Here is a 144,179-nt window from a genome sequence, read left to right as displayed (position 1 = left end):
ATTGCATTCTTGGGCATTTGTCCCAGAGAAATGCAAAGCCTGTTCATAAGACATACCCATGAATGTTGGTAATGGCTTATTCATGATAGCCAAAACCTAGAAACAACTCAGATATCCTTCAGTGGGTAAACGTTTAAATAAGCTGTGATACAGCCATACCATGGGATTCTACTCGGCAAGAAAAGAAGAATGAACTTGGATGAATCTCCAGAGAATTATGCTGAGGGAAAAAAGCCAGTCCCAAAAGATGATATACTAGATTATGAAGCTGTGTGTCCTTTAACCCAACTCAAGGCAGACACTATCTGCCTAGAGACAGTGTCAGATTCCACAGGTTAACGAGTGAGTCCTACAAGACTTCCCTGGCCCACCTACCTCCTCTCCACATACACACACACCTCAGACACCAGTTGTCACCTGTCCTTACCAGCTGGTTGTAGATGGGAGGTTCTAATGGCCTACCACCTTAGGGTTCGGTTATTTTGCTAGAGTGGCTCACAGAACTCAGAGAAAGATTTTGCCTATGAGATTATTGGCCTCTTTGAGAGGACAGAACACAGAAACAGCCAGATGGAAGAGAGGCACCGCACAAGGTATAGGGAAAGGCAAGGAGTTTCCATACCACTCTCCCTAAATCTCCATGTGTTTCACCAGCCAGGAAGCTCTCTGGACCCTGTCCTTTTTGGTTTTTATAAAGGCGTCATTACATAGGCATGATTCATTAAAACACTGAACGGTGAGGTCTGATTCAACCTTCTGCCCCTCCCCCTCCCCAGAGGAGGGGATTGGGACAGAAAGTTCCAACCCTCTAATCATGTGCCTGTTCCCCTGGCAACCAGCCCCCACCCATAGGTGCTTCCAAAGTCACGTCATTAACCTAAGACACCCTTATGGCTCTTATGACTTAGGAAATTCCAAGAGCTTTAGGGAGCTCTGTGCCAGGAATGAATATCTTTTTCTTACTATATCCTTCAATTTCTTCACCTTCAATTTCTACATTAATGCCTTCAAGAGGTTGCCTTGTCTATATCTTACTCTTTCCAATGACAGAAAATTTACTTCCCCTCAGCGCAGCTGGACATTTATCTGTAGAAAACTTTGTAAAATTTAATTTAAGGAAAGGAAACATCTCCTACATCGCCGAGTTTTGCCACAAATCATCACAGTTAAATTTTTGGATACCGTATCAATCAAGAAGCCTCATTATTTTTTTTGGAACAAATAACCCCAAATAACAGCAGCTTAAAACCACAAAGGTTCATTTCCTACTCCTCGTCAATGCCTACTGTGGGCTGGCTAAAAGTTCCCTCCTTGATGTCCTCCTTCCCGGATTCAGGTTGATAAAGCCACTGGTGTCAGCCATGACTGCCAAGAGAATTCTGGAGTCTCACCCCGGCATTGAATGTCCTGTCCGCAAAGTAACCTATGACTCCTACCCAAAATTGTTGACCACAATCTTATCATATGTCTCTCCATTTTCCAGGCTCCTTAGGCAAACATAATTGTGAACAGTTCTAATAAATAGCACAGGGACCCTGTAGAAAGATTCTAATCCCTCCCCACTAGGTAGGACACCTGACAAAACCATCAAGCCACGTATTTACAAAACCACACCTAGAACTCGAGTCTCTTGGATCACAGTTCAGAACCTTTTCCTACCATGCTAGGTTAGGATTTTTATACCAGGACAATGTAGTTGTATTATACGGCATTTGCTTGGGTTTTTTTCTGTTTCTTTCTTCCAAACAGATTCAGGAGAGAGAGGGCTCGGGAGTTCCTAAAACACTTGCCTTAAACTGGAAAATAATTTCACCGCCTTTGGAAATGTGTGACCTAGTAAAGATTACATGTCTGGGCGGCTTTTATACTCTGAATTTAGGGAATACAAAGGAAGCAATCTTCCAAAGACTCGAACCAACAGGCAGAAAAACTCTTGACTCTCACATCGCTATTTCGATGATTCCGCTGACACTCCGGGTCTCTGAGTGATCACGGTGGCAAGAGCCAGAGTTTAGCGAGGATGGAAGTATATATAATAGCGTGGCAGGCCTTGAAGAACCAAATACTACGGTAAATGCATTAGCTCGATTCTATTTGCTCATAGGTCCGTGCAAAGTAACAAATGGTTCTAAAACATGTATTCCAAATAGCTTTTGTTCTTATTATTCTAAAGTTAACCTGGCTGCCAGATATGTGCTCCATGATGACAAAGAATGTATATACGGGAGGAGGAGGCATGCATCGAGGTCTGCTGCTCATTTCGCTCCTGCAGATACAATGAACATCTGATGAATTCGCGACCATCTTCCAGTCTTCCCCAAACTGGGAACACTCAAGTATGTCCTTCCCAGGTTTTAACCCGGTCAGGTCATAGTTATTTTCTTAAAGAATATTAGTTTCCTGCTCAAATGGTCAATGGCTTCTGCATTAAAATCTAAAATATCCCACCTAGCATTCAAAGTTCTGCAGGGTTAAGACCCCTACTGAGTTTTCCAGGCAACTGCACCGCACCCAGCTTCTTGCCTCCACTCACTGGACCTGACTTCCCCGCCTCAGAGCACAGTCCTTGCTCAAGTCATTTCTTTCAAAGGTACAGATTTTCAGGGGCACCTGGCTGGCTCAGTCAGTTAAGATCTGCTTTCAGCTCAGGTCATGATGCCAGGGTCCTGGGATTGAGTCCCGCATGGGGCTCCTTGCTAAGCGGGGAGCCTGTTCCTCCCTCTCCCTCTGCCTGCCTCTGCCTCTCCTTGTGCTCGCTCCCTCTCTGTCAAATAAGAAAATAAAATCTTCCAAAAAAAAAAAGTATAGATAGTCAAAATACACGATGCATTTTGTTTTTATACACAATGCCAGTACTTACCATTGACTACACTCCCTGGGCTATACATTTTATCCATATGATATTCATTCCATAATATTATGGTTCTTTATGGAGAAGCCCGTTTCTCCCTCTCCCCTTCATCCATCTTCCCCGTCCTCTCCCCTTCTCTCCCCATCCCTCCCCCTCCAGCAACCATCAGGGTGTTCTCTGTATCTACGCATCTGTCAAAGTACAATGGGGTTTTAAGTAGAACTAAAATCCTACTTCATAAAGAAGCCTTTCCAGATGTCCTGAGAATGGGCCCCTCTTAGCTGAATGTCTATGATAGCTCTTTTCATAGTGTGCTTTTGGGCCACTCTGTGAATGAATGTGTCTAATTTCCCCCACAACAGGGTATATGAATCCTGGGAAAGGAGAGGCTGTGAGTCCTGATCTCTGGAGTCAGCTCCTTGCACTTAGTATGAGCTCTCCCACCCCCCCAAAACAAAAACTTAAATACATAAAGTGCCCCAGTCTAGTGCCCTAGACCACACAATGTCCTGACCACATAGCTCTTGTATATTTTTTTTTAAATTTTCCCCACGCAAGTGCTACCTCCGCTTTATCCCAGGTTTGTCACCATACCCACGTATCTGAACGGAAATGAGCACCCTGTTTATCCTGTGTCATCAACCCAACTCCCTTCTTCTGCATCTAAAACTATTTTTCTTTCCACTGCCTAAAATTCAGCCATAGAGATTCAGTATTTCAAATACTGAGACCTCCCGAGAGGTGCTACCTTCATTGAAACATTATCAGCCACTGTTTTAGGACATACTAGGGGGAAAGAGGCTGAGAATTGGGCCATTTTTTTTGTGGGAAGGAGATGTGGAGATTGGGAAAAAAAGGAACAGTATCTGGGAGGGAGACAGATGTTGGGCGTGGTGGTGAGAAAGAACCAAAAATAAATATTGGACTTCCTCTTAAATTTGCAACAGACCAGGTCTTCCTGAGACATGTGAAGACCCGTATGAAGAAGACAGAAGACATATGTCCCCTGCAAATCAGTCATGTTAACAAAGTGACATGAGACTTGGGAAGTTCAAAGAGTGACCGAGTAATCCAAGTCTAACTATAAAAGAACCCAGGAATTGGGGTAGGCCCCACAAGTAGGAAAGCAACCTTTCCATCAGGACTCAGCAGTTCTATGTACACTGTGAGCAAGTTAAGAAGCTGAATGAAGCAAAGGAAGATGATCATCGCCGCGCAGGAGACACCCCGGCCCAAAGGATTCCTCTGAGTTGAGTCGTGTCTCCCGCAAAACCCACTTAGTAGGGGCACCTGAGTGGCTCAGTGGGTTGAAGCCTCTGCCTTCGGCTCCGGTCATGATTCCGGGGTCTTGGCATCGAGGCATCAGGCTTTCTGCTCAGTGGGGAGCCTGCTTTCCCCCTCCTTCTCTGCCTGCCTCTCTGCCTGCTTGTGATCTCTGTCTGTCAAATAAATAAATAAAATCTAAAAACAAAACAAAACAAAAAAACTAACAGTTAGTAGGGCTTGGAAAATCTCCATGAACCTAATACCTTTGACATCACGTCATGGAATTAAATGAGATTCATGGTCCCAGGGTCCCTTCTAAAAGATGGGTGGGGGATCCTCAATGAGGAGGGGAGCATGGAGTGTCCACAAAGCCCATGCTTAGAACGCCTCTTGATCTCTAGGTCATGCTTCTCTGCTGTTTATAGGTCTGTAATGGATGAGAGAGAAACCCGCTTCTAGGTGCAAGGAGGGAGGTCACTGAAGATGACATGTGGCCATGAGCCCATGGCCTCTGCCTTGAGGAGAGCAATAAAATGGGCAATGCCTACTTTTTTTTTTTTTGCTGCAATATTTACTGGTTCATTCTTTAACAGTCTGGCTGTCAGCTGTGAGCAAAAACCTTCTGCCAATCTCATTCAGTCCTTAAATGGGTAACAAGTCAGTAGAGGCTCGAAACACTTGAACGTTCCTACCTAACACAGACCTGGCGGCCCTGTACTAGCTTCTGAGTAATTTTTAAAGCTCCTTTGATGTGTGTAATGAAACCCTTGGACTGGTTCTCTGTCTCTTGGATGACCCCCAATTTCCATCTCCTTGAAATCTAGTAAAGAATTCAAGTACTGTCTTCCCCAGAGAGAGCAGGCATCCATAAGTTTCAAAAACCTAGAATTTGTACCAGCAGTCAAGTCAGACGGTCTGAGGGCTGGAGCATGACCAAACTGGATCTCTGATTTAATACTTGATAAAAGTCATTTCAAATAACATTTAAAGAACCCAGTGGCAGGAGCTGGTGGGCTAAGCTGAGGGTCACGATTTACACAGTTATACCCACAGGTTTCCTGTGTGCCTACAGTCTAAAGCAAGCCTGTGCCTATCAAGGAAAGGGAAAGTAAAAATGGTAGACAAATGAGGATGGTCCAAAAAACTGCTCAGCTATTGTGGGTTCTTCCCATTCCCTGCCATCCATCCCCCCAAAAGGATACCCTAACCATGACCAAAGTGGAGGCAAAGCCTAGAAAAACAGTCCAGTGCTGCTGAGATGTTCACGGTTGGCAACAAGTTTGATGCTTTTGAAATCCAATCCCCCTGGTAATTTTGAATTTCCTATGCAGTGTCTCTACCAAGTAATTACTTGGCTCAGATTCCTACATGGTCAAGGCCTCAGAATCCACCACTTCCCAAAAAACAAAACAACAAAAAACAACAATTCTCTATTTGTGGGTGGGTATAATGAAAAACTCTTCCTTGTAAGGACACATCTTCTTGCCCAGAGGCTGTTGTTTCTAGTTGTTATCTCTGGGGGGGGGGGGGGGGGGGGGCCACAAGTAACAAATCTACATTCCTCTTCTGTAAGATAGTACAATAACTTCTCTTTTTCTTTTTTTTTTTTTTTTAGGTAGGCTCCATGCCCAGTATGGAGCCCAATGTGGGGCTTGAACACTTGACCTGAAATCAACACCTGAGCTAAGGTGAAGAGCTGGATGCTCAACCAATGAAGGCACCAGGGGTCCCAGTCCTCCCAGTTTTGAAGACTGACTTCTCAGCCCCTTGGATCTTTCTTTCAGCTACAGAACCCTGTTCCTCCAAACATCCACATTTCATTTCCCCTTTACCATTTGTCCTTCTCCTGAATGTGTCCTAGTTGCTTTTTGCCGTAACATGCATTCCCCAAAACTGAACATGGTACTCCAGCTGAGGTCTGACGAAAGCCAAGTGGAATGGGGCTCTTACCTCCCCCATTACAGATATTGCTCCTAAGACTGGACCCTGGGATCATGACCTGATTATGTGAAATAATCACATCTAACTGTGAAGTCCAGTGGGGCTGACTTAGCCAATCTAAAAAAAACCACGGCACAATTCAAAACCATTATTTCTTGCCAAGTAATACAGCCAAGTGGTATCCAGATCCTTTCTATCCCCACCCAAAGGCCATTCACAAGCCCTCACTCCACAAACACAACAGCACAATAAATGGATGAAGTGTTCTGTTTTGCACATGACTTTTAAAAAAAATCTGGCAATTTTCTGAGTTGCCCAAGATTCTTCAAAACATCCCCAAGTCAAAAAATGGTCATCTCTAGGGGTGCCTGGGTGGCTCAGCGGGTTGAGCCTATGACTTTGGCTCAGGTCATGATCTCGGGGTCCTAGGATCGAGCCCATGTCAGCTGGGAAGTCTGTTTCTCCCTTTCCCTCTGCCCCTCCCCCCCACTTCTGCCTGCGCTCTCTCTTTCAAATAAATAAAATCCTAAAAAAAAAAAATGGTTGTCTCTAAGTGTTACACAGCTTGATAAGCTAACTGCATAAGGCTTTAAATCCCCTGAAGGCATACCCAAGAAGGTAAACCATTACATGACAATTGGCATCCCGCCTAATTAATAGCAGAATGGAAGGGAAAGAGCACAGGTCTGTCTTTAGAACTAGGGGAGTTTGAATCAAACCACCTTAATCAACTGGCTCAGGCCACTGAGGCTAAACCTTAGTTTCTTCCCACAGCAATGGGGATAACCCTCTTCTTCTGCCAAGTCCTTACTGGAAGTGCTGGATACATTGCTTGGTCTATGTAGATACACAGTAAAAGGAATGTTTCCCCTCAAAGCACAGATTATTCTTGGGTACATCTTATTTCTTCTAATAGATTACTAGCCCTGAGAGAAAGGGATGGAGACTTGGCTGTCCTCACAGCCTCAGCACCTAGCGTGAGGAGACATGCACTTTCTTCTGGAATACAACTGTGGGTATCTGCCTTCAAATTCACTTGAGTATCACACAGAAACAATCACGCTTCTATTCTGACCACTCAGTTCCCCCAGGGATATTTGACAATTCCCAGGAAGTATCTAAAGTTACCCATTATTTAAATTAAAAAAAAAAAAAAAGACTCCCTTCGAGTCTGAGGCAGTCATGTTCAAATGTTGCTCTAGGTTGGCAGTGACATTTCTAATATTTTTTTAAAGATTTTTTATTTATTTATTTGAGAGAGAGTGTACACATACAAGCAGGGGCAGAGGGGCAAAGGGAGAGGGAGAAGCAGACTCCCCGCTGGGCAAGGAGCTGGATGCGGGACTCGATCCCAGGACCCTGGGACATGACCTGAGCTGAAGGCAGATGCTTAACCCACTGAGCCACCCAGGCGCCCTGACTTTTCTAACATTTTTAATTTTGACCCAATTTTAAGCTCTATTTTTCTCCTCCAGCAATGGTGTTCCAAGATGCAGCAAAAACAGGAAGGGCAATGGGAGGCTGCTGATGAAAGCCAGCATCTGATACATCCAGTTTCTGACCTATGGCTCAGGAAGCCAGAGGAAAGTTTTGTTGGTCTCCAGTGTCTACCCTGAGCAATAAAATTCAGAGAGTTCACTCCCACACAGCCACAACAGGATTGAGGTAATTGTTGCTGTTACGGCTTTCGCAGTTTGAGTGGGAGAAGATGAGAATTCTGAAAGAGATTTATTTACTGCAAAGCATCCCAAATATCTCATTAATCTGCTTTTCATTTGGCAAACTTTTCCTTCATTAAAAGTGCCACGGTCTGCAGTTTATGACAAGGCAGAATTGCCTCTGGGAAGGCACAGGAGCAAAATGAAGAAGATCTGGACTGTGGAGAGAGGGAGACGGGAGTTTGATTTGCAGGTATGGGATGCCCTTGCTCTGTGACCTTGAGCAGTTTTCCTCGGGCTGCTAGCACCCCAGCATCCTCATCTGTAAAGAGAGGATCATTATCCTGGCCTGATGTACGGCTGAGATTGGTTGTAGGACCTTGGGCACGTTTGTTTGTGTCCGTTACTTCCTGAAGGCTCAGGCAGTCATCTAAGAAATGATGATCAGGATAGTACCAACTCCACAGAGATGAGGAGGAGGATTTAAATGAGTGAATCTATGTAAACAGATGAGAACAGGGTCTGGCGCAGAGGAGGGCTATGTGTCTCTTCTCATCATCGTGATTAAGGATTAATGACTCAGGTCAAGGATGTCTTGCTCAGTGATCTGCACCTTGTACATAGAAGGTGCTCAATAAATGCATGAGAGAACCTCTCCCCCCATAATGAGAGAGTTCACACTGGGGACTGAAGAAACTCCTTGGATAGGAGGACTTTTTCCACAGTTAAATGCTCAGGGCTTTAGAGAAGGAGAGATCATGTAGATGAGACTGTGTACAAATCAGCAGCAGAGAGAGCTGGAGGGGGAGAGCTTTGAGGGGAGGTAGAAAAAGTACTTACCCTCATAATATGACAGGGTTAATAGAAAAGAAAAATTTGAGGTCTTGTGACAACCAGACTACTGCATTATTTTCCCCCACGTCACACTGCCTTTTATTTTTTATTTTTTTTTATTTTTAGCATAACAGTATTCATTGTTTTTGCACCACACCCAGTGCTCCATGCAGTACGTGCCCTCCCTATTACCCACCACCTGGTTCCTCAACCTCCCACCGCCCCCCTTCAAAACTCTCTGGTTGTTTTTCAGAGTCCATAGTCTCTCATGGTTCATCTCCCCTTCCAGTTTCCTTCAACTCCCTTCTCCTCTCCATCTCCCCATGTCCTCCATGTTCTTTGTTATGCTCCACAAATGAGACCATATGATACTTGGCTCTCTCTGCTTGATTTATTTCGCTCAGCATAATCTCTTCCAGTCCCGTCCATGTTGCTACAAAAGTTGGGTATTCATCCTTTCTGATGGAGGCATAATACTCCATCGTGTATATGGACCACATCTTCCTTATCCATTCGTCCGTTGAAAGGCATCTTGGTTCTTTCCACAGTTTGGCAACCATGGCCATTGCTGCTATAAACATTGGGGTACAGATGGCTCTTCTTTTCACTACATCTGTATCTTTGGGGTAAATACCCTTGACCGACCATTCTCTTACACCGTACACAAAGATAAACTCGAAATGGATAAAAGACCTCAACGTGAGACAGGAATCCATCAGAATCCTAGAGGAGAACATAGGCAGTAACCTCTTCGATATCAGCCACAGCAACTTCTTTCAAGATATGTCTCCAAAGGCAAAGGAAACAAAAGCGAAAATGAACTTTTGGGACTTCATCAAGATCAAAAGCTTCTGCACAGCAAAGAAACAGTCAACAAAACAAAAAGGCAACCCACGGAATGGGAGAAGATATTTGCAAATGACAGTACAGACAAAAGGTTGATATCCAGGATCTATAAAGAACTCCTCAAACTCAACACACACAAAACAGATAATCATATCAAAAAATGGGCAGAAGATATGAACAGACACTTCTCCAATGAAGACATACAAATGGCTATCAGACACATGAAAAAATGTTCATCATTAGCCATCAGGGAGATTCAAATTAAAACCACATTGAGATACCACCTGACACCAATTAGAATGGCCAAAATTAGCAAGACAGGAAACAACATGTGTTGGAGAGGATGTGGAGAAAGGGGAACCCTCTTACACTGTTGGTGGGAATGCAAGTTAGTGCAGCCATTTTGGAGAACAGTGTGGAGATTCCTCAAGAAATTAAAAATAGAGCTTCCCTCTGACCCTGCAATCACACTGCCTTTTAAATGTGACCTGGTTGAGAGATGCCTGGCTGGCTCAGTCAGGAGACCATGTGACTCTTGCTCCCGGGGTTACGCGTTCGAGCCCCATGTTTGGTGTAGAGAGGACTGAAAAATAAAATCTTTCAAAAAATAATAAATAAGTGTTACCTGGTTGAGGTAACACCTTTCAACAAAAATAATAAATAAATAATAAATAATAAATAAATGTTACCTGGTTGAGAAACACCTTTTGACAAACGGAGTCCAAACTGTCAGGTTGCATCTGATCCTCTTTGTGGTTTTCATGAAGAGTGGGAAAAAAGGCACTGTGTGCACTGCTGGTGGGAACACAAGCTTGGTGTAGCCACTGTGGGAACCAGTATGGAGGCTTCTAAAAAACACTAAAAGCAAAATTACCATACGATCCAGTAATTCCACTACTGGGTATTTACCCAAAGAATAAGAACACACTGATTTGAAAAGATATAAACACACATATGTTTATCACAGCATTACTGACAATAGCCAAGATACAGAGCAACTTAAGTGTCCATCAACTCCAAAAATAGACATTCTGTAATGTCCATGGTATGTCCATGATGTGATAGATATATATGATATGGAACGCAATGGAACATTACTCAGTCTTAAAAAAAATAAGAAGAATGAGTCCTTGCCATTTGCAACAACATGGGGGAAGCTAGAGGGAATTCAAGAGGAGAAATAAGTCAAACACCACATGATTTCACTCACATGTGGAATATAAGAAACAGAAAAAATGAACAAAGGAGAAAAGAGACAAAGGCTCTTAACTACAGAGAACAAGCAGAAGGTTAGAAGAGAAGAGGTGGGTAGGGGGAATGGGGGAAAGAGATGAAGGCGATCAAGAGTACAGCTACCATCATAAGCACTGAGAAAGGTATAGAATTGCTGAATCATTATATTGTACACCTGGAACTAATGTAACACTGTATGTTCATTATACGTGAATGAGAAAAATATTTTTTGAAGAGACAGATAAGAAAAGACATGGACTCAGGGTGGTTTGGGGAGATGTTGGGAATGTAAAGGGAGAAAATGGCTTCCTGATAATATTCCTTGGAGTCCAGTTCAGAGCAAGGGAATCTTCACCTCACTCTGGACGGAGAAACAGGGGTAGAACATTGCGGAACTGGACAACCATAAACCCAGCCAGCCAGCTCTGCATCCCTTGGTTCATTCTAAATGCCGCTTTTATAGCCCAATTCAGACTTGTTTGTTTTGTATATACAATATCACAGAGTTCCAGATCCCTTACCTTTTAGCCCATTCCTGCCTTTTCTGTGTCACTCACCCACCCACCCCCAGGGGAAGGAGGATGTTCCTCTTCTCAACGGGAACACATCACTTTGCTTCTGTGGGTTTCCCTCATTTCTTTTCCTTCAGTCAGGGACATAGATCTGACCTAAGGACTTTTGTCTTTTAAAGAATCTCTCACTTGATGAGCTTAGACTAAAAAAAGAAGAAGAAATCAATAAACCAAAGAAACAGAAGTCAAGGATGAAAGAGAGAACAGAAAATAAAAGCAGGGGCGGTGGGGGTGGGAATCAACCTGGGTTGAGCACAAACTATTGATATTTTGGGTGCCCAAGCTTGAATCTTGTCTCTGGCCTACCCAATCTCAATGACTCACATCACCAGTAAGTTCTATTCTAAAAAGAAAAGGGACAATGTGCTCACAACTGCACTCTGCCTTGAGATCCAAGCTTATCCCCAAAGGGAGGAGACTGCATCATCTGCTTACATTAAGAACGCTGAGAACGAAATCCGAGGCAGAGGCAAGAACGTTAATGGGGGAGGCCACCAACAGAGTAAATTCTGTGTCCCCTCTGAGGACAACGAGCCTGACCCACATGGCTGAAGCAGGAGAGAAAGGAAACCCATCTCGAACTGCACGGGTGGTGGACAGAACCAGAGAGGGCACAGAAGACGAGCTCTGGGGACTCCCTCAGGGGTGGGCAGGAAAGCCAGGGGTTTATAACCATCAAAGGGATCAAAAGCTAAAAATATGGGTTATAACCATTCATGTGACCCCTTTTAAAACTCCAGGCTAGTGCGGCCTGAGAAAATGGGCTGACACCAATAATATCACTTCCTTCTGTTCCCTTTCTACAATTTAAACTGTACACAGGGTTAAAATGAGGCTCCCCAGTGGGCTGTGTTCATTCAAACTCACTCTTTCCGGTGGCAGGTATTCCCAGTAAGAGAAATAGGATTCTGGATTCCTAGAATTTAATTAGGTGCTGCTCTTCAAATACCGAAGTAATCCAAACTATTAGACCAGTGGGGTATATGATCTGTCTTACTTTTCTGTGTGGGATGGGCTGGTGACTGAATTCTCCATTTTTCTCATTCAGATTCCCTTGCAACTAAGCACACATATTTGAGAAATGGCAGGTCAGGGTTAGGGGTACAGACTGTGTCCATGAGAGGATTTCTCTTCAAAGAAGCCGTATAATGTAAAGATCCATGAAGTCAATTAAACAAGGAAGCTATTAGACTGGGGGGTGTTTCTAATGCCTTAGCAGCCTATAGAAGCAAACCAGAACCTAAGCCTGTGAATGCCTCAAGGTTAAGGAATCAAAATCTTAGGACAACATATTACAGACAGCCAAAAAACCTACCCCAGATAAGGCAAATGCTGACTTACAGCCAGTCAAATCTTTCCCTCGCTTTGCTTCCGAATCCTCTCTATGATATAAAACCCCTCTGCAGCCTCTGTGTGTAGGCACTCCTAACCACTTCTGGATTTAATCAGTTTTTGCTCAGATTAACTTAAAATCTGTAATACGCCTCAGTCTATTTTAACAGAACTAAGCAACACTGGTCCAGAGGGTAACAAAAATATTATTATTAGGCAGAGCCTTCTGCTCATCCTATCTGGGCCTCCGTTTCTTCATGGATTAAAAAATCATAATAATAAAAATCTTGCAGACAATATCTCCTATGCACCTCCTTGGGATTCTTATGAGGGCCACAAGAGACCTTGTGAAACTGTTTTTAACCTATAAAGGATCATAAATAATAAGGGGTGACCTTGTCCATTGGAGTAATAGGACTTTGCTTTCAGGTAAGTTAAAATACCTGCTTCCCTAACTGTTGTATTATAATTTAAAAATTTGTAAAATGTACCCCCCCAGCTCATCATTACCTAAAGTACAGAGCAAAGAAAATTAAGATCAAATGCCTTCCCATCAGTTTGGGGCAGTTTAATTCATATTAAAAATTTGGGAGTGATGTTTCCTTCTAATATCCAGTAATAATTAATATTATTCTTTCTCTCAAAGGACAAAGAAAATCTGTCCCAGTACCAAGTTGCTTTTGTCCCTGGCATCTTGAGGACACACGGGTGTTTCTGAAGGCTCTATGCTAATCAATATCCCACCAACCTAAAGAAATATGGCCACACACACGAAGAGTATGACTGAAGAGAATCACTCTTCCCACAAAAACTAATGGATTCCAGTGAAGAGAATAAGAAAAAGATTACACTGGAATCTGTGGGTGGTAACAGAAGAAGTAGGTCATTCTTTTAAATGCTATTTCCTCCCTAATTTCATGTTAGTTGCCCAACCTCCAAAAAACAAGCTCCACGTTGTCCAGGAGAAATGACATCAAAGTACCTTGAATATTTCTCAAATAACTTTCCTCAACACACTGTACAACTGAGAAATCCCACAGGCCTGTGAATGTTGTTAGCAAAGCCATTGCTCCCAGCTCTCAACTCCGTCTTTGGGTTTGGCTTTCTCTCTTCTTTTTATGGATGAATAACATTTTCAATCACATTGTTTTTCTGGTTACTCTGGGAGCCACGTTCCTTTTGAATAAGCATCATCTTGTGTCTCACATTCACTGGTCTTTACTTCTCTCTCATCTCTGCTAGAACATGAGGTGCACATTCCAGGGATTGTGTGGGGAGCAGGGGAGATAGAGCGGGGTGGGACAAAAGGCTTCTGAAATCTTAAGAGCAGGATCACCTGGGAGACAATGCTTCACCCCTCTGAGTCAGGTTCCAACTGGACGATTGTGACCCTACTGAGGATCCCATAAGAGTTTGCTCACTGACCCCTCCCCTATGAATGCTCTCCTGTCCACTACCTCCTCCCTTAGTGAGAACCACCTGTCCTCACCTTGTGTCCCTATTGTGGGGTTTACAACTTCAATCACAGCATTCGAGCACACTTCTTGCTATTTCCTTCTCCCCTCTATGGATTAAAAACTTGCCCTATTTATTTTTGGAATCCCCAAATCATGCTGGCCAATGTGTGTCATGTAACAGGTTCTAATACAAGACTGACCTGTTAATCGACTAGTTGATTGGCTGAATGGATGTCTACAGATGAAATCAACTTATAAAGCTCCAATCACTAGAAGTGGGAGCCCACAAATCTGCTTTGAACTTAAGGTAATGAGGCCACCGCTCAAAGTCAATGTTAATGGACTTTACAAGTGTTATTTCAGAGCATCTTTAGTTTTTTTTGCTCGTTTATTTAATCCGGACAGCCACAAAGAATACACACACTCTACCATAATAATACACTAAAAAAACCAGTCCATGCAACAGAAATATTGAAAAGTACTCTATTGGTTAGGTTAGCATCGCCTCTAAAAGACACAGTGATGAAACAACACACTTGAAGACATTCCTTGGGTACAAACTGGTATCCTGGTGAGACCATTAACACAGAAGTCCAGTTATCAAACCATTCTGAACACCAACAAACTCAACAGGAGATCGAAAGGAAGAAGAGCAGCAGTTCTAGGAAGAGAAGAGCAACCACTTTCTGGAAGGTAGGATTTGCAGAGAAGTGAATCCGTAGTGATGGGAAGATACACCGTGGGGGGAGGGGTTGGCACCCAGCAAGCAGTGGAGCAGCGGAGCACAAAATCCAAACTTTTACAAGTCTGCTCCACTGAGGGATGTGGCTCCAGAGGCTAAGTGAGGGTGGAGTCCTCATGGAAACAGTGTGGTCTCAGGTCCCTCGGGGTCCTCTAAGGAAAGAGAGAGCCTAAAAGTAATAGACCAGAAAGGAACAGAGACAATATACAGTAACAGTCACCTTACAGGCAATACAATGGCACTAAATTAATATCTTTCAATAGTTACCCTTAATGTAAAAGGGCTAAATGCCCCAATCAAAAGATACAGGGTATCAGAATGGATAAAAAAAACAAGACCAAAAAAAAAAAAAAAAAAACAAGACCCATCAATATGCTGTCTGCAAGAGACTCATTTTATACTGAAAGAAACCTCCAGACTTAAAGTCAGGGGGTAGAAAACAATTTACCATGCTGACAGACATCAAAAGAAAGCTGGGTGGCAATCCTTATATCAGGTCAATTAGATTTTAAGCCAAAAACTATAATAAGAGATGAGGAAGGACACTCTATCAGACTTAAAGGGTCTGTCCAACAAGATCTAACAATTTTAAATATCTATGCCCTTAACATAGGAGTAGTCAATTATGTAAACTAATTAATAACAAATTACAAACTTATATAAACAAAATTATATAAACCAATTAATAACAAGTTAACAAATAACAAATATAAATCAAAGAAATACATCAACAATAATATAATAATAGTAGAGGACTTTAATATCACTCTCACTGAAATGGACAGATCATCTAAGCAAAAGATCAACAAGGAAATAAAGACTTTAAATGACACACTGGACCAGATGGACATCACAGATATATTCAGAACATTCCATCCCAAAGCAACAAAATACACATTCTTCTCTAGTGCACATGGAACATTCTCCAGAATAGATCACATCCTCTGTCACAAATCAGGTTTCAACTGGTACCAAAAGATTAGGATCATTCCCTAGATATTTTCAGACTACAATGCTCTGAAGCTAGAACTCAATCACAAGAAGAAAGAACTCAAATACATGGAGGCTAAAGAGCATCCTACTAAAGAATGAATGGGTCAACCAGGAAATTAAAGAAGAATTGAAAAAAGTCATGGAAACAAATGAAAATAAAACACATCTGTTCAAAATCTCTGGAACACAGCAAAGGCAGTCCTGAGAGGAACGTATATGGTGATACAAGCCTTTCTCAAGAAACAAGAAAGGTCTCAAGTACACAACTTGACCCTACACCAAAAGGAGCTGGAGAAAGAACAGCAAAGAAAGCCTAAACCCATCAGGAGAAGAGATATAATAAAGATCAGAGCAGAAATCAATAAAAGAGAAACCAAAAGAATAGTAGAACAAATCAACAAAACTAGGAGCTGGTTCTTGGAAAGAATAAAATTGATAAGCCCCTGGCCAGACTTACCAAAAAGAAAAGAGAAAGGACCCAAATTAATAAAATCATGAATGAAAGAGAAGGGATCACAACCAACACCAAAGAAACACAAACAATTATAAGAACATATTATGAGCAACTATACACCAGCAAATTTGACAATCTGGAAGAAAAGGATGCATTCCTAGAGACATGTAAACTACCAAAACTCAACTAGGAAGACACAGAAAATCCGAACAGACCCATAACCAGTAAGAAGATTGAAGCAGTCATCAAAAACAAACAAGAGCACAGGACAAGACAGTTTCCCAGGGAAATTCTACCAAACACAAAGGAGAATTAATACCTATTGTCCTGAAACTGTTCCAAAAAATAGAAATGGAAGGAAAACTTCCAAACTCATTTTATGAGGCCAGTATTGCCTTGATCCCCAAACCAGACAAGTACCTCATCAAAAAGGAGAATTACAGACCAATATCCTTGATGAACATGGATGCAAAAATTCTCACCAAAATACTAACCAATAGGATCCAACAGGACATTAGAAGGATTATTCACCACGACCATGTGGGATTTATTCCTGGGCTCCAAGATTGGTTCCACATCCGCAAATCAATCAATGTAATACAGTACATTAATAAAAGAAAGAACAAGAACCATATGATACTCTCAATAGATGCTGAAAAAGCATTTGACAAAGTACAGCATCCTTTTTTGATCAAAACTCTTCACAGTGTAGGGATAGAAAGTATATACCTCAATAGCATCAAAGCCATCTTTGAAAAACCCACAGAAAATATCATTCTCAATGGGGAAAAACTGAGAACTTTTCCCCTAAGGTCAGGAACATGGCAATGCTGTCCAATATCACAACTGCTATTCAACATAGTACTAGAAGTCCTAGCCTCAACATTCAGACAACAAAAAGAAATAAAAGGCAACCCATTCAGCAAAGAAGAAATCAAACTCTCACTCTTTGCAGATGATATGATACTTTATGTGGAAAACCCAAAAGACTCCACTCCAAAACTGCTAGAACTCATACAGAAATTCATACAGTGTCAGGATATAAAATCAATGCATAGAAATCAGTTGCATTTCTATACACCAACAGCAAGACAGAGGAAAGAGAAATTAAGGTGTCAATCCCATTCACAATTGCACCCAAAACCATAAGATACCTAGGAATAAAACACTGAAAAAATAAAATAAAATATTTTTTAAAAACCTAATCAAAGAGGCAAAGAATCTGTACTCAGAAAACTATAAAGTAGTCATGAAAGAAATTGAGGAAGGCATTTAAAAATGGAAAAACGTTCCATGCTCATGGATTGGAAGAAGAAATACTGTGAAAATGTCTATGCTACCTAAAGCAATCTACACATTTAATACAATCCCTACCAAAATACCATCAATTTTTTTCAAAGAAATGGAACAAATAATCCTAAAATTTATATGCAACCAGAAAAGACCCCGAATAGCCAAAGGAATGTTGAAAAAGAAAGTCATAGTTGGCAGTATCACAATTCCAGACTTCAAGCTCTATTACAAAGCTGTCATCATCAAGAGAGTATGGTACTGGCACAAAAACAGACACAAAGATCAATGGAACAGAATAGAGAATGCAGAAATTGACCCTCAACTCTATGGTAAACTAATCTTCAATGAAGCAGGAAAGAATGTCCAATGGAAAAAAAGATAGTCTCTTCAGTGAGTGGTGTTGGGAAAACTGGACAGCCACATGCAGAAGAAAGAAACTGGACCATTTCCTCACACCACACACAAAAATAGGCTCAAAATGGATGGAGAACCTCAGTGTGAGACAAGAATCCATCAAAATCCTTGAGAACACAGGCAGCAACCTCTTCAACCCCAACCACAGCAACTTCTTCCTAGACACATCACCAAAGGCAAGGGAAGCAAGGGCAAAAAGGAACTATTGGGACTTCCTCAAGATCAAAAGGTTTTGCACAGAAAAGGAAACAGTTAACAAAACCAAAAGACAACTGACAAATGGGAGAAGATATTTGCAAATTACATATCAGATAAAGGACTAGTATCCAAAATCTATGAAGAACTTTTGAAACTCAACACCCAAAGAACAATTAATCCAATCAAAAAATGGGCAGAAGGCAGAACAGACCTTTCGGCAAAGAAGACATCCAAATAGCTAACAGACACATCAAAAAGTGCTCAACATCACTCGGCATCAGGGAAATACAAATCAAAACCACAGTGAGATACCACTTCACACCAGTCAGGATGGCTAAAAGTAACAAGTCCATATACACCATGGAGTATTATGCCTCCATCAGAAAGGATGAATACCCAACTTTTGTATCAACATGGACGGGACTGGAAGAGATTATGCTGAGTGAAATAAGTCAAGCAGAGAGAGTCAATTATCATATGGTTTCGCTTACTTGTGGAGCATAACAAATAACATGGAGGACATAGGAAGATGGAGAGGAGAAGGGAGTTGAGGGAAATTGGAAGGGGAGATGAACCATGAGAGACTATGGACTCTGAAAAACAATCTGAGGGTTTTGAAGGGGCGGGAGGTGGGAGGTTGGGGGACCCAGGTGGTGGGTATATGGAGGGCACGTATTGCATGGAGCACTGGGTGTGGTGCAAAAACAATGAATTCTGTTACACTGAAAAGAAATTAAATTTAAAAAAATAGAAAAGTAACAAGTCAGAAGAAGCAGATGGTGGAGAGGATGCAGAGAAAGGAGAACACTCCTACACAGTTGGTGGGAATGCAAGCTGGAAAACAGAATGGAGGTTCCTCAAAAAGTTGAAAATAGAGCTACCCTACATTCCAGCAATCACACCACTGGGTATTTACCCTAATGATACAAATGTAGTGATCCAAAGGGGCAAGGGCACCCCAAAGTTTATAGCAGCAATATCCACAATAACCAAACTATGGAAAGAACCCAGATGTCCATCAACAGATGAATGGATAAAGAAGATGTGATATATATATATATACACACACACACACACACACACACAATGGAATACTATGCAACCATCAAAACCCCCAAAATCTTGCCATTTGCAATGACATGGTTGGAACTAGAAGGTATTATGCTAAGTGAAATAAGTCAGTCAGCTAAAGACAATTATCAGATGATCTCTCTGATAGGAGTAATTTGAGAGACAGGGTAGGGATCATGGGAGGTAGGGAGGGAAAAAAATGAAAAAAGATGGGATCAGGAGGGAGACAAACCATACGAGACTCTTAATCTGAGGGTTGCTTGGGGGTAAGGGGGTAGGGATAGGGTTGCTGGGTGATGGACACTGGGGAGGGTACGTACTATGGTAAGTGCTATGAATTGTGTAAGACCGATGATTCACAGACCTGTACCCCTGAAGCAAATAATACATTATATGTTAATTTAAAAAAAAAAACACACAGAAGGCCAACAAGAAACACTGAGGTGACTGTCCTCAGATCCCTACTTTGTTTTTTACCAATTATTCTCAGTATGAGAATACTTACAAGAAGTACTTGGGTTTGGAGGGTTGTTGGGTTTTTGGGTTGTTTTTTGGTTTTTTGGTCACTTTTCATTTCATAAATATTGGACACCAGCTGCGTGTTGGCCAAATCAAGAAATGCAAACACAGGTTTTAAGACAAGGTGTGGGCTGCATGAGAAGGTGTTGAAAAGAACGCAAGGATCATAACCAAGGCATGTAAACTGTGAAACACACATGTAACTCCCCAATGTAATGGGTGTAGAGACAGAAATTAACAGGCACTTGAAGATCAGAATAGACTTCATGGAGAAGGTAGTATTTCTCATAGAAGTTAAGCTCTGAACAACATGTCAAAGCCTGTAGATAGGGAGGATATACAGTAGGGCCAGGGGGGCAGTGGGCATTCTTGGCAGGAAAGGGGGCATGATGTTACATAAAAGGCCAGAATGGAAGATCAACTCCCACGGCTCTTTTTCATCTTTATTTCCAGAAACTTCCATTCCATCTGCTTCTCGTATACTGATCTGACTCTGCTAATCACCAATTCAAACCTAACTGTGTGCAATGTAAAATAATACCGATATTATTACTGTGAAGATCTCTCCCTTTCTGCAACAGCAATGAATACTATTTTGAAGTAATGCATTGACTATTACATTTATATAATATCCCTAGAGAAATTATTCATAATTGCATTACATTTGGGGTGTACTCTAATTATATTCTTTAATTTTTATTAGAATTCAAAACAAATGCTTCTCAGCCTTTTCTGAACATGATCTGTGCGTCACATGGAAAAACCTTTTAATTACTAGAGTATATGTTTTCACCCACTTCTACATCATTTTGTCCTTGCCAAATTCTGAGGTCTAGTATTAGAACACGTTGCTTTAGAATATTCTTAAGAGCTGAGATTCCTTAACTCCAAATTTCAGAGCAGCCTTGTTAATCTGTGACAGAAATAAAGAACCAATTTAATAGAATGTCTCCCAGCCTGGTGTTCTGCCTATGAAATGAATAGACATTTCATAAAAAATGAGACATGCTAGTGGGACGAAGTTAAAGTTTTTGTTTTCTCTACAAGACTTCTCAGTCATTAGTATATTCCTTTTTTTTTTTTTTAATTTTACTTATGAGAGACAGAGAGAGGGGAAGAGACAGAGGGAGAAGCAGACTTCCCACAGAGCAGGAAGCCCAACCTGGGGCTCGATCCCAGGACCCTGAGATCATGACCTGAACCAAAAGCAGATGCTTAACCCACTGAGACTCCCAGGTGCCCCCTGAGTATGTTCTTACAAATGGTGAATCTGTAAAGAAGGGACACACGTCTCCATGCTCACTTTACAATGAAACATTTTTTTTAGCCGCATTCCTAGAATGTTGTTTCAGGAAATGCTAGTCTGAGAAATACTTATTTAACAAATTACTCTAAAGCTAATTCACAAATCAGCTTTGGGAGGTCAGCGGACATCCAGGGAAACGTTCCCCCGTCATCCAACAAAGGCCATGCTTACAAAACAAACAAACTAAACCCCACAAAAAACAAACAAACAGAGTATAAATCCAAAAACAGAACAAAAGTTATATGAACTACGTGGTAAATTCCACTTAGGTAATTCTTTTCAGATGCCAAAACAAAAACTTCAGTTGTGACTTGCACAGAGATACTGAGGTTTTCCTGTAGTATAAAATGTACTTGGTGTGCTAATAAATTGGTAGTCAGTTACCATTTATGAGACAAGTAGATACACAAGACACTTTCTAGAAGTTTCCTCACTTGCATCAGAGTATCTGCTTTAACAACTTTGCAAAATTCACTAACCCAATTAAAAAAAAAAAAATCACTTCAATGTGTCCGCACACGCATGCCAGAAAAAACATTTTGGTCACCCATAACCCATCTGCCCGGAAGAGTCACCTCTGGGCTTCTCCAGACAGGTTCGCATACTCTTTGATCCAAAGTACTGTGGGTTATCACCGTCCCCGCCTCATGTTATGAAGGGAAAGTTCTACCAAAAGAGGAGAAAGCTAGAAAGGCCCCTAAGAAAAGCAGCCATGTCTAAAAGGGATGGAAAAGCCCAAAAAATAGAAGTGAAAAGACGTAAGCATGGTCACACCCATGTCCCCATCAGCCAAGGCTATGACTTTTTTTTTCTGTGTGTGAAAACTTGGGAAGATATTTGAAGTTGCAGTTGGTTCCAGATAATTTCTGTGTTGTGTAAATATGTGAGCATGATTTAGTGATTTGGGAGCAAACTGTTCTGCCTTGTTGAGTGGGCTAGAAATGCTTTCCAATTCCTCCCATTTAAAATCATAGGATATAGGTTACCACTACTCAAAATGTTAACATCTAAAATCTTTGCTCAGATTTGGAGAAGGAGAGATTCCTGAACGTGCATTTCAACTATTTGCAGAATAGGTGGTTTGTACCTGTGGAAATAAAGAGTTAGTTAGCCTTTTTCCAAATAGGCACCTTGGGAGTCTAGGAGTTTCATCTGACAATACTGCCACGACTTAAAATTTTTTTTATTTTTTTTTAAGATTTTATTTATTTATTTGACAGAGAGAAAGAGAGATCACAAGTAGGCAGAGGCAGGCAGAGAGAGAGGAGGAAGCAGGCTCCCCACCGAGCAGAGAGGCCGATGCGGGGCTCGATCCCAGGACCCTGGGATCATTACCTGAGCCGAAGGCAGAGGCTTTAACCCACTGAGCAACCAAGGCACCCCATACTTAAAATATTTTTGAACTCCTCTTTTAAAATTGCCTTTAGTCTGTGATGTAGACTTTTTTTAAAAATATTTTATTTATTTGACAGAGAGAAATCACAACTAGGCAGAGAGGCAGGCAGAGAGAGAGGAGGAAGCAGGCTCCCCACAGAGCAGAGAGCCCGATGTGGGGCTCGATCCCAGGACCCTGGGATCATGACCTGAGCAGAAGGCAGAGGCTTTAACCCACTGAGCCACCCAGGCGCCCCTGTGATGTAGACTCTTAACTCTCCTCAGTGGTGGGAAATTTTCAGCAATTATTTTTTTAGCAATTGATTTGGAGACTAGACAAAGGCATTCAGAGCGAGATTCTGGAAAATAAGGTAAAAAAAAATGGTTCCTCCAAGAAATGGTATTTTGCTCAACAGGAGTGTCCATATGCGGTAATGACGTCACATTTCTGGTGGGACTTATGAGGTGGTTTTGCAGTCAGTGGGATAGGAGGAATTCCAAAGAGTTTTATGAACAGCAACATCATTAGAAAAGATACCTTTCCCAAAATGAATGTGAAGAATAAAACTCCTTGTTATAGGGGCACCTGGGTGGCTCAGGTCATGGTCCCAGAGTCCTGGGATCGAGCCCCGCATCAGGCACTCTGCTCAGCAGGGAGCCTGCTTCTCCCTCTCTCTCTGCCTGCCTCTCGGCCTACTTGTGATCTCTGTCTGTCAAATAAATTTAAAAAAAAACCAACTCCTTGTTATAAACACTTGGATAAGTTTGTTCAAAATAGTTCCCATTATTTTTTCCCCCTCATTTTGTTCAAAACGACTTGTCCACTTAAGGCAAGTCCCTAAAGAATGGGATACCTACCTATTTTCATCCAAATAGGTGATTTCCCTTTCAAGTATTTTCTAGGAGACTTATGCTGTCTTCTCTGAATCCCTCCCATTTATAGGACAGAAAAAAATAACCTGACAGGAGATTAAAAAAAAAAGAAGAAGCCACAGTTAGCAGATGGTGGATGGGAAGTTGAAGAAACGTAGACAGCAGGTATTATCAAGCTGTCTTCTTTTTTTTTAAGATTTTATTTATTTATTTGACAGACAGAGATCACAAGTAGGCAGAGAGGCAGGCAGAGAGAGAGAGGGAGAGCTGAGCAGAGAGCCTGATGTGGGGCTTGATCCCAGGACCCAGAGATCATGACCCGAGCCAAAGGCAGAGGCTTTAACCCACTGAGCCACCCAGGCGCCCCATCAAACTGTCTTTTGACCTAGAGGTCCATCAGATCTGTACGACAGGGAAGGTTTCAGACTCTGCCAAGACCTCTCGAAGCAACCACACAAACCAATGATGGTTTTCCAACACAGCCTTTTGTTTTTCACTTGAATTTCAAGGATTCTTAAAGCTCCATCCTTTCAGCCTGGAGCAATAGATCAATGGGTTGTACCATGGGCCTTCTGGCCTCCATCTGGGGCCTGCAGGAAGGAATGTGGCCCCTGAGGCAGAGAACTCTGTTTCGTTCACTAATGAGTCCCAAGAGCTTGTAATAGACCCTTGTAGATACTCAATAAATGTTCGCAGTAAACGGGATTCATCTCTCTAGGCCTCAGTTTCCTCATCTGTTAAAAGAGGATGCTGGCTTAGACCAAGAGTTTCCAGTAGTTATTAATAGGGCCTCACCTTTGTTCTCCCCTTTCCTTTCCAGAGCTAGAAAGCTCTCCCCAGGCTAGACCAAAAGGGCAGAAAATCAGTTGTGTCTTCCTTGTGCGGGATTACCATCTGTATTATCAACGGGCACTTCACTTTCATAAATTCATCGTTTTCCAGAAATGAAAATAAAGTGGGACAGAAACTACTGGCCGCCCAAAGAACATCCGTGTTTTTCTTTTTTTCTCAGAAGCAGAACTCAATTTTGCTGGAACTCTCTTATGTTTGCTAACCCCAAGGGTTGCTGTAGTTAGAGGACATGACTCTGGGCTACGAAGCAAGCAGTAACCTTTCCTAAAAGAGGAACAGAGTCGCCGGACAGCGCGACATTCGGCTGGAAGCATGGGTACGAGGCTGAGATGCGGAGGTGCTGTATTTTTCACACGGGTCACGCCAACACTGTCAATAACCCCCGAGCCATGGGGCTTTGACTCCTGATTAGGACATTCTTCATGCCTAGTTCTTAGAATCCAGCAAATGATTCCTAAGGGAGCCCAGAACGGCTAAGGAGAACTTTCTGATCCATCTCTAGCCCTTTTGGGGACCAGACTTCTAAAACAAAACCTTTGGGTATCAACTCAAGCAAGGCCAAAACTAACCTTCCTCACCCACCCCACCAATGTGACTGTGTTTGGTTTTCTAGAAGCTTCTGGGCACAACGTGTCACCTAACAGTACGGAGGAGCACACAGCTGAAGCCTAGCTCATTTTGTTCCCTGTGAGCCTCATTTTTATGTCCCTCCCCCAAATATTATGGATTAAAGATGATACTTATTAATACAATACGGCGTTTTGCTCTCTTAGAAAGACAGGGTTTGATCCCGTGAATAGGTAGCACCAGTTTGCCTCCCTCAGCTTTGTTGTGCCCAAATAATGGTTACATGATTAAAGGAGTGAGACTGATATAAGGCGAAAGTCAAGCAAAGCTTTATTTTGCGTCAAGCATCAAGAATCTAACCGAGGGGCGCCTGGGTGGCTCAGTGGATTAAGCCGCTGCCTTCGGCTCGGGTCATGATCTCAGGGTCCTGGGATCAAGCCCCGCATCGGGCTCTCTGCTCCGCGGGGAGCCTGCTTCCTCCTCTCTCTCTGCCTCTCTCTCTGCCTGCCTCTCTGCCTACTTGTGATCTCTCTCTCTGTCAAATAAATAAATAAAAATCTTAAAAAAAAAAAAAAAAAGAATCTAACCGAATGTTCGGGGCCGCACCCGTTACAAGAGAGGGCGACCCTTCTCTGTTTCACAGACTAACTTTTAAGGGCAAAGGCCATGCGGTCAGGCCTGGCCACGCAGAGGTGACCAATGAAATTGTAACACACACAGGAAACTCCAGTGATGCTAGGTGACCAATTGAATTACAATTTACCCTAGTAGACATTAGAACCAGCCTATTCCACCTTGATTAGGATTGGTGCCAAAAGCTCCCAGAGGGCGGGGGTCCCTACTCCTTGGTAACCAGGGAGACAGTATGCAAGCCCCCACTGGTCAGATGTCTCCATCTGGTCTGACCCACCCTGGTATCTGGGCTTTGTTACCTGGAGCTGGTTTCCAAACTTGTCTCCAAGTAAATCCCCTGGGGGAAGGGGAGCAGGGACAGTTTCTAAATAGGTCCTTACAGGCTTCTCCCCCTCTCTCCAAAGTTCCAGCCACACATGACACAGTCACGAGGGCTCCAGGAGGCCCATGTGGTGGCTGAGAAGAGGGGCGTCACTTTTCGGCTATAGCTCAATAGAGCCAAGCCAGCAAAAACAGGAGAGCTCATCAGTGAGGTCACAGAATTTTCTTCATGCCTTAGAAATTTTACTCCCATGTACCCACGACACTCAACACAAGAATGCAGGAAGAGACAAGGGCCAGTTGTCAGGCTCAGGAGAGAGATCCATGGAAGTAGCTGGGAAATTTTACCCAAGAATGAGTTTTTAAAGGAAGGCATTTATTTAAGGCAATGGAAGTGTCTATCTTGTTTATATCTAACATTTTAATGGTTGGAAGGTTAAGGTCTTAGAGCAAGAATTGTTGCTACTCACCTACAAGCAACTGATTCTATTTTAGTGAACTTGACCCTCTCGGGTATTTAAGGAAGCCTGTTATAATGTCAAGTCCTGGTCTTTTTCCCGAAAAGAGGAAGGAGATAGAAGAATTAAGTCTACAAAATGGCACCGAGTCACAGCAAAGCCAGCCTACTCAGCTGCCTTCAGGGAAACTAAACACAAAGAACAGGCAGCGAGTCTGAAAGGACAGAGGGGAAGGAGCCCCTGAGAAGTGAGGTTTCATGCTAAGTTCACTGCAGAAAAACAGGAGGCAGACTCTCAGGAGGGAACTTGAAGGAGTTACTCCCATTACAAGCTGGGGTTCTGCAGCTGGTCTCTCTGTCTCTCTCTGCCCCTGCCCCCTTCTGCTCCCAAAGGAGGACACAGGTAATTAACAAGCACCCCGAGATGCAGGCCCTTGTCAGCAGGTCTCAATGTCTTTCCAATAGTCCAAGATCACATAAATTTGGGATTTTCTTTTTTTTTTTTTAAGATTTATTTAGTTATTTATTTGACAGACAGAGATCTCAAGTAGGCAGAGAGGCAGGCAGAGAGAGTGCGGGGAGAGGGGGGGAAGCAGGCGAGAGGGGGGGAAGCAGGCTCCCTGCTGAGCAGAGAGCCCAATGTGGGGCTCGATCCCAGGACCCTGGGATCATGACCGGAGCTGAAGGCAGAGGCTTTAACCCACTGAGCCACCCAGGTGTTCCAGGATTTTCTAAACCTGGACCCCAAAAAAGAAAACTTACACTTAAAACTAGTATCGATGGCCTTTTCCCCGTGAAACGTGTTTTCTTCCATCTCGTGCTGCTATTTAAATAGCCAGTTGCACAGAAAATTGTCCCTCTGGAGAGACTGCCATGATGTCCATCACCCAGAGTCTGAGCGGCCTAAGGAGCAGCAGTCTCCCTCCTGCCACAAAGCCGGCTCCAGGAGCACCTGGGTGGCTCAGTGCGTTAAAGCCTCTCTGCCTTCAGCTCTAAACCACTTATACACATGGAAACACAGTTTATACATTATACAAACCAGTTATACACAATAAAGCCTCTGCCTTCAGCTCAGGTCATGATCCCAGGGTTCTGAGATCAAGCCCCGCATCGGGCTCTCTGCTCAGTAGGGAGCCTGCTTCCTCCTCTCTCTCTGCCTGCCTCTCTGCCTACTTGTGATCTCTCTCTGTGTGTCAAATAAATAAAATCTTTAAAAAAAAAAAAAAAAAAGCCGGCTCCAGGTGGAAACGGGACACAACCTCGATGAAGGAGAAGAGGTGAGGGAGAACAGGTCACCAGCAACAAGCACCTGATCACCATCTTTAGACCAAACAGGAAATGAAAATAATAGCATATCAGAGACAAAAGGAAGAACCTTCTATTGTCAGAACACAATTCCCTAATATGAGCTTTCTTTTTTTTTTTCCGCCTACAAAAGATGCTCTCAGCTGTGAGGCCATGTTGGAATCACCCAGGGAGCTTTAAGAGGAAAACCTGATGTCTGCTCCCACACCAAACCAATTAACTAAGACTCTCTGAGGGAAAGGGGAAAGCCCTGGTGGGGGGCGGGGGAGGGGCAAACAACCCCCAGAAGAGACCAATGTGACAGGCAGGTCCACTGTCCCTCAACTCCAGCATCCCCACCTTGATCAAGCAGCCACATTCGACACATCTCCAAAGACGAAGAATTCACGGACCTTCCACGGAATCCATTCCACGTTGACACCATTCTGAAGTTTAAAGGTTTTCTTGATGTGGAGGGAGGGTCCACCTACCTTTCCGCAACGGCCCCCAGTTTGTCCTCGCTCTGCCCACAAGGGCCACGGAAATCCGCATAACACATCCATTGAATTTGGGAAAGTTACAAACCCAGAGGAATTCTTTGATAGCACAATTGACATGCTGAGGGCAAATTTGAGGGCAAATTAAAGAGAATGAATGAAATCCAACAGGTATCTGCATCCTGTCTTTTATTTTATGTAGGGCTAAGAAACACAGGTCAGGAGAGAGGATGGGTGAAAGCGGGCTTTGGCAGCAGGAGTGCTGTGAGGGACCTCCAGCATGGGGATGGAGGTTTGGGGGATGGTACCTTGAGCTGAGTCACCGGGAATGATATGGCTGTCCGTACTGCCCATGCTCTCCCAGCTGCATTCACAGAGGGCAAAGGGGGGAGGACACTGGTGAGACACGCCTGTGTCTGAGAACTACAGGGACTACCCTTCAAAAGAGATCCAGAAAACCGGAGAATGTGAACCCTAGGGTGAGAGATTTTTCAGTGTCTTCAATGAAGAACTACTGGCAGAAAAGCTACTGAAAAGGACGCGAGAGGAAACTCACATTTGAGTTGAGGCTCTGGGCCAGGTGTTCTAAATCCATCCCTTCCAGGAAGGATCAAGCCAGCCTCTGAGGTTCCCGGTGATCTAAAGGGAAGGTGTTTTGGGCGCCTGGGTGGCTCAGTGGGTTAAGCCTCTGCCTTCGGCTCAGGTCATGATCTCAGAGTCCTGGGATCGAGCCCCGCATCGGGCTCTCTGCTCAGGGGGGAGCCTGCTTCCTCCTCTCTCTGCCTGCCTCTCTGCCTACTTGTCATCTCTGTGTGTCAAATAAATAAATAAAATCTTAAAGGGAAGGTGTTTACATGGTTTCAAGGACTAAAACCAGGCAGGGGGAGTGGACTTGAAGCTTAAAGGAGACAGGTTTCTTCTTCAGCTGCTTTTTCTTTTGTTTTCGGGTCTCCTTGGGAGAAGACTCAGGTCATCCTACTTCTCAGTTGGTGGGACTCGGTTCACTGTTCTGGAAAGACTCCTCACTTACTTATTTGCTCATTAACTCCTTTATTGGTTTATTCACATGTATATATTTTTAAATCCCGCTAGTATTTCTCTCCCTCTCCAAAGGCAAAGATGTATATCCTTTTCTTTGCCTGTATCCTTGTAGAATTTTGTAGGTATTCTGTACATTTTCCTTTCGTCTGCTTTGCCATTTTCCACTACAGTTTTTGCCCTTTTTTTTGTTAATTTGCAGGAGTTCTCTGTGTGTTCTGGATACCAGTGCCTTGCTGGCCTTTGCCACTCAATTTACAGTCTGTTAACATGCTAATCTTTGTAATAACGTTTACCAGACGTCATGTAAAGCTCCTTTTCTTTTTCTGGTATGGATTTCACATCCAAAGTTTTACTTAATAAATCCTTCCTTACTTTATAGTCACAACAAATTCTCCTACATTGTCTTCCTATCACTGTATCATTTCAGGTTTCATATTTAAATTTTAATTCGTCGGGAATCTACCACGGCATGTGATGTTATGATAAGGTCATTGTTCTTTTTCTCCTCTAATGAGCCTGTTTTTCCGGAAGCATCTACTAGATGGTCCTTCCTTCCCCCACTGACTTGTGGTGCCACCTTCATATTATATCAACTTCTGGTCTGTGTCGGAGTCCGTTTTAAGCTCTTTATCCTGTTGCATTAGTCTACGGGTCTGTCCTTGCACTGGTACCATGCTGGTTTTATTACTATAACTTTGTAGTATGTCTTAACATCTGCCCAGGAACCGTACCCCCCTTATGTTTCATGATTGGCTTACTGTGAAACACTTCTGGAGATGCGAAGGACAACGTCGTGCATATAGCTCACAATATTCTACTGTACACTTAACAGTTGTTATGAGGGTAGATCTCTTGTGATGTGTTTTCCAGAACTTTTTTTTAAAAGAGCCTGGCTGGGACACCTGGGTGGCTCAGTCGGTAAAGCATCTGCCTTCAGCTCAGGTCATGATCCCAAGATCCTAGGATCAAACCCCACGCCACCTTCCTGCTCAGCGGGGAGCCTGTTTCTCCCTCTACCCTTCCCCCTTGCTCACTCTCCTGCTTTGTTTCTCAAATAAGTAAATAAAAAAATATATTCTTAAAAAATAAAAAGAGTCTGGCTTACTATTTGTGGACCTTCATTATTCTGTATAAATTTTGGAGTAAAACTTGGTAAGTTCATAAAAAGAAAGTACAAGTGGAATTTTTATTGAGATTGAATTGAAATTAGAGATAGTTTAGGAAGAATCACCATCTTCATGTTATTAAGTCGTCTTATCCAAGAGCATGGAACGTCTCTCCATTTATTCAGATCGTCTTCTCTGTCCTTTATTTATGTTTTAAACTTCTCTCCATACAGCATGTGCATATCCTTGAATAAGTTAATTCCTAGATGCAGTCTTTCTTGCAGGATCTCCTCTCTGTGGACTGGTAGAGAAATGATACCAACACACAGTGCTTTGCCCTTACTGGTAGGAAATATGTTCCAAGACTCCCAGTAGACACCAGAAACCATAGACAGTACTAAATCCTCTATATACCATGTTTTTTTCCTCTATGCACAATCTGATGATAAAGTTTAATTTCTAGATTAGACACAGTAAGAGATTGACAACAATAACTAACAATAAACTAATTATGACAATACAGTCCCATAAAAGTTCTGTGAATGTGGTCTCTCCCTCTCAAAATATTTTCTTGCACTAACTACATTCAACCTTCTTCTTGGGACCATGTGAGATGATATAATGCCCGTGCGGTGACATGAACTCAGTCAGGAGCATAACGCAGGCTTTACGTGCAGAAGGAACATTCTCTGCTTCCAGACCGGGTTGACCACGAGTAACTGAAACCACAGAATATAAAACCATAGCTACGGGAGGACTACGGTGCCATAGAGAAGACTCTGGCTACCATGAGATTTTCCCAACACATTCACATCCAGGGCTATCCTGCGACCTCGCTGTATGCAAAGCAGCTAAGCCGGCTGCCCTTGACCCTTCCGGTCAGGACCCTTCACATTCTTGGCCTCTCCTCCATCCCAGGTGTGTGAAAGCCAGTGTAGACGTAGAACTTGGTCGGTAACCTCTGCACCCCAGACCTGAGGTCTCTGTCTCTCCCCCGCTGTTGCTGTTCATCTTCTCAGTTTAGTACCTCAAGCGGATCAGGTTCTCAGGGAAGCCCGCAGAGAAGCAGATTTCAGGTCAGTCCCCAAAAGGACTTGTGTCCCAGCTGTCCCAGGAGGGAGTGGCTGATAGGTAGTTACCACCTCACCTCAGGGAAGAGGACTTTCCCTCAGCCTGGTCAGAGATGTTCTGTGGTGCCTTGTCTTGGAAACCATGGGCTCTGTGGTCAATCCCAGTTCTGATATTCGGGGGTTCCCAGTGTCTGGGTGCCTCTTTCCATCACCCAGGCTCACCTTCCCAGGTGTGTTTCCCTGTGATCCAGGGGTCCCCACTTGCCCTTCGTGGTCTCTAGTCCAGAGCACACAGAGCTCCCGTCAGCTGGGGACATTGTGGGAAAGAAGAGACAAAGGAAGGACCTAGGTTCTCTGTGGGACATCTTTGGGCGCAGTGGGCATCACCCAGACTCCCAAAGTCCAGGCGGTATATTGAGGAAACCACCCATCCCTGAGAGGGATACACCCTGGGAACCTCGTCATTAGCCTAGATCCATAAAATGAGCTGCGCAGTTTTCACTCCCTTCCATCGTCTGCAACGTCTAAGGTGAGTGAAGAAGCAACTGTTTTTTTGAAAGTTTGGTAGAATGTACCTGTCAAAACAATCTGAGCCTGGGGTTCCAGGGAGCGGAGGCTGTTAAATGCTGTGCCCACTGATGTAACCTTCATGGGTTTATTCAAGTTTCCTGTATGTGTGCTGGTTTTGCCGTTTTCCATTTTCAAGGAACGTATCCATTTCATCTGCTTTAACTTTGTTTAAATAGAGGAGAGCAAATCCCGTAATTGGATAAGTGGAGTGCACACAAACAAAAGAAATCAGTTGTGTAAATGAAGAGCTGTTGAATTGTGAGGCGGAAAAAAAAAAAAAAACATCCAGGGTAAACCTGAGCCGTCAGGGAGGGGCCAAAGGTTCCCAGTCACAAAAGTTCCTATTTATCTGGCTTGCTGCGATGTGATGCCATCTAGTGGTCCTTGCCTGCACTGGCTAAAGTACGTATCAGAATAAATCTGGGACCCGAGGCTGGCCAAAGCTTCCAGATCACCGGCAGGCGTTCCAGAAGTTTCCTTGGTTGTCCAATGCTGCAGATTTGGGCTAAAGAGTCTCCTGCTCCCTTTGAAACCCCTTCAATGGTGGCCTACAGAGGCCCCCTCCCTGGTCTCACTCCCCGACAGTGGCCCTCCCCGGAAAGATAAACACTTGAGGCCACAGCCATTTGAGAAGGGTGAGATATATCATCAAGCCCAGTATTACCAAGTTCACGCTATTGTGAGATGAGACGGTAATGTTTTCATTATTTTTTTATATTCCTGTTGTATCTTATTGGGCCATTCTGTAGGATATTTAATTTCAACTTTTTCCTCATCACTTTGGAGAAAAGTTTGTCGATCTTATTTATCTAGTTGAAGAGAGGGCTTTTGACTTTGTTCATCATTCTATTTTTTTTTATTGAGATATAAATGGTTTTTATGGATAGATAATTCATACGCTGTCAAACGTACCCTTTACAGTGTGCAATTCACAGGTTTTTTTAGTATAGTCACGAGAATGTGTGGCTGTTCCCACTATTTCCGGAACATTTTCATGGCCCCCAAAAGAGCACCTACACCATTTGGTCACCACTTCCCATCCCTCCTTTCCCTGCCCCGGAAAACCACCAGTCTGCTTTCTGTCTCTCCCTGAACAGTTCATATAAATCACATAGGATGTGGCCTTTGAGGTCTTGCTTCTTTCCTTTGGCTTTCTGTTTTCAAGTTTCACCCCACGGTAACATGTACCAGTTGCCTCTTCCTTTTTATGGTGGGATAATAGTCCACTGCATGGATATACCCTATTCTGTTCGTCCGTTCATTAGCTGATGGATGTTTGAGCTTCTCCTTGGACTACTACAAATAACGCTGCTAGAAACATTCACACATGAGTTTCTGCATGAACATAGGTTTTAGCTTCTTCTGCATATCTACTTAGGAGTCAAATGGTGGGGTTCATATGATAAGTCGCCATTTAACTTGTTGGGGAACTGACACATTTTTCCACAGTGGCTGCACCACCTTATGCTTCCACCAGTGAAATGAGTAAGGGTTTCAGTTTCTCCACATCCTCGTGGTGTGAAAATGTATCTCATTGTGCTTTTGATGTGTATTTCCCTCATGACTAATGATGCTCACTATCCCTTCACGTTTATTGGCATTTCGTATCTTCTCTGGAGAAATGTTCTATTCAAGTTCTTGACTTATTTTTATTTTTATTGTTTGGATTTTTATATGTTGTATTTGAGTCGAGTTGACATACAACTTGATCCTAGTTTCAGGTGCACAACACAGCGATTCAGAATTTTTTTTTAAGGTTTTAAAGATTTATTTTTTTTTCAGAGAGAGAGAACACAAGCACGGGGAGCGACAGGCCCGGGGAGAAGCAGGCTGCCCACTGAGCACTGGAGACCAGCGCTGGACTCCATTCTAGGACCCTGAGATCAGGACTTGAGCTGAAGGCAGACGCTTAACCGAATGAGCCACCACGGTGTCCCTCTTTGCCTCCCCCTTCCCTTTTGCCTGTTTCTAAATTGGGTATTTGTCTATTGTTGGGTTCTAAGAGCCACGTATACGCTGGTAACGAACTGGCTAAGATTTTACCACTGCTCGGAGAGGAGGAGTTTCCTGAGACAGTAATCCCTGAGCCCCAGGCGTATGGAGGGGCAGCAAGGTGGCAGCAGTAAATAAAGAAGGACATAGGTCAGCTTGCACGTGTCTTCATCAACTGCTTACCCCTTGGAGCTCCGGCATTGCCTGGATTTTACCATCCCAACACCAAATACTTGAGCCTTTGCTAAGATTTCCGAAATAAATCCCACGATTTATTTCCGAAATAAATTGCCCACGATCTTAAATTCATTACTGATCCTTCTGCTCTCCGCCGTGTAAAGATGGAGAGTACCTCCTTGCAGCACTGCCTTGAGGCTTATATGATGTAATGTAGAGGAGCCTGGGCTTCTGGCTGAAATACTAGATCCTGCTCCCCTATTTAATGTTTATTCTCACGTTCTGCTTGCCAACATCTTAATCTCTTACTCACTGTTTAAATATAATGAAGCTGTTCTTCCACTACGGTAAATTATAGAGACCTGGGCGGGCCTGCTGTGGGAAGAGGTACTTTGGTCTAGTTAGATAACTACATAGAGACATGGGTCTCCAGCTTCCTGGGATCAGTTTCCGTCCTACAAGGTTAAAAACAAGCTCGCAGTTAGAAGCGATCCTGTTTCCTGATCGCATTTCTGATTATGGTTTCATTTACTTCCCACAGGTGATGCTGAATGGACTTGTACCCCCAAGCTCCATTTGTTAAAAAGAACACTGTTGGGGCACCTGGGTGGCTCAGTGGTTTAAGCCTCTGCCTTCGGCTCAGGTCATGAGCTCAGGGTCCTGGGATCGAGCCCCGCATTGGGCTCTCTGCTCGGCGGGGACCCTGCTTCCCTTCCTCTCTCTCTGCCTGCCTCTCTGCCTACTTGTGATCTCCGTCTGCCAAATAAATAAATAAAATCTTTAAAAAAAAAAAAAAGAACACTGTTAACATAAAAGAATCCTCACCAGAGCTCCATAAGGAAGATACATTGCTTTGGTTTTTCTCTAGACATCCAGTAGCAGCAAGCACGTATTTCATTTAAAAGATTTAAATGTCCATTTGTTTACAAAAATGACACGGGGAAATCTAAGTCACAATTTATTTCTAAAAAAATATAATGAGAAGAATAAGTCATACAGTAGACATATGAGGAGCTGAGAGACCTTTTTTTTTTTTTTTTTTTAGTCAATGTCTAAGATTATATCCTCCCTCTAAAAAATAATTTCACCATTTCGGGACAGTCTGAGAAGGAAGTCAATCAGCCAAAAAGAATTCTCTCATTTTCTTCGGCATATAATAGCCATCCAAGGGACATGGTAATTTTAGAAAATTAAGAGCTTCATATCCCAAGGACCCTGGTGGTCCCCCCCAAGGGGGATGTCACCATCCCCCCAAGGTGACAGTTTTAGTTTTGTATATGGTTTCTCCTTCACGCATATAAAAGTTCTCACTGTCAGAAAGCCCTGAGGCACAGTTTGCATCTTGTATCATTTTCATGTTGGTGTAACTCTGTGGTCAAAGCTTCCTCCCCCTTCGTATGAATGTGGCCAACGCTTCCTCAAGCGATTTCTCTAAAGAGAACATAGTCTTAGGCCTACCCAGGAGCCACCTAATCCATTCTGGTTACATTTACGAAGAATAGTCCTAAAATTCCGTATTTCCATTGGAATTCCTTGCATTACCAAACGAATTAACCTTAACCTGATGAACTTTACAAATACAATAATTTGCGAGAGAGGCTTCACATTTCCTCTTTAGACCACGTCCTATTCACCTCAGACCTGTTACAGAACAGATCGCAGGCTACAGGAGTAAAACTCCAGCGACTCTCATCTTCTCTTGATGTTGCCCCTGCACTGCTACAGAGTTAAAAACGTAATTTCTGGGGCGTCTGGGCGGCTCAGTGGGTTAAAGCCTCTGCCTTCGGCTTAGGTCATGATCCCAGGGTCCTGGGATCGAGCCCCGCATTGGCTCTCTGCTCAGCGGGAGCCTGCTTCCTCCTCTCTCTCTGCCTGCTTCTCTGTCTGTTTGTGATTTCTCTCTGTTAAATAAATAAATAAAATCTTTTTAAAAAGCAAAAAACAATTTCTGCAAAATTGCCTTTCCTGAAATTCAACGATTTCATGGTAACTACCCATCCATATTTAATTTTTATGTGCTATCGTTTGGATAAAATTTCACTTACTACCGTCAGATCAGCTCGCTTTGGGGGCACAGTGATTTTCACGTTGTCAGTGGGATAACCCACTTAGTCTGCTTGGTGTTTCCCAGAATCGCATTCTTCCTTTTCCTTACTAAGTCAGTACTTCCTTTCCTAGATTCAGGAGTCTCTTCCACTCAAGAGGCAAGATATCTTCCAGATTTTTAGAAAAAAGAATTTGTGGTTGGATCTGTGGCCGACTTTTGCCACCCAAGCTCCACCTGCTACTCCCTCGTTCGCAACCTGAAAGCTCGCAAACCCAGCTCTGTCCTCCGCCACCTCAGCAAGATCCCCCCTTCCCAGGGCTGGGATCCACTGAAGACATGTAGACAGGTGGTGTTCTGATATGGCCATGCCTCCGACTGATGTGGAAACTTGTTGAAACAGACTGCTCATTCAGTAGGTCTGACGTGGGTCCAAGAATTTGTGTTTCTAACCAAGTACCTGGATGATGCAGGGGACTGAGCGCAGTGACCATAATTTGGAAACCACTGCATATATCCCAGGGCATCAACCTCCCACCTGGAAAGTCTTAACTTGTCTCAACACATACCAACGTCAGAGATTGAGAAGACTGGACGAACAGCTAAAACCGTCAAGAACTCATTTCGGCCGATACCAGCTCTAGAGATGGGGGATTTTGTAAATGACTGGCTAAACCTGGCAGATTCCCTGGCCATCTAGATTCTGGACCGTGCTCCCTTACCTAAGTGTTCAGAATTTTCCAGATTCCCTTTGCATCACTCCTGGGCTGCCGTTACCCTGCCTGGTCTCAGTATCATGGCCTCATTGTTACGTATCGTCTGATTCTGATAAAAGCCTGATGAAGAAAAACTTCAGTCCATTTTTGGAAAGCAGATGAAAACGGCCCACCAGGTTAGGATTCCTCTAAAGGCACAAGCCCCTTTCAAGAGTGTAACATTCATTAGCAATTCACTAAGTCCCTGTACATTTTCAACTGTCTCCAAACTCGTGGGGAGGGGAAGTACCTGATATGAGCTTCCACTGCAGCAAATACCTTAAGAGCTTGTGAACAATTCCACAAAGCAAAACCATGCCCTCAGTGAGCTCGCGGCTGTAATAAAATGCTGTGGGAGGCCAGGAGGGGGGGTAAAATGGGGTTGGGATTCACATCCCCCTGACAGCCCTCTTAATTCACTTCTCCTCATTCCGGGTGATTCACAGACACCCACACAATACAGCTTAGGCTCTTGAGTCCCCGGCACAGAAGAGGTTGCCACAGGGCCCTGCAATTTTCATCATGGAGCAAAATCATCTACTGATTACCTTATGGCTTACGTTGTAGATGAGACAGTTTGGGGAGAACACAAAGACAATCTTTATGAAAAAAAAAAAACCCTCCCCCAACAAAAACAACTCCCCTTCTGAATTATCTTCCCACAACTAAGACAATGATTTAAGACTCTGCCACAGCATTTTAGCAACTACAGCTGATTTCTGGCAAGGAGCCCGGATGAAGCCCAAGTCAGAAGGCCTCGTGTCGGGACCCAGAGCCGGCCCGGCTCACCTGTGCTGCCCTCGTCTCTGCGTGACAGACTCAGAGAGGAGGAAGACCCAACTGTTAAAATATCCAGCATGAGCCCCCCACCCTGGCTCCTGAGTCCATGCGGGACACCCTGACAGCCGTACGCCCCACCCTCTCGTGATAGCTGCCTCCTTGACTCTTACCTTCTCCGAAGCTCTGACAGCTGCCCTGTCATGCTTGGGGAAAGACCACCTCACAGCGCAGAACCATGAAATTCATCTGCGTCGGCCGGATGTAACAGGGAGCCCCGTAGCTACAAAAGCAACTGTCGGGGTTCCCGTGGGGGGTCTCGGGTGCTGGAGGCAAGAGAGGCCAGAGAGGAGAGCAGGGCCCCTCTCGGTCCAGCACAGACAGGAGGGAGTCGGGAGCAGCCCCTTCTGCTTCCCGGCACCATCTCTGCCATCTTCTTCCCTGTCATGAGAAAACCTCTCCCATCACCACTTCACTTCTGTTGATTCGGCCGGGTATTTACTTAAATACATTTTCTCACCGGGTACAGATTGAAGCAGCAGGTACCTGCAGGGCTGTTTGTAGGGAATACTTAAGAACTATTTCCTGCAAATAGAAAGGAGATGGTAGGTGGGAGGGCTGCGCCAGAGGAAAGTGGCCCCCAATAAACATGGCCGGAGGGGCTGGCGCCTCCCGGTCTCCAGCAGAAATACCCAGCTGTCATACAGTGTCAGCCAGAGTGCAGAGAGCACGGCCTGTCCTTTCCCACCCACCCCAGTGCCTCCCAGCCAGATGCCAGGATCCCGGACCTGCCTGGACACATGGCAGTGTCTCTGGTTATGACAGAAACCCGGAGGAGGCCTAGTATTTCCCAGGATTCATTACTCATCTTTTCAAACCAACGGAGGGCAGGTCACTCTGTCAACAGCTTTCAACGGGTCACACAAATGTCCAGGGATTCACCTCAACGAGCAGCTTCTGATAAGCAGATCTAAAAAACACAGCTTCGGCCTGAGGTCACAATACAGGCTTTTCCCTCAACCTACTGTGTCCAGGAAGTCAGTGTAATGGCCAAGGATATAACCTAAAATTAAGTGCAGCAAGAATGGGGCACCTGGGTGGCTCAGTGGGTTAAAGCCTTTGCCTTCGGCTCAGGTCATGATCTCAGGATCCTGGGATCGAGCTCCGCATCAGACTCTCCGCTCAGCGGGGAGCCTGCCTCTCCCTCTCTTTCTGCCTGCGGCACTGCCTACTTGTGATCTGTCTCTGTCAAATAAATAAATAAAAATCTTAAAAAAAAAAAAAAAAAAAAAAAGGACAGCAAGAATTCTGAGCAGGCCTGTTTCCTAAGAAGGAAGTGTGAGTGAATCAGCAGTGACGGCCACCATTGGTACAAGGATCATGACCGGAAGCAGATACTCCGGTGGATGATGACAGAGGGGCTTTGCATTTGCATTTCATTTACATGTCCGAGGAGGCTACCTCTTCAGTCCGAAAAGCTTCAAACACACACAAGAAGGAGAACAGTGTCAATGCTTGTCACACCAACCCTACATAATTCAGTGTGTCCTTTCTATAACATGACAACATTTTCTTACAGAATCAGGACACCACCGTTGCCCTTAACAAAATTCCTCGATCGTATCTGGCATCCCCAGTCCATACTCAATCCTGAATGGAGAGACATGTTTTTATTGTGTATGGAGCACGGGAAAATTGATAATATTGGAAAACTGATACAGTAACGCTGACTACAGATACGGAACAACCCTCAGAGAGGCACCAAACTTACAAACATTTGGTAATTAACACGAATCACAACAAGTTATCCAACTTGACCCGGACCCCCAGTAACCACAGATCATAATAACGATTAACGCATATCATTAAATGTTCACCGGATCAGAGTTGGAATCAAATAAAATATGCATGAAGAGTGAAGGCGTCTGCTTGCAACTTTAAAAGAAAATTGTTCACTTCCAACAAACTCGAACTGACCTAGATTATCTGTATTCAGACCCAGGGAAGTGTAGCTGATATCAGGAGCACCAGAAAACTTAGGGCTTTGTCAAATTCGTACCCTCTGTGCTTACCTTAGCAACGATACGTTAGGCCCATAGCTAGGTGGGGAAAATGCTGATCCCAAAGCAACACGATGACAGAAAACACGCTTGTTCTGGCGTCTCTGAGAAGGAACTCTTTTTGTGTGAACGGGCTAGAGCCGGAAGGCAGGTTTTGCACACAGTGGCTGTTTAAGGGCTCCTCGTCCTCCTCCTTCCCCTCCCTGCACACACGCTGGTTTGCAGGGCTGAACTCGGGCGAAGGGGCGGAAAGCAGACCTTGAGCACGTTCCTTCCGTGACTCAGTGTGTCATCTGGGAGACACTGATGGTTCCATCAAAGGGCTTTCTGCTATGCTACCGCACGACCTATACGACACATCTGCATGGTCCTTTCTAAGTCCCTGTGTCAAAGGATGCATTTAGTCCAAAGGAAAAGGGTCTAACGGAGGTCAGGGGGGAGCTCTGTGCTCTAAAGTCTTCCACTGGCAGCTGGCATTTGCCATGAAGCCTGCCCCAGACCTTTGTTCTCATCCTCCCTGAGCCTTGTGGCCACTCGGTTCTTTGGACACAGACACTAGTGAACTCAAGGACCCTGACCTGCCCCACGGATCAACAGACTGGCTTAGAATTCTGGCAGGATAACCTCTGTACTGTTGACCCTAACTTCTTAGTGAGGTTGTAAGAATAACTGGGCGGGTTTTGTTAAGTCACATTAGCCTTCTGCAAAAGGGGAGGGAGGAAGAGAGGAAGGCAGGGAGAGAAGGCAGGGAAGGAAGAAGGAAGGTGGGAAGGCAGGCGGGCCAGCTGTGCTTGGAAACGACCCTCTGAAACCCAAACACTGGTGAGCCTGTTAAAGATTTTAAGTCTGACAGCCCAGCGTTCTCAAACCATGGCCGCTCTGAAGGGAATATAATTATACTTAACAGAAACCACCTGCATTTTGAAGTTGCCCTAAATATAAAGCTTCTGGGAGACTTAATTAAATTTAATGAAAACCATAGCTGCTCAACAAAGATGTATTGTAGCACCCACTTAGTTATTCCTGAGGAAATTAAGCAGCAGCACGAAGAACTACCTCAGCTTTCACATTGAAACCTCTCCATAGTAACGTCCCTGAGTCTATAAAGAAGGTAATGCTCTTTTCTTTTTGTAAGCTAATAACGTCAAACTACTCACGCATTCCTGTAGCAAGAGAGGAAAACAGAACTAGGAGAAAGATGAGGAGAAAGGCAAGATGTATCGGGAAACGATCCTGAGTGTGAAACTGGGTGATATATCCTAGCTGACTTCCCATCCCTAAAGCCCCTCGGTCCTCCGCTCCCCACCGCCAAATGGCATCTCTTTGGTTCCTAAGAGGCCTGTGTGTTATCTGCCACTTCAGGGCAAGTGCCCACTTCATGCAGGTCAGGAAGGGTACCTGTAAATCCTGGCACCAGGGTAGGGGGCTTGCTGTGCGCTCGGGGGATCTTATTTAACCAAGACGACTTCTCTGCGGAAACAATGGTGATTCCGTTGAAGGATTTTAGCAGTAGGTTGTTAGAGATACAGTAGAAGGTGACACCAGGCAGAAACTTTTCTTCAGGACAAGGACAGGGGGAAGAGGAGGGGAAACTGCCCAACCTGCCTTCACAGAGGGCAACCAGACAGCCGAGGACACGACTGTGCTTCAGATTCCCCTGGAGAGCTTGTTAACAGACCACGGGAGCCTGCTCCCAGGGTTTCTCCCTCAGACCCCCAACTGTGTGAAACTGGGGCCAGCCTCCCGGTTCCAAGACTGGCCTCTTGATGCTACATTCAATATTTTTTCTCATCAGACCACATTCCCTCCCATTTAAAAGGGATGTGAACCAACTCTACAGAACCGGAGAATCTTAACCTCCCCTATTTCATTCAGTGAGAACCCAAATCAACAGATTATCCAGGAGGCGCATTTCATCATTGCATTGAACTTAGACACCTAGTACCATCCATCACCCTGCCTTCAGAAAGACAGAGCTCTCCATCATTCAAGGTAACCAAATAAAGGTTCCACAACCACACACACCAGGTACTTTAAAAAGGGGATTCAGGCATCCAGTGGGATGGATATTGACAGATGCTCTTGATTCTATAGATTCTAAGTTCTCTTAATTTCTCCATTAGGTTACTCATGAAGAACACACTCATTATCCCTATCACTCTTGCTGTCACTTTCACGTGTAAAATGTTTCTGTGGGCACACTAATTTCAAAGGACAGGAAATCTTGGTATCGCCATAGCACGGTAAACATAAAGGACAATGGATTTTTTTTCATGCTTGCCAGTTAGTTCATTTTTGACAAGTGGATGTAGACAGGACAATGTTTCTTACCAGAATGCACGGGTTTGGAATTCCAAAATTAGAACAATTCGAGTACCTCACAGTCCCAAGTGGGTGTATTTCTTGTCCAATGGCGTCTTTCCTATTTGAAAGTGTTTTCTTTAATCTTCTCTAATGTACTCTTTCCCCTTTTCTCTCCGTTGTTCACACTGTAAAGTTCTAAAATGAAAGTCCGTATGCATCGACTCTGTGATGTTCGTTCTAAAAGCCTGAAGATTTTTAATGGAATCATTATAAAAAATTCTGCTTGTTAAACCCAAGTACAAGTAGAGATGCATTAATATTTTAAGTGGAAAGCTCATCAAGGCAACGTGCCACAAAGACTTAGGAGTTGAGCGAGCTGAGTTTGACTCCCGGCACTAATACATCCTAACTCTGTGACTTTGGCAAAGTTTCTTCTTTGGGGGGGAAAAAAAACAAAAGTCACAGGAATAAAATGGAATAACATGCGTGGGCACCAGTGTAAGGGATAAGGCAGCACTTTACAGCGATTAGGCAGAGAGACTACCTGGGTCCACATCACACATCTGCCATTTGACAGCGACAGCATGGTGAACAAGCGATTTAACCCCCCCAAAACCTGTCTCATCGTTGCAATGAGGGTAATGGTATTATCTGCCTCACAGGCTTGTGATGACTGGCTGGGAGGAGGCTTGGGAAACCCTTGGCATGGAGTGCTACAGATGGAATGGAACTTGGACCCGGGTCCCTTTCCTGGCAACCTCTTTGCAAGGGCCCTCAGGTCTTCCCACACCCGTCTCTCCTTACCTTGGCATCCTAGGTGGCCCAGGAGAAAAGACATGTAAGCTAGACACCGAATCCTCACAGGGAGAGAAGTGTCTTTGTTGAAGCGTAGATATCCACTGAAACCTTGGTCAGCTGTGAAAAGTAACACTGCTGAGTAAAAGTAACACTACCTGGCATAGAAATGAGCCAGATGGTTCTGTATGGTAAACTGGGACAGAGTGGAGCTCCGGGGGTAAGCAGGGCCAGTGTGAGAGGAGCCAGCCCATTTGGAACTTTCCAATGGTGGGAGGAGCCAAGGCAGTTCTGAGAACCAAAGTGCGTAGTATCGGCCATGAGTGCCCGCTGGGCTAAGCTGTAAGGAAAGCCCTCTGTGTCAATCCAGGCACTTCCATGTTGGCCTGCTACACATAATGACCTTGAGCATGTGTAGTTTGGGGAAAACATCGACAAAAGTGAATACTGCCCCCCATTTAGTTTCATGGCAGTGACGTAAGAAGGGAATGGCTGAGTGAGGAGGAGATGAGAGATGATAAGTCAACAGAATCAGAAAATCCTATCAAAAGGTGATGAGAAAAGCCATCAAACCTCCCTGAGAATACTTGTGCACATTGGTAGGCACCCCAGATTCTCACTGTAAGCAGGGACTCTGGGTTTAATTATCAAATGAGAGGTGACCAAGAGGGTAGGAAAACTTGGACCCAACAACCTTGACCCACCAAGACTGCTAACAGCTTGACTGTGCCATTTGCACAGTTAAAAGCTGGATTTTAACTGATTCTTACCTGAGAAAGTGAAATACTTGATTTCAAAGCAAGGTTGGAAAGTTAATACTCAAGAGTCCTCAAGTCTTGAAGCTAGAAGACCTTCCCACAATGACTGAGTCTAACCCCTTAACAGCTCGGAAACCAGCCTGGAGAATGGTGGGCCCTGTTCTCAGAGCAAGTTCTAGCAGCCCGTGGACTAGAGTCCTCAACCAAGGGCAGCCATTCCTTTCCTTATCACTGGGCTGGTGATTTCATGTCAGAAATTGTATAAAAAGGAGCCCCAGTGTGCGTATAAGACAGCTCAAGAAACCAGGCGGTTAGGACGAGCCACCCAGATGTTCTAGAGCGGAAATGTTATTAATCCATTTCAGCAACAGAGGATCTTTCAACTACACCAATCAACTCTATCAATACATTATTATATCAGGCAACTCGGAATGACAAATTAATGCTCTTTTGAGGATAAAACCCATTTTGAGGATGAAACCCATTCTTGGACACAGAAAAGTGGAATTAAGTATGAAAAAAGGCCCATTTGATTATCAGAACTTCTAAAGATTTCATTTGCTTTTCTGTGTCTTGAACTGATTTTCTGGTGCATTGAAACAAAGTGAACACAAATTTAGAAAATCCAATGCCTTCACAAAGAATATGAAACTTTTGAGAAATTTTTATCACTGTGGTCTAATTACTGAACGTGTGTTTAAATAGTCACTGAATTTATGAAATGAAAATCAACTAAACATTTTGATCAATTTAATTTGGAGATTTTAAACCTGTGGTTTTTACAAAATGGCTGTGTAATAAAGCCATACTGCCTCAGCAATGCAACATGTTTATAACAGTAACAATTCCACTTTCAAGACATACAAAGACCACCACGATGAGCTACTGTACAGAACTTGAAATGAATAGACTGTGTCTTATGCCTCTGTTTGTCTTTATAATAGTTAGAGCTATAAACCTAATTAAATTCAAGAGAAAATGCGACAGTCAACCATAAGATTTTATCAGGAAAAGACAAATGATAGTTGTTTGGATACTGGAGGAGGAGTGAAAAGGCATTAAGGGGATAGGACTTTGATACATAAAGGAGCTATAGGATACAAGCTAGGGGCACATTTTCAACTGTGCAAGGAAAGTCAGAAATAAAAAAGGTCAGAGGGATACCTGGGTGGCTCAGTCGGTTAAGCGTCTGCCTTTGGCTCAGGTCCTGATCCCAGGGTCCTGGGATCCAGCCCCAGGTCAGGCTCCCTGCTCAGCAGGGAGTCTGCTTTTCTCTCTCTTCCTCTCCCTCTGCCCCACTGCTGTGTGTGCACTCTCTCTCTCTGACAAATAAAATCTTCATATAAAAAAAAAGAATTCTCATCACAATAATAAAAAATTACATACAAAAAAAAAAAGTTAAAAATGTCAGAGATAAAGGGGTTTCTCTGGTCCAAGTAATTCCGCAGTGCCCAGTCTCTTCCTGTTTCCACTTTAGAAACCAAGCCAAAGTTACTGAGTTCAAGTACTGCCAGCATTACAGAAAGAGCACTCCTCGGGGCCCCAGTGCCCTTAGTTAAGGAGTCTAAGACAAATCAGATGATCTGCAGAAGGTAGGGATGGAGGGGTATGTTTTGAGGCATTGCTTCAAGTGCATCGTAGAATAAAGACGAAGTAGGACTGGGTGACCTTGTTTCTTCATCTGGTCAGACCTCTCCCAGTAGGACGGGGCACAACTCATTGTCTTGTCAGAGGTTCAATGCCAACTGCCAGTTGGGCGGGGGTTTGTTTTGTTTTTAGGTAGGCTCCACGCCCAACCTGGGGCTTCTGCTCTCCACCCTGAGACCAAGTGTTGTGTGCTCTACCACTGATCCAGCCAGGTGCCCCCAAATGGGTCTTTTTCATTGTCAACTCCAAAGATTTAGAAACTGATAGTTTACAAGTGGGGAAATACAGATTTCTTTTTTTTTTTTAATATTTTATTTATTTATTTGACAGAGATCACAAGTAGGCAGAGAGGCAGGCAGAGAGAGAGGAGGAAGCAGTCTCCCTGCTGAGCAGAGAGCCCGATGCGGGGCTCGATCCCAGGACCCTGAGATCATGACCTGAGCCAAAGACAGAGGCTTTAACCCACTGAGCCACCCAGGCACCCCAAGATTTCTTTTTTTTTTTTAAACGATTTTATTGTTTTTTAAGTAATCTCTACACCCAGCATGAAGCTCGAACTTACAACCCTGAGGTCAAGTCGCATGCTCCACCAACTGAGCCAGACACGTGCCTCGAAAGACACATTCCTTAGACAACTCATAGGCAAATGTTTATTCTTTGATTAAAAGTGCAACTGAAATTAAACCTGAGAAGCCACGGGATGTCTACTAAAGAAGAGGAATTTCTTTAAATGATAATGTCTTGAGAAACAGTAACAATGAAATTGTGTGCATTCAATGTAATCAGCTCCTGAGCGTCAGCTTCCTTGTTCACATGTGACCCGCCAACGCCCAGCACACACTAGGAATCCAGCGAATACTTCTTGACTGAGGATCCATCCATTATCGGTCTTGAAAATTGTGCTTTGGGAATCCGTACGGTCCTACGTAGCAAAGACCATATAGCTGACCTTGCTTGCCTATTAAGCTGGTGAGGAGTAAGGGGAAATGGGTGTGTCCTCACTCACTTCCACAGGCCCAGAAACATGGAGCACTCTGAACTAGGCAGGAGAAGAAGAAAGGCCTATTCTGACCGGGGATAGTAGGTGAGAAGGAGGGGTATCAACACCCTAACCTCTCATCTCCCAGTCAGAACTCAAAGATAAAGCCCCCTCTACTCCCACAGTCCATGTGTCCTCCCCTCAGGACACAGTTGGAGCTGGTGGCTCCCTTTGGACTGAGGCTTGTTGCCACTGGACCCAGCTTCCGGGGATTATTCAAAAAGGCCAAAGACTCGAGTCACTTAAACCCACAGCTCTACTTATTTTCATGACCCTGCGATCATGACTGGAGCTGAAATCAAGAGTTGATCGCTTAACCCACTGAGTCACCAGGTGCCCCTTAAGTACTGTTTTCTTAAATGGCACTCGACCTCTATCCCCAGGACCCACTCTATAGGCCAAATCCAACTCCTGGCGTGTTTCTGTTTTTTACATTTTTTGCAAAGCTGTTTAAAATAAATAAATAAATAAAAGATGCTACAGAGACTGTATATGGCCTGCAACACCTAAAATATTTACTATCTGGTCCTTTTTTTTTTTTAAAAAGATTTTATTTATTTGACAGACAGAGATCACAAGTGGGCAGAGAGGCAGGCAGAGGGGGCGGGGAAGCAGGCAGCCTGCTGAGCAGAGAGCCCAATGTAGGGCTCAATCCCAGGATCCTGGGATCACGACCTGAGCTGAAGGCAGAGGCTTAACCCACTGAGTCACCCAGGCGCCCTATCTGGTCCTTTAAAGACCATGTTTACTGAGCCCCTATTTCATGCATCATTATCCTTGACTGATTGACCTGTAACGTCAAGACAGCAAGGAAAACAGAGGGGCTCAACCTTCCTTCAAACGACACTCAGGTGACATGGTACTTTTTAGTCTGTTTTTCTGCTTCAATTTTACATCCTCTTCCCTGTTACCTCCAAAAACTTCTCCCCAGCCAATGCTGCCCCCCACAGCTGTTTCTATTTGTCTATTTTGTTATTCTCGCCAGCTACCAAACAAGTTAAGTAGCCAAGCTCCACAAAGGACAGGTTCTAGAGGAGGTTCTATGCAGCTATTCTGTGGGCAAATTTTGAACTTTCGTGTCTCAACATTTTACCCCTTAGGTATCTTTTTTTCATTTTTTAAGCTCTGTGAACCCTGATACCTCTATGTCACTTACCAGGCAACCTCAAGCCAACATCCTACATATACGTGTAATGTAAATCTAATTCCACTTTTACTCTTTTGCTCATTTGTGGGTTATTAAAAAGGTTGTTTTTTTTTTTCCTCTTCCATCTTAAGTAGCTTAGTCCACACTGACCTAAAATGCTCTGCTCTTCAGAAAATCACTCTCCATAACTTTCAGGTTTTGACGTCTCTCAATATCAGAATTTTTTTTTTAAGATTTTTTATTTATTTATTTGACAGAGAGAGATCACAAGTAGGCAGAGAGGCAGGCAGAGAGAGTGAGAGGGAAGCAGGCTCCCTGCCGAGCAGAGAGCCCGATGTGGGACTCGATCCCAGGACCCTGAGATCATGACCTGAGCTGAAGGCAGCGGCTTAAACCACTGAGCCACCCAGGCGCCCCTCAACATCAGAATTTCTCAGTGGAGCTGGGTTACCATTTAATTTTGCTGCTCTATGTGTTGCCTGAAAGGGTAGACTTCTTGTTGGGGTGCTATTGCTAAATACATTATCCCTCAAATCTATTTCTGTCCAATGTAAAGATCTGCTTTCTCAGGTTCTTTGCTTTAAAATAATTAAGCCAGGTTCTGTGAGAAGTTGGGAGACTGTTCTCGCTGTGTCCAGGAACCGCTTCACGCAGGCACACATGTGGGAGGCTTCAGGATAGAGGAGTTTACCAGGTGATAAGGTTAAAAAAGCAAGTTGGGGGAGAGGAGAGCTATGGAGCCTTCACGGTGGACCATTGTGATTTGGGTCCCCTGTATTCTCGGTGTCCTTGAATATCACACCTGATTAGCTCTTGGGCCATGTCATTTGGATGCTAACAGGACATCCCTGAGATTCCTATCCTTAGAAAGGTTTGCTTCCAAGGATAACCCTTGGCTGGCATCTGGGAACTCAGATTTTGGGAAGATCCCCCCATTCCCTCCCTGAGGAGAGCGGCTTCGTTCCCCAACTGCACCAGTGGGATTTATGCTAAATACCTGCTTTCCTTCATGAGTCTGGAGTTCTGGTGTGTGCTCTGACAAGAGAAGCCTGGCCTGTGTAACCAGCCTCTCAGTTAAAACCTTGGGCGCTGAGTCTTAGTCGGTGTTTTACACGTGTTGTGTGTTACACTGGGGGAATTAGGCATGTCCTGTGGGATTCTCTGGGAAAAGAAGTCTTGAGAGCTTGGACTCATTTCCTCTGGACCTTGCTCCATGCGACCGTCTCCTTTTTCTGATTTTGCTTGTTATCATTTTGATAGGATAAATCACAGCCACGAATATGACTGTATCCTGAGTCTCATGAGTCCTCCCAGCAAATGATCAAAGCCAGGAGAGTCTGAGGAAGCCCCAACACACTCTGCTCAGCTACACTTTTGGGCCCTGATACACACAGGCCCATCAGCATATCCAGCATCTCCAGAGCGATGATGATTCAAGGGTTGGCTTCGGACTCGGGCGCAGCTAGTCCAACTAGATGAGGCCTTCACCGGGGCTTTTGTGAGAACCCAGTGCTCTTTACCCTGCTGGTAGACTCAGAATGGGGCTCTTGAGGCTGCACCTGTTGGTTGCCTTCGTGTGGCCAAACGGGAAAGAGCTGGAGTTGCCGGGCAGGGCACCACATGGGAGCCTGCAGCCAGAGAGATGGCAAGGAACCGGGCCGGGATCCAAGTGAATTGCTTGATGAAACCCCTTTCAAAAACAAACCGACCCTTCTAGAGGTTTCTTCAGTTCCATGGGGAAGTTGTGTTACGCCAGTCTGAACTGGTTTTATTATTGGCTACTGCAACAAAAATCCCAGCTGATGGACCACAGAACCATGCCAGAGAGAGCCTGGATGGGAAGGTGACAAGTAGGAACTCTCACGGCTTCCTAAGCTGGGAGGTGTGTGTACGAGGAAGACTCCGATGGGTGGCACGGTGGGACCAGCTGGGAAGCCACTAAAATGAGCTATCCACCACGAGGGCACACTTGGGTAACAGCGGCTAGAAAGCCCTGGAATATTCAGGAAGTGGAAGTGAAGGAGGGGATGCGGGGTGGGGGGGCCATGAGGACAAGAAAAGTCAAAGGTGACTGGTTTCTTAGTTGGCCTCAAGACATATTCGGGAACGGAGGGGAGGACCATGCATTTACCTCGGGCACACGTGCGCAGTAACCAGGGGACAACAGTCCAGTAACAATCTGGGGCTGTGGGTGGGACGGGGGGATTATGGAGGGATCGGGGCTAAAATACAGACTCAGAGCAACCAGCAACGGGGCGATAGCTGAAGACAGGATAGTGGATGAAACCAACCGGGAAGAAAATATCTAGCAAAAAGGGACGAGGGCTGAAACTTCGACTGATAATCCTGAAAAGTTAGAGAGACAGAGGAAATTATAAAGGGGACAAGTAGAAGACAGGGAGATTAATCCACAGGTTCACTAAGAAGTTAATACCTTTCTCACTGGAGAATAAAAGGGAAGAAAAGAACGAAAGAGGACGGTCCAATCAACAGTATTGAAATTATAGAAAAGATTAAGGAGCACGAGGATTAAGAAGCTGCTAAGTCTGGATACCAGTAGCTCTCTGACCTTTAAGACTGACGGAGATGGGTTAGTAAGATAATTAAAACATCTTTCTCAGTATCTTTTAAGCATGTAGGGTATATAGTCAACACTTTCATTAGTGTGGGGCATTTAATTTTAATAAATTAAAATTGTGTCCTTCTATTTGGAAGGACACAAAGCTCTTCCAAGCTCAGTAGGAACAACTTCCATTTTAAACGACCAGTGTTAAAAGACTGCTACTTTATAAACAAATTCAATTGGTAGAACAATAAATCACTTTAAATTACAGTTAATTTTATAACAGCATTCAGAGATCATGAAGCTAAGGCATAGCTGCCGAGTATGTACCTTTTCTTCTACACCTTCTACATATCCAGCTCATCCATTAGGTCAACCGTAATCTGTTAAGGCGCTCCTCTATGCTCCGCTGCTGCATAAATATCCCATTTCCACATTTCTGAGAGTGTTTCCTTTGATCCCTGAGCTGTAGTTCCCTCCGTCCTGCTCCCTGAAGCGAAAGGCCAGGCCACGCTCCCAGAAGCCTTCTTCGGACCAAAGACAGTCTGCCCAGCAGCTGAGGAAATCATCAACGGCTCAGCCCAGGTCAGGGCTCCCCTGTAGGGCGTCACCAGTGACAAGTTCACTCAGGGCAATGCTGAAGGGCCATCCCCAAAGGACCGGCTGAAGCCTTGTGGTAAGACAGCCAAATGCCTCCCTGTGCTTCCTTTGTTTACCACCACCCCCAGGCGTCAGTCTCAAGAACACCTTCAAATACAGCTCCTGCCCACAGATCTCCATCTCGAAGTCTGTCTCCCAGGAAACTGAGCCTGGAACAGCACCGCCGCCCCCCCCCCCCCACCACCACCACACACACATCTCCCCCTCAGCTGTGCTCTATGAGTGGCATTCACGCCTTCCCCGACTTCAGCACCCCACCTGCTGGTCACCTCTGCAGCCAACCAGTCAAAAGGGCATTTCGTCAGCACACATCACCTGAGCCACAGTGTGGGGAGAACATTAGCATGACAGGACCTGTGAGTCACAGCTTTATGATTGCCAATTACTGATTAAGCAAGAAAACCCTGTTTGGTATTTACAGGCATTGTGTGAAAATAAAGGATTTCCAGCAAAACAGAGTGGAGTAGAAAGAAAACTATTTGGGAACATAAAGACCCTTCTCCTGCCCAAAGCAGGGCACTGTTAGAGTATGAAAAACAAGTGAATATGTGTGATAATTCATGTTAAAACTGGGGTATCAGTAAGTTAGAGATCAGAAAATAACAAAACAAAGTGTAAAAGACTTCAAAGTGGCCTTTCCTCATCTAATTTTCCTTTCCACTTATAAATGCTATTATGATTCTAAAGACCTGGGTGAAAGTTTTTTTATTATGAAGATAGAGCTCTGAGAACAGAAAGATATTATGTGCTGGCTTACAGTTTCTTGTAAAAAGAACAATAATGTGAAAAATTAGTATAAAATTAAAATCTCCAAACTATTTAAAACCTGAAAATGGTAAGCAGCTTCCCCTGTATCTTAGTTGTGATCGCTTTTGCTTAATCAGGTTTGCCTATCTGGGCGGAGAGAGTAATTTTTCTAGTCTTATTCACACTGCGGTGTGTCCTTCAGAGCTTGGCGTAGTCTTTAAGAATCATTTGAAGCTTCTGGCTCAGCATGATGTTCCCTCTGGCCTTCAGTCGGCCACTAAAGAATGCCTGGAAAGGAGAGAGGAAAAAAAAAAAGCGCCAGACTTAACCACGTTACATTTCCTTTCTTTTTTAAAAAAGATTATTGGTCACACTGAATACAACTGAGATAACAACTCAGGAAAACAAAGGCAACTTTTATCCAGCAACAACACTTTAATGATTATGGAGAGCACCCATATTCTAGATATGTAGGACGGGGAAAAAAGCATCTTTTGGAAAATCACAAAATAATCTGAACGGACAGACTTGCGAGTTTCTGCTTCAACCTACCCTTGGAGGCCAGTGTATGTTCTTAAATGTGATTTTGAGACTCCATGAGTAAGTCTTTGCTGTGTTCCTAATGCTAAAAATATTTATGACACCATGAGACAGAGAGCCGAGTACTGACAGAAGAAGGTCGCGTCACAAAGTCGGGCAGCGACCCTGTGCTGGCGCCTCCGAAGGGCTGGGTGAAGAGCCAGGCTCTGCTGCTTCCAAGCGAGGGGAGCAGGGGGCAAACCCCTTCACCTCCCGCAGCTCCAGCCTCCTCATCTCCAAGAGGCATGACGAGAGGACCTAAATAAGACAGGCCTGCCGCTGCACTGAGGGCATTGGTGCGGCAAGCGCCGAGCTCGGCCTGCCCCAGGCAGCAGGACCACCTTAAACTCGCGGCTGTCACCACACCAGGCCCCGCATGGCCTGACGCCACCAGCTCTAGGAGCACCTCTGGATCCCACCTGATGCAGACGCAGGCAAGGTGCTGACGATCCCCCTCGGTGTCAACTTCCCTCTCGACAGAAAACCACCAACACCAACCCAAAAGAAAAAAACCATCACAGTTTACACAGCCGAGAAAACGGTACATGGAACACGAAGTGAAAAAGAAATCCACAGATTTTTAGCCACAACTACTACTTACCGCTGCAAAGCAGCCCTACGAGCGCGATGTCACTCGGGAAGCACAGCCATGAGCCCACAGTGGGCACACTGAACATCTATTTACTGCCAGCGGACAGCGGGGCCAACTTGAGGTCCCAGAGCTTCCCCGACCCAGCAGGAAGGGGGGGCCAGGCGGCGCACACTCGACACTGCCTCCCGCTTAGCACAGAGTGCCAACTTAATCTTAGAAGCAAATCCTCATCAATCGGAGGAGAAGCAAAAGCCTTTTGAACTTCTGAGCCCAGCAAAAATCAACGAGAACTCAGTCGGGATCAAGTGCTCTGTGTTCGAACGGGAGACTGCGATTTCAACACTAAGACTGCTTTCGCTGCGCAGTTATGGACACTATGCTCACAACCCTGCAGGGGGCCAGTATGGACACCTGCCTGCTCGCTTCCAGCTCCCAGAGGGACGTGCAACCTTGGATAAGACCACCTCACTCCTTGAACTAAGTCCACCAAAACCGGCATGCGATGGTGGTCACAGAGTGCCGAGACTATGTACATAGATCTGTGTGCCTATTTCCTCAGGGCAGATTCCTAACAAGAAACTGCTGAATCATGACCTTTTTTTTTCCTTAAAGATTTTATTTACTTATTTGACAGAGAGACAAAGCACAAGCAGGGGGAGCAGCAGGCAGAGGGAGAGGAAGAAGCAGGATCCCCACTGAGCAGGGAGCCCGATGGAGGACTCGATCCCAGGACCCTGGGATCATGACCTGAGCTGAAGGCAGAGGCTTAACCCACTGAGCCCCCCTGGCGCCTCCGAATCATGACATTTCTTAAGTAAGCTTCTTAACCACGCTCCTCTATCACCAGCTTCCAAACCACACCGTGGCTCTGCAGCAAATTCACAGGCATAAGAAGAATGCTTAAAATTTTCGAGGCAAATATGGTGCCAGTGGTAACACACAACTTTTTTTTGGACCCAACTACATAACCAACTGGACCGCTGGGTATTTCTTTTGGCCTAGGAGTGCCAGGTGAAAAATATGGAGACCGTAAGTTGCCATAAAAGAAGAAAGTCGGAACCTCTTCCACAGTGCTTTCCAAAAAGACTCTTCCAAATGTATATTCCCTGAAACTACATGTGAATGCTCTTACACAAACTTTAACATAATCTTTGAAAATGTGAGGCAAGATGACATCCTTTAATTTGCATTTTCTGAATACTGGGAAAAAATAAGTAGTTTTTCTAAGGCAAGTGAGTCATTTCTACTTCTTTACTAATACTGGTTCATATTTTTTACTCCCTTTTTTGTATTTAGTGCTTTCCAGAATTTTGTAAAGGTTATCAATACCACTAGACCATAATTCATCGTTCCCTTTATTAGTTCTCCCAGTCTTATGGGAATATCTTAGAGTTTCCAATTTCTACATGGCCTAAATTGCTGCTGTTGAGCTTCTGTTCCTTATTTTTACCCTTGCTTTAATCTACTCAAGCATTACTGAGTGTCCACAGTATACTAGGTAATATCCTATGCAGGAAATAGCTATCGCCCTCTGTTCTCATGAAGCTAACATTATAGTAGGGGAGTCGAAAGTAAAATGTAAACAAGTAATTAAGATGTGCTATCAATGCTATGAAAGAGAAAAGAAGATGCTCTCAGAGACTATAACAAAAAGGAGCTACTCTGGATGAACTGAAGCCAGCTATGGAAAAAGCTGGGGGACAAATTCCAGAAAAGGCAAAGGCACTGACACCAAAGGAGTAAAAGCTGACAAGAAGAAACTGCAAGCAACAGGAATGAAAACAGCATTCTAAGAGGGGAGGCAAGCGGTATTGGCTGAAGCTAGAAACACCAGCAAGAATCTCTATCACGTCCTGCTCGGCCCCCACTGTTCACGTGGCCTCCTTGCCGTTCCAGTGCTCCAGTAAGCCCGGATCCTCCTGCCTCCACACAGGGTCACCTTGGCCTCATGGCTCATCCCCTCACGGTGGTCAGTGTTCTCTCAGGCCTCTGAGGACAAGCCCGTCTGAAACCCTTCCTCTAGCCCGTCACACTCTGACCCAGGGGCTGGCAAGCCGCAGCCCGCAGGCCAAACCGGTCTGCTGTTTCTGTGAACACAGCTGTACAAGGACACAGCCCCACTCCTCTGTCTCCCTACTATCTGCTGCTGCTTTGACTCTACAATGGCCAGACTGCGCACATGCAATAGAGACCATCGGGCCACACAGCTGAGAATGTTCACTACGCGACCCTTCATGGAGAAAGGGTGCCAAGCAGGGCTCTAACCCATTGTTCTGCCCGATTCTTCTTCATGCCTGCAATCAGATTTCCTTCCTACTCCCCTCTAGAACTAAGCTCAGACAGTAGGGGCACCATCTTGTTCTGCCATGGCAATGGCTTGCATGCAAGCACCCGAATCAGATTAAGTGCTGAATGCGTTTCTGCGAAGGAATCACCTGAGGTCACGAGTCGCCAAGCACTGTACTGAGCTCTTCATATATATTATCAGACTGAGTTATAACTGGACTTTGGGATCATTACAATTATTGCATTAACTTTACCAATGAGAAAATCAAGATTGAGAGAGGAAGTGACAGAACTGAGATCCAAACTCAGAACTACCTGATGTCAAAGATGCTACTCTATTACTTGACAATTCTCTTTAAATTAGTCCTTTGCTCCAGGAAAACTATACTTTTTCACGTATTCAGTGGCTTGTTCCCTGTAAACGTTGCATAGCTGCCTTCAAACAAGCTTTCCTTGTTAGGGAAGTCACTGGTATTCCGTAGTTCGGGTTGGGATTATAAACAACTTCTTTTTCAACGATACCTTCTAGTTGGGTTTGCTGCCGTGTGAAAGCGATTTTTAAGTAATTATGGAGTACTGGCTTGAAGTCCTTCATTCTAAGAATCAGTAGTTGATTCTCTCAGGATTTCTAGCTACATAATCAGGGTTTCATCAAAGTTAACATTCTAATTATTACATAGTTTCTTTAATTTTGTGTGTTTGTGGACTGGCCAAACACTTCTGAACAGTATTCACTAAAAATGGTCAGAGAGGGTACTCCTGTCCTCGTCATTATCTTCCACAGAAAGGCCTCTGCACTTCAGTAGGACACTGGCTCTTATTGGTCTATCCTTCTATTTCCAGTTTTCAGTGATGATTGTTAAGACAAGTTCTTAATCTTCTACATCAGGAATGGATTTCAAATTTTAGGAAATATCTACTAATAATATGGTTTTTCACTTTTGAACTAATGACAGAATATATTTAAAGGTGAAGGTGTGAGTTTTATATGGTCTTACTCCATGCTGAAGAAGAAACTCAGTTTTAAAGACGGTTATGTGGAACTCTGCTACTATATATCATCTGTCAACCCCGATATTGAGACCCCCTGAGTCTCCTTCATAGCAACAAGGAACTGGTCTTCTAGGTCAGCATCTGGGAGCCAGCTAAAAACTGCAATGGTCCAACAGGATGCAATGATGATGACCGGGCGTGTTGGGACATTACCTTCTGGGGATCCAGCTTGCCCAGGACCACTTCCATGAAATCTTCATCTGAAAGGGTGAAGGTTGCGTCAGCTGAATCTTTGGCCGGACCTTGGTACACTTTTCCAGAACCGCCTTTGAGGTCAATAGCTGTCAAAAGTAGGAAGAGAGCAACGCCTATTGTTTTCTGCACAACATGAGAGTAAAATAAACCAACCCAAATGTGAACATTTTTACAGCTTCCAAGTTCATGTGGTACTTTCTACATTATACATTATGTATCATTTAGAAAAATTTAGAAAATCCTTTATTTTTCAAGATGGCCTTTTTATAAGAAGTTGTTCAAAACAGTCAAATCAAGGGCACCTGGCTGGCTCAATTGGAAGAACATCTGACTCTTGATCTCAGGGTCATGAATTCAAGCCCCATGTTGGGTGCAGAAATTACTTAAAAATAAAATCCTTAAAAAATAGACCAATATGGGGGGCGCCTGGGTAGCTCAGTGGGTTAAGCCTCTGCCTTCAGCTCAGGTCATGATCTCAGGGTCTCTGGGATCGAGCCCCGTATCGGGCTCTCTGCTTGGCAGGGAGCCTGCTTCCTCCCCTCTCTGGCTGCTGCTCTGCCTACTTGTAATCTCTCTCTCTCTCTCTCTATCTGTAAAAAAGAAAAAAAAAAAAAAAATAGACCAATATGGGACGCCTGGGTGGCTCAGTTGGTTGAGCCACTGCCTTCGGTTCAGGTCATGATCCCAGTGTCCTGGGATCAAGTCCCATATCGGGCTCCTTGCTCGGTGGGGAGCCTGCTTTGCCCTCTGACTCTGTCTGCTACTCTGCCTGTGCTCACTCTCTCTCTGGCTAATAAATAAATAAAATCTTAAAAAAAAAAAAAATAGGGGGCGCCTGGGTGGCTCAGTGGTTTAAGCCGCTGCCTTCGGCTCAGGTCATGATCTCAGGGTCCTGGGATCGAGTCCCACATCGGGCTCTCTGCTCAGCAGGGAACCTGCTTCCCTCTCACTCTCTCTGCCTGCCTCTCTGCCTACTTGTGATCTCTCTCTGTCAAATAAATAAATAAAATCTTTAAAAAAAAAAAAATAGACCAATAGTTTTACCTCAGTAAACAAGTTTATACAACAGAGACATTTTAAATGTTAATTAATGTAGAATAACATAAGGAAGTTAAGTCGTTAAGGCCTTTAGATTCAAATACAAACACTCTAGTCAACAAAGGAAGAAAGCTCAATTTTGTTTTATTTAATTAATTTATTTTGAGAGAGATCATGCAAGCAGGGGGCGGGGCTGAAGGACAGGGGGTGAGGAAGAGAGAGAACTCAACGCTCCACAAGGCTCAATCTCACCACCCTGAGATCATGACTTCGCCGAAATCAAGACTGAGACACTCAACTGACTGAGCTGACCATCCAGGCACCCCAGAAAGCTGAATTTTAAAACAGGTGCATATTGGCCGGGTTGAAGGAAGGCAACACATACACTCTAGTCACCTCTCAAATACCTGCCTTCATCAAACGTTCTGTCATGGATAGCAAGACACTCAAAACAGATTAGTAAGAATGTTCTAACAGTTTGTTGCACTAACGATTTATAAAATATTTATTGCCCTCATTGTTGCAAACAGGCATTAAAATTGTTTCTTTTCCCTTAATTGTTTTTGACAGAAGCGTTCAGGGTCCCAGAAACAGGCTGAGTAACTGGGAAAGCGATGGACAATCACCTTCAAGACTCTCTCTTAGAGAGCTGGATGCCCAAGCTACATGTTAGAAAGTTCTGTCTTCCATGTGATGGACACCAGTCATCCAGTCCTCCGGCACCAGTCTCCAGAAGGTGCTCTCTCTTGCTACAGCGAAGGAGCTCCCATTGCATCGCTGCCCCTGAGAGTGTGGACAGAACTCCCAGGCGAGGGCCACAGAGAAGCTACACATTTGTGAGGAAACCCCACAGTGCTTAACTACATGCTGCTTAACTGAGACTTGCTCCAGAGAGAAAATTAAATCACGCCAACTCTCTGAGAGAACAGGATTTTGCCAGCTAAGGTAAAGCAGTGTAACCTGATGGTAATGGTTACATGGGGAATGTGAAGGGGAACTTTTTGCTGTGTTCGCTTCATTCACTCACTTCACTGCTGAATTTCTACCCAGGGTGTCCAACCATATGGCAGGTACTGAGTCAGGCACGCAGAGCAAAGGCTCTGTTCTTATTGGCACTTACCTAGTACATACGTGTTTTCACATAATGCTTGTAGAGTTGAAAAGGAAGAGAGAAAAAGAAAGGGAGGGAGTCAGGAAGGCTGGAGAAGGAAAGGGAAGGAAGGAAGAAAGGGCTGTACACTCTAAAAAGCAAACCTCTGGCATTCAACAGACAGCCTTCATGATTTTAATTCTTCACAAGTAAGTCTGAAGTCCACAAGACCTGCTCAGGCATGAAGGGGGACCGCACACATCTTAACGCTCATGTGTGCGAGTGACTCTCTGAGCGGATCGGGGCTCATCGCCGTCCGCCTGCCCTCTTGCTCCCCCTGCTTCTACGTGCGGCTTCCCAGCCCTTACTCTTGCAAAGCAGTAAAACTCTTCTGTGGAAAGCTGGTAACGAGGGTTGATGACAGAAACAGGGCTAGGAAAGAGAAGGTCCTTAGCAAGGACGCAGGCAGTCAGGGTAGAGGAGTGGAACTGCCAATCCCACAGTGGCTCAGGTCATGGTCTACAACATGGCACGTGTGGGAGCCTCAACACCCCCCACCACCTTGACTTTACAGACAATGGGAAGGTCAAGGCTGATCTTACTGAACTGAAGAAACAGCATGTATTTTCTCCAACTGGTAGAAATGATTTTAAAAGCTTTATGAATGACAGTAGCTCTGTATTTATATAATCGTTCAGGCTCTAAAAGAGTCCATTAAAATTTCAGTCATACTTTACAGCATTTAATGGAGGAGAGGTGGTCAGATGAGAACAGGGCATCTGGAAATTTAGGGATCTTGGACACTCTTGGGATATATGTACCTTAGAAATCACAAAGGGATACCACAGCAGAAAGCAGTTACTTTTATTGACGCCTCCTTCATTTAAGATGACAAATTCTTCGATGGAACAAGAATGTTTTGTGTTTGTATCCCCTATACTTCCTTGAATAGAGAGTACTTAGAAAGTATTTGTTAATGGATGATTAGGAAAGCACAAAGAAGAAGCACTTCTCATAAAAAAAAAAGCAGTAACAACAACAAAAGGAAAACTTAAGTCAAATACAGATATTTCTTTTAAATCACACAATGAAGAACATGACACTTTCGTGCCGTTTCTGACAAAAACTCAAACTCAATCTAATAATCATGAGAAAATATCTAATAAATACAAAATGTGAAGCATTCTATAAAATATCTGGGCTCTACTCTTCATAGGTCCCCCCACCTCCCAAAAAAGGCAGACTGAGGAGCGCATCCATATTAACAAGCTAACAAGACCTAACAATGAAATGCATTATCTGATCCCAAACTGGATCCCAGGAAGTTCTTTCTTTTTCTTTCTCCATTTCTATTATTATTGTTATTATTATTACTATTAGTATTCTTTGACTATAAGGGACATTAGTGGGACAACTGGTGAAATAGTAAGGTCTGTTGATTAAATAATACTGACTGTATCAATGTTACTTTCCTGATATTGATAATGGTTTTATGAATAGTAACAGAAAATCTTTGCTTTTAGAAGAGTATCTGGAGATAAAGCTCACTGTATCTGCAAGTTACGCTCAAATGCTTCAGAAAAATGATCCTAAGATGTATGGAGAAAAGAAAATAATAAAGAATATGAAATAAAATCATAATTTGAAGAAACTGGGTGAAGGACAGATACAAGTTCTCTGTGCTAGTCTTTCAACTTTTCCCTAAGTTGGAAATCATTTCAAAATAAAAAAACTACAAGAAGTTATTAAGATGAGTAACACCCACAGCCAGATGGAAAGCCCTAACAGTGTGAGAGATTTTGTGCGTGAATGTACATGGCTACGCAGTCAGGGGTAAGGTGTGACAGAGGAAGCAGTCACCGCTGCTGCTAAGGGAATGGAGCTGGAGCAGATGCCATGTCAACACACATGTCCTCATTCCTGACTGGACACCACATTTCTTCCCAAAGGTCATCTTTCAAGTCTTTTCTGCAAACACATGAGACTCTTTTGGATCCCAATGCAAAACGTGGAACCAGCATCCTTAAGATTTGGTTTCTATCACAGCTGAGAAGCCCTAAAAGGTGAATTGGTTTGATGGCTAGAAGGGCGATGAGCACCAACCCAGGAGATAAAAATAGGTTCTAATGACCAACTGGTGTGTCCTCCAGGATGAATGTACTCTGCTCCTAAAAGAACGCCCGTTGCTAAATCTTCCACATTCCAGCCAATCTCCAAGATCCAAAACAAATGACCTCTAACATTTAAAGAACATCTTCATCCAGTATGGTCACATAATGCATAATGGATGCCTGGGTCTGGTCCAAACATGTAGACCTGGCTCTACACCATTAATTTCAGTATGTATTTTTTTAACCCAAAAAACTTCATTACTCAACTAGCAACAGTCAAGCAACACTGCATTGCATGTCTACACCTTGCTACATAAACGCCAATTCCAATTGTGTTCCTATAATGGAAAAGACTACAAATACATGAAAAGAAACTCAGTTTCCATGAGGAGAAAAAATAACCAAATTGTTCAATACCAACCAGCTTAAACCTATCATCTTAAGGAAAATGGAACATATTTTTACTCAGCAGCACTGTGTCATTACTCCACGAAAATCAATCTGTCTCCATCAAAAGTTACTGTTCTATGGCTACTTTACAGCCCTTGGATACAATCAAACAACAAACAGATTCTTATTTGGAGACAGGGGGTAATATTCAAGACTAAAGTTACAAGAAATTGCATATTTACGATCCGCAGGCCACATTCTAAGATGCTCACTTTATTTAGAGACAAATGGAAATGCTGGAGCCATGAGCTGAGAGCAGATACTCTTGTAGGATCAATAGGGATTTCCCTCCTATTTTCTTCCTGCAGACCACAGAGCACAGAGGCAAAGCTAACACTCTGAGTTCCTACCACCATTTCCCCGAGCGTGGTTTCCAAGTCTCTGTACTGGCTGAGAGTCTCTCCCAGGTTCCAGGCCCACCATTCCGACCTCCTCGTCCAGATCTCAGTCGGCTACCGGTAAGCACAAGCACTGGGCTTTTCCCCTGCTCCCTGAACCCGTCTCCTCGCCCATGTTTCACAGATCTGGCAATGCAGTCAACATCCCCAGCCCCAAAGGCTCTTCCTTCCATTGCATCGGCAATGCAACAAACCTTGTTTTTTCAACCTCTTATTCAAACTTTCCTGCACACGCTGCCTCTAAGAGTTATTCCCGCAGACCAAAAAAAAGAAAGAAAAAGCCTATCTTTTCCTATCTGTAATCTGCAACCTAACAGAGAATTTAGCACATAGGAAACATAAGCGCTCAATTATTACTTGAATGATCCAATCCTCCCATTCTGTGAAAGCCAACAGCACCTTTTTCATGTCTCTTATCAATTCTGTTCAGAATTATTTATACATATGAATAGGTTTGGATGCCTTATTTGGACTCCTTCAGGCCAGATGTGTTTTAGAATTCAGAATTTTTCAGATTTCAGGAAGGAAATATGGTGCAATAAAACATGTTTTACATAGTATGGAAAAGCTCTGATGATGCAACACTCTATAAACAAATGCAGGATTTCTGTACTCAACTCCTTCCCTGGGTGAGAGATAAGACAGTCATTTACACCACTGAAGTTCCAGCCAGGCTTTGCCATCAGTGAGTTGGGAAAAAAAAAACAAAAACAAAAACCACCTTTCCATGTTTAGACTTTTTGGTTTCTGGAGCTGCTGAAGGAAGCAGATGTATTTAAATTTTCAGGAGCAGGCTACAAAAGCCTCTGATTCTTTACCTTCTTTATGCCTTCTTGTCATCTTTCATTTCCTCTGAATTTTAACTATTGCTCGGAACAGAAAGGGATCCAGACGGTTTATCAGAACAACTTTTCGCTGGCTTTAGAAATTAATAGTAATAAATACTTAGAAGCTACACTGCATACTTATAAAAGGTTTTAGTGGTATCACACTGTTCCTGAATGTTTCACTCATATTAAATAGACAATATCCACACAACACATTGTTGTTTTAAAAGAGGGAAAGGCACTAATTTCAGCCCTTTTTCTACAAAAAGCTGACATATGATTCCATCTAAGGCAACACATTCTACGTGGCTGTTAGCACTTATTCAAAATAATGGAAAGAGGTTCTTGTGTTGTAGACTATACTAGAAGATAGCAATACAAAAATTAATCTGCAGCTCTTTCTCAGGCTGAAACCCAAGGTCAAATGGGAGGAGACATATAATTATAAATGACCATAACACAGTAAGATGACCGTGACAAGCAACGAACTGTTCAAGGGGAATTCGGGGATTTATTTCTCGAGATGATGTCCATCTGCACCTTTGCAACCTAATCAAAAAATCCCTAGGAAAGTAAAAAGCCAAAGGATAACCTTTATTCTTTTTCTTTTTTTTTTTTAAGATTTTATCTATTTATTCTACAGAGAGAGAGCACAAGCAGGGGGAGAGGCAGAGGGAGAAGCTGGGCAAGCAGCCCAACATCGGCCTGGATCCCAGGACCCTTAGATCATGACCCGAGCAGAAAGCAGATGGTTTCTGGGGCACCCCAGGATAACCTTTATTCAAAAGGGTAAAACACCTGAAGTCATTGCATCTTTGAAAAAGGTATTCAAACACAGCAAGACTTTCAATTACATTTTAGAGTAATAAAAAAAAGGCATAACGAGATCATTTGTCCTTGATATTATATTGTTACATGTTATAATATTATTTTATACATTATTATGCAGTAATTATATATGATACATCATATAATAATATAATTTTAATAGTAAAATAAGGAAAATATGCTTCTATCTTAATTTCTATGTAAAGAAGCACTATGTGTGAATCATAATGTTTTATACTTGGTAAACAAAACATTGTCTCTAGAGGTAGAATAAGAAGGTACAGTGACCGTTCCAAGATATGGTTCCCTCCCCCTAAGTTCTTCACCAAGACCCTGCTTCTGGCTTCTTTGTAGGCAGACTCAGGGCCTGCACCTCTCTGCTATGTGCTCATAGCCTGCGAGAAAGGAAAGGACAGGCTCTCCAGCCTGTCTCCAGTCATCTCAGCCCAGTGAGGCAGAGGCCACACTGGCCTTCACCCTCCTGCTCTTGGGTGACCAGACATGACAGGTCTCGGGGGCGGCAAACCTCAAAGGTACAGCTACGACTTCTGCTCCACAACCCAAACCAACCCTGACCCAGCACGGACACCAGAACTCACCTAATTCTCCTTAAATCAACACTAATTTGGTTGTAAAAGACGCTCCTTGGGGCACCTGGATGGTGCAGTCGGTTAAGCGCAGAACTCTGGCTTTGGCTCAGGTTATGATCTCAGGGTCATTGAACCTAGCGCCATGTGGGGCTCCATGCTCAGTAAAGAGTCTGCTTGGGACTCTCTGTCACCCTCTGTCCCTCCCCGCCATTCTAAAATAAATTAATTTAAAAGAAAAGATCTCCTTACTCTCCCCGCCCCCAAACCACATGCTGCTCCAGAGATTTGGCGGTGGTGGTGTGCGGATGCCATGATGGGGGACAGAAGGGAAAACGGGCACAGTCCAAATCTGTGGGTTAAAACACATCTCCTAGGCCACTAAGCCAAAAGTCCTTGGTTCTGAGATTTGCAGTCACCTGTGCAACTCCAGGGACACCTGAGCCCAGCAAAAGTGAGCTGAGGAGTTTCAGCATAGTCTCTGAAACCAGTTCTGGCCTGGCAAGACATGAACCAGGCTCAGACAACTAAGAGCAATGTAAAATACAAAATATTTGGGGGCTCCTGGGTGGCTCAGTCGGTTGAGCACCCGACTCTCAATTTCGGCTCAGGTCATGATCTCGGGGTCCTGGGATCAAGCCCCACTTCTGGCTCCTCACCTGGCCAGAAATCTGCTTGAGGATTTCTCTCTCTTTCTCCTTCCCCGGCTTGCACACGTGCAAATAAACAAATAAACAAATAAATCCATAAAATGCAAAATATTTGGTACTGAAGTGTTGAACAAAATTTTTTTAAACTGTTCATGAAAAAAATGCTATCTATTCCCTAAATCAAAGCATTCAATCATCAATTTCATGTCATTAACAACAAGATGAAAAGATGCCAACACGGAGTTGTTCTCTAAGATGCCATAAGCCTAGAGGCCTAGACAGCTGCTACCACTGCCATCAGTGACACAAAGCCTGGGAGAAAAATACAGCCCGAAGTGAAGACAGTTACAGACAGGCAGACAACCCAAAGGGAACAGTGAACCCTTTCAGAGAAAGCTTTCAGATCCCACGTGACCTGGGAGAAAAATACAGCCCGAAGAGAAGACAGTTACAACACTAGTGAGAACCAAGTAACAGACAGGCAGACAACCCAAAGGGAACAGTGAACCCTTTCAGAGAAAGCTTTCAGATCCCACGTGACCATGAGCTTCAATAACCAAGGCCGTACAGAAGAGATGTAAGCCAAGCCAAAGCTACCAGACATATCAGTAATAAGTAGTTATTAACAGGATGTTGAGTTCCCATTTCTCCAGTGGAAATGTGAGGAAAACCCTTCTAAGTTAACTGAGGGTCACTTGTAAAGGGAAGCACATTTTCTAACACTGCCTCCAAGGAAAGTGTCACCAATCTTGGGGGAATATAATATAATAAGGGGGAAAATCTGAGTTAGCTACCAACGCTAAACTGGAGATCACTCCTTTGCCATGAGGGAATCACACGTACGCTGTGTCAATCCCTACAGGGATCTGGTCGCCACCTGTGATAGACACACGGTTCCAGCACCTTCTCTCACTCTTAGAGATGTCATTCCTCTCCTCGACCAATAGCTTCAAAAAGCCTGTGCTTTATATTTATCCCTCAACTTCTACGTTCATCCCTAGGGAAAAAGTTGACTTCCATCATGGAAAGACAAAAAGATAGACAGAAAAAAAGAAGAAGAAAGAAAGGCACGTGATAACACTTACATATAGCGTTAATCTATGAAATTCCTGAGAAAAAAATTAGGCGCTTTGGAATTGGGGGATTAAATACCTATTAACATTTCTGCCTTATCACCCCCGCCATTTTTTAAGATAACTTCCTAGAAGCACAGTGTCTCCAGAAGAACAAACACCAGAGTGTGAGCAGTGGATAGTGGAATTAGATCATTATTTTCTTTTCATACCTTTAACTATCCAATTTCAGGTCATCAACACACAGTGCTTAACAGAAACCACAAATGTCAATTAGAAAGAAGGTTGTTAACATCGATCCAGAATCAGTTTAACAAAACTTCAAAATGTTTTTCTAGAAATATGTAACAAACAGAAGACTATTTCAAAAAGTTTCAGTCGACTGAGAGATGTATTTTAATGTTCTGCTCTAAGTGAGCATTTATGTGATCGTTAGTTATAGTGGGGAGTAAAACACACGGCACTCGAAAAGGCAGTCTTAAAAAGCAATTTGATAATTAAGGTGATAATCAAAATTATTAACGTTTTGGGATAAAGAAAACAATTTTGAGAGTGTCAAAGTACGATGACTTAAACCTATGTCATCTGACCTGATGAATTTGCTTTCTGTGAAAGGGATGTTTAAATTAAAGATGCACAGAGCTACCATGACCGTTTCAAAGTACGAATTTCAGGTATTACAATGAAATCTTTAAAAGAGGTATTTTCATTTTAATGGATTCTTTTACATCCCTGAAATACACTGTCTTCTGAGTGCCCTGAAACCTGGTATTTCACATGAAGGCAGGGTTGACCCACCTTCAAAGAGATAGGCTTTGATAAGAAGGATACTCTCTCTCTGTTTCCTAAGAGCAACCTCAGAACAGTGTAAAGTCAGGGACAGGACTTACTCCACTTGGCTGCCGTGTGTCCATCTTTAGTGATATGCCACTCAAACACGGCATTGACCTTCTTCGCCACCTCATGCCCGATATCCTTAAGGCGGCGACCTATCTCCTCAAAGACCAGAGTACTCTGGAGCTCCCCGCCCTAGCAAAAAGAAAAAATTTAAGTTGAAAAGTTTTGTAAAAATGACTCAAGGGGAAAAAATTATTACAAAATGTGTATGTGCAATAAAGTGATTTTTTTAAAAATCTGCATTAAAATAAGGCAAACTCATTTTTTTCACACCAGGCTCCTTTCACTCTTCCCTTATGTTTACTGATGTCCACGACCTCAGTCTTAGTGAAAGGATTTTACTTTCATCAGCATTCAGAAATAATATTTTAAAAGTATCCTAGGAGCTAGACAACCTGTGTCCTAACTAACTTGAGAAGGAAGATACTGGACAAATCAATCAACCTCTGTGATCTCATTTCTTTCTTTGTAAAATGGGATTAAGTTAAGTGCAGCCCGCAACTCCTTGTAGCTCTAACACTTCTGAAGTTTTTGATCTTAGATTCTTCTTAAAAGGGATCTTAATATTCAGGCTTTAGGTGATGATGTAGCTTACAACAGAAAATTAAAGATCATGGGTCTGAGTACTTCAGTATTAGGTACTATTCTGAAGATCAAGAATATAAACATCTGTATTTAAAGCCTCTGTTAAGAGAGGATAACAGAAATGTTTTAATAAATAATACAAGCTATTGCTTTTATATTTGCATACACAGATTTACACAAATCTTTAAATAAAGCAAGGTACGGGGATATTTAACTTTTTCCTCTATTTTTCTCCAGAATATTGTTAGTTTAAGATTTCTCATTAAACGATCGTGACGCCTGGGTGGCTCAGTTGGTCAAGCATCTGCCTTCAGCTCAGATCATGATCCCGGAGTCCTGGGATAGAGTTGCACTTCGGGCTCCTTGCTCAGTGGGGAGCCTGCTTCTCCCTCTGCCCCTAACCTGCTTGTGCACACTCTTACTCTGACAAATAAATAAAATCTTTAAAAATTAAAAAAAAAGATTTCTCATTAAACAACTGATTCGGTTACTCTAAAACTAGAAAAATCAATTATTTTCTCTTGAGAGGCACCTCAGTATCTTCTTAAAAAAAGTTAAAGAAATTCCTAAACTGTCAAATATTCCTTTTACTTGAAGCAGTTTTGGATTAACGTCCTTCAAGAATTAAAAATCTTTCAAAGCTCTTACTTGTCTAAAGCAGCCTGAACATTCTAGAAATAATCTTAGAGACACCTGGATGGCTCAGTTGTTAAGCATCTGCCTCTGGCTCAGGTCATGCTCCCAGGGTCCTGGGATCCAGCCCTGCATCCAGCTCCCTGCTCAGCGGGAAGCCTGCTTCTTCCTCTCCCACTCCCCCTGCTTGTGTTCCCTCTCTTGCTGTCTCTCTCTCTCTCTGTCAAATAAATAAAATCTTTAAAAATAAATAAAATAAAAGTAATCTTAACTGAAATTCATCAATCAGGAAATGACTTGGCTACCAGTTTCTATAACCCACCTCAGAGGGTGTCTTCACTGAAGTATCAGATTTTGGCAAGAGATCCACATACGCATTTGAAAGGACAATGTCTCCAGTTTCTTGGACCTTAAAAGAGATGTAAGAGGAAAAAAACCCAATTCACTCTGATGATTCCAACAAAAACACAGTATCGTTGCAAAACAGTATACAGTCATTTAAAAGAAAATGGCAATTTTTCATCATAAGAAAATAAGAATCCAAATTAAATCATGTTTATAAACTAAATGTCAAGATGAACAAACACGAAGACTTGCTGTTTTAATACAACTGTTATTAACCCTAACTGTAGAATCCACTGGCACCCTCTTAAAAAATACCTATTATCAGGTCCCATCTCCCAAATTCTAATTTAAATGGCCTGGGGCAGATCCTTGGCATTGGTATTTCGGGAAATTACTTTTTTTTTTTTGGTTTTTTTTTTGGGAAATTACTTTTTAAACCTAAGTGTGTCTCATGGGGAGCAAGGGCGAGGATTGTTGAATTCTAACAAGTAGTACAATGCGTGGCAGAGGACCCACATGACACAGTGATGCTCAAAGTGCATTTGTTCTATTCAGAGAGAATAAAATCTGCTGGAACAGACCACGGTGATCCTTTTTAAGCAATAACTCTAGCTCTTATTTCAAATAGGAAGGGTACACAGCATAAACTAAATGCTTAAATAGACTTTCATCAAAACACTCATGAAAGGAGGGCGCCTGGGTGGCTCAGGGGTTTAAAGCCTCTGCCTTCGGCTCAGGTCATGGTCCCAGGGTCCTGGGATCGAGCCCTGCATCGGGCTCTCTGCTTAGCGGGGAGCCTGCTTCCTCCTCTCTCTCTCTCTGCCTGCCCCTCTGCCTACTTGTGATCTCTATCTGTCAAATAAATAAATCTTTAAAAAAAAAAAAAAACAACACTCATGAAAGGAACTCAAATTCGAATCCCTAATCCTTCATCTAAAATTATTCCAATGGTTATTCTTCCATAAAATTATGGTGTTGCTACCAATGGGCAGGATTGGGTCTAAAAATTAAGGAAGCATTTATAAAACAGATTTTTAACAACTGAGATCATTTCTCCCTTGACCACTTGCCATCGTACTTCAGAAGAAAGATCTTTCAAACAATTTGTTCATTTTATCTCTAATTATATACAGTGCAAAGCATGGAAAGAGCCAATTTATGAACAAAATACCCTTTAGTAAATTACTTTCCTGTAACCAAGCCAAGCATGTCATTTTGGAATTAGTTTAAAATGTTTCTTAAAATACAACACGAAGGAAGGAGAGAAGGAAGGAAAGGATTCCTATATATAATAGGAAAGAATACCTCTGGTCACTGGGAGGGAAAGGTGAATACAGAGAAAGATAGGAAAATATGCTTAGAATTTATCAAAATGGCAAGAAGAAATTCTATTTAGATATTAAATTCTTTCTCAGCCCTTTAAGTCTGTATCCATGGAGATTATTTCTATGCCGTTCATTACTGCAACTGAGGAAAATAAAAACCTGTAATGTGGTCATGGACTTTACCGTTTATAGATTTCATTATCTTACTCAAAAAATAAAACTTACTCAAAATATTAGAAAATAGGAAGGCTCCAGAAGAGGTGGCACAAATATTAACGGCAAGAGGATTTCAGAGAAAGGCCATCTGTGAGTCTGTGGGGGCAGGAAAAGGGGAGTGAGCCATAAGGGGCTGCCTCTGAGGGCAAGGGAGAGCTTGAGAGGAAGCCGAGAAGACAGGAGGCCCCAGAAAATGAAGGGTATACACAAATTAAGCAGGAACAGGACACTGCAAGCCACAGGAATTCATGAGGAGTAAGGCAGCCACAGAGAGCTGAGTTCTGCAAAGTTATTTCTTGACAAAAGAAACTGCGACGCAGTAGGAAGAGCAAGGGCTCTGAGACTGGGGCTTCAAGCCAGGAAGACCTGGGTGTGTCTCCCAGTTTGAATACTTCCTGTGTGATCGTGAGCAAGTATTCAAGAGCCCGGAACCTAGATTTTCTTTTAGTGAATGGAGAGTTCTTGGGCAAATTAGAAATAATGGTATAGACTGCTCAGAGTATTTAATAGCTACTACTATTATTCACGGGGGTGTCTATACTGCTCAACACAAATCATCTGGTTTTTAACAAGTACAGAATGATGGGCCAAAAAAGCACCAGTCTGGTCAACCATGTTAGTGGCTCAGTGGGTTAAAGCCTCTGCCTTCGGCTCAGGTCATGATCCCAGGGTCCTGGGATCGAGCCCCGCATCGGGCTCTCTGCTCAGCAGGGAGCCTGCTTCCTCCTCTCTCTGCCTGCCTCTCCGCCTACTCGTGATCTCTGTCTGTCAAATAAATAAAATCTTTAAAAAAAAAAAAAAAAACTTACCAAAAAAGGGGTGATGGCCTGTCCTTTTAGTATTTTACTGGAACACCGCTAATAGCCTCACCCAAACATCACCTAGCTCTTTATAGGGAGGCATACTTATTTTTTGTCTTGTCACCTGCTCTTAATCAGGCCCAACCTCTGTGACAAAAGGTATTAATTTCTGGATTTTGTTGTGATCAAGATGCACATGATTTCTGTCCAGTAGAAAACCTAACCATTAAGGGTATGGTTTTACTTTTTCTGTAGGACATTAATTAGTTATGCCTCTAACTCAGCAAGATTATTTGAGAGAAGCTCCTGTTGGACCAGGCAAACACTGTTGCTCTAATTCTCTTGTGAACCTCCCTCATTAAGCAATTAAACAGAGTTCTGTCGTATTTTCATTTCACATCCGTGTGAGAGTCATGCCTTCATTATTCTGAAGATTATATTCTGACAACAACTTGATGGACTGGTTGAGCCAAAAAGACAGCATTGGTTGGGTTTTCCAAATAGCTGTGCCACTCCTACATACAGGCACCAACGTAGTAAGAAAGTAAAACAAAATAAAAAAGAAGGTACATAGGCATCTTATTTTCAATTAAAAGTTACCACTGATTAAAAAAAACCTTCTAGGTTTTCCATCATACCCACAGCACTCCTGGAAAGAATGCTAGAGCACGGACCGAGGTTCCAGGGGGTGGGGAAGCTGGTACCAAAACAAGTAACCTCTAACAGCATGACTCATACCTTGGTTTGGAAATGGATTCTGTTTCCTTCCTTCCACATCTCAGTTTGTAGAGTCTGCCCTGGATAGACTGGTTTTGCAAAACGAACCTTGAAAAGAAATGAGTTCGGGGGTTACACGTGTTTCAGAAAGAAACCTTCCTGTTTGTGGGGAAAGAAATTCAGACGGACATTAGAGAACACAGAAGGAAGAAAAGAGAGGTTTAAATACATTTCAGTTCATAAAGGAACACAAACAGAAGTATAATTAAAATTAGACAATGGATACAGTTTGTATTAAGCTAGTTTATCTTCCAAAATAAAGAGTCCACAAATAGTCTTTAATCTTGACAAAGAAACAGAAGCATCATCATGAGAAGGAGAGTGATACAGGTACCCCCAGAACAAGGTAAAGGATGGGGTCCACAGTGGTACCGCGTGAGCCTGGGGAGTAAGATCGGGGGGGGCGTGCAGGACAAATGAACGCCACTTCTGATCTCCTCACTTTCTATACCACCGTATTTGTTCTGTGTACGTCGGACTGCATAATCATACAGGTAGTTATAATAAAATGAAAATAATCAGTGTTTTTACAGGCAGCATATCAGAAAATGCATTTTCACTGCTGCATGGAGCACAAATCGATAAAAGCTCCCTGACACCGTCTTAAACTTTGTTTTCAGCATCTGCCTTTTGACGTACACCTCTGCAAAGGTACTGTGTGCAGAGCTAGGGGGTTGTTTGGTAATTTATAAAGGATGAAAATGTGCAGATCGGTAAGCAGCCATCAAGCTGACACAGGTGTATGTTTATGAGAGTTCTAACAGTCACTTAACATTCTTCATTAAGTTAGGGCAAATTACACAACAGTGAAAAAAATTATTTAAGATAAACCTCAAGTTTCTATTAATGCATATAGGCTGACATGTGTATGCTGCTGAGATTACAATTGCATATGATATCCCTCACGGTGCAAGCATGAGAGATATTTGCAGCTACAAGAGGAACACGTGCTGACTGCCAAGTCAGTGAAATAAAAGAAACATATATTGTTTCAGTACACTACCTATATTAAATGAAGTCACTAAAACTCCTTTTCTTTTCTAAAAATAAAAAATGGAGGAGCCAAGATGGCGGGGAAGTAGGAGGAGGCGCCGTTTCAACCTGTACTCTAAAAATAAAAAATGAACTCATGTTCAAATTATACAATAATAATAAAAAAATTACACAATAATACAGATATACCTTAATTGCCTTGAATCTCGACACATCATTATCTGCAAACTGCTTTAAAACATGCCTGGCAGAAAATCCAAATGTGCATAACCCATGTAATATGGGCTTGTCAAAACCTAAATAAAAGAGAATTTGGTTAGACAGAGGCACATTTCCTGTTTAAAAGCCAAGGATAGTTAATTCAGGATTTCAAACAGCACTCAGATGAATTATACTGTCTATTTTAAGCAAGGTGGAAAAGAGTTTGTAAAAAATACTTCAAGGGTGAAACTATGAAATAAACAAACTGAGAAGAAACAAGAAAAGAACACATGTTGGGGAGGTGGGAACAAAAAGAACTGTTCTGTTTAGCTGGGGCTGTAACCATGAACTCCTGCACACTGCTTTCAGTACCAGACGATCCTTCCCTCACCTCTCAGTCCCTTGCTCTCTCCTCCAACGTCCCTGCCTGTCATGGTAACTCAGACACGCACCCGACATGATCCCACTGAAACCCTGCGCTCACTTCCGTCCTCCACCATCCGAATTATGAACTCCAAGCACACCCTCCTCTGAACATTACATCCTGCCCTTCCCAATGTTTGGCATAAATGTGTTAGGAGAGGCCTATTTTTTACATATTATTCAAACTAGCTCTCCTAAGTAGCAATGTCTCTCAGATGATGGAGCTAGTAGTTTTCATGGGTATGTACCATGAGCAACTCACCTGCGAAAGCAGCGAAGTTAGGATCGATGTGTAAGGGATTCCAGTCACCACTGAGGCGGTACAAAGCAGCCTGAGGAGAAGAAATTATAAAAGCAACAAGCTATTCTCAGTAACTAGTTTCTAAGAACACATTAAAAGAAAAACAGGATATATGGTCGGTTATTATATAAGAAACGTATTGTAATTGAAGCTCTGATTTAAAAAATAACATTTCTAACACAGAAAGAGGAGTAGTAAATCAAATACATTTTGTAACACCTGCCACTGAAACCAGCTGGGGAGGAGGGAACCTGCCAGATAATGGGAAGTGGACCAACGAACTACATCTGGGTCAGGAGCAAGTCACGGAAATGACTCCGTCAATCTACTCTCATTAAAACACAATGAAGATTAGGTACGTATTTACAGCCTCTTCTAACCAAGCAAAATTTAGGCTAACTTTCTTAATGGGGTACTTTGAACTGAAGCCTGTAAACCAATACTAGACATAAACATCAAAGACGACCACCGAGGGGCGCCTGGGTGGCTCAGTGGGTTAAAGCCTCTGCCTTAGGCTGAGGTCATGATCCCAGGGTCCTGGGATCGAGCCCTGCATTGGCTGTCTGCTTGCTGGAAAGTCTGCTTCCTCCTCTCTCTCTCTCTCTCTCTCTCTCTGCCTACTTGTGATCTCTCTCGGTCAAATAAATAGATAAAAATCTTTAAAAAAAAAAAAAAAAAAGATGACCACCGACTTTCACCCTCCTGGTACCCCAAATCCCGAGCATGAGCTCAGCCTTTAAGAAAACAGATGGGTAGGTTGCCAGGGAGATGAAATTTCTGCTTAGTCTAGATTTTTCTGTCACTTCTTCACTTTGATGAGACAGGATGAGCAGAAAGATACAGAAAATATGGAAAAATGTGCCATAGCTCCCAGCATTTAACTTGTTTATTGTTCAAGCCAGAGAGTACTTTTCAGTACTGATGGGGAGAGACTCGCCAAACAGCCAACAGTAAGTATTCCAAGTATCTCTATGGGATCTGCCTCAGTATGCCTGCCCTTTCCCATCGGTCGCTACCTCAGGCTTTTCAAGACTACTGAAATGCTGCACAAAGACTCATCATGTCAGCACATATGACTTTCTTAATTACCAGATTCTTATTATTTTTAATTATTGATTATTCTTTTTTAATACATTTCATTTCTAGAAAACATTTTCCGTAATGTACAGGAAAACGCCATTTCTTTTTAAATATGCTTTGTACAGTTTTAATAAGCTCTTTCTTTTCTCCATCACGCCATGTAATAGTTCTATAAATGATTCATTTTCTCAATTACTCAACATTGCTCCCTTTATATGACCTTCTAAAAATAACTAAATACAAATCAACAATTATCGCAGTGTAAGATATCATATAGTATAGTTGCAAGATTCTGTCTAATATGTTAGCGCATTAAGTGATCACTTTTAAAAAGCACTTTGTAAACAACAAAACATTAGGCAAATACACAGAACTGTGCTGCACAGAAATGAAAACAAAGATACATTTCAGAGCCTGAAGAGCAAGCTGTCGAACATGATGGATCATGGGCTTTGACACCACACAGACCTGGGTTCAGATCCAGCTCTGCCATTAATGGGCACATTTCCTTACCACCCTGAGCCTCAATTTCCTCACTTAAAAAACTGAGAGGTAATACACCTCTTACAAAGCATTATCCTTGATAAATATTTATACCTCAACAAATGTGAGCTATTATTATTATTTTAAAAGATGTTAACAACAGTATGTGGGCTGAAAGAAAGCCAGGCTCAAAGTCGGTGAGTAAATGCTTTATTCATTGTCTTACTGAGGACTCTACCCTGGGAAACAGTCTTTCAGATTGCTCTGAAGAGCTGTCTCAAAGCTTGTCAGCTACAGGGGATCATATATACAAAAGGGGGAGAAGGAACACGTGCTTGCCAGCATTTCTCTGAACACTTGCATGTCACAAGGTATAATTTGTTGCAAATGTTAAAATTAAGGTTTTTTTTTTTTCTAAGCAGATACGAGAAAGACACTGCACTCATCTTAATACATGATGTTTCTATATATCTGACTGTTTAAAAATACTGCTTGCATATCTCAGTTTAACTGGTTTTCTGGTTCCTCCTTTTTATTTCTCCTTTATTTCTCCTTGAGGTCACCCGAGATGGTCACAGGAGGCTGACATCAGTCACCTACAGCAGTGTTTGTGTACAAGGATATGACAACCAAGTTTTAAGATTAGTGCCAGTATTCTTACCCCACAGATATCCTTCCTATAAATGAATAACAACTAATTCTCCTAAAGAAATCCTATTAAAGGAATATGAAAATTTTCATATTATTTCAATGATAGTACTGCTTCCTTTAGATGGCAGAGAAAGCAAAGACAGAAGAGAGCCATCATGAGAAGGAACTGGATGTTTTATTAAATTCAATCATAAATGTCAAACAGCCGTTTTCTGAATAATAAGGAACACCGTCAAGGCTTACTTTCTGAATATTTGGACACTCAGATTTCAACTTTCAGAAGGAAAGCTGAAATCTTGTTTTATGTTTCATCTCTTCTAGATACAAAAATCACTAAGACTCACAAACACACACATACACGCACAACAAAGAGAAACAGCTATAAATTGCCTTACTTGCATATTATATGTGAGTGGGAGGATCCTCAACATATCAGTAAATTAGTCCTTAATTTTATTTTTAAAAATTGTATCATGAAGCTAAACTAAATGCCAAATCAAAAGGCTCAGAAATATGTACTTGTCAAATCTGCACACGCTCCAAGAAAGCATACAGATCACCATGAAGAACAAATAAAACTGCACAGATCCCAAGACTACAGACAGCGTAACTGAAGACGGAGAACACTGCGAACTTCAAACTGCTGTAAGCAAAAAAATAAGCACCAATTTCCAGCAGAACTACCCTCTGACACCCTCTCAAAGCGACTAGAGAGAGCAGAGGGGGCAACCAGGGGAGCACAGACGCAGTATGGAAGAGAGGAGAGGAAAAGAAAGAAAAATCACTTCCAGAAAGTCCCCCCTGAGGGAAAAAAAAAGGTACTGAGGAGAATCCTGAAAGATGAGAGCACTGACTACAAAGAAAAGAATTAGAAGTGTATCGGCGGCCTCCAAATGGCAGTCCAGAAAGGCAACATTTCTGGGGGAGAAGAGGATAAAACAAAGAAGTCCCTTTCAAGACTGGATAATGTAGGGAAAAAGCAGCAAGATAGGAAATTTAAGATAAAGAGAACTGGAAAAATTTTATTAGTAAAACAGCTCCTGATACTGTCCCATTCCAAAAAGCCATCTTTCAAAGAAAACACACTCTGCCACGTTGACAGAAGCAGGAGATCCTGAATTCCTTAATGAGATCCTCTTGTAAACTATCACAAACTACCAGTCTTACCCATAAACTGCAAACAGGTAGGCAGCCTCCATCTGTAGGAAGCTACTGTAAGACTGAAAGAGGAAGTAAGAATCAAAACATTACAATAAATGAAATTTCCCCAAACAAAACAACTACTGAACAGAACAAAACTCTAACACAACATTCAAGCACTGGGGGATATGAAACAAACACCATGAATCAAAAACTAAGAACAACAAATGGGCAACAAACATGAAGGAATGAAATAAGACAGAATTAAACTCAGGAAAGAAAGGGAAGAGGGGAATGCTATCAGTAATGAAGACCAAATTGTAAGATGCGTATGGGCTCCTGGGTGGCTCAGTCAGTTAAAAATCTGACTCTTTGATTTTGCCCCAGGTCATGATCTCAGGGAGCCCGCATGGGCCTCCACCCTCAGTGGGGAGTCTGCTTGAGACTCTCTCTCTCCCCCTCTGACTCTGCACCCGCCCCCGCCTCAAGTAAATACAGTATTTTAAAAAATTATAAGATGCCTCAAGGAAAACATATTCAAAGCAAAATTTAATAAGGGGCATAAAAGAAAGGGAGGGAAAGAACCAAGAGAATAGAAATGAGACCAAGAGAGAAGTAAAAAAAGACAGAGACAAGTGGCTAAAAGAAGACAGAATAAGATCCAACACACATAAAATTAAAGTAATTAAAGAAGAAAAACAAAATAATGAATGAGAACTACTATTTAAAATTATAATCCTAGAAAACTTGTTGAAAAGAAAAGAAGATGTAAATATACCTATTCAAAAGACCTACCAGCAGCATGGGGACATTGACCAGGAATAGGCAACAATGAGACATAGCACAGTTAAACTATTAGGCTTTAAAGATAAAGAAAAATAGCAGCACCTGGGTAGTTCCATCAGTTGAGCACCCAATTCTTGATTTTAGGTCATGATCTCGGGGTCATGAGATAGAGCGCTACAGGGGAGCCTGCTTGGGATTCTCTCTCCCTCCACCCTCCCCTACTGCCTGCACACTCACTTGCTCTCTCTCAAAAAAAAAAGGGGGGGGCTTCAAGGATAAAGACCAAGTAACTTAGAGAAAGATAATTAGCCTGGCATCAAAACTGTCAAAAGTCACATATGAAAGCAAAGTAACAATGGAACACCAGTTCTGAGAAACTCAAGACTTCATAATCTTAAGGCTTCATATCCAACCAAGTTGTTCTTAAAGAATCTAAGGTATAGAAAAACAGTTTTAAATACACAGGAACCAAAGGAACACAATACACATGAGCCCTTCTTGGGAACCTACCACAGGAGGAGCTTTATCCAACATGGAGGTGGCAGGGCAACGTTTAGCAAAAGGAATGATATACTCATTTGCAAATCTAAGACTAAAACAAAGATGGGGACAACAGCAGAAGAAGAATATATACATGTTAAATGTTCTGAAAAAGTAAAATTAATACAGCTCAAAAAATAGGAATAAGGGAGAAAAGAAACAAGAAAATAAAAGAGGCTCTTTAACTGTAATACAGGAAACAGGCAGAAAACAAAATACAACGATAAAAACTGGAAAATCATAGAGTAATAAACAAGAAAATGAGGCACAAAGGGTATATAAAAAGGTGTGTACCATAAAGAAAGTTTATGACTTCCACTTGTGGCCATGACAAAATATCCCTTCTACTGTCAAAACCTAGGAAAAAGAGGGACACCTGGGTGGCTCAGTTGGTTAAGTGGCTGCCTTCGGCTTGGGTCATGATCCCAGCATCCTGGGATCAAGTCCCACGTCCGCTCCTTGCTTGGCAGGAAGCCTGCTTCTCCCTCTGCCTCCGCCTGCTACTCCCTCTGCCTGCGTGCTCTCTCTCTCTCTCTCTCATTCTGACAAATAAATAAATAAAATCTTTAAAAAAAAAAAAAAACTACGAAAAAGAAAAATTTTACGTGGGGGAGGGAGGCATTGTTCTTCGACATTGCAGAGCAATGTCTTGATAGACTGTCCTGTGTCTTGATAGAAGAGACACAAACAACAGATCACAGCTCTTTGCTGGACAACACTTTCCAGACTGCAGGGCAAACAAGGAGAGCCAAGAAGAGCAAAACAGTCTCAACAAGTTAAAGAGATAAAGATCAGAGCTCTGAAGAGACCATGCAGCTGGAATGTGACTGCAAGGGAGAGGGGAAAGCTACACAGAAGAGAGTGCCAGAAATCTGAAGAGAGGTTGGTTCCCTTGAGGGCCATAGAGAAAGGCCCTGGAAGATGAGCCATCACATGAAGCAAGGGCCCTTGTGGGGTTTAGAGGCACTCCAGGCAGAAGTCAGCATGAAGACCTAAACTTATGTAAGACCTTCAACCCCCTGACCCTGCCACCATAGAACAGCTACATGAGTGAAGAAGGAATACCCACGCAACACACAGGATCATAAAACAAACAAACAAATAAAAAAGGTGCTACTTATAATACACCTGGTAATTTAATAAAAAATAATTTAATGGACCATATAACCAATATACCCAAGACTAACTTTATTTAATAAAGCTAGTGGGTAATGTTAGAATAGTGGTATAAAATATGTATTTGGGGAAAATAGGTATTCGTTTTCATTCTCCCCGGCTGTAAAGACTGACATCTAATATCTATTTATTCTTCATCTTTCTAGATTACTAAGGATGCATTTTCTACTTAATAATTATGAAAAGCTACAAAGGACACCTGGTAATGTCATACCAGTTTGAGATGAAGAAATGCTCCCAAAGACACGAGAAAGAGATTATCCCAGAAGTGATATGGGAAGAGCTAAAGATATGGTTGCCAGTTTCCTTAGTGACCAAAAAATTACTGATTTAATGTAAACACCCAGCACAGAGTTGAAGCTATAATGACATAATCTCTTCCTTACTTCCACTTCTCCTTCCTGACCTGCCCAACCACAACCACCTCCCACTACTGTCTCATGTGGTCATTCCCATTCCCTCCCTCGTACAGCCTCACACTCTCCTCCTCTCATAGTTAGCTCTCATTACTTATCCCCAGCCCAGCAAACTGCAAGCCCTACGTCTCTGGTGCAGAGAGAAGAGCTACACCATGGTAGCCCAGCTAAATGCCAGCTTTCCTACCAGAACCTTCTGAACATCATTCCCTAATAAGTATCCCTTCTCGGAATGTCTACAGCACTTACACACCAATTCAAAGCCCATGTTCAATCATTCATTGCTTGCAACAGGTGCCTAGTTATTCTGACATTTACATCCTGGTGGTCATCTCCTTGACCACCAATCCCATTTCTTCCACTTGATCTGGCTCCAATGGCACCAATTCAGTTTAAAACAGCCCTAAATCCCTTGAAGTTTATGCAAAGTTTTATGAAAAATGGTTTTTGAAGAAAGAGAATGTGGCTTTCATCGTATTCTCAAATGACCACAGGAGACAAAATGCTGTCAAATAATGAATGGGTGCCCATTATTTATACAAAAAATATTTGTTAACTTAAAGACTGTCCTTCATCACACAGCAAGAGTCAACTCTGCTGAACACTAACAAAAAGTTCTACTTCTCTGAAAGAGACTTAAAAAAAAAAAAAAAAACCTCTCGACTTACCATGTGTAGAAATTCAAGCCTTGGAAACTATTCCGCTTTTCTTATCTACAGCAGATTCCTTTTATAATTTCAGTAACCCAAGAATAATAAAGAAGCACTGCTGGGTTTTCTGAACCATGAAACCACCAAGGCTTTTCTGTCCTTTTAGTGCCTTAATAAAATTAATTTCACTATGAGGCTTTAATTAAACATAAATATGGGTGCATTCTTAAGAAATTGATAAGAAACGGGGATGAGAAAAATACTGAAAGGCAAAAACTAATCTCGGGGGAAAAAAGTGTCCTTCTTTCCGTCACCTGATTCCACAGTGCAGAAAAAAATACCATCTTAATTCTTTTTGGCTCATGAAATTAGATTTCTATTTGCCTGCAAACATAAATGCTGCAGAAGTTCTCATATCAAGCGTTATCAAAATTAGCATCAAAAACCACATAAACTTATGAATAATTTGCCATCCTTACTGATGCTCCTTCACAGAGGACCATCAGAGTGTGATGTATTCTGTTCTGTACCTGTGTGCTTTGTCTTCTGGCCACTGCCAGGAAGACTCTTTGGGGACTCACACAAACAAAGTGGCCTTTCTCATCTTTACAGTTACCTTTTGTTTCTTAAATCAGTCCTCATATGCTCACAGACTCTGTCTACTGATTTTATCTCCTCCATCGGGAAACAAATTATTCATGCCAAACAAAGGAGATTAAAGCCAGCCACCCTTCCTAAAATGCTGTATTTTTGCTTATCCACTAAAACTAGCTTAAAATGATCTGTTTTCAAGCAATGCAGCTTGATTTTTTTTCCGGAAAGAAAAAAATGTGATAAAATTTGCCTTCTAGTTCTTTTTATCCTGCTTGCCAAGGCCTTAATGAACTCTTCATTTCTGGGCTAGGCAGTCTCTTTAAGCTCTGGCCAACAAAGCAAACAGGGAAAATACAATCTTACCTGATTAAGAGAGGTGGTGTCTCTAAGTATGGCATCGGGAGGTCTATTAGGCACGGCTACAACTACCTGAAATCAAAACACATCACATGTTAAATACTAACAAAGTAAGAGTTACTCTTAAATACTAACAAAGTAAGAGTTACTCTCTTTACTCAAATGGGTATATTTGATGAACAACCCTGCTTCAGTGTAATAAAACTGGCAAGTTAGAAAAAAAGCTTTTAAAAATATTTCCTGCTCAGGAAATAACATTTAAAATTTCCTAACTGCTAGCCTCATCTGTGTGGTGATTTCCCTGAAATGACCCTGTTTAATGAAAGGAATTATACAACAAGATCCACTCTCTGGGCCAGAAGGGAGAAAGAGATGAAGACTCTTTTTCCAGGGCAAAAGGTGATACTAATTATAAGAATTAGACAAATGACTCACACCTAAATTGATTTCATCCTTAAATGTACTTTACTAAGGGTTCGGGTCTCTCAGTCGGCTGAGATCCTTGGATGTGTGGATTAATGTTCTTCATCAAAGTATTTCTTCCATCATTTTGCCAGTTTCTTCCTCTCTCTCCTCTCTCACTCGAACTCCCACTACACGCATGTTGCTGTACTGGAGGGATCCTTCATTTCCCTGAAGTTCTTCATTCTTTTTCTTTTCTTCAACTTTCTTCTCTTTATTCTTGAGACTAATATAGGTGGGTAGGTAGGTAGACAGATGGACAAAGAGAGAGATAGATCTTCAAGCTTTCTTGTTCCTTCTTCTGAGAGTTCAAATCTACTATTGAGCACTCTAGAAAATTCTTCCTTTCCTTCATTGTACTTTCAGCTCTGGGACTTCTGTTTTGTTTCCACTGCCTGATTTCTCTTTCTTGATCTTCTCTCTCTGTGGAGTCACTGCATCGCATGTGATTTCCTTCAACATTCTCTCCTTTAGTTCTCTGAACACATTTGGAATAGCTGCTTAGAAGTCCTCGTCTGTGAAGACCTCTCAAAGGCAGTTTCTATGGACTGTTTTGTTCTGATTTTATTTTCCCGTCTCTGGATCATGTGCTCCTATTTCTTGTGTGTCTTGTAATTTTCTGTTGATGAATGGACATCATAGACGACCTGTTAGGGCAACCCGGACACTGACCTCCTTTCGCGTCGGCAGGCTTGCAGTTACTGTTAACTTGTTTATCTGTGTAGTGCCTTGACTAGACTGTTCTGGCTAAGTCTCTGCTCCCCCCCCCCCCCCCCCCCCCGCAACGTGAGCAGCCTCTGCTGGTGCTCCTGAGAGGTGAAGCTTAGGGCAAAAAGACAGTCACCCTGGAGGAGAGCAGTGTTAGTGGGGCTCTCTGTGACTGTTTCCCTTGTTGAGGATCATACCCAACTGTGAGCTCCACTAAGTGCCAGATGATTGCTCTAATATTTTCAACAGTGCCATGGGGTATAAACTGCTCTAAAGTCAGGCCTCTTCACAGGGATAGCCTCTGATGCCCAGCTTTGAGGTTTATTATAATCCCATGAGGGCTCTCCTTAGCTATCTCTCCACGGTTCTCTCTAGTAAACTTCCAGTTGGGCTAGTTGTTAGCTTCCTGCTCTCATGGAGCCGCCAAACTCCACCTGATACATGTTTACCACAAACATAACCTAGTTTTCTGCGGGCACCCTTACTTTTGAATTTCCAAATACTCTATTCCATGATGAGTCAGTTTCCTTGGGAAGCATTTCTTCGATCTCTTACCATGACAGCCTGCTATACCTCCAGGCAAAACTGCTCCTCCACTGCAGTCAGGGGCAAGGAGATTGGCCCACTTACTGCCAAGTGACAGCCTCACCTTACAAGAAGTGGTGTTGGGCAGGGCCAGTGGCTAGTGCTCTCCCAGCCTTCCTCTTCCAGCATCAAATCCTCACCCTATGAGCAAGCTGGGGCAAGAGGAAGTGGGGCCTGAGTCTTTTCAGCCTACCACAGGTAGAGCAGAGTTTCCACCCTTTAGGTGGGAGCTGGGGAGAAGACGAGAATTGCCTAACTCTTAACTACTTGGACCTGAAAGGGAGCTTCAGCAACATAAGCTGGGGGTGGTGACAGGGTAAGAAAAATCTGGGAAGAAGGCATTGCTCTATTCTGGGACCTGGGGCAGAGGGATCATGTGTTTTGGCTGCACACGCCTGGAGGGGAGCTTGCATCATGCGGAGCCAGGGGAAGAGGGAGAAAGGCCAGAGCTGTGGCTCAAACACTCACTGTTCTTATCAAGATAAAGAGTTCCTTGAATAAACATTTCTTCATTTGCTATATGTCCTGTGGACAATTCCCAAGCACTTCAAATGTTTGTTTGTTTTAATTTTTACCAGTCGCAATGGTTTCACTGGGGAGAGGGTCCAGGCAACTCCTCACACCATCGTTCCAGAAGCAGTTTCTCCATTGCTTTAAGTACGCTTCATTTACTCCAGAATATTTATTATAGTATAATCTTATTACCTCAAACACATCAGAGTTGCCCAGCCTAAATGAGTGTCAAATCCAAATTATAAAATATTTTTAGAAAAAAATGTTTTTAGATAGAATGTGAGAACTAAAGAGTACTAGAACTGCCTTACATAAAAGAAGTGCGTAAGTCATTAAATGAATAAAGATTTTATTTTAAATAAAGATCACTTACATGCACTGGATTTTTCTAAAGAGTTCTGAGTGCTACAAAATTTGTATAAGAAAGTAAAAATATTCCCATAATTACCTCAGGTACATTATACTTACATCAGCCAGACTTTTCTATATATAACACATATTATCATTCAAAATACACACATATAAACAGCTCTTCCAATCCAGGGAACACACCGTGATCCAAAGAAGTGTGAATTACTGAGGATACACTCTACGAAATTATACCTATGAAAACATGTGTAGTTTGCACATACTGCAATATGTGTATTCAATATAAATGAATACACTTAAATACCCATATATTTTGCTTATAAGGCCAGAGCCTACCTTGGCTTTGTCTGATGTCCGTTTTCCACCAATGCCTCCAGAGCCAACAACAAAAATAGAGAACTGATTATAACATATAAGCTCCTCCTCAAAGTAAGAATAGACTGAAAAGCACATGAAAGAAAAAATAAAGTTATTCTCAAAAGACATGACTAGTTAAACAATATATGATCAGGGATTCCTTTAAATTTCCAAAAACAAAATCCATACTGAAAGGCATGTAATTTAAGATGCCCAAGTTTGGTTTACAAAGCATGATTTTAATTCATTCACTACCAGTCTCTGGAAGGCAGAGTGAAGACATCTTCACAAATCCTCTCTTCATTATAAAATAGCCTTTTCTCTCACCTCTTCTTAAACCTCCCCAACTGCCTATCGTATCTCAACACTCTCCGCCTAGAACACTTCCAAAATTCCCACTATGAAAAGCAGGTATCGGGGCGCCTGGGTGGCTCAGTGGGTTAAGCCGCTGCCTTCAGCTCAGGTCATGATCTCGGGGTCCTGGGATCGAGTCCCACATCGGGCTCTCTGCTCAGCGGAGAGCCTGCTTCCCTTCCTCTCTCTCTGCGTGCCTCTCTTGTGATTTCTCTCTGTCAAATAAATCTTAAAAAAAAAAAAAAAAAAAAAAGAAAAGCAGGTATCCACACTCTCAAACATTTGCACATTCTGCCAAAGGACTCAACAAGAGTCTGGAATATAAAAGAAATTGTGAGAATGAAGGTATAAGCTTCAGGAGGGCAGAATCATGGGCATTTCCTCACCATTCCATTCCTAGCAATCAGAACAGTACCTGGGACTGAAAAGGCACCTAATAAATATTAAAGTAACTAGTAAATTAATGAATATATGACATGACTGAGCAAGTCAGTGAATAAGTAATGAATGAATGTAGGACAACTGTCCCTCTTTCCACTGACAATTTCCCAGTAAGAATTTGAATACAGTCTTGTGTCTCCAGCTCTAGGAAACTAGACTTTGAATGGCAGACTAAGAAAATATCTAATTATAACAAAAAAATAAGGAAGGTCATGGCAATTTGTATTTATTTATTTTTTTTTTTAAGATTTTATTTATTTATTTGACAGAGAGAGAGATCACAAGTAGGTAGAGAGGCAGGCAGAGAGAGAGGAGGAAGCAGGCTCCCTGCTGAGCAGAGAACCCGATGCGGGGCTCGATCCCAGGACCCTGAGATCATGACCTGAGCCGAAGGCAGCGGCTTAATCCACTGAGCCACCCAGGCGCCCCGGCAATTTGTATTTAAAATAAGATTTTTCTCTTCATTACACAGGAAACTGGATATCTCATTTCATATATACTTTGTCTACAGCTTCTAATACATTATTATCCATTACCAAGCTGTAGTTAAATCAATGGAGTAGGTCAAGAGAAAAAAATCAACATGAAAGCTAAGGCCACAGCAGAGCTTCTGTTTTGTGGTATGTTACATATTGGGTAGCACAGGGAGAACAGTCAAAAAAAATGAGGAGAATTAAAGCCAAATAATAGCCAACTTCAGGAATGATAAGAAAACATAAAAACCCACAACAGAAAAAGGAGGAGGAAGAGGACAATGAGAAAGAGAGAGAACAGACATATGATGAAACTCTATGAGCTAACACAAACAATGTAGCAAACTATTTAAGATCATCAAAAACATTCCTGGCATAAGATTCAGTAAAAACAAGATAAGCTCAACAGCGTACACAATAAAACCTACTATCTAGTTAGAACAAAAACGATGAAGCCTATATATGCTATCAGACAGTACTAAACTTCCACTATAGTTTATTTACAAATTTCTTCACAATAAAGATCTATTTCTTACCTTCTTAAACTTTAGAATAATTTGATTTTAAGTGATGTATCTTTAACTGATGTTTAATTACTAGCATTTTAACATTTATTAAACTACCGTAACCTTTTTTTTCCCCACTGCAAAGAAAATGTGGCTCCAGTGTTTAAGCCCCAGTTGAGTTCAACAGGCCAGAATATGCAACGTTAGGAACCTAACTACCATTTATGAAAATGACTCAGGGGTCAAATGCGTTCCAAGTTCCAAAGAGCTAACAAAGACAAGAATATTTACAGTATAGGCTAATTATCAACTGATGGTTATCAGTGTGTTCCTTCTGGCCAAGTTCATACACCAGAGAGCTTAGTTCCCACCACGCTCTACAAACAACCCGCATCTCAGCTCTGTGCTTTGTTGGAAACTCCCGTCTTCCCACCCCTACTCCAACCCACTCTTTCTCCCCACCTTCGCTTCTTTTCTAAGACCTTATAAATTTTTAGAATGCTTATCTTGCTTTCTCACAAACTGGAAGATAAACACAAACCTACCCATCAGTTTCTAGGGTGAGGTACTACATCACATATGAGATCTATCAATCTAACAATATTGTGAAAAGAACCAGAAGTTAGTTACCATCCACAAGAACTACTAGCCCGGATCCTTTATCTATGACATCAGCAATGAGTGCTTCACATTTTAAGTTTCCTAAAATGAAAAGCAAAATAAATAAATAGACTCTTGAAGACCATCAACTTATTACATTCAAATAGGAGAGAACGTAACATAATTTACACTGTAAGTTCAGCAAAACTGTAAAGTTGAAATAATTTTCAATTTAATGCTGAGTAATTCCATATTAAAAGGAAACAGAATACCTAAGTCACTACATTTGCAACAAGTAGCAACATAATAAAGATCAAACTTTTAATACCCAGAAAATCTACAGACCAGCAGCACATCCTGAACTAGATGGAAAATAAAGTTCCATTAGGTTTCTCGTACTCAATGCTTTTTTTTTTTTTTCACCCCTAGGAGGTGAAAAAACCTCTGACAGTACCACCATGGCTAACAAATGAGTCACTGAGAGACAAAGAGATACATCAGTGTCCTGATGCGTGTGGCCCCACGTCTCCTCACCCTCCAGGTTTGAAGGGAAGACAATGAACAGCAGTTGTACCATGGTTTCCTACAGTTTAAAGAGGTTCTAAAACATTCGTGTCTTGGATGTTGAATATCCATATTTACTAATTTACTAAGGTAAACTTTAACACTTGCCTAAAGAAAATGTACAGAAGCTACTGAAGAAAAATAATTCATGAGAAACATCACTTGAGACTAGGAAGGTACAAGAAGTTGAGAGAAATGTTTTTCACACCTTCCTATTTGTATCTCTATTCAGTCATAATCATTTCTTCAAAGATTTACTTACTTCTGAGAGAGAGCATGCAAATGTGAAAGCAAAGAGCAGAGGGAGAGGAAAAGAGAAGCTCAAGGAGACTCCCCGTTGAGCAGAGAGCCTGATGCAGGACTCGATCCCAGATCACACCTGAGCCGAAATCAAGAGCTGGATGCTCAGCGAACAGAGCCAGGCACCCCTGTTGTAATCATTTTGAAGTATATACCTTCATCTCTCTCTCAAAATCCCTTGGGCAAAAATCCCTAAAGGCAGAAATCTATCTCACACATTTCTGCTTTCCTTTATCACCCAAGTTCCCAAGCAGACCCACATTAGGCTGGCTGCACCACGGAGGGACCCTCCTGGCCTCTGCCCCTGCGACCACGGCCGCCACCACACCGCAAGCACGTGACACATGCATGCACACAAAACCTGCCTGGCTGGGATCCAGAATCCATATTTTATTTTAAATAACAGGAAGGGGAGCCTGGGTGGCTCAGTCGGTTAAGCTTCTGACTCTTGATTTCGGCTCAAGCCATGATCTCAGGGTCTTGAGATCGAGTCCCATGTCAGGCTCCATGCTCAGCATGGAGCCTGCCTGAGATCCCTCTCTCCCTCTGCCCTTCCCTCCTTCTAAAAAAAAATAAAAAATAATAAAATGAAATAAAGTAACAGTAATAGAATACAATGTAGTAACAGACTGTTTCAGGATATAGCCTGGTTAGAGAATTCATCTAAAACTGAAAACTGTGCCTTGCACTTGGCAGGTGACCAGTGGATACTTGATGAAGGCAGCTGTCATACACTGGACACTGCCTCACAGAAAACGTAGGCTGTAACACACTGTAACACAGTGTGTTTATTGTGTAATACACAATAAAACGTTTTTGGCTTGAAACAATAAGAATCTCACAACATTTTTAGTAAAATAAAAAGATCTGGGAAAACATTAAAGGAGGAGTCCAGCTACTTGCTGACCTCTACATTATATAATGTGGAATGATAAATATTTTTTTTATTTTACCATCTTATATGGTCAGTATTTAATTAGACAACATGCTGACATTAGAGCAGTGAAACAAACCAAATCTGTCAAATTACAGTAGAAGAATGAAAAAAGCAGCTTAACTGAACTAGTAAGGTATTACTGAAAAAAAGAAATTCATTACTAAGGCAGATGTGATTTTATTTACTCTAAAAGAAAATAGGAAAAAGTTAATTGCAAGAAATTCAGTCTGTATCTTTTAATGTGGTTTGCTTAATGAAAATCACTACCAACATAAACACCTGAGAAAGGAATCAAAAACTATATTCATAGGAATCACAGTGGATTACACACAATTACTAGGTTTAAAACACACATACTTTTAGAAAAGACTTTTTTCTGTTGCAAATAACACATACATCAATGGAGATAAACTGTCAGTACTCTGAAGTAATTTATTAATAAAGACCATAACAGGACAAAGTTTAAGGTCACCAAAACAGCTACTCCTTCACATCAATCCACTCTAACGGCTGACAGGCACTTCAGTACCTTGCCATATGATTTATTTAAGCCATTTATTTAAGTCATTCTGTGCCTGCTTCACACAATGGTTTGGAAGGTTAGTCAGGAAATAAAATGAGAGTATGATTAAGAAATCAGTGTATCATCAACTCACCTGATCTGGGAAGTGGTTTATATAACTCCAAGTATTGCTCCCCGTGGAGAACCTATGGCAGAGTAAACACAAGTTTATTAGCCGACTTTCCTGTCTCACAGGTTCTGCTGTGAATACTGCTAACCACAAGTGATATTTCACCGACCACACACTCACGTCATTGCTTCCCCCAAATTATCTGTCTCGGTTTCACTTCTATTTCTTAATCATATGATGCAAAATTAATCAGTCTCCCAATCTAAAGACTGTCAGATCTTTTGAAGCAGAAAATGTATCTTTGTGTTCTTTTTTGGCATTCATGACTCTTTGTTGACTGATAATAATGGATTGTTTGCCAATACAAACACTAAGCTAGACTATTATTCTAGTGCTTATCACTGTGTCTGGAATATACTGGGTATTTAATAACTATCTGTTGAATAAAAATGAACAAACTGGCCATGCGAGTAAAGTAATTTCAAATCAAACATACCACATACAAACGACTCAACTAGAACACAAAAGTAAACTTTACAACCACGTTCAAAGTAAAAAACTATCAATATCAACATCTCCTTGGTGTAATATCTTATAAATTATCTATTTCTATAGATACAGCCATAGATATATGTTTATCTACAAGATACATCTTATAAATTATCTATTAGTAGATACCAAGGACACTGTGTAACTCGATAGCCACATAACCTCAATGGATGGAAACAAGAATACATCAATACGTGTAGGAAAGTAATAGGACAGGAAAAACAAAACCGGATCAACATGTTCAAGTGACCACACCCACCGGCATGGGACAGCTTTAATTTTGTGTCTTTCTCCAAACCCAGAAGGGAACAAATGGGACAAATGCAGGATAGTCCACTGTATCACAAAGCCTGGAGACGTGAAGCTAGGAAGACGGGGGTTTCGATTCAAGACGGCTACTCTTCCTGGCCAAAGATTCTGAGCACCATTTATGACTGTTCCAACTCCTTCCAACTCAGAAGGAGTATTTTGCAGAAATTTGAAACATTTGCTTTAATTGTTTGTACTTCAATTATCCAAACAGAACTGGATGCAGCAAAGACCATGGGGCAGGGACTAAAACAACAAAGTACTTGTATGTACCTCTTGCCTCTCTCCCAACTTCATCAGATGCTCAAATAAAAATAAGTTTTCAGGGGCCACCTGGGTGGCTCAGTGGGTTAAGCCTCTCCCTTTGGCTCAGGTCATGGTCTCAGGGTCCTGGGATCGAGTCACACATTGGGCTTGAGTCCCACATTGGGCTCTCTGCTCAGCAGGGAGCCTACTTCCCCTTCTCTCTCTGCCTGCCTCTCTGCCTACTTGTGATCTGTCAAATAAATAAAATCTTTTTTAAAAAATCAGTTTTCACAGATTCAGAGCAGCAATGGGCTAATCGGCCCTCTAGTAAATGGGTCCTCTAACTATCAAAGTCAGAGGAACGGGCTCATAGTTCTATGTATGATTCAAGAGTTATCCCTGAGCTCAGTACCCAAACCTTACTCCAAGAAATGAAATCTACTCCACCTCAAAAACTTTCTCACAGTTCAACTCCTTCCTTCCTGAAACAATCTATTCACTTTGCTTCTCAAATACCACATCCACCTGAGCTCATCATCGAGCTCATCCCTCACCAGTCACTCCTTCTCAGTCTCTCCGGCTGATTCTTCCGCACGCACGTCTTCACCCTCTCAACACTTGCAGGGTTCCTGAGCTCAGGCTCTTCTCTACTTACACTCTTACCTTACAGGATTTCGTCTAGTCTTGTGTCTTTACACATCAATTGAAGTCTAAGAACCCCAGCAAGACCTCTTCCTCACATTCAAGACTCATACTCAACTGCCCATTGTAGACCTTCACGTGAATGAGTCATAGAAACTAAGGTCTGTCCAAAACCAACTCCTGATTATTCCCACCTTAAAGTAATTATATGTATCTATCTTTTGATACATAATATGTATATGTAATTATGACACATTTTAAATATATTACATGTAATTATATGTAATGTATAGAGACATATATGCACATATATCATCCAAGTTACAAAAATCTTCATCCTTGACTCCTTTTTCCTCTCCCTCACATCCAGCCTTTTGTATAAATTATAGAAGAGACTCCTAACAGGTTTCTCTGCTTCTGCTGGGCTCCCATATCATCTACAGAGTAGTAGAAATGAGCCTGTGAGTGAACACAGGCAGATCCTATCACTCCTCCATTCAAAGCACTACAAACAGTGATAAGCTGAAATCCTAATGACTACAAGGCCCTCTTCGCCTACTACTGTCCTCTGGCTCCTCCCACAGCTATACTGGCCCCTTCCTGTTCCCAGAATAAGCCAGACATGCACCTGCGTCAGGGCCTTCCATATTTGTTCTCTCTGCCTCAAATCCTCTTCCCAGATCATGACCTGGGTTGCTCCTTCACCAGTATCATCGGGTAAGAATTATCACCCCCATTTTATAGACAGGGAAACTGAATCTTAGCAAAGTTCTTTACCCTTGGTCAAACAGCAAGTAAACGGCAGAGAGAGAATTAAGAACATTATACCAAAGCCAGGGGACTTGACCTTAATGCTCTTTTATTCTTTTTGCTTGTCCCTTCAACTAACTCTCTTCTCTTTTATGCTTAAAGAAAAATCCAAAGATATGCAAATTCTTTATTCCTGTATCAAGCGCCCCAGTTTTATTAATACACATACGTGTGTACACACATGCCCATGCACACACACACACACACACACACGCACACAATGTGAGAGAGCTCGATCATATTTAAAGAAACCAAAAAAAGCAATATAAAGATTTCTTATTATGCGTACCTTTTCCAAGCTGACTGAAACCCCAGGAATCTCTGATAATTCTCCACCTACTAGAGGCTTCTGAGCTATAATAACTCCAAAGGTAGGCAAGCAGGAGAAATCGGTGCTTCCTTCATATATAAATTTCATATCTTTCGGTTCCTTGATCGATGCCCCCACGCCAAGGGCATACATAATAGTTTCCAGTTCCGTATAAGTAGAGGAAAAGGAAGGAAGTTTATGGCTAATGGCTCCAGCCTATGAGAGAGGTGGAGAAAATTATTTTTTCATTGATATTTCTGTCCAATGCTTAACATTTTAATTTTTTCAAAACTACTGCTTGCATGCCATACCTATTTTGCTTTCAAAGAGATGTGAACAGAATGGCCTGTTGGTGAAATCCATGGGGTTTCTTAACTGTTTCATTAGACTTTATTTTAATAAAAAACAATCAGAAAATGTGTAGAAAAGGACTTCATTTACAGATAAGTACTTTTGCATGTTTGCTTCTTATCAACAGTATGTCTCATTTTCAAATTTCCTATATCTGATAGTGAGAAGCTCTACTGATTCAGCAACAGTTAGCCACTCAAAAATACAAAAAAATTAATAATTATTATGAATGTGTCATAAACAGGGATAGTGAGCTGCCCTATAAGAGATACTGTATAAAATTCACTGTAAAGAGATGAGCCAAACACTGCATAATGCTGTGTTGTACTATTGTACAGGAGACTCCTCTTACTGGTTTTAGTAAAATTGAAATTTTACCTTCAGTTCCTTGCTAGAAATATCCCTTATCTCATTGACATTGTATTTTTTTACTTAGTTATATCTAGCTAACGTGTGAAATACATATTGGGTTAAAAAATAATGACGTCCAATTGCCAATCATGTTCATTCTGAAACGGGAGTCATCAAATAAGGGTTGAGAGCTAAGAATGCTTTTTACATTTTTAAGGAGTGGTTAAAAAAAGAAAAACCGGAAGAATATGTGACAGAAATAGTATGTGGTCCATAAAGCCCAAAACACTTATTATCTGGCCCTTTCCTGAAAAAGTTTACCAACCCCTATTCTTAAGTAAAATCATATTTATAACCCAATCATATTCTCAGGGTTAAAATGAGATGGTTAACTTTATCACTATGTCTGCCCTGAGTCACAAACTTCCAAAATCAAATTCATCAAATGATTTATTTCTATTTACGCAATATAATTTTTTTGTTTAAAGGCTAAATATGCGAGATAGTAAATCACCAAACTTCACACGAGCTATAACCACACTTGTATTAGAATTTCTGACATAGGGGCGCCTGGATGGCTCAGTGAGTTAAGGCCTCTGCCTTCGGCTCGGGTCATGATCCCAGGGTCCTGGGATCGAGCCCTGCTTCAGGCTCTCTGCTCCGAGGGGAGCCTGCTTCCTCCTCTCTCTCTGCCTGCCTCTCTGCCTGCTTGTGATCTCTGTCTGTCAAATAAATAAATAAAATCTTTAAAAAAAAAAATCTATATACCTTTAAAAAAAAAAAAGAATTTCTGACATAATGGGAGGTTATGTGCAGCCATGTTGAAATAGTTCCAATATACAATCTATCGATGCTTTCCCTAAAGGGGAAAAAAAAAAGACTCCAAAGAGACACTGAAACAGACATCTTTTTCTAAAAAGTTAGAAAAATAGTAACTAAAACTTATTAACAACGGTACCAATAAAGGGCAGGGAGGGAAGATACTTGTCTAATTATACAAAAGAGGTAAAAACAAAAAATATAAATAAAAAATTTTTTAAAAAAGTCAAAGTTGCACAGGCTACATCTTAGCCTTATGTCTATTCAAATTCTGTAACGATTCAGTACATATTTTATGAGAAGTTTCATTGTCACTTATCTTTCCTATTTAACAATTAATTAGTAGCTTGGGAAATAATATTTTTCATATCACAGAAAAGAGAGAAACAAAGAAAAGAAAGAATCTTCAGAAAAAGCATAGGCTTCTCCCCCCAACTTACAAAAGCTGATGTAGCTGTTGATGCTGCCTGACTCGTAGGATTTGTCGACACTCCTCCCTCTGAATCTATTTTATTTAGAGCTCCAATTATACTGCCAATTGATTCTAAAAAATAATAATAGCAACAATGATGCTTTTGTTAGAGACGTGACTCAGAAAAGCTACCACGTGCTCAATAATCACTCCTCTACCACAGAACTGAATACGAAAGGTCAGGCTCTTATAGAAAAGCACTGTCAAAGACTTTGAAACAGACCAAGGGTAACTGGGGGTTTTCAGTGGAGAATAAGGCACCGTCCAGCATCCTCTTCCTGGATTATGATTCTAAGGAATCATAATCAGTCTTTGATGGATTTTACAACTCCGCAGACTGGGATCCTTGTCCAGAGACATGCAGTCTTTGGTGAAGGAAAAGCTAGTTTCTGTTCTCCCCACCACAGCCCCCTCCTCCGGGATGGAACAATGCCAAGATTACCCTTGAGCCCCCCTACCCCATCTCAAGCAATAGCTTTGAAGATCGTACTAAAAAATCTTCCAAGGAAAACCATCACCATGACCACAGATTCCAGACAGGGTTCGGAAGCTGCGATTCTGGGATCAAAAAGGTTAAGAAAGGAGTTTCACAAGGCATCCACATAGGCCAGAAGATTCCAAAGACTCTGGGACCTTTCTAACAAACATTAGCGCTCTGGGCCTCCTTCCAAACTTGGGCCAAAACTCTAAGCAAACCACAGAATGCAATGTGATCAGGGATACTAGTGGAGAGGCTTTGGGCCACTGAATCCTCCTCTCACCACCCTACTCGGACTGCAACCAGAGGGAGGCCTGTAACTGAAAGTCATGGTGCCACAGGCTTAGGGCACCAGATCATAGACAGGCAGCCCGAGTTAACTCGGCTCAGACACCGAGCAAGCTTGGCCAGTCACTACAGTTGTCTGGAAGATGAGAACAGTTCTACAGAAAATGTGAGATTTTTCTTCTAACTGTACTTCAAATACTTACAGGTATTTTTTCATTTATAATTATGTGATTCATTTAGTTAGCTTTTTCTTTATAATACTTTTAAGGCAATAAAGTGGAACTTGGACATCAAAAGAAAGTTAATATATTTCCTCCTTCTTTCATTCATTTTCATCAATGGGTAACTATTATTCACAGGCTAAATTTATCTCCAGCATCAAACTATGGAATACAGCAAATGCTACCATCAACAACATAACAATCACGTTATCATCTCATTGAGAAAGAGCACAATGAAAATTTCAGTGAGCGTACCCGCAGGCAGGAAAGTGTCAGGAAGGAGGGGGGTGGAAAAACCCAGAATAATACGTTTTTCAGATATAGTCTCCTAACAAACACTGAATACAAAACAACTAAAAGAAAAAAGAAAAAGATTTCTCTGTAAAATAACTCTGAATCTTTATCTTTCCCAGAAAAGTCCTTTGAACGTCATACACTATACGCATATATGTGAGTTATACTAGAAAAAAATGTGACTTTTACTGGCTGTCTATTCCTGTGGAGACCACAGATGTCATTCATGGTAACAAGCATTTACTGAATCCTCTCTGAATTCAGCACCAAATACAAAAGCAGTGCCTTTGAGAAGGGCAGAGACTGCCTCCCAAGGAACACACTGTGCAGTTAAGAAACCACATACTATGAAACAAAAGCAGCTCTGATGAGATGCTAAGTGGTCAGAGTTGAGCTGAGGGAGAGATCAATGTAGCCTGAAATATCTGGGGGTGGTGTGGTGAACATCCCAGGCTTGAGCTTAGATTTCTAAAGAAGCACTACAATTAGAGAGGTGATAAGGGGAGGAAGGGGCCTTTGAGAAGGGCAGAGAAACAGTAGCAAAGGCAAAGCGCTAAAACAAAGCAAAATCTACTCACAAGACAGAAATGAGCTAAGCCTAAACAAAACTGGCCTAAATGAACTTTTAGGGCAATAGAGAAAAACTCAGTAAGGTAAGGAGGAGATGGTTCGGTACTGGAAGACTGAAACGAGCCATCAGGCAGGGAGCAGATACATGGAGCATGGAAGGGTGAACACCTCGTCCCATCCCCCACCCAGATGCCCGCCAAAACCACAGGATTATAAGAAGCCAGGAAAACGGACAAGAGGGTTGGCACACATATCTTAACTGTGAAGAGGTCTAACAGCTACCAGAGTAGAAAATGTGCTCTAGTTAAAACAGAAGACAATTCCACAAGAGCAGAGACTGCTCTATTGCCTCTGGTTCCCCGGCCAGGAGTGAAGGGATGTGGGCCCCTACCTTGAATTCTCTGCGGCTTGGTGGCATTATCAAAGTCACAGACCTCCTTCCAGTTGGCCTTCACAGCCTCAGGAGTCATTGGCTGATTCTTCTGTCTCACAATGGCTCCAAGAGCCCGCTCCCAGCGTACTGGTCACAGAAACAAAACAAAGACACCGAGCACAGAGTTTAAGAGGGACACAGAAAGTAAAATTCATCTGAGACCTTTGAATTTTTTTTTTTAACTTTAAGAAAAAGGAAATTCAGGGGGAAAAATAGATTCTAACATCTGAAGAGTTTTACTACAAGCCCTTTAAATGTATTTTTCTTGAAATAACAAACCCATTAGGATAATGTGAATTAAAAAAATATATATTTAAAGCTGAAGGGGAAAACCTCTCCTCTGACTCTGTCAGACATTACTAAAGGTAGAATTAAGGCTGACTCAGAAAAAGTGAAATTATATATAATCACACCAAGAGACTGACTTCATGACCCCAGATCACTCAGGTAATATACTTCCAGATAACAGAATAGAGCTTTGTTTAAACAGCAAAGTGAGGACAGGTGGTGGTAACAGGTCAAAGACTCCAGATAACCAAATTAATACATCACATAGCCCCAAATAATTCTCCCTTGCTCCCCTTTGCTCTTGCTCCCTCACCACAGGAAGTCAACTAGAATCGAGCAGATGCACAAAAATCATTACTGCTGCATAAGTTCTATGAGGAGAATTTTTAATACCGTTTTCTTCTCAAAAAGCCCAAGGAATAAAACACCCACTAGTAATTTTATTTAAACATAATGGTCAGGCTTTGATGATTATTAAACTGAAGATCCATTTCAGGGAGTGACTGAAAAGCCTGCTTCTAGAGCTTTCCCACTGATAAAGTCCCAGAAAGAGATTTTATTTCAACAACTGATTTTTTTTTCTTTTTTCTTTAAAGATTTTATTTATTTATTTGACAGAGAGAGAGCACAAATAGACAGAGAGGCAGGCAGAGAGAGAGAGAGGGAAGCAGGCTCGCTGCTGAGCAGAAAGCCCGATGCAGGACTCGATCCCAGGACCCTGAGATCATGACCTGAGCCGAAGGCAGCGGCTTAACACACTGAGCCACCCAGGCGCCCCTGATTTTTTTTTTTCTTAAATGGTATCCTGAGACACTTATATTGAGTAATACTCGTGTAGTATACATTACTTTAATAACCAAAGAGAATGGTCATTAATGATGAAAATATTGATACTCTATGTTATAATGATACCCTCCAATAATGATCACCTTTTAAATAACTCAATTAATTTTAATTCCAGCAGCCAACTGAAAACTTGATTACTGAAAACTTGATTTGGGATACTGGAATTTTCAATTTTTTTTTTTAAATGGCATGAAGCAATTATCCAATTTGGAGCACACAAGATTGGAGAGCTAGAGAACTAGAGGGCTGAAGCCAAATGAGTTTCCTACTGGAGTGAAGTGAAAAAATTTCCTGATATCATTTGCAATTTCTATCTCAGTAAGCTGTCCACTGTGATTCCTCACTGTCATCTCCTGCTGCCTCATGGCCCTAAGGAGGAAAAGACTCCAATGAGAGAACTAGAGAACCTTCCCACTGTGTGCCATCTATTTGGAAAAGCTCTTTTCAGCTTTTCCAAACCGCCCTCTCTCCCACTCACTTCTCTGCAGAAACAGCGAGAACAATCATGTGGGACTCCAGACACAAGGAAGGACAAACACCAATATAAAAAGAGACGGTGTTGTCTGAAGGAACAGACAAGATCTGAATAAGGGCTGCCAACAGGAAAAACAGCTCAACGGTTTCTTAAAAATGCCAAAGGCTTGCAGAACAGCTTCCACATTTTAGAATACCTGTTGGTAAAACCACATTTGCGTGTGACTATGTATGTAGGAGCTCCAAGAGTGAGGCATTTGGCAAGATCTTTATGCAGCTCCAACTGGATGTGCAGGGTTAAAAATACAGAAACAGGGATGCCTGGGTGGCTCAGTTGGTTAAGCGGCTGCCTTCGGTTCAGGTCATGATCCCAGGGTTCTTGGATCAAGTCCTACATCGGGCTCCTTACTCAGCAGGGAGCATGCTTCTCTCTCTGCCTCTACCTGCCACTCTACCAGCTTGTGCTCTCTCTCTCTCTCTGGCAAATAAATACATAAAATCTTTTAAAAAAAAATACAGAAACAACATATGGCAAACCAAACACTTAAGGACACTTACGTTTTCCAATCCATCCTCCTCCAACCTACCAAAAAGAAGAAAAAACAGTTACACCATCTAAAGTGAATCACGCAGAGAATTTGTTAAATTAGAAAAACAGGCATCTGCCTCTCTGAGAGTATCAGAGGGCTAGATTACAATGGATGAAAAAAAGACAGCTCTACAAGCGCCCACCAGCCTCTAGAACTGTGTGTTGTTCATCTTCTCAGGGTAGAGACACACAAAGTTAACACAAGGTAGTAGAAATGCGTATGGCGGAAAAGCATGACTGAGGTCAGAAACCAAGGTTTCGTACTAATTCTTCTCCTTACTAGTTGTGTGACCGTCACCAATGTATGTGAATTCCCTAAATCCAGATTTCCCCTTATGTAAAATAATGAGGCAACTCTTCATGAGATAACCATCAAGGTGAAACAATATAAAATAGTAAACCTGTCCAGCACACCGCAGGTGGAAAAGAACACATCCCTCTAGAAAGTTCTAGTGAATAAAAAAATAAAAAGGAAAGAAAAATAAAAGTAGGACTTGACTGAATGAACTACATACAGTCATTTTAATAAAGTGGCTTTTGTAGAGAAAAGACAAATGACCAAATATATTAATTGCTGCACAGAAACATCACTTTTTTTCCTAGAGAATCCCCAGAAGAGAATTTCTCATTTAAAAAAAAAAAAATATCTTGTCGTCAATGTTGAAGCACAACTACACTGTGCCAGAATTTATCATGAGAATTCCACATGAACAAGCCAACACAGCTCTACTGAGCAGAGAGGTTGATGCGTGTCTCGATCCCAGAACCTTAAGATCATGACCTGAGCCAAAGGCAGACACTTCCCGACTGAGCCAACAAGACGCCCCTGAAGTCTGACTGTTATGTACTAGATCCAATGCCAAGATTTTAAAAATATGATTCTGGGGCCCTGGTGTCTCAGTCAGCCAAGTGTCTGACTCAGTTTCGGCTCAGGTCATGATCTCTGGATCATGGGATCAAACCCTGTGCTAGGCTCCATGCTCAGCGTGGAGTCTGCTTTAGATTCTCTCTCCCGCTCCTCCCACTTGCACTCTCTCTCTCTCTCTCAAATAAATAAATAAATCTTTTTAAAAATAAAAATCTGATTTCTAGTTGTCACCACAAAAAAAAAAAAAAAAAAAACAAGAAAACTGACACTCAGGGACATTAATTTGCACAATATTCCAGTGAGCCGGTAATAATCAAAGAATTCAAAACCCAGCCTTGCTGACACTAAACCCAACTCTTTATCCTTCTACTTCCACATCCAAGTTCCCAAACCAAATAAAACTTTCTCCATTTGAGCAAAGACATCAAACCAGCCATGTTTTCATTTGATAAGATTAGAAATGAAGAAATAAGGAAAAACAATGTATGAAGTTGCTGTTACTTCTTCTGAAAAGGAAATTCATCAACATTTGTTCCTTAGTCAACCATGATAATAAAAAACACACAAGTGATATCAACCCATACAGATGTTTATAAATGTGAGCAACTGGAAAACACTAATGTTTAGATCACTTTTCACATATAATTACACAAGTTATTGCTCTGAGAGAAAGCAGGAAGGTGCAGAATACCTCAAACAAGCTACCGTTTTCCTCACAGCTCTCATGGCAAAGCCAAAGGACCAGGGGGGCCACGTAATCCGGCTTCAGAGCTTCCACGAGATCTGAAGGACCAAAAAAAGGTTATAAACAAGAATGTCTACATACATAATCAATGATTGTGCTTTCTGAAAATTCCTTCCTTACACATTACAGGTAACTCAGAGACTTGTTAAATAAGTAAGAACAAAATTAGATCTATATAATCAGTCAGCCTAACATTCAAAGCTTCTGGAAGAACAGTTGCATCCCAATGGAGACATTCCAGAAGCTCCCTCAAGCTTCTAACTTAGAAGGTAATAGACACACCTTGATTTCAAGTTGGAGTTGCCTAGGCAGTAACTAGGGAGCAAAACTCTATCTAACATGAGGAATTGAAGTATCATTCATTTCCAAAACTATTTCACCCTCTGCGCAATTCAGCCAGTAGCTAGGAAACTACAAAACAACATTGACAACTATAATGGCAGTAAGATAATGATACAAAATGCAACTGATTACTGATGAGTAACAAAGTGGAATAAGTATTTTCCCACTGCATACTCTTCTGTGAGCAACTTGACAGAGTAGAAAGGAACGGGCATACCTTGGAGATATTGTGGGTTTGGTTCAAGACCACCACAATAAAGCAAATATCCCAGAAAAGCTAGGCAAGTGAATTTTTTGGTTCCCCACTGCATACAATAGTTATGTTTATGCTATCCTATAATGATTTAAATGGTATGATAGGATTATGACAACAATGTACACATCTTAATTTTAAAATACTTTATTGCTAAAAAATGCAAATCAGCATGTGAGTTTTCAGTGAGTTACAATGTTTTAGGTAGAGGATGGTCTTGCCTCCATGTAGATGGCTGCTGACTGATGAGGGTGGTGGCTGCTGAAGGCTGGGGTGGCTGTGGCAATTTCTTTCTTTCCTTTTTTTTTTTTTTTTTTAAGATTTTATTTATTTATTTGACAGAGAGAGATCATAAGTAGGCAGAGAGAGTGAGAGGGAAGCAGGCTCCCCGCCGAGCAGAGAGCCCGATGTGGGACTCGATCCCAGGACCCTGAGATCATGACCTGAGCTGAAGGCAGCGGCTTAAACCACCGAGCCACCCAGGCACCCGGGCTATGTATGTTCTAAATCCTTTATTGTCATTTCAACAGTCTTCACACAATCTTCTCCAAGAGCAGATTCCATCTCAAGAAACCACTTTCTCCACTCATCCCTAAGTAGCTACATTTCATCCACCCAAATTTTATCACAAGATGATAGCAATTCAGTCCCATCTTCAGGGTCCACTTCTAATGCTAGTTCTCTCACTATTTCCACCACATCTGCAGTGACTTCCTCCCCAGAAGTCTAGGACCCTTCCAAATCATCCATGATCATGGGAATTGACTTCCTCCAAACTCTTTTGAATGTTGATATTTTAACCTCCTCCCACAAATCACAAACATTCTTTTTTTTTTTTTTAAGATTTTTTATTTTATTTATTTGACAGTGAGAGAGAGAGATCACAAGTAGGCAGAGAGGCAGGCAGAGAGAGAGGAGGAAGCAGGCTCCCTGCGGAGCAGAGAGCCCGATGCGGGGCTCGATCCCAGGACCCTGAGATCATTACCTGAGCCGAAGGCAGCGGCACAATCCACTGAGCCACCCAGGCGCCCCAATCACAAACATTCTTAATGGCATCTAGATGATGAATCCTCTCCAGAAAGTTTTGAACTTATTTTTCCCAGATCCATTAGAGGAATCACCATCTATGGCAGCTTTAGCCTACGAAATGTATTTCTTCATTAATAAGACTTGAAAGTTGAAATGACTCCTTGATCCGTGGGCTGCAGAATGGATGACGTTAGCAGGCCTAAAAACAACCCTCATCTCCTCTATCTCCACCAGAGTTCTTGCGTGAGCAGGTGCATTATTAATGAGCAGTAATACTCTGAAAGGGATCATTTCTTTTGAGTACTGGGTCTCAAGAGTGGGCTTCAAATATTCAATATTTAAGTTCATGAATATTAAAATATTCAATATTAAATTTCTTGAATATTAAAATATTCAATAAACCATGCTGCAAACAGATGTGTTGTTATCAAGGCTTTCTTGTTCCATTTATAAAACCCAGGCAGTGCAGATGTTGCTTATTTCTTCAGGGTCCTGGGATCTTCAGAATGGTAAATGAGCACTGGCTTCAGTATAGTCACCAGCTGCATTAGCCCCTACCAGAGTCTTTGAAGCCAGGCACAGACTTCTCTGCTCTAGCTATGAAGATCCTACAGGGCATCTCCTACCAATAGAAGGCTGTCATGTCTGCATTAAAAATATTTTGCTTACTGTAACAACTTCGTGAATTATCTACCAGATCTTCTGAATAATTTGCTGCAATGTCTGTAACAGCACTTAAGTGTCACACCTTGCATTTTTACCAGGAAGATGCTAATTAAAACACTTTCCCTGCCTAGTCCACCAAACTGTTCCAAGTCTCAAGTGAGATATGATATCATAATCTTTAAAAAATCAAATAAATGCACATTTTAATTGTGAAATGAAAAAAACAGAAATTTAGGTTAAAATGCTAAAGCAACAAAGATGACATTTACAGTCCCTGTAAATTAAAGAGCAGCTCCAAAACTTTTCACTATATAGCTTCTAAAATAGCTCTCAAGTATGAAAAAAGTCCAATGGCACACCTTCTCCATTCCCTATTATATAAAGGTAGATGCCAAATATCTCAAATTACATGAAAAAGCAAATTCTTAACCAATATACCATTCATCTCAATACATAGCATTTCTCTCATTTCGCTTATGTATCAACTGACAAAATCAGAAATCAGAGGATTAGAGATTCACATGGTTTATGCTGAATGTAATAACAACAAAAAAACCAAATCTATGAAAACCAACTAGGGATACATTACCTTAGATGAGAAGAAAACAAAAGCCACATAACAAAAATACTTCTGCCTTGCATCTTATTTCATAAATTATCACTAAAAATGTTAAGTAAATATTTTGCTTTCCAGTTCTCCAAACATATCCCAAATTTACTACTTAGCTCACATCTTATTAAACTCAATTTTATAACCAAAAAACAAGAGTCAAGGGTTAAGTGAAATTCCTGAAAAGTACCATAGCTAATACATACAAAGTTATGTGAAAACAGAATTAAACCTTAAGATTCAATACTCAATCGAATGTTTTTTCCCACAATACTAGATGACGGGATTTCTAGCATTCCAATATGCCAGATACTTGGAAGAACCTTTCTGCTTCCAGAAATCAGATTTTTGAAGCATTGCTGAGGTAGAGAAAGTAACTCTCGACTGGAAACAAATAAGGAAAATATTCCTTAGCTCTGCACTGCAGTGAATACAGGATTACTCTGAATGCAGATGCCAATGACAGCACTAATATATACTTAGAGACAGGCCAGCATCAAGATGGTATCCTGAGCCTATAGCGTTCTACACTGAACGTCAACGCTCAAAAAGACTGAAGGCATCCAAAGTTGGCTGTGTCTCCTGTTTTCCAGCAGTAGCAAAGACAATCCCTTTCTGAAGAAAACACCATTTCATAATGCAGAATAAACAAAGATTAAGATGAGACAAAGTGCTCATGATTAAAAATCACCAAGAATACATGAAGGAAAACCACCATAAGTGAAAATCAAAAGAAACAAACAGATTTAAACTACAGTGAGATAGAGATGTTGGAATTTAAAATATATCATATATGAAAGCTAATTACTAATTCAAAAACTAAAGAACACAATCACAACAGTAAGCAACCATGAAGAAACTATCAGGAGTAAATAGAGTGGGGGATGGGAAGGATTACTGAAAGGAAAAACTTTTTAAATATGTTAAATAGTAAATTAGACATAGATGAAGAGTAAATTAGTGAAATGAAAGGGATATTTTATGAAATATTCAGAATTCAATGTAAAAGATGAGAACACAGAAATATTAAAAAGTTACGAAAAATTAAAGAGAGTTAAAAAAAAGAAAAAGGACACAATTAGGTCTAACATACATCTACTTGACATAGAGAACGAAAGAAGACAGCAGAGGAATAACACTTCAAAAGATGAAGGCTAACATTTTTCTGGAACTTATAAAGCTAAACAAAAATATAAGCCATGAATCCACAGATCAAGAACATGCTAGATAGATAAAAAGAAATGCATGCCCAGATATATCAATGAAAGAATACAACACAGAAGATGAAGACATGATCTTAAAAGCACCAAAGAGAAGAATAAATCATCTATTTTTAAAAAATGACAATTCAACAACTATTGGAAGCAGGAAAAAATAGAATAGATTCATCAAAAAGGTTGAAAGAAAATAACTATCAAACTACAATTGTGATCCCAGAAAAATTTTCTTTTAAGAATGAAAATGAAATACATACATTTAAGATAAACAAAACTGAGAGAATATACCAAAAAAATGGGACTGAAGGAACTTCTAAAGGACATATTCTAAGGAGATGGAAAATGACCCAAAGAGACAATAAAAGATATAAAAAATGGTAAATGTATGTAAATCCAAACATACGTTTTCCATATAAAATAATAACCGTGATGGGGCACCTGGGTAGCTCAGTCAGTTAAGAATCTACCTTCAGTTCAGGTCATGATCTTAGGATCCTGAGATCAAGCCCCATATAAGGCTCCCTGCTTAGCAGGAAATCTGCTGTCTCTCTCCCTCTGTCCCTCTCCCTGACTTGGGCACATGCTCTCTATCTCTAATAAATAAATAAAATATTTTAAAAATAATAACCATGATAATATCTAATTTATAAAGAGTTTAAAAAAGAAAACTATAATCATGGAAAGTAATAACACATAAGTCATAAGGTAGATCACTAGATTTAAAGTGTTCTTGAATCCTTATACTGTTCAGAACAGGAGTTAAAACATCATCTAAAGTAACCATAAAAAGGAAAGAAATATACATCCAGTAATCTGTTGGGACATCAGCCTTAACAATATTTTTATGGATAGGTCTCCTCAGGCAAGGGAAACAAATACAAAAATAAACTACTAGAACTACACCAACATAAAATGTTTTTGTACAACAAAGGAAACTATGAACAAAACAAAAAGGCAGTCTACTGAATGAGAGAAGATATGTACAGATGAGGTATCCAGTAAGGGGTTAATGTCCAAAATATATAAAGAACTTATACAATTCAGCACCAAAAAAACCCACAAAAAACAAATAATCAAATTAAAAGTGGGCAGAGGACCTGAAAAGACATTTTTCCAAGGAAGACATACAGATGGCCAATAGACACATGAAAAGATGCTCAACATCACTAATCATCAGGGAACTACAAATCAAAACACAATGACGTATCACCTCAGGTCAGTCAGAAATGGCTAGTATCAAAAAGACAAGAAATAACAAGTGATGGTGAGGATGTGGAGAAAAAGGAACCCTCGTGCACTGCTGGCAGGAATGTAAACTGGTGCACTACTGTGGAAGACAGTATGGAGGTTCCGCAAAAAATTAAAATAGAAATGCTACCTGATCCAGTAATTCCACTACTGGGTATTTACCCAAAGAAAACAAAAACACTAATTCAAAAAGACATATGCACCTCTATGTTTAAGTGTTATTTACCTCAGCCCAGATATGGAAGCCATCTAAGCAGCCATCAGAAATGAATGGTTAAAGAATCTGTGGTACATATCTACAATGGAGTATTACTCAGCCACAAAAAAGAAAGAGATCCTGCCATTTATGACAACATGAAAAGACCTAGGATGTATTATGCTAAGTGAAATAAGTCAGACAGAGAAAGATAAATACCATATGATTTTACTCACATGTAGAATCTAAAAATGCAACCAATCAACCAACCAACCAACAAAAATCAGAAAAAGATTAAAAAACAACAGAAAATACTGGTCATTGCCAGAGGGGAGGAGTGCGGGAAGATGGGCAAAATAGGAAAAGAGGATAAAGAGGTACAGTTATAAAAATAAATAAGGGAAGAAAAGTAGACCATGGAAGTATAGTCAATGATATTATAATATTATAACTAACATATAATTAATTATATGTTATATATTATAATTATAATAACTATATAATATTATAACTAACATTCTACAGTGACAGATGGAAAATATACTTTTATCATGATGAGCACTGCATAATTTATAGAACTATCGAATCACTGTGTTGTACACTTGAAACTATTAGAACACTATATTCAACTATACTTTAGTAATAAATTTTTTAAAGTAGAGAAATAGAGTATGTACATTTTCAGAGAAAAGAGCAAATAAATGAAGTTTTAAAACAATCTCTAGTAATCAAAAAAATACAAGAAATAACAGATGTGTGGAAAAAATATTATAACACAACACAAAATGGTAGAAAAAATTCAAGTTTATCAATGGCACAATGAATGTAAATAAACTACATTCATCAGTTAAAAAAGACACAGCCAGATTTGATTTTTTATATTGCTCAGGTAGGCAATTCACAAAAGAAATGTCTACAACAGAGATACAGAAAGACTGAAAGTAAAAATTAAAAAGAAAAGAAATACCAGGAAAATATCTACCCATAAAAAGTACCTACTTTAACATCAGACAGAAAAAACTTAAAAAAAAAAAATTAGGGATAGTAGAGGGCATAAGACAATAAACAACAAGTCAGTTATCAAGAAAGATTTAATAATTCTCAACACAGAAACAATTGATAAAACAGCCTCAAAAATTACAAGTCAAAAATTGCCAGACATACAGCAAGAAACTACTATGTGTTTATATATTATTTCCAAAGCACAAAAACCAATATATCTTTATCAATAATTGAAAAGTTGAACTTAAAAATATCCAATAAATATAAAGAATATTTCAAAAATACAATTACCAGGCTTGCTATGCTATAAAGAGCTCTGCTACTACAAACTAGAAGATATTCTTTCTTCTCAAGAACACAACAAACATTCTCAAAATTTGATCATATATTAGCCTATTGAGGAGAGCCCAAGAAATTTCAAAAACCACTATTACAAAGACCATATTTTCAGGCTACAAGGCTATTAAGTTTGAAACCCGTAACAAAAATCTTAAATCCCAATTTATTTGAAAATTAAAAGTATGTTCCACATACGTGGGAAAATATATTTGCAAAATACATGCCTACAAAATAGCAGAATAAGAATTCCTACACATTAATAAGAAAAAGACAGTAATTCAATAGTAAAATGGCCCAAAAATGTCCTAGCACTTCACACAAGAATATGTCTGGCCAGTGAGCAGGCATATTAATAAAGCATGAGGCCATTAGCAATCAGGGAAATGGAAATTGCTAACACAAAGAGATACCATTTTATACTCAGTAGATTGGCATATACTGACAATGCCAAGATCTGGACAAGACTAAGGTGCAGGAAAAGGGTTAACTCAACAGGCCTGAGTTGCTCATACTCTGCAGACTCCCAAGAAAGGTCAGTCTTCAGGACTGGCCCTTGGCCAGTTCCTAGGAGATCAGCTCTGAGGTTTCTGACTAATGAGAGCATGCCTGAATCTTTGGGCCATGTGGAACTAGTTGATCAGTTTATGCCAATAATGTGACTTATGAGGAAGCCTATTTCTGCTCCATGGGCCTGGAGTCTAAGTGGCCAAGGTCAGTCACACAGGAGCTTCATGCTGACATGATTGACCTCCAATAAAAAGCCTGAACACCAATGCTCAGGCGAACTTCCCTGGTTGGCAACATTTACACCTTTCTTCAAACATCACTGCTAGGAGAATAAGGTGCATTCTGGACATGTAGAAGCTTGGAGCTGATTTCTCCTGAAAGACACCACATGTGTCTTTTGCTTTGCAGATTTTAATCTGTATCCTTTCACTGTAAAAACCGTAACTGTGAGCTTAACAGCTTTGTCTGAGTTCTGTAACTTCCCTAGAGAATCAAGCCTGAGCGTAATCTTAGAGACCTTAACCCAAGCAGAGATCAGTGAGAACTCTATAATCTCTCGTGGATGTTAAACTGGTTGAACCCATGTGAAAGTAACTTAGCATTAGCTTAAGTTCAGCATTTGCATATTCTGCAACTCAGCAGTTTTCCTTTTAGGTACACACCCCAGAAAAATTCTTGCTCATGTGATGCAGGACATACATACAAGAACGGCAACATTGTTCAAAAAAAGCAAATAAATTATAAACAATTAAGATGTCCATTAATAAGAACTGGATAAATTCACACCGTGGACTATTAAAGAGCAGTAAAAATGAATGACCTACAGGTGTACGTATCATAAATTAGTATCAAAAATTCAACACTGCATGGGAAAAAAGAAGAATCCACAAAAGAAAAATAGATTATGTTATAATATCATGAGAATCAAAAACAAGCAAGCCAAACGATAAAGTACTTAGCCATGTATTTATTACTCTTTCAATAAAGGATAAGGGAAAGAAAACCACACATTTTCCTTTTTTCTTTTTTAAGATTTTATTTATTTATTTGACCGGCAGAGATCACAAGTACGCAGAGAGGCAGGCAGAGAAAGAGGGAAGCAGGCTCCCTGCTGAGCAGAGAGCCGGATGCAGGGCTCAATCCCAGGACCCTGGGATCATGAGCTGAGCCAAAGGCAGAGGCTTTAACCCACTGAGCCACCCAGGCACCCCAAACCACACATTTTCTTTCAGTGTTACCTCTTGGGGGAGTTAAGAGGGTAAGGATGAAGAGATAAAAGATAGATGCAAGTTATCTATAATGCTCTAGTTTGGGGGTGAGAGCTAGTCTTCAAATGACCACAATGATCCCCATCTCCTCTTATTCACCCCTTTTTTGTAGTTCCCTCCCACAGTGTACCAGAGCTGGTCTGTATGACCAGTAGGAGAGGAGAGAAGTGATAGTATATCACTTCTAAAATTAAGTTGTGAAAGATACTGCAACTTCTGTCTTGGTGGCTGTTACTCTCTTTTTCAAATTATTAGCTCTGAGGGGTGCCTGGGTGGCTCAGTCGTTAAGCATCTGCCTTCAGCTCAGGTCATGATCTCAGGGTCCTGGGATCGAGCTCCGGATCAGGCTCTCTGCTCAGCAGGAAGCCTGCTTCTCCCTCTCCCTCTCCCATTCCCCCTGCTTGTGTTCCCTCTCTCACTGTATCCCTCTCCATCAGATAAATAAATTAAAAATCTTAAAAAAAAAAAAAAGTATTAGCGCTTGGGGAAGCCAGTTGCCATATAGCAAGGAGCAGTCCTATAGAGAAGCCCACAGCTGAGAAACTGAGGCCTCAAGAGAACAGCTAGTAAAGAATGGAAGCCACTCATGCTTGGAAGCAGATCCTCCAGACCAGCCATGCTTTCCTATTACTGGAGTCCCATCAAACATCTTCATCAAAACCTCACCAGAGATCCACAACTTCCCAGTTAAGCCACTTCAGATTCCTGACCCCAGAAACTCTGGGAGATAATAAATGTCTGTTGTCTTAATCTGCTAAGTGTCGGAATAATTTATTATACAACAATAAATAAAACGCTTGGAAAGGTATTCATGGATATTTACTTATGACTGTTTTATTTCACGTAAAAAACACGTAACTTATATGGATTACTTTGATTTATCAAATATATCTCAAAGGGGGGAAATGAAGTTGCAAATGTCTCTCTCCATACATTAATTATAACAGCACGTTCTTTAACAAATGATTCTTTTGATAGCCTGTAAATGGGTATTCAGAGGAAGAAAAGAAAAACTCTGGGGCAAAGTGAATTTTCAGTTTTCTTAAACTATAAAAGAGTAAATAAAAATCAAAATTAAAAAACAGCAAAAATTTACAATCAGAAGGATCTTTTAAAACAATCTACAACTCTCTTACCTTACAGAAAACAAAACAGGTTCAGAAACATTGTTAGTTATCTAAAGTAGATCTCATTTTTCCAAACTTCTTTTACAAAAATATGGTCGGCATAAAGGACACTACATTAAACATTTCCCTAACATCTCTAGAGGTAGAGAACTGTTCAAATAAATGGAAGCTACATTCTCAATTAAAAAAAAAAAAATTTAAATCCCAAAGTTTTCAGTATTTTCTTGAAAACCTACTGCTTCCCAAAGAGTGTACAACCCATGGCAAAAAAATGACAAGGTAGAAATCTAGCAAAAGAATGAACACAAAATTTCAAAGTGTTTATCTCTTGGTATGAAGCAGAGGGGTAGAACAGAGGGTACAAAGTTAGAGTGCCAAGTTATCAGTAAGCCTCCAATGCCAGGGTAAGTAGCAAGTTCATGACAATCCATTATATTTTTATGCTTTTCTTCCTCCCAGTAACATTGTGAAGTATTAAACAGTAACACTGTCTTGCATGCATATATATATATATAGAGAGAGAGAGAGAGAGAGTATTCTACTTAAAAGGAGAAAAGATGAATTGTAACTGCCCTTCATATAATTTGTTTTTTTAACAAGAATTACCATGATATGAATATGAAAATATAGAGCTTTTAAAAATAAGGGATTTTTAGAAATGGCCTTGATTGACAAGGAAAAAAAATGAGATCTCTGGTTCAAATAGTTTTTCTGCATTAAAGCAAACTGGTCAGGCACAACAGCTCTTAGCAAAGGCTAGCAAATATATACTTGGTATTATAAATCCCAAGTTCTAAAATGAACGTTAGCTCAAATGCGAAAAGTGAAGAGTACTACAAACAAGCATTTGTTCCATGAAAAAGCTAATATTAAAATAATTCTAGTCATAAATTTTTTAAAGATTTTACTTATTTATTTGAGAGAGAGAGAGAGCGCGCGCTGAATGGCAGAGGGAGAAGCAGACTCCCTGCTGAGGAGGGAGCCCAACATGAGACTCAATCCAGGACTCCAGGATCATGACCTGTGCCAAAGGCAGATGCTTAACCAACTGAGCCACCCAGGAGCCCCTCCACTCATAAACTGTACTGCACCATTTCAGAGAAACAACTTTTAAAATATTATGAAGATTTTCCTTTTAGCAATGTTAAAAACCAGAAATATTTAAAAACCATATGGTTGGGGCACCTTGGTGGCTCAAATGGTTAAGCGTCCACCTTTGGCTCAGGTCATGATTTGCAGGTCCTGGGATTAAGCCTGGCTTCAGGCTCCCAGCTCAGCAGGGACTCTGCTTCTCCCTCTCCCTCTGCCTTTCCCCCTGCTTATGCTCTCTCTGTCTCTATCTCTCAAATGAATAAAATCTTTAAAAAAACAACAATACGTTTTTCCACTACTCAAGTATTCCATGTATTATATAACAGTATAAGCACAGGCTCTCAATCATACACTTACATTTTGCATTCTGAAAGAACAAAGTTGGAAGACTCACATTACCTGACTTCAAGACTTACTATATAACTAGAGTAATCAAAACCATTGGTAAAAGGACAGGCACAGAGATCAGTGGAACAGAACACAGTATTCAGAAACAAGCCACACCTATGTGGTCAACTGATTTTCTACAAATGGGCAAAGACAACCCAAACCAAGAATGAGTACTAGTTTATAGGACAAATGAACTAGTTCCTTCAACAAATAAATGGCTCATCTTTAAAGAACAAACTAGTGTATTAAATAATATAAGAACTCTAGTAACAAAATGCCTGTGGACTTTATCTGGATCCCTGTGGAATAAGGCAACACAAAAAAGATACCTTTTCGTAAACTATAATGTTAATTTGGTATTAGGTGAAGTTAATGTGTACAGCCAAAAGCTAGAAGCAACTAAGATGTTTCTCATTCAGTGAATCAATACATAAATTGTGGTCCCTCCAGACCAGGGAATATTATTCAATGATAAAGAGAAATGAACTTCAGTCCTACCCGACATCTGGGAAGGGGGAGGATGAAGAGGTGAAGCATGGGGGATTTTCAGGGCAGTGAAACAATTCCATATAAATAAATTCTGTATATGACAGTGGATACAGAATATTGTATGTTTGTGAAAACCCATGCAACTATACAATACACAGAATGAGCCCTAATGGAAACTATAAACTTTGATTAACAATAACGGATCAATACTGGTTCATCAGTTATAACAAACGTAGGGCACTAATGCAAGATGTTAATAAGAGGGAAAACTATCTTTACCATTCTGCCCAATTTTTCCATAAACCTAAAGCACAGATCTAAGAAATAGTCTATTAATTTTAAAAAATAATTATCACTATAAAATGGTCAAAATGCTATTAATTCATTCCATTAAAAAAAAAGCAAAGATATATATATGTATTTATGTGTACCTACACAGAGAAAAAGAATGAAAGTATATTTCTGTGTGGCAGAACTGTGGGTCATTTAAATTTTTTTTCCTTTGTGCTTTTCTAAAGTTTCCATGAACACAATGATACATAATGCTTTTTGAAAAGGTAAGATAAATAACTTTTTTAACTATTCAAAAAATTAAATACTTCTGCAAATCTCACTCCGCATAGATTTGTGGCTACGAGCACTGAAAAATCTAAGCTACTTACCTTCAGGCATAATGTTTTGGGTCATCCGTGATCCAGCAGCAGGGGCAATAGTGTTACAATGAATGTTGTTTTTCTGGCCTTCAATTGCAAGGGTATTTGAAAGGCCCAGAAGACCCAGCTTTGCAGCACTATAATTGGCCTGGCCGAAGTTGCCATATATTCCTGAAGCTGATGCAGTCATGATAATCCTAAAAGGAAGATCAATCCTTCAAAATCTCTTTTCCATGTTTTGATAACACAGCAACTCTAAGCCTTTTATTTTCTTTTTCTGTACCATTACATGCATCAAAAGAAATTCTGTATACTGTCGTTAGGTTCCTACAGTTATGATTCATACATGTAAAATAATATTAATAATAGAAGTAATCTCTCCAAATTCAACTACAAGATTTAACTGTTTTAAAAAGAATCCCTGATCAAGACCAAATGAATTCAAGTATAAGAATCTATACTCATTAGCTACTGAAAACAGCAATACCTATAAACATCAAATAAAGTGTAAATGTGTAAGTTAAGGTTATGGTAAGAAACATTAGAAAAATCAGTTCTAATGCTTTAGTTTTCATTACTTTGCCCCTCTCTTTCTGGATAATATTAAATGCCTCATATTAAAACAATGCCACCTCCAAAATGCGAGCCCATCTCACCCTATTTCGTAGACCAAGTAAAATAATTTGGATCATTTATTTTCAGAAACTGAGAATCAGGAGAAGCTAGAACCGTCCAACAGGAACAGGTATCACAAACAATTTCCTCTAGTAAATGTGTGTGAAATCCAGGTTAACAGGAAGGAGCCAGCCAGAGTCCACAGAGCCACCTCGTGGCTCTGCCACATTCCTAGTCCTCACACAGACACAGTCCTACAGCTCCCAAACAGTTTCTAAAGACCAACTCATGTCGGACCAGTACCAGCGAGCTAAACACAGTGCTCATCTCTCCTCAGCTGGTCAGTTGACACAGTATCACTATACTTTGGTTAGAGAATGAAGTACAGTTGAATCCTCACCATTTGTATACTGCTAGACTATCAAAATGAAAAGTGGGCCGGCTCAGCTAATCCTTGACCAAATGACACCAATTTAATGAGAGGGTACATGCCAAGAGTACATTATAAGTCTGCTCATGTTGAAGAGATCTTCCTCAATGCCAAAGCACTTACCTTTCCCTGTTCACAAGGACCCATGCACTGCATCCCCGACCCCCACTCCCGAGAATCACACACAACTCTACCTTCCAAACTTCTGTTTCTTCATATGATCCCAAGCTGCCCGGGTCACTTGGAACGAGCCTCGCAAATGGACTCTGTGGATTATATCTAAAACAGTAAATTATTTTTATTAGATACTTTGTCAAAAATTAGATAGGCATGTCTCAGAACCAACATAAGCAATGATTTGTTCATACAAAGATGTTTATTTTATACCAGCATTCAAGATCAACTACTGTCATATTGCTCCCTAAGTAAGCATTTTTGCTTGTGTCCCAAGTGTGTAACCAATCAACAGTTCATACCCATTCTCCCTACAATTTATGATAAAATTACTATAATCCCTATACACATCTAAATACAATGCCATCTTTAATTTATGCTCACTTCCTATAAAAATCCACTAATGCAAACATCCAAGAATTTTACACATATAACTGGGACCAACAGAAACTTAAAGTGTAATGTGCACAACTGTTGAAACACAGTGCTGTGCACATGGAAATAATAAAACACTGTATGTCAACTATACTCCAATAATGAAAATTTTAACAAAACAAATAAATTTTTTAAAAAGGATAAGCACAACCTACACAGTTCACTGTCCAGAAATGTTTGCCAATTGCTATTTCCCTATACCCCTATTTTTACCAGGGTAAATTGCCAATGAGTTGGGGCAGAAGGGATCAGAAAATGGAGGGAGAGAGGGAGAGGTCAGGGGGAGAGAGAGAGGCCCATCTGTTCTTAGAGATGTCCATCTAATGAACAGACAACTTGGGGAATGATTCAGATAGACAACTCTAGATTTAATTTTACTCTTCTAATTATCAAGTTTTGGGTTTTTTTTTAAGATTTTATTTATTTGTCAGAGAGAGAACACAAGAAGGGGGAATAGTAGGCACAGGGAGAAGCAGGCTCCCCGCTGAGCCGTGAGCCTGAGGTGGGACTGGGTCCCAGGACCCTGAGATCATGACCCGAGCCGAAGGCAGACACTTACCCAACTGAGCCACCCAGGTGTCCCTAATTATCAAGTTTTTAACCACTTTTAAAACTTTGATACAATTTATTTATTTTTGTTTCAGCCTGAAACCTCAACAAATGTCTCCACGGATATATTAGAAGAATAATGTAAAAGTGACAAAAGGAACTTTAAAAAAGAAAAAGAAAAAAAAGGGAAGAGTAGCCAAGGGGTTAGGAGTGGCGAGCTTAGGGTGAACCGAGAGGAGGAAAAGGCCCACTGTCACCCCGGCCCAGAGAAGAAAAGAAATCAACAACATAAGCCCCTTTGGCCAACAAATCCTATCTTTCTCAGCTTCTTCCTTTACCCAGTGGTTAAATCGAAAAGAGGAAATTAAAAGCCCTTCTTTGCCTAATTCTCAATCACAAAGATACTTTGCTTCTTCCCAAAGAACTGTGGCAATGCACCCCCGAAGCACGCTTCAACGACAGTGATATAATTTACCTTAGTTCGCATGCCTCCTGCGCTTCCAGCCCCCAGTTTGTTTTAGTTCCGATGGCCAATGAAAATTCAAGGCACAAAGGGCATCTGGATGGATCAGTCAGTTAAGCGTCTGCCTTTGGCTCAGATCATGATGCCAGGGTCCTGGGACCAAGCCCAGCATCGGGCTCTCCACTCAGCGGGGAGTCTGCTTCTTCCTCTCCCCTTGCCCCTCCCCCCAATTGTGCTCTCTCTCTTTCTCTCAAATAAATAAATCTTAAAAAAAGAAGAAAAGAAAGGTATGAAGAGCAAACAGAAAAGAAAAACTGATTTGTTATTTAAACCCAATCTTTCCAATTTGGCATTCCTAATGGAATTTTCCCCTACTCACTAGAAGCTTCAAAATTACATCTAGGACCCCACCCCCGCACCTCCAGTTCTCAGATGTTGAACATTTTCAGGGCCCCAGACTCCCTTCCACAGCCTGCCCTTGTTCTTGAAATAAGACTGACACAAGTAGCTAAGCATGTGGAAGACAAGTTAATACAGCTGGAAAATGCTAACAACTTCTCAAGAAGAAAAAAAGGAAAACAAATTGAAAGACACAAAATCTTTCTGCCAAATGCCTTAAAATGTTTTCATTTATCAAATATTCAAAAGAAAATAGGGTACTTCCAACTGTTGAGGTCATTTTCAGTTGTAAAGCTTATTCATCACGCTTATCATCTACATTAGCAAAAGCAAAAGTAGGTAGGAACAGGTTTTTCCTTAAATGTATAAATGTCTCAAATATTAAAACACTAAATGGATAGGTATGCTCCACAGAGACAAATGTTACAAACAACTTACCCCAGTCTTCATCACTTATTCTACCAAAAGAATTGTCCCTCAGAATTCTAAAAACAATGATATTCCATAGGTTAGGGGAAGGAAGAATATCCACTTTTTAATAAAACCAAAAACCTCTCATGCACATTATTCTCAAAATGCAAAAAGAAATACTCACCCAGCATTGTTGACCACAACATCTACAATATAAAAAAAATCCAAGTCACAAACATAAAAACAAGTGTATTAATTTGCAATGGCTTACAGCTCGTATTTTTTTCAAAATTGGGCTTTTTCTCCCCACATGGAAAAGTAAATAATAATAGTAGCAGAAGAGTGCTATCAAAACAGAATTTTATACCTACAGAAAAACAAAACAAAACAAAAAACAAAGAAAAAACCTGATTCACAAGTATCTCACCTTGTCAGAGCTTTCCTCTCAAACTTTCATATGTAAATGTTTCCACCTCCACCTTCTCCCAAAATTCTATCAGCTTATAGAATCAATTGTTGCCCAACTCTTAGGTTCTTAGCATTCAATGGTAACCACAAGTCATCCTCATTTAACTTCAGGATTTACTCAGAACGGTAAAAGTTTAATTAAAAGATTTTTCCTTGCCACTCAAGAGTCGAAATTCCAAAAAGGAAACAATTAGATAGAAACTGATGGCCTATCTTAATACATAATTGCATTCTCATTATTTTAAAAAAAAAAGGAATCAATTTTTAAGGCTCAACCATCATCTTGGGCTGTTCTCACCCTGTTAACCTCACATCTTTATGGCCTCTCTCCCTCTGTCAAATTGTACGTCAACAAATCCCTTAAGCTCAACCCAACATAACAAGAAAGACAAATCTACTAGACCAAAAAAAAGAATAAAGAAAAAAAGGCAGAGGGAGCACATCTGAATTACAAAAATTAATGTTTTCCAGAATGTAAGGAAATGTGGGCTTTTCCACAGTTTCCACATTGAGGGAATGTTTCCTTGAAGTAATTCAATAACCTTTTATTAAAAATAAAAAAAAAAAAACTAAAAAAAAAAAATCTTTTACTAAGAATGTGTGGAACGTTAAACCAGGAAGATTATCCAGAGAGGGACAAACTCAATGATACATTTGAAACCCTTCTCAACAATAAAGATTTTTATCACATATACTTCATCTTAGTTAATTCACAAAGCATTGAATCCTTATGATTCAAATCATAATTATCTAAACGACTCCACAGGGTCCTCTATTGCCAAAATGTATATTTTATAAACACATTTGGGGTAGAATTCAGTTTTCACAAATAAGAAACTGAGAAAATGCTCATAATTTTTTAAGAGTTTTTAAATCCAAAAAACTATGAAACAAACTCAACATATTTTTGCATTAAAAAAAATGCCACCTGGAGCCTATTGGGAAATAAGGTAAGGTGTGTAAAATAATTAATTTGTAAAAGCAATCGAAAAACTTAGCTATATAAATAACTATAGATAAATAAATAAAACCTTGGTTATAAAGAGAGAAAGAATTTTTTATAAACAAAAGTAAAATTGAAAAATTTGATTAAGAAGGTAGAAGCTGCTCTGTTAGTACATTAACACAAAGAAACATCACCTATTCTTCCAAAAGCTTCTAGTGCTGTCCTCACAATCTTCTCTCCCGCTTCCACTGAATCTGGAGGAAAGGAAAATTAGCACAAAACATCAGTACTATCACTCTCAAATAACTCCTAAATTCTGGATCAGAGCACATGACAGACACTATTCACTCAATAGAATTCATTTCCCCCAAAACAAATATATATTGCAGGCACGTAACAAATTAAAATACAGATGATCTAATGTTACAAAGGAAATGCAGCCCCTAAAACAATTCTTTAACCCACCAAAAAGAAAAAAAAATTTTTGGCCAATACTATCTAAAACAACACTGTCTCATACAACTTTCTGTGAGGATGGAAATGTCTTATTTCTGTAGTAATACTGTAGCCACTATCCATGTGTGGCTACTGAGCCCTTGAAATGTGGCTAGTATGACAGACAAAGTGAGTATTTGTTTAATTTGTATTTAATTTTCAATAGTCACAGAGGCACTGCCTCTACAAGATGCAAATCGGAATTGACAAGGGAGGCCGGGGGTACATGTTTAATTTGAAAAAGCAGGCTCAAAGCTCAATAACTACATATGGAAACAAACCTACTATTTGTACATTACTAAGTACAAAAAGCAAAGCTCAACAAAATAGAGTGGCTTTCTTCTTTTCTGCTCATCAGCCTAGGGAGAGAGCTCACATCCCCAGAGTGGTGTGTCAAATGGCCAGGTATAACATCCCACTGTCTCTATATTCTCTGCAATCCCTGGGGAGGAGCCAGGAAATATATTCCCTTCCCTGAGATCCACAGAGATCTGACAAAAGAGGCACCCACCTCAAGAAGGGAGAAGTAGGAGAAGCCTGCACATGCAGGCAAATCTTGGGAGAAGAGGAGGGATGAGAGACTGCTGAGCGGTGAGAACCTGACAAGACCATCCACAGTTTTATTCACATGCAGGTGCCCAGTCCTTGCCATGGTTACACAAGCCTCTAATTCTTTGTGTGAAAACCCTTCACACTTGGAAATCTGCAAGGCCTTGTTTTCCTACCTGCCTATTGACTGATTGATATTGGTTTTATACAATACTGAGGGAAGAGGCAAGGGAGAGAGTCTGGAATTTTTCTCATTATAAAATAGATTGTTTAAACTCCAGAATTAAAAAAAAAAAAAAAGTTGAAAATATTTTTGTAGATCCTCAGTGAGAAAAGAAGACACTAAAATATCTGTCTCATTATTCCCTAGAACACTCAAAACAAATCATATCCTATTTCCCTTCCTTTAAAATTTCAAAATCAAGAGACTGGCAATCTAATTTTACCTCTGGCTAATAAAAACAATCTAATTTACAGAAAAGTCAATAAGCATTCGCTTTTTAAAGTAAAGCTGTTCGAGAAGTTCCTTACAGATACTATTAGAGTCAATACATCAAATGCTGTTTTCCTGGTGGCTTTAATGCCTAACTTTGACTCTTATGTTTTTATAAAGGAAAGAAAGTCACATATAGCAATGATTACTTGTGCAAAATGGAACTTAGTGTTTGGATACCAGAAAGGAGGCATTTTTCTTCATATGCTATATTACTACACGAATTTTTCTAAAATAATTCTTAAAAGAAGAATCTAATGTCATTCTGCAGAAATAACCTAAAACCTCTTCACTAAAACGGGTCTTTCAAAACAAAAGCATATTCCTATCCACATCATTAATAACTTACTGATTTTATCATGTGCTTATTAATAAAAATATTAAATAAACAATATGCTGAAAGTTAAGACTCGTGAAATAGTCTACATCAAAGGTTTTTAAAAGCCTCATATATATATAAAATAGATAGCCAAACAGATGTGGCTGACTCAGAGAAAATCTAATCTCATAGTCACACTGGAATGATGAGACATTTGCTCAATGATTATTAATGTGAGCAACAGCGTCAACTGAAGGAAAAGGCAAAAAACAGCATAGCGCTTTCAAATACCATACCATAGTTGGCCACGGCTTTTCCACCTTTACATCTTATTTCTTCAACAACCTTATCAGCAGCGGCTAAGGAGCCTTTACTCAATCCCTTCATGTCCCCTCCTAAGTCGTTCACTGCAATGCAAAAACAAACAAGAACTCATTTTTAAACCTCGAAATGCGAACTGGAAATAAAATGCCCCTTTGACTGCATCTCTTCTGTCATCTCCTCCATTCCTTCCCACTCTACCCCTGTCTTCTGTAACATGCCAAGAGATAACATACTTTCAACCATGCTTCTTTGTTTCTAGAGAGAGAGATAAAGCAGCAAAAATATTTAAACACAGGTTCAGCTCATGAGATTTTTTTTTTAAAGATTTTATTTATGTATTTGACAGACAGAGATCACAGGTAGGCGGAGAGGCAGACAGAGAGAGGAGGAAGCAGGCTCCCCGCTGAGCAGAGAGCCGGATATGGGGGTCGATCCAAGGACCCTGGGATTATGACCTGAGCTGAAGGCAGAGGCTTTAACCCACTGAGCCACCCAGGCGCCCCAGCTCATGAGATTTTAAACTTTGCAATGCTTTTCCTCTTTTGAAAAGAAAAAGAACATGATTCAACCCACTTTGAGCAAAAAAGAATACTCATAAAACATACTGTATCAGGGTCTACCATGAAAGAAGTAAACATTTGTTAAAAGAGATCAGAAACATATACAGAAGTCATAGGTGTTCAGGTCAGGTGTTTAACTGACCATACTCACCGCATAACATCTCGCTGTATCCAACTGTACAAACACTGATCAAGCATTTACTGTTTGTAAGGAAACTGTACTACTGGGGCGCCTGGGTGGCTCAGTGGGTTAAAGCCTCTGCCTTCATCTCAGGTCATGATCCCAGCGTCCTGGGATCAAGCCCCGAAATCGGGCTCTCTGCTCAGTGGGGAGCCTGCTTCCTCCTCCCTCTCTCTTTGCCTACTTGTGATCTCTGTCTGTCAAATAAATAAATAAAATCTTAAAAAAAAAAAAGGAAACTGTACTACAGAGGGACACTAAAATAAAGGAGGATAGTGCTGGTCCTTAAAGGCTTTCTCACCTACTGAACATTGAGTATGGGTTGGCTAGAATAATACAAAATTTGCAACAAGTACATAAAGACCAACAGAACTACATAATGGGGACAAATAAAGTTAGTGTACATCACAATTTAAGGTAAAATTTACAAAATAACATGCTAAAACTACTAAGAAGATCCACAGGTCAATTCCAAATAACTTGAAAAAAAAAATAAAAATGCTTCAGATAAATAATTTACATGGAAAAATGAACATTTTTTTTAAGATTTTATTTATTTACTACAGAGATCACAAGTAGGCAGAGGGGCAGGCAGAGAGAGAGGGGTAAGTAGGCTCCCCCGCTGAGCAGAGAGCTCAGTGGGGCTGGATCCCAGGACCCTGAGATCATGGTCTGAGCCGAAGGCAGAGGCTTAACCCACTGAGCCACCCAGGCACCTGCAAAATGAACATTTTGTAATTACATGATTACATAAGTTTAGAAGAACAACAATAAAAAATTAATCAACAAATGGCAGAGTAATATACTAAAATTTAAAGCCTTTTAATATTACCAAACTGATGGTTGCCACATCTGGGGTAAAAAACAGGATTTTTTTTTTTCTTTTAAAGAATAATGAGATTAGATGACATTAAAGAAAGACATTAAAGAATGTCTCTCTCTCTCTCTCTCTCTCTCTCTCTCTATTCGGGTGTTGGCTGGATGGGGTTGGGTGGTTAAAGATAAGGGAATGAGGCAGGGAAAAAGCCAATGCCAAACCATACTGAAAGTCAGCTAAGTCAAATGTGTTTTCACATAACTTTTTTAAGGAAAAGGGTTTTTCAGAAGGTGGACTGGAATATATTTTTCTACCAATGTAGTCTTATTGTCTTACTGCAAATAAAAACTGGTATGAAGACACAAAGTAATGGAAAGAGGCTTACATTATTGCTCAAGAGATGAAAAACGATTCTCAACACTAAACTCCTCTTAATTGTTCATTTCTATGCAATTACTCAAATGACAGGAAACAACCAGTAAAAAATAGCAGGAGTTTAAGACTCCCAGCTAACAGTCTTGTAAGAGCCTTTTTAACTAAGTAAGGCAAAGTTCAAAAGCAAATTGGCAAACGGGATATTTGGAAAGAATTACTCCATTGCGCAATGGAACACTACCCTCAAGTGGAAATTGTTCAAAGTGCAACCAAACAGGTAAGCATTGAAGCTTGGGTAAATAATTGCCTGAGATCAGAGCCATACAGCTAAACAGCATCAGAACAGACTTACTCAAGACAAGACTCCACATCGGAGTGTACTCAGTGAACACTGACCCCCATTCATCATGCCACTGTCACCAGACCTAAATCTCAGGCTGAAAGCCTGGGAGAGCAACAATGGGAAAAGATCATTTCCCAATTACATGCAAAGAGAAACCTACCCGTACTATGTGACACTGTTACCATTAAATGATGGCTAAAATTCTAAGGAATAACAATAATAAATAGAGTTTATTTGTGCCTCCATTTGTGCCTCATACTGGTATATGTATACTTGACATTTTCAAAGTACCCCTGGGTACACTGCAGCCTTAGATCTCCACGGAGCTTTTGAAATGTTGGCAGAACAGCTGTTCCCAGTTTCACAGATGAGGCAAGTCCGGAAGGGTTAGGGAACATGCCAGAGGAGCCAGGGCTGCAGGAAATGGCAAAATCCAGACTAGAACCTGCGCCTACCACGAAGCCAATCTGTTCCTCTAACACTGGAAGCAAGTTTCTTTTATCCAAAAAAGAACACAATTTTTTCCACTAAACCAAAAGGGAACAACACAGAGTTGCCATACTGTTTCCACTGTTAGGCTGAAAGATACACTCACTCTCCTTCATCAGAAAGCTTCTCCAGAGCCGCCATCAGTGTTTCTAAATATGTGAAGGGCCACAAATTGCAGTGGTAGTTTAGAAAGCAGGGCCTTAAATTGGGCTCCTGTACCTGATTTTCTTTGTCTGAACAAGATGGCATCAAAGGAATCCTTACTGAGAGAAAAAATGGAAAATGAGAAACTGATCGTCCAGAGTTCAGTCATTGGACCTCTTCTCCTGCTCATCTGTACTCACCACCCAGGTGAGGTAATTCAGTCTCCTGGCTTCGGATACCATCTATAAACCGAGAATATTCAGATTTATGTAGTTGCAACCTGTCCCCCAACGACAGAGTCTTGTAGGCCACTGTCTGCTGAACATCTCCTCCCTCCCCATCCGACCCTCCTGTGGTCTTTCCCTATCTCAGTAAATGGCCTCGCAATCTTCCTCCTTCCTTTGCAACCCACATCGGCAAATCAGCAAACCCAGCCCTATCTACCTTCAAAATATACCTAGAATTTAACCTCTTTGCCTCACCTCCACCCCTAGGACCTATTTAAATCACCACTATCCCTTCCGTGGATTATCGCAGTAACTTGATAGCACTCTCTGCTTTCTATTCTCTAATGGAAAAATCATTAAGATGCACAAGAAGAGTTAATGTTACAAAAGCCCCATTGACCTCATCATCCTTCTCCACCTGCATTCTTGCTCCCCCGCAGTTATTCTCTACAAAGCAATCAGAACCATCCATTTAGAGTTTTAAATCAGGTCAGGCTGTTCCTCTATTTACACTCAGCAATGGCTCCCCATCTCCAACAGGGTAAAAGCTGGTCCGGGCTCAGGGCTAAAGGATCTTCTGCAATCTGGCTCTCCACAACCTCTCTGTTCTCATCTCCCGGTTTTGTCCCCTTTGATTAACCTTGCTCCAGCTGCACTGGCCCTCTGGCTGACCCTGAACACAAGTGAGCCTACTCCTGCCTCAAGACTGATGCACTCACTAGCTGGGCCCCCATCACAGGCTCCTGGGCCCCACATCTCAATGGCACAATCCCTCCCTGCCCCCAGGTCCCTCCTCAGAGTTCTCTTCCAGGCCATTCACTCAGATTCTTTCTCCACAGAACTCTGTTAGCTGACAGAGTTTTACATATGTATTTACTGTGTTTCCCCAAAGCCCCCCCCCCCACTAGAATGTAAGCTCTGTGAAAACAGGGACCCCATCTATTCTATTCCCCACTCTATTCCTTCAGCTCCTAGAACAGGCTTGCTGCATGACAAACACCCAATAAATAACTGTTGGATCAGTAAAGGAGGGCATCTGATGATATCTAATAACTGTATGAATAATTTTTAGTTTTTCTATCATTTAAAAATTATAAACAGCCCGGGACTATTCTAAAGCTATCTTTAAAGGCTGCCTCCCATCACCTGGGTTCGTGAACGTCCTAAGAAGCATCTGGGGAAGCTGTGGGCATTGTATATATAGCTCATTTATCATAGGCTGGAATCCACACATGTCTTCTTGCGATCTTTCTCCGTGTGTCATATAACATATTCACTTAATCAGCATGTATGTCCTTTTTTCCCATTTATTTATTTATTTACTCATCCATTTAATTTAAATTCCATTTAGTAGGCATACAGCGCAATATTGGTTTCAGGAGAAGAGTCCATCACTTACACACAACACCCAGTGCTCATCAACACAACTGCCCTCCTTAATACCTATCCTCCATCTAGCCCATCCCCTACCCACCTTCTTCCATCGCCTCTCACTTTCTTCTCCTCTTTCTCCCTCTATGTTCGTCCATTTTGTTTCTTAAATTCCACATGAATGAAATCACCTGTTATTTGTCCTTCTCTGATTGACTCATTTCACCAAGCACAGCACGCTTTAGCTCTATCCACATCACTGCAAATGGCAAGATGTCATTCTTTTTGATGGCTGAGTAGTATTCGTGTGTGTGTGTGTGTGTGTGTGTGTCTTTGTTATCCACTCATCACTCGATGGGCATGTGGGCTGCTTCCATAGTTTGGCTATTGTTGATAATGCTGCTCTAAACATCAGGGTGCATGTACTCCTTCGAATATGTGTTTCTGTATTCTTTGGGTAAATACCTACTGATGCAATTGCTGGATGGTAGGGTAGCTCTATTTTCAGCTTGGTGAGGAACTGCCATATCTTTCCCCAGAGTGGCTACACCAGCTTCAGTGTGTATGTCTTTTTTTTTTTTTTAAAGATTTTATTTATTTACTTGACAGAAAGAGATCACAAGTAGGCAGAGAGGCAGGCAGAGAGAGAGAGGGAAGCAGGCTCCCTGCTGAGCCACCCAGGCGCCCCCAGTGTGTATGTCTTAAGTGATCCCTAAGCAAAGCACTGAGTTTACACTGGAGAGAATACATCAGTGCCTAAGGTAGACCCTTTTCTTTAAGAATCTAAAATAGAAACAAGTTATATATAAGGAGGCTAGGATGCAGGACGCCTGGGTGGCTCAGTGGGTTAAAGCCTCTGCCTTCGGCTCAGGTCATGATCCCAGGGTCCTGGGATCAAGTCCCGTATCGGGCTCTCTACTCCGCAGGGAGCCTGCTTCCTCCTCTCTCTCTGCCTCCCTCTCTGCCTACTTGTGATCTCTGTCTGTGAAATAAATAAATAAAATCTTAAAAAAAAAAAAAAAAAAAGGAGGCTAGGATGCCCTTGTGTGAGCAAGACCTCAGGCTCACTTTGACATATCCAGGTCCTAAGCAAAGGGCCTCACACACGTCAGGCAGTCCCTACCATTGGTGCAATTCTTTTCCCTTTACAAAGGCCATTAGTTTTGTTTTTGTTTTTTTAAGATTTTATTATTTATCCGACAGACAGAGAGACAGCAAGAGAGGGAACACAAGCAAGGGGAGTAGGAAAGGGAGAAGCAGGACCCCAGCCGAGCAGGGAGCCCCACACGGGGCTTAAGCCCAGGACCCCAGCACCACGACCAGAACTGTAGGCACAGCCCAACAGCTGAGCCACCCAAGCGCCCCAGGCCTTTAGTTTTTTTGTTTTTTTAAATTTTTTATTTTTTTAATAAACATATAATGTATTATTAGCCCCAGGGGTACGGGTCTGTGAATCGCCAGGTTTACACACTTCATAGCACTCACCATAGCACATACCCTCCCCAATGTCCATAACCCCAGCACCCTCTCCCAACCTCCTTCCCCCCAGCAACCCTCAGTTTGTTCTGTGAGATTAAGAGTCTCTTATGGTTTGTTTCCCTCCCGATCCCATCTTGTTTTATTTATTCTTTTCCTATCCTTCAAACCCCCCACGTTGCATCTCCACTTCCTCATATCAGGGAGATCATATGATAGTTGTCTTTCTCCAATTGACTTATTTTGCTAAGCATAATACCCTCTAGTTCCATCCACGTCTTCGCAAATGGCAAGATTTCATTTCTTTTGATGGCTGCATAGTATTCCATTGTGTATATATACCACATCTTCTTTATCTACTCATTTGTTGATGGACATCTAGGTTCTTTCCATAGTTTGGCTATTGCAGACATTGCTGCTATAAACATTCGGGTGCACGTGCCCCTTCGGATCACTACGTTTGTGTCTTTAGGGTAAATACCCAGTAGTGCAATTGCTGGGTCATAGGGTAGCTCTATTTTCAACTTTCTGAGGAACCTCCATGCTGTTTTCCAGCCTCCATTCCCACCAACAGAGTAGGAGGGTTCCCCTTTCTCTGCATCCTCACCAGCATCTGTCATTTCCTGACTTGTTAATTTTAGTCATTCTGACTGATGTGAAGTGGTATCTCATTGTGGTTTTGATTTGTAGTTCCCTGATGCCGAGTGATGTGGAGCATTTTTTCATGTGTCTGTTAGGTCTTTAGTTTTTGATGTCACTTAATCCCCACCATAATTCTCAAAGTTTGATAAGGTGGTTACTAACAGTACAAGAGATCACGTGGTTGGGCAGCATAGCCGGGACTGGAAGCCCAGCCTGACTTGGAAGGCAGTGTTTTTCCCACCACCGTTCCCCTTTCAGCTGTGAGGATCACACAGGGCTTGGAAACACGGACTCTGTTCTCAGGCCCTGGGAACCTAAGAGTCACCTTTACCAGCCACTGTGTAACAGCAGCACAGACAAGAAATCATGCCCATCTTAAAGGACTGTGATTTCAATGACCTGAAGGTGCTACTTCTCCAGTTCGAGAACTGAAAAGCTTCTGCCTTTCTAATGGTCAAGAGAGGTTCTACCTACTGGACCACTTGAGCCATCTTTCTGCTCATGCCCTCAAGAGAAAACTTAAGACTTGGAGTCCTGCCTATGGCTCACCTACTGAGAAAAGTCTAAAACAATTCCAGTGCCAACATTCACAGGCGTGTAAAACCATTTCCTGTAAGATGTAATTTACACAACACTGAACATCCCTTGTTGTAACTATCAGCCAAAGGCTGACCAGTTCTTATACCCAGACTGCAATCTCCCACAGTTCTTTCTATTATGGGATATAAAACACAGCAGTCATATTAACATGAAGTCAGAGAATATCTTCTGTGATGCTTGGCCAAGGGACTTCCCCTGGCCAATGAAACAGGAGTGGCAGTGGCATGCTAAGAAGAGACTTAGGAGCCACCATGGATCCACTGGTTTCCTCCCTCCGTCCCAAGAACAACAATGTCCCAGACAGAAGCTGCTCCTTTAGCTGGGATCCTGAAATTAGGAAGACACTGAGAGCAGAGACACAGTTGACTGGAGGCTAAAAGGTCACAAAAGCATGAAATAATTCTTTACTATTGTCAGACACTGAAATCTGTTTGTTAACCCAGCATAAGGTGATTTACATGAGAAACAAACTACTCTACTCTTTTGGTCTTACTTCTTAAGGAACTCTGAGCTAGTCATAAAATTAGGAGGAATCACTTTTTCATAGACAAGATACTCTGATGTCATACCCTCCCAGGTTTATTTATTCCTCTACTTTTTCTTACTCATGTAAAAAATACACTGGGCAGAACAAAAATTAACAAAGAAGAAACAGTAGTGTGTGTGATGCAAGCTGGAAGCAGGTATCTGAAAAGATAAAACTAGGGGGAAGCAGTGGCCAGGAAGGAACACAACTTGCAGCTGGTCTAGAAAGTTCACTGGTAGGTCACAGAAAAAAAGCAGTAGAAAAAAAATCCACCAAGACCTAAACCGTTTCAACAGAATGACTTTAACCAAACGAAATCTGGCTCTTCAGCCAAGTATGACAAATGATTTTGCAAGACACAGTACCTGTCCTGCTGGACTTCACCAGCACTTGCTGCAATGACATAATAAAGACATGCAAGACCTCTTTCTCTTTTTGTTAGAATTTTAAAACTCCTGTTCCGAATTTAATAAACTCAGCAGTAAGAGATCAATACAGGAAAACTGACCCACATGAACACACGATGCTGTAAAGTCTTTACAAAATACGTTTATAAACTAAGACTGTATCTTAATCCCACACAAAAAAAGGAATTTATTCGACCAATCTCAAAAGACACACCTGTCCCCTCCCCCACCCCCCCAAGAAGAGTCTATGTCAAACAACAAAAAAGGTCCAGTGAACAAAGCACCTTCTCTGCACAAGGAAATAGTCTAGGTCCTTTAGGAGATACAGAAGATAAAACAGAGTCCTTACCCGCACAGAACTGAGCAGAAAAAAAAAGGTAATTAAATCAAAAGTTATAGGGTAAAAATCTTAAGCAGCAGCAACAGAAATAAGAGAAAAAACAGGAACAACATGGGACCGTGGACCTCGACAATGAAGTATTTTGCGAAAATCTGGCAAAAGGGGCCTGAATGGAGCCCACGACCTCTGGCTAAATACCACAATACCAAAACTGGTGCTTGCCACAAGGAGCAGAGATATGCCTTTAAACAAGGAACATCCAAAGATTCTCTGTCCCTTACATAAAGATAAGCTACATATCCACCGGAGGGAGAAGAATATAATTAAATGTCCTGCTTGCGTGTTCTTTATCTAGAAAACCAGAGTGCCTGCTTACCCTTTTGTTATACATGTCTCCAAACACAAATTGGGGGAAATTTCTCTCTCTCTGTGCCTTAGTAAGAGGTAGAAAAACTGTCATTATTAAGCCCTTGTGGGCCAACAATTTTATCTCAACAAAGAGACTAGTAAATATTAGGCCCTACTGTCTGCTCTACCTACTATGTATCCTGCACTGAGCACTCGATCAATTACTGCCCACCAAGGCTTGGCGGCAGACAAATACACTCCCGCGTGCATACCACATCATGCCAGACCAAAACATTTAAATTATTAAAACCTCCCATCTTGGGATCCTTCAATGCAGCATCTTCCAACTGATGACCATAATAAAATTCATCCAACTGTCCCTTCAACGAAAACTTTAAAAATTTGTTGGTAAAAACTTCCCGAGGGGGGTGCCTGGGTGGCTCAGTGGGTTAAAGCCTCTGCCTTCGGCTCAGGTCATGATCCCAGGGTCCTGGGATCAAGCCCCACGCCGGGCTCTCTGCTCTGTGGGGAGCCTGCTTCCTCCTCTCTCTCTCTCTCTCTGCCTGCCTCTCCGCCTACTTGTGATCTCTGTCTGTCAAATAAATAAATAAAGTCTTTAAAAAAAAAAAAAGACTTCCCGAGGAAAATTTTGATGAAAGAGATTTAAAAAAAAAACAAAAAAAGAAAAAAGAAACATACTTTGGATTCCCTGACTCCAAACTTCTTATTTTTATAAATATATTTATACTTAAAGGGATTCATTTTGCATCACCCTTCTGTCTCAAAAAAATTACAGCTCACAGTTTACCAAATTCAAGAATTTCTTTCTATACAATGAATGGGTGACCACCTTATCAATTCTGTTCAGCTTCAGACTCTGCGGAACTAGTCTACTTTAAAAAAGTAAATTAGAAAGTCAGTCTCAAGGAGGAATACTTTTGCCAGCAGAAGAAATAATCAGGATGAAATCTGACCTTGACAAATGATTTCACATGAAGACATAGGTGACTGACTTGTGAAGACGGTACTTTCAATTCCAGCTACTCGTTAAAAAGAAAATTGTATCAACTTACCAACAACGGATGCTCCTCTTTCTGCAAAAGCCAGGGCATAGGCTCGGCCCAGTCCTTTAAAAAAAAAAAAAAAAAAAAAAGGCATCAAGAGAGTTGAACAAATGTTAGCAATTTGGGGGTCCATTCAAATCATCCCTTATTTTAAAGTAACTGGCGAGGGGCACCTGGGTGGCTCAGTGGGTTAAGCCTCTGCCCTTTGGTTCAGGTCATGATCTCAGGGTCCTGGGATCCAGCCCAGCATCTGGCTCTCTGCTCAGCGGGGAGCCTGCTTCCCCCTCACTCTCCGCCTGCCTCTCTGCCAACTTGTGATCTCTGTCAAATAATCTTTAAAGTAAGTGGCGAGCAATTAACTACATTATAATGATAGGACCTCTCCCCATCTAGCTCACCCTCTTCTACTTACAGAGGTCAGAAAGCTTAAAACTATTTTCCACCTATTCTGCCCACCATTCCTACCCCCCCCACCCCACTGCTAGGAGGCTCCAAAGTTCCACCATTAAAGGTATTTCCACCATTAAAGGTGGAAATTAGGCAAGTTAGCTTATGGTGACTTCTGGCTGTCAGAGGTGGAAATTAGGCAAGTTAGCTTATGGTGATGTCTGGCTAACCAGCAGCAGCTGGTTAAGGGGCTACTTTCTTAAACCTTCCCAGGTATTAAGAAACAGTGTGTGGGGGCGCCTGGGTGGCTCAGTGGGTTAAAGCCTCTGCCGTCGGCTCAGGTCATGATCCCAGAGTCCTGGGATCGAGCCCCACATCGGGCTTTCTGCTCTGCAGGGAGCCTGCTTCCTCTTCTCTCTCTGCCTGCCTCTCTGCTTAGCTGTGATTTCTCTCTGTCAAATAAATAAAATATTAAAAAAAAAAAAAAAAAGAGTGTGTGTAGTTCTTGATTGAGCTCCCTCTTGATCAAGCTCAAGCTGGCAGCTTCCACTCTTTAGATCATGGGTACCGTGTGGCTATTTGGACTGTAGCAGTTCCAACAGCAGCCCCTGAGGCAGGAATTCCCTACTGAACCAGTTCCGATGGTTCCACGAGTCATTCCAAGACAAAGTGTCAAACACCCAACTGCCTGTGGTAGTTTTGTTATTTTTTTAAATTTTTTAATTTTATTTTTTTAAGTAGACTCCATGCCCAACATGGGGCTTGAACTCATGACCCTGAGATTACAAGTCACGTGCTCCACCCACTGAGCCAGCCAGGCATCCCCCAAATACCTGTATTAAATCCTTTCCTGCTTCAAATATCTAGTGATTTCTATATCCTGTACCGAAACTTGACTACACAATTACCAAACACAAAAAAATATTTATTTCAGACTCAGAGGTACAAGGTGTAAATTTGTTATCCAAAATATATACATATACTTAAATAGGTTTTAGAGGCACAGAGTATCTCAGGATAAATATATATGAAATGGCAATTATGAAGTGACCTCTGGGAAACAGAACTGTGTAACTAACAACCAAGGGTGGAAGGCTTACTTCTATAGTATTTAAATCATTTTAACATATATATACATCTTTTTCATTTAAATCACCTGATAAATTTAATTAGTAGCTTAAATTTAATTTAAATTGATAAAGCAGCATACAAATAACAAATTAAGATTGCTAAAAGTATCAGGCTCTTCTAAAAAGAACCCAAAAATATATAGTTTTCCAAAATACAAATATAAAGTTTTCCAAAACTGAAAGATATCACCAAATAATTTATTTTAGAAGTTAATTCACTTTGAATGGGTAAGAGAGACGCTAAAGGTAGGCTGTGTTAAGTGTCTGCCTTGGGCTCAGGTTATGATCCTGGAGTCCTGGGATCAAGTCCCCGTATCTGGCTCCCTGCTCAGCAGGGAGCCTGCTTCTTCCTCTGCCTGCTGCTCCCCTTGCTTGTGCGTGCTCTTTCTCCCTCTAAGTAAATAAATAAATCTTAAAAATAAAAAAATTAAAAAGGAAGGTCTTCAGCCAATACACGTAACTCAAATCCTCTCATATCTTTTCAGATCAAGGCTGAAGCATGTGTTCTAAACATTGTGTTTTTAAGGAAATCAAAGGCTTATGACCAGAAGATCATGGAATGCAAAATTAATGGTAACACAGTAGAAAATCATTGGATGAAAGGAATGGGATGAGTCGCTGGTAGAGAGAGTGACCTAATTTAATAAGAAAATTGTCTCAACTTAAAATCAAGTTATATAGTTCTCTCAAAAGATCATGTAAATCATGTTCCTTTATCATCAAGGCCGTATAAACTATACACAAATCTGCATATAAGGTGAAAAGTGACAGTCTCCTTTCTTTTCCCTCCAACCCCACTAACTCATTAACAGATTAGGAAGGACCCTTGCATGTTTTAATAGTGTTTATATAAACATTATTTAATACTTTATGTCCATTTGTCTGCCTGTCCAATTAAACTAGAACATCCTTGATGGCTGAGACTGAATATGTCACGCTTTTGTATTTCCCACACCACCCAGCACAGCTTCAGAGTCAAAGGCACAAAAAGTTAAATACAAGAGCCTCCATTTCGTCATAATCTCTTAATTCCCTCACATCTTCTTAATTCTTAATTCTCTTCTCATCCACACCTAAATTCACTGCCAATCACTCTTCTTCATTTCTCTCTTTTTTTATTTGACCTTAATTTCTTTAACACTGTCAAATCTCAGTTGACTCTTAACTCAAACTGCTCATTTAGGGTTAGGTAGTTTACACTCCTAAGTTAACAACAAAGCCCCTGAAAATAGCTCCCTAGACTATTTCCCTTTCCAGCTTTACTCAGAATCTCCAGCTACTCACACACTTCTCACTAGTTCCAGATGCAACACCTGTGTTCTCAAAACCATCTGAAATTCAAAATGACTGGACTTCCTTCCTTCTTCTATGGCCCAAATCCTCAACTTTCAACAATTACATTCCCAACAACCACTTCGGTCGATCAATAAATGGCTATTATATCCTGTTATTCCCGTTATACCACCAACCACGGCAAAATACTGCAGTTGAAGTACTGTGCTTGGCTTGATAAGCACAGAGAATTGTGTGGACAATTCTATAACTCTCCTTCCAGGCCTCCCAATAAACTAATCTATATTTCAAGCTAAACAACAGCACCTGAATAGTGCAGACATATATACATTTTAAGATTTTATTTACTGACTTGAGAGACAGAGCTCAAGCAGGGTGAGCAGCAGAGGGAGAGAGAGAAGTAGGCTCCCTGCTAAGCAGGGAGTCTGACTCAATCCCAGGACCCTGGTATCATATCCAAATCCAAAGGCTGACACCCAGGTACCCTGATAAATTTCTCTTATCTGCAGAATAGGAGGGGTTGGAGTCAGACTAATTCTCACACCAGGCCCTGCAGGCATCCATGGACACCCTCCTGGGATGTTCAGCACTGACTCAGTTATATGAGTATGAATCTCTAAATGAGAAACCCAAGACCTCAAGGACAAGTCTCCGGGTTAGGAATGCAATTTGATCTCTGTCTCCATTTTTCAATGATGACCTAGGACAGTCTCAACTTCACTACAAAATTATGTAGTTCTAAACAATTATGTAGTTCTAAACATCCCTCAGATCAGCAAGAGTTGGTGACCATACCATAATCCAGGCAAGGGAAAGTCTGCAGGGCTCTATAAACAGGAGGTACTAAGTCCATTATTGTCTACTCACAACTCATTAATGATTCACAAAATCAGTTTAGGAGGTTGCAATGTGCATTTACTTAGTGAAATGGAAAATTTTAGAGGGTACTTCATTTACCATGTATCATGTCATGAATGGTGTGTATGGGTGTCCTGGGTCATGGTGCAAAAGGTATTTCAAACTGCAAATCACTCACTATTTAAACAGGCTTAGAACACTGAATGCATCACTTAATTATTTCCATCAAAGGCAAAGTGTAAACAAAATGCTCTCCAGGGGGGCACCTGGGTGGCTCAGTAGGTTAAAGCCTCTGCCTTTCGGGTTGGGAGTCCCACGTCCAGCTCTCTGCTCCGTGGGGAGCCTGCTTCCTCCTCTCTCTCTGCCTGCCTCTCTGCCTAGTTGTGATTTCTCTCTGTCAAATAAAAATAGAAAAAAAAAAAAAAAATGCTCCCCAGGGGCACCTTAGGTAACTCAGTTGGTTAAGCAAAGAACTCCTGATCTCAGCTCAGGTCTCAATCTCAAGGTCATCAGCTCAAGCCCAGCCCGGGGCTCCAAGCTGGGCACGGAGCCTACTTAAAGAAAGAAAAAAGAAAAGAAGAGAAAAGAAAAGAAAGAAGAAAGAAAGAAAGAAAGAAAGGTGGTTTTCCAAAAACATATGATCATTTTAGGATGAATATAGCTATGGGTATAAAATTCTTGGCCACCAATTAATACTAAAAGCATCTTGGGAATGGGGGCATTAGAATCTATCAACAAAGATGTAAAGATACAAATGGATTAACTGACAATTCCACTGTTGTGACTTTTAATACACTATTTAAATTAATTACATATTAGGTCTATTCTAGATATAAGGTACAAGCCGTGGGAATCAAAGGCAAAGAAGGTCAAGATCCCAACACCTGTGGGATGAGAGAGGTCACCCGCTGGTGGGAAATAGCATAAAACCACAGGGCAGAGCACCACCATGGGTATGAGCGGGTTTTCCTCTTTTTTTTCCTTTTTTTTTTTTTTTTTTCCTCCTTCAAGAACAGGGTTTTTTCACCTAACAAATCTCCATTCTGATCTGGCCCACTCCAGAAATATGTCCCTCCCCAGTTTCTATTGTTCCTATCCCACGCCCACCCTAACACCTGCCTGACTCCCGCAGGCATTCTGAGTTTACAACTCGCACCAAGAGTCCCGCCAGTCCGCTACAGTGTTTGGCTCGATAAGCATACAAACTCCAACGAGAAGACTCTCCTCAGACACCCCCTCTAAAGAAGAAGGGCTTAGAACCATCTGAAAGAGGAAGAGAAACACTGCACAGCTGACTTTTCAAAGGCAAGAGGCTGCCATCCCTCCTCCTCTGGGGGTGACTCCTGTCGCGCCCGGCTTTTCCACAGCCTTCCGAGGACTCGACAAGAGGCCTAAGACAGGCAAGAAGAGAGGCGACCGAGCAACAGTGAGAACTTTCATCGAGTCCTGACAACCGCAGCGCAGCCCGGCCTCTCTCTTGCAAGGCCCGGGGGCCTTGGGAAGCTGCACGGGGCTCTGTGACTGGGGGTTTCTGGACTCGACGCCGGCCAGGCCCACCTCTCCCTCCTCGGCAGAGTCGGCACCTCGAGAACGGCCGTTACCCGTCCTCCCACCCGGCCCACCGGTCCCCTGGCTGGTTCTTCACGCCGCCTTCATTCCCCCCCCCAAACCCACCCGCCGCCCCAACACCGTCCGCAGCCCCGTCGCCGGGACTGCGGCTGCGGCTGCGCGTGGAGCCCGGGACAAGAAGGGGGGCTCCGGGCACGAAGGCTAGGCGGGCGTCCGCTCTCGGGCTTTCGCGTGCTCACCTCCCCCCGCGCCGGTGACCAGTACCACCCGCCTGTCGAAACGCAGCATCGAGGTCATGAGTCCAGCCTACTGCGACACAGACACACAAGCCGAATCGCTGCAGCTACCCCTGCCAGATGCCGAGGAAAGATGGAATGGAAAGGGACGGATGGGAGTGACTTGAGGGCTTCGGGGAAGGAAAAGGACGCACTTCCAAGTGCGCCTGCGCGGGAATCCCTTGGAACTCTGGGAAATGTAGTCCAGTGGGAAATTTAGTTCAGGGGCTATTAGAGCCTTTTCAAGAGGTTTGACTTCAAAGGGCCACTTTCGTTGTTAGAAGTAATGGGATCCTCAAGGACCTGTAAATGGCTGACAGGGCACCAGATGTACATCCATTCTCCTATCATTTTGTCATTCATTCAACAAGTGTTTTCTGGACTTAGGCGCTGGCCTAGAGAAATAGGACGCAGCCCTTATCTTTAAATAACTTTCAGGCACAGACCCGAAGGAAAAAAAGGCACCCTTTACCAATGAGTAAAGATTTGTTAGAATGTAACCCCTGAATCTCGCGCATGAAAATCATGCAAGAACTGTTAAAAACAGAGTCGTGAACCCTCACACTGACCTCCCAGTAGAATCGCTGGGGACCAAAAAAAAAAAGGCTTTTAACAAGTGCTTCTAAATGAGCTTTGCTTTTGAATATTGAGAAAAGTCATATGTTGTATTTCATTCATTTAACAATTATTAAGCATCTATGGGTGGTAGGAACAAGTTCCCAGATGAATAAGTTCCTCCAGAGCTATGCAAAGTTATTGAAGGTAAACCTTTCACAGCAATGCAGCATGATTGAACATATGATAAATCTGCACAGGTCTGTTAATAGTGATGTGGAGAACAAAGGGAAAAGAAATGTAGAAAAATTATATCTCCTTACAACTTGCAGCCCACTTATAAATACTGGAGGCAGGCTGAGTGACCTTGCTCAAGGAACTCAGCTGCTTTAGTGTTAGTACTTGGCTAGGGGCAATTGCACTGCAGGGTATTAACCCAAATGTTACAAAAATGCACATTGGAAGGAGTGTATACACCCTGATGTTTATAGCAGCATTCTCAACAATAGCCAAACTATGGAAAGAGCCCAAATACCCAAATACACACACACACACACACACACACACACACACACACACACACACACGAATAGGACTCAGTCACAAAAAGAATGAAATCTTGCCATTCGCAATGATGTGAATGTAGCTAGAGTATATTAAGCTAAGTGAAATAAGTCAGAGAAAGACAAATACCACAGGATTTCACTCATACGTGAAATTTAGCGTAAATTATTCATACGTGAAATTTAAATTAAAGAGAGAGAGGGAAACAAATCTTGAGAGACTCTTAACTGTAAAGAACAAACTGAGGGTAGATGGTGGGAGGTGGGTGGGGGGTGCATTAGAGGGGTAATGGGTATTAAGGAGGGCACTTGGTAGGAAGAACACTGGTGTTGTATGTAGATGATACGCCACTGAACTCTACTCCTGAAACCAATATTAAACTGTGTGTCAACTAACTAGAATTTAAGTTTAAAAATTAAAAATATAAATACAAAGATAAAAATACTTGGCTAGAGGCACAAAGCAACCTTAGCTTGACATTAGCCCAACCTCCAGAATCCTGTTAGTCTTCATTAACATGCAAAAATCCCTTTGGAAACTTCCTTTATCTATACCCCCATCCTCAAAATATGTGTTAGCAATCATCCTTCCAATATATTGCCCACTTATGTACATCTGAAAGGTGTCACGAACCTTATCTTAACAAGAGCTAGCCCCTCGAGGTCCTGGAAGCCTTGATTCCAAATTCCTCAGAGACTTACCTTATCCGTCACCCCACTAAGTAAAAAGTGTATAATCAGTCACTCTTCACAATCCCAAGGCAGCTCTTTCTGCCCATGGGTCCTGTCCCCATTGTAGAGGCCACTTTTAGGCCAACAGTCTTGAGTGATAGAATGCAGAAAGGGCCATAGCAACCATCAGACTGAATACGGACAGGCCTCTCAGGAGACCCATCTCAAAAATATCCACAAGCCCTAACTAACCAATAGGCTACTTACAACTAGGCACAGTTTCCAAAACAGGGAAGATCCCGAAGGTTGCTGAACCTCCTCATCTTCCTCCTTTAAAAAAATGGCGCCCACCCACTACCTCCTTGAAGACAGCCACTCCCTTGCGGTGTATTCAATAAATTTCTATTGCCTTTGTTCTGCCTCAGGTGAATACAGCAGACCACTAGCCTCCACCAGATCAGTAAGCCCCACATTTGGGGGCCCCCATCTGATTGAGAGACACCCCACTTTGGCACAACTGTGCTCTAAGAAAACCACCTTTTTGCACTGAAAACATGTCAAGAATTCTTTCTTGATCGTTTGCTCCAGGACCCTACACCCAAAACATCACATCAATAGTACCAAAATAAAGGGCCCCTAGCCCCACTGGGAACAGAGGAAAATGTCCAAAGGCGATGAAAACACAGAGAACCTTAAGAAATGAGCTCTGCAAATAAAGAGCATTACAGGCAATGCAAACACAAGCTAGATGGGGCTGAATGGTGGGGGGAGGGGTAAAGCTGCAGAAATAACCACCCAGATGGTGTTTAGATGTTTTAATTGAGTACTTCAAGTGGTTTAAAGCAAGATGACTCGAGGCTGCACATTAACATCTCGGAAAGTTCACGGTGCGCTGTTATTTGTGGTTTTTTGTTTTGTTTCATTTTAAGACCTCAAAACAAAATTTAATTAGTTTTGCATTAATGTGACATGTTTGACTAGTTATGATGGGAGAGATAAATAGGAATCAGCATCTTATTCTGACTGGACCTTCCACTTTCTGTTTTGTTTTGTTTGGTTTTTTTTTTTTTAATCTTTTTTATTAACATGTAACGTATTATTTGCCCCAGGGGTACAGGTCTGTGAATCGTCAGGTTTACACACTTCACAGCACTCACCACAGCACATACCTTCCCCAGTGTCCATAACCCAACCACCCTCTCCCCCCTCTGCACTGTTACTGAGGATCCATCACAAGTGAACAAGGCAAGCAAAAACCTAATGGGAAAAATTATGGAGCCTCCAGTAAGGCAGAGGAAAAATAGGAGAGGGAAAATCCAGAGATATTTTAGGAAATGGAGTCAGGTTTTTGTGATTAATTGAATGTGAATGTGAAGCAGGAATCACGGAAATAAGTAATAACCCCCTAACTGTGACTTGAGAATCTAGGTTCTGGTGGGTCATTCATCAAAATAAGGAATAGTGGGAGAAGAGCGGCTTTGGAAGGGAGCACAACTTGGGGCCATCTGCCTTTGGGAAACTTAGTGACGCTGTGGCTGGAGCTGTGAACAGACAGCTGTAGTTCTAGAGCACCGACTTTCCTGGCCCAGGCAGAGTATGAGAGGTTTCTCTGGAACTCCAGCCTACACCTCCAAAGAGCAGTCCTTTCTTTCACAGAAAGCTCACCTCTAAACCAGAGCCTTGATCTCTTAGACATTTGTCCAAGACGTGTGACGCTGGACCCCTGAATTCTGGTGTTCACTGAAACCCTGGAAGGCCAGCCACAAGGGCACTGGACCCAAAGACTAAAAACAAACAAACAAACAAAAACAAAACAGATGTTGGGGCGCCTGGGTGGCTCAGTGGGTTAAGCTAAGTAAGCCTCTGCCCTTGGCTCAGGTCATGATCTCAGGTTCCTGGGATCCAGCCCCGCATGGGGCTCTCTGCTCAGCAGGAAGCCTGCTTCCCCCTTCTCTTTCTGCCTGCCTCTGCCTATTTGTGATCTCTCTCTCGGTCAAATACATAAAATCTTAAAAAACAAAACAAAAAACCCAGCCGTTAAGGGGGGGTGAGGGGTTGCTTCCAGCGCTGTGACCTGAACTTCGCCCCGTCCCCGGGCCGCCTCCAACCAATGGGGACGAGGCGCCTGGAGGCGGATCTCACTTCTGAGTCCCCGGAGGGGGGCGCCTGGGTGGCTCAGTGGTTAAAGCCGCTGCCTTAGGCTCAGGTCATGATCTCAGGGTCCGGGGATCGAGTCCCCCATCGGGCTCTCTGCTCAGCAGCAAGCCTGCTTCCCTCTCTCTCTGCCTGCCTCTCTGCCTACTTGTGATCTCTGTCAAATAAGTAAATTAAAAAAAAAAAAAAATCTGAGTCCCCGGAGGGCTCTGCTGCAGCCCCTCCTTCTGCTCTCCCCTGAGCCTCCTCCTGACTTAGACGCTCACCTGGGACCAGAACTACATCAAACTTCTATGCTTACTGGTCACGGGGAAATCCTGGCCTTCATCCGCAGGCATTTCGAGTCCAGGCTCCGATCAAAATGTGAAGGGGAGCCTGGAGCTCAACCAAATGGGACTCCTTAGGTTCAAGTCTGAGCCTGTGTGAGAACTCAGCAAATACGGGTCTCCACGTCCCTGCTCCCTACTCACGAAGGATGGAATTAGGGCGACTGAGCACAGCCCAAATTCCTCATACACTATCCCACAGGGAGGCCTAAGGAGAGGTGCCCAGATCCCAATGGCTGGACATCTTTTCTCTCTTGTGTTGGAATCTCTCTGGTGTAATGCAATAACCCTGTTCTTTTGTTTCAAAACAAAACAAAACAAAAAAGTACAAGGCAAAAAACAAAGGCTAGGTTCATGATTCCTACTTTTAGAAATCCAAGTGCAAAATCAACCCAGTTGTCACTGAGGAGGTAGGGCTTTCAACCTAGGACTTGTAACAGGAGAGAGAAGGAAGGGTTTCTCAGCCACTGCTGGGGAGCCAGTCCAACAAGTCCAAGTCCAAGACTCACAACCCGTGCTCACTTGTCCCAGACCAGGGACAACAGGCATGGGGCTTGAATAAATGCTAGTGCTTGGTACAGTGAGTCCCCAAATAAATATGTCCTGAATATGGGAGGTGGTACAGATTTAGGATCTAAGTCTTGGAAGTAGAGCAAGGTGTATAACTTAATACACTGCAATAGTGATGCTAAATTAAGCATAGATTATTCTCTAGTTTTAATAATCTAGGCACAGATTATTCTCAAGTCTAGGACTTGCTCTCAAGTCCTCATTCTTAGGGGAAGGGAGGCAAAAAGGGACATTTAAACTTGCCAGTTAATGACAACGTGGTCTGTTTTGGGGAAATGCAATCTTTCAAGGTTTCTCCCTCCTCCTTCTTGCCTAAATGTCACCTTGACATAGAGGAAAGGTTTGGCAGAGGAAGGTGTGGACCCTAAAGCCATATTGTCCTCTGCTTTCCATGTAGCTACTGATAAAGGGCATGGGCTTAGATATTCCTGGAAGCTGCTGGGTGTTCTTTCTCACTCTGAACTATTTTAGCAACTTCTATGTAAGTCTAGATTTATAAACATGTATAGACAAATAAAAAATGATTCAAATAGAATTTTAAAGCAAAATAAAAATATATATGTATTTATCTCTTCCATGCCAGCCAGGACCCAAAAGAGACAAGAGTAAGACCTTCGGTTCCCCCATCCTATAAACCAAGGTCATTGCCATTCTGCCACAGTTAGTTACCCTCTGCTGATTCAAGGTCACTTGCACTGGCAGTGACTTCTCAGAGTCAGAATTACCCATTTCATGACCTCATTTCTTCAAGCTCAGGCCCAGGATGGGAACAAGGGGGTCCTGGGTCCCTGAAGAACCCAGACTAAGCACACCCCCCATCAGCTACCTTCCTCCTCTTTTTCCATCCTCTTCCCAGTAAGAATTCTACTTCATCTTTCCTGCCACTCAGGAAACTCTTAAGTTTGTCCTCTTTGCTCCCACCAAATTTCTCTTTTCTAAAGGAGACACTGAGCTTTATGGCTTATTCCTACTGGTATATGGAAGTGGGGGGAGCACACAGGGATATAATAGGGAAGTAAAAGGGGGTTCTTTTTGCTGTCAGACTGAAGCCACTTCCTGTTGGAGAATACCTTTTTTTTTTTTAATTAAAGATTTTACTTATTTATTTGACAGAGAGAGAAAGCACAAGCAGGGGGAGCAAGCTGAGGTAGAAGCAGGCTCCCCACTGAACAGGGAGCCTGAGGACTCGATCCCAAGACCCTGGGATCATGACCTGAGTCGAAGGTAGCTGCTTAACCAACTGGGCCACCCAGATGTCCCAACCTATTGGAGAATACCTCTAGCAGCAATGAATAAGATGACATATCTAGGCCCTCTTTCATATGGCCCCACTTAATATGTACCCCCTAAAGAAGGAGGAATGGCTAACCTGATTGATTGGCCAAGGAGACATACACTAAACCACATTTACTAGTGGGTGAGGATATCAGGCTCTAAAGGCAGCAACCACGCCCCATATTTCTCTCACTTCCTGCACCCACACAGAGGGTTTCCTTCTGCTTCCTCTCATCTATCACATGGATCGGCAAGCCAGGCAAGACTGCTTCTCAGCAGGTCAGAGGCTCAGCTCTCTCCTTCCTGTCCTTTCTTTCCCAATATGGCACCTTGGTCTCCACGATCTCCTGAGCCACAGAGTGGCCAACCTAGACTGCCTGGCAGTAGGCATGAAGACAAACAACACTTTTTCATAATCTGTTTTCTTTTCTTATTTCCTGTGAGCATATACCTTTTCTAACCCTGCATTTGCAGAGCTCAGGGTGTGAAATAGAGAGAGGTCCACGTTGAACCCCAAATATACTAGGGCCCAGTGTGGCAAAAGATAAGAATCACCATCCAGAACTAAAAGATGACAAGGAATGATGAAAACTTCAGTATTCCCCGTGGCTGGTTTGAGATTGTACCAGTGCAGGCTGATTTAACACAGTTGGAGACCACAGTAGCTGAGTTTACTAAGAAAAGACATCCTTTGGGAATCAACACAGGCTTTCCAGGAACTCAGACCGCCTAAGTCAGAATCAAGTCTTGGATGGAGATAGACAGTTTTTTTCTGAGTCATGAGGAGCTCTCTCTCTCTCAGGAGCTCCCCAGAGCAGCTGTCCTTTGTGTGGACTTCAGGCCCATTGCTAGTTGCAGGAGTGGAGCCCTCACACCTGGCATTTTCTCAAGCTTGGCTTAGTCAGTAGAAATCAAATGGATTTTTTGTTAATTATTTTCTCCTTTATCTTGTTTTTTACCCTTGGGTAAATGACCCAAGGGTCATCTTGGATCTTGGACTTGATGCAGTATGAAGGGATTTTAAGGAAAGAAAGATGAATGCTTCTTTGGGAGTAGGAAAGTTTATGTGAGCGTGCCTTTCCTGGACCACCATCTTGGTGGTGGCAGTGGGGTACAAAGCAGCCAAAGAAAGCCAGGGTCTGTGGAAGAACAGCTAACCCCTTTCCAGAACGTCTTCCCCGTTGCGTTCAGGCTCATAGACCCTGGCTAACTTGCCCAGTGTGACTGGTAAACTGACAAGCTCAAACAAGAAGCTTTTCTCTTTTCTCCAATCCCCAGATAATCCTAAATCAACAGGCTGGCGACTGTAATATGGGTCTGGAATTGTGCTGGGATCTGGAAATGTTATTTCTGCCTGTGATAACTGCTGTTGGTATTTTTATAAATACCGTGGGAGTGTGGCTGCTGCTACCCTGACCTTTTGTATCCCGTGCTCTTTTGGAAGAGTAAGACTCATGAGTGAAGGGCAATTGGCTCAGTACTACTCTGCAGTCTTGGAGGAGTTACAGCTATTCTGGGGTGAGATGCATAAGCCACGGGGAAAGCCCCCTAGTGGTAGCTAGACTAGGAAAGTTAAAAGCGTGGGGTTGGGCAGGGCAGGGCTGGCTGGGTCGCTCAGCGGGTTAAGCATCTGCCTTTGGCTCAAGTCATGATACCAGGGTCCTGGGATCAGATCCCACATCCAGCTCCCCGCTGAGTGAGGAGTCTGCTTTTCCCTCTGCCTGCCAATCCGCTCCCCACCACACACCATCCCTGCCCCTGTTGTAGCTCTGTTGCTCAAACAGGGTAATGGGATTCGGGAGGGGTCTGAAGCAGAGAAAGGAGGGAGGTATGGATTTAGAGAGCGTATATCTATCAAAGGCTTGTGAAGAGTTGAGTTTGGAGCTGTATCTTGAACAGTGAGATAAACCTGTCAGACAAGGATTGGGACCGAGGTTTCAGAACAGAAGAAATAGCACCTCCAGAGCCTTGTCAGGGGAAACACCTTCGCACCTCCTGGAACAGTGAGGGGGTCAGAGATGGACAAGGACCAGATTGTGTCTAGTCCCGTAAGCCACAGTTGGGAGTATAGATTTTATTCTAAGTATAATGGGAAACCCCAAAAGCAGGAAAGTGGAATGCTCTGATGTACAAACTCCATTCTAAGTATACAAATGCACAGAGGAGGGGCGCCTGGGTGGCTCAGTGGTTTAAGCTGCTGCCTTCGGCTCAGGTCGTGATCCCGGTGTCCTGGGATCGAGTCCCACATCGGGTTCCTTGCTGGGCAGGGAGCCTGCTTCTCCCTCTTCCTCTGCCTGCCACTCTGTCTGCCTGTGTTCTCTCTCTCTCTCTCTCTGACAAATAAATAAATAAAATCTTTAAAAAAAAAAATGCACAGAGGAGCACCTGGTGGCTCAGTGGGTTAAAGCCTCTGCCTTTGGCTCAGGTCTTGATCTCAGGGTTCTGGGATCAAGCCGTGCATCGGGCTCTCTGCTCCTCGGGAAGCCTGCTTTCTCCTCTCTCTCTCTCTGCCTGCCTCTCTGCCTACTTGTGATCTCTCTCTGTCAAATAAATAAATAAAATCTTTTTAAAATAAATAAATAAATAAAGCCTCTGCCTTCAGCTCAGGTCATGATCTCAGGGTCCTAGGAATGAGCCCCGCATCGGGCTCTTTGCTCAGTGGGAGGCCTGCTTCCTCCTCTCTCTCTCTCTCTCTCTCTTTCTCTCTCTGCCTGCCTCTCTGCCTACTTGTGATCTCTGTCAAATAAATAAATAAAATCTTTAAAAAAAGAAAAAAATGCCATTTCAACCTGTACCCTAAAGTGAGCTGATTACCTACCAAAGAACTCTGACCACCCATGAAATTAGCCTGAGATCAGAATTACACATGTCTGGATCTCTACAGGAGCAGAAGACACCAGTGGCAGGTAAAGCAGAGTGGGAACATCGGATTGATATTGGAAGATAAACAAAAGGGGGAGGAAGCCACCAGAGGTGACCGATTGGAAAGTAATACCCCAATACGAGAGTGCCCTGCATCTGGGGACCAGCATTAGCTTGGAGTCTGGTTGAAAGCACTCAAAAAACAAAAAGAGCAAAGGATCGTGGGGGAAATAGTGGGAATCGGGGCGGTTAGGGACAGGGACCTAAGTCCCTGGACCCAGGACAGACTCCCCTGGTGCTGAGCCAGAGAGAGTGCGGCGGAGAAATCAGGTCTCCGTCCCTGAGCCGCCTGTGCGCCTGACCCGCCTGCGCGCCCCAGAACGAGTGGGGTCCGGCTCCCGTGAGGGGCTGGGAGCCTGGCCAGACGGCAATCCTAAAACGCGCGCATCCCACACCCTCCCTTGGGAGAGGTGCTCATAGGTGCTAGCCTGGAGCTCTGGCATTCGGAAAAAACAGACATTCCCAGCCAGGGACAGCGGGAAAATCTCAGTGCGCGATCTCTGCTCGGAACCTCTCTGGTGGTCTGGAGCTGCCTAGACAGCCACCGCTGCCCTGGTTTTGGGTACAACGAGGAGCTCCTGCATCGCCAGGGACAGTAACTCAGAACCGACTCTGCCAGCAGCTCTCAGAGCATTCTGCGGCTTCTCTCTGAGAGGGAGGTCGGGGTGCAGTTTGATCTCCTCTAAAACTCCAAAAACCATCAAAAGCTGGCAAGGCGAGAGAAAACAGATGAAAGAACATAAAAACCCCCAGAGAACAAAAGGCTGAAAAAAACAGTTTCCTCAGAGTTCACCCCCTTGAGGGGGGCGGGAGGACCTAACTCAGGGAACATCATTGTCTGAAAACCTACGTGGCAGGCCCCTCCCCCAGAAAACCAACCAGGAAGGAAGGAAAAAAAAAAAAAAAAAAAAGAAGATGACAAGAGAACAACCACCAATACTTCATAAATACAACTTTTATTTTTAACTCTTTACCAATATTCTGGTTCTTTTTTAATTTTTATTTTCTACTATACATATAGAGTTAAACTTCAAGGTAATCCCCTTTCCCCAATCAATGCTACCCCTATAGGCAAACCAGTTTCTAATCCCCCTGTAACTTAGGAAAGTTGAGTCCCTTAACAAAAACATCAAGATACATCCAGGAAGAATCAAAATAACCTTCCTCACCCACACTGAGAATTTATAACCACTCTCCCATCTTTTCCTTCTGCCAGTGTTTCTGTGAATTTGTATTTGTCCTGATAATATAT

General features: G+C 41.9%; 1 protein-coding gene and 1 non-coding gene across 2 annotated transcripts; both read right to left on the bottom strand.

Annotated features, from left to right (window-relative positions):
• Window positions 1-49,890: 49,890 nt before the first annotated feature.
• Window positions 49,891-134,025, bottom strand: HSD17B4 (hydroxysteroid 17-beta dehydrogenase 4). The gene is made up of 24 exons (XM_045999519.1): window positions 133,855-134,025; window positions 128,388-128,441; window positions 118,441-118,551; window positions 116,483-116,542; window positions 115,059-115,080; window positions 114,902-114,948; window positions 112,638-112,722; window positions 111,408-111,595; window positions 98,917-99,008; window positions 97,327-97,351; window positions 95,119-95,247; window positions 92,845-92,948; window positions 90,863-91,099; window positions 88,042-88,093; window positions 85,615-85,686; window positions 83,190-83,293; window positions 80,223-80,288; window positions 72,305-72,374; window positions 71,608-71,714; window positions 70,387-70,473; window positions 67,285-67,371; window positions 65,738-65,876; window positions 55,754-55,881; window positions 49,891-51,378 (listed from the first exon to the last, which is right to left on the bottom strand). The coding sequence occupies exons 1-24, from the start codon at window positions 133,910-133,912 to the stop codon at window positions 51,289-51,291; spliced, it is 2,214 nt and encodes a 737-aa protein (XP_045855475.1). The 5' UTR covers window positions 133,913-134,025; the 3' UTR covers window positions 49,891-51,288.
• Window positions 129,513-129,585, bottom strand: TRNAT-UGU. Its single transcript has one exon. It is a non-coding gene; the product is annotated as a tRNA-Thr (tRNA).
• Window positions 134,026-144,179: the final 10,154 nt, after the last annotated feature.

This window comes from Meles meles, chromosome 3 (genome assembly GCF_922984935.1).
Source record: "Meles meles chromosome 3, mMelMel3.1 paternal haplotype, whole genome shotgun sequence".
Lineage (NCBI taxonomy): Eukaryota > Metazoa > Chordata > Mammalia > Carnivora > Mustelidae > Meles > Meles meles.
The sequence above is the reverse complement of the archived record's forward strand: the minus strand, read 5'-3'. Positions and strand labels throughout refer to the sequence as shown.

Bases quoted from the DNA above. Each gene is read 5' to 3' on its own strand.
- HSD17B4 (XM_045999519.1), bottom strand. From the start codon at position 133,912: ATGACCTCGATGCTGCGTTTCGACAGGCGGGTGGTACTGGTCACCGGC. The intron at 111,596-112,637 runs GTAGAGTTGTGT...TCTTCCTTTTAG, and splicing joins AAGAAACAGAAGTTTGGAAG to GATTATCATGACTGCATCAG. The intron at 95,248-97,326 runs GTAAGTGTCCTT...TTCTGTGACCAG, and splicing joins AGGAGGATGGATTGGAAAAC to TACGCTGGGAGCGGGCTCTT.